Genomic DNA, 132,446 nt, shown 5'->3' on the forward strand with positions numbered 1-132,446 from the left:
ATCCTTAAACTCACAATCAGGATAGTACCTCGCTTTTAGAATTCAAACCCATAAGGCATTAGGAGTAGAGATGATTCTCCAACTCTGTTTGGCAAGAAGAGCCAGATTAAATTTCGCAAGGTCTCTAAAGCCAAGACCCCCATCTCCTTTGGCCAAACACAAAGCCTTCCAAGATTTCCAGTGTATGTCGTTGCCGCCTTCTGATTTTCCCCACCAGAATTTCGCAATATCAATACTGATCTCATTGCATACCACCTTGGGGAATTTAAAACACATCATAGGATAAGCTGGGACAGCAGTGGCAATGGCCTTGATCAAAACTTCCTTTCCCGTCATTGATAATGTGCCTTGTTTCCACCCCATTATCTTCTTCGCCACACACTCGCGGATATAGGCTAACGCCACTTTCTTGGACCGTCCCCAAGTCATTAGAATGCCCAAATAAATACCAGAGTTATCAATCCCTCTAATACCCATAATCGAGCTTATATTCGCCTTGACATCCTCAGGAGTGTTAGCACTGAACATAAGACTAGATTTCTCATAATTAATTAACTGACCAGATGCGAGACAGTAATCATCTATTAGACCCTTTAATCTAGAGCAGTTTTCTTCCTCAGCTTTAACAAAACATAGTGAGTCATCTGCAAAGAAGAGATGAGACAGAATTGGAGCTCGCCTAGATACTCGAATACCATTAATGACACCATCTTGCACCAGCTTGGTCAGATTACATGAAAGCGCTTCGCACACCAAAAGGAAGAGGTAAGGCGACAGGGGATCACCTTGTCTTAACCCTCTTGATGGCAAGAAGGATGAACCAGGTTGACTATTCACTAAGACAGAGAAAGAGACGGTTCTAATACACAACATAACCAATCTGATCCATCCTGTCTGGAAACCAAGCTTTTGTAATAGAGCTTCAAGAAAATCCCACTCCACCCTATCATAAGCCTCGTTCATGTCAATTTTAATTCCCACTTCATACTTGTGACCCGCTCTCTTGAGCTTAAGATAATGAAAGGCTTCATGAGCTACAATCACATTATCATGAATCTGACGGTCAGCCAAGAAGGCATTTTGGGAATCAGAAACAAGGTGAGGCATGAGAGACTTTAACCGGTTGGCAAGTAGCTTGGACAAAATCTTGTACAAAGTGTTGCATAGACTGATTGGATAGAATATTAGCATTAACTGTCTTTTGAGGTTGGGCTTGTTTTAAGAGGTAAATGGAATCCACATTAGCATTTCCACCCAAAGGAACAGTTAATACTAATATTCTATCCAACATCTTACTGGTTAGTCCTAAAATTTTGGCTGACCACACAGAAATAAAGGAATATGATGCACCAGCGTCAACCAAAAGCTTAATTTGAGTGTTGGATAAAATAATCGTACTGTCAAGAGCAATTCCTTCTTCTTTGTCCCTGCCTTCCTGCCACGACGAACACTCGTCCTCCATTCCTTCCTGGTTGTGGATTTTCAGGTCTCCTACTTGGTCCTGTCTGGTTTCCTCTTGGTGGTGCTTATTGAGCAGGCGGAGCAGCCTGGTTTCCGGTGACGTTTCTCAGCGACTGTTGTCGTGGTGCATTTCTTCCACCAGCTTGATTCCGATGTGGACAGTTAGGTCTAATGTGGCCTTCTTCGCCACACGCATTGCAGGTAGTGGCACGGTTCTTCTTTGGAGTTGGTTCCTTGCTACTAGAACCTTCATCTTTCTTTTCCCCAAAGCACATTTTCTTGGAATTGTTTCTTCTTCGATCCTCAACTCTCCCCGGGTGTAGGTTTCTTCTCTGGCTTAAGAGATAGTCTTACTCCAGCACATGTGCATTATTCACCATCTCTTGGTATGTTTGATCTCCTTGAGCTGTCACATGTCGGCAAATATCGTCCCCGAGGCCTTGTCGAAACCTCGTCGACTTCATTTCTTCGTCCGCCATTAAGGTAGGTGCAAAGCGTACTAGGTCAGTGAACTTTGCTATCCGTCATCTTGCCTTGTTCAAGGGTGAACAATTCCTAGATCTTAGTTTGTTTAAAAGCGGTAGGAAAATACTGGTTGAGAAAGTATCTTTCAAACTCGTCCCAACTGATGTTACTTTATCGTAGACATGAAATAAAGTTTCTGGCTAATACAAAATCTGAGTTTGGAATCTGACTTTCATAGAACACACACAAAACTTCTCATGGCACTATGCACAAGCATTCATATGTGACCACGAAATTCGCATATCTTGTAGCGTATAAGAACAGAAAATCGTATCGTTCCCTAATGTCTTTGATCCCTTGTATAAATCTTCTTACTTGTAATAGAAGTATATTGCATTTGCATTATCAAAGGTCTTATCTGTCCTATGCTTGGACTACATATACACAAGTGCTGAAGTGACTCATATACTATTACTGATATTTAAAAATCCCAGAGAGTGCTCAGTTTCTTCAAAGTAGTTGACTCGACGAAGAAGATTTTTGATCCCATCAACCCATTTCTGCTTATGAACCTTGTTCTTGCACTTGAACTCTAGTAGACCCTGTCCAGTTTTGAGCCCGAAATAGACCTCTTCTGAAATTTCCCTTTCTTTCTTATATGGCCAAGCAGAAGTCTCATCACAGACTCCATAAACAACACCTAACACATGTACATTCAGAGATGAGAAATGCTTGCTAAAAAATATATCGGTCAACAAAATTTCTAAGAACAGTGCTGACTAGCTTCCAAAATCAGAGAGGAATGAAGACAGAATAGTAGTGTAAATAGAACACACAATTTGTTAAAAAAAGTCAATCAGCTTACTTTTATTTTTCTTGGAGAATGCTCCTCCAACATGTTTACGCTTGAGTTTAACTATAACCTGAAAAGACAAAGATAAAAGTCAGAAACTCAATTTTTCTATCCAACGCTTTCTCCTGATCATTCCTTCGACTAAATTTATTTACCTGAGATTTATTGTTGATATAGACAGAGACACGTTTCCATTGTAAAACACCTGTATACACCAATTTCATCAAAACCATATGAATTAGTTAAGTCCATTTGACACTTCCAGGTTTAACTGAATTCATGACTCAAAAGAAGCAACATCAAGTTTACAAGCACAGAGGAATTAATTAACGTAAACTTCTACGAACTGCAAGAATTAAAGCTTCTGGTACTTAATGTTTTGGATTTCTGTACAAAACTTTCCAATGTCAACGGAACTTATGAAATTACAAAGTTTGTGTCCTTACTAGAAGCCATGTGGTAGGCAATGCAATCTGTTTATATCATACGGGGTCTCTCACATAGTTAATATAGATGAATGAATCCTGTACTTGTTATATTAAGTTACCTTTTCCTGTAAGTTGCAGTAGTTCTCCAGCACAGGGAGGATCCTGCTCCTCTACTTGACTATAAAAAGCACCAGCTGAAGGAATTTCAGCCATTCCCCGATCATAGGGACTAATAGCAGCATTCTTTCTTGCTTCTTTCGGTAACCTTGATTTCAAAGCCGATTCTCCTCGCAAAGCTAAAGAAATACTTTGTATTACTTAATGATCAATGGCTTAAAACAACAGGAAGACGAGCGTGTCAATGTGTTTTTGATATATGTATGCACTGTCACTCATTGGCAAAAGGTGAACAAGCAAGACAAGAAATTCATTACTTGGTAAATTTCTGTGCATATTATGATGATTCTTCACAAATTCTCTGAATCTTTTCATTTGAAAGCTGAAATTTTTGCTTAATTTTGTTTACTTTTAAATATGAGCAAGTACCTGTAGCAGCTGCTGCTGTAAGAGTCATAAGGTCACCAGGACTTTGAATGTCCACTGCTGATCTAACAGCAGATGCCACACGGTCATGATTAGCTCCGGCTAATTCAGCCATTTCAATGCAATGTGATGCCAGCAACTCTGTAGCCAAAGCCAAAGCCATGGTCGTTTTTGAGCCAGAACCACTGGAGTTTTCTGCTGCAGTTACAGCTGCCAAGGCTGCAGCAACTCCTGCAATGGAGACAGCAGAATGCACTCGTGCTCTTTCTACCCTTTCCTTATCTTTCTTCTTCACTGTGCTACTAGTGAACTCCTTATGGTGGAACCATTTGCCCATTGACTTCGTTCTCCGATTATTAACAGACTTTACAATCTTTCCTGTCTGCAAGAAAGAATCAGAACAATTAGAAAACAGAACTGAACCTGAAATCCAGACTTACAACCATTGATGGAATGTTATGGTGGAGGACAAAGGTATCAAGAAATACTTATTTTCAAGTAGCATAAGCACAAAATTCATTATCTAAAAGCTATCCCACTCCTTAGTTTCATTTCATGAATACTTAGGCAATTCAATAGCAAGCCTTGAAGAAAGGGGAACAAAATTCAATATATTGTAGGACCAAATTAGGAAAATACTGCACATGCATATATTCATTGGAGTTAAGGGAGACTAGCTTACCAGTTGTGGCACGTCAGTTGCTTCTGGGAATTTGTCAGGGCTTTTTTCAAGAGAAAATTGCTTCTGCTTTTGAGCAAGAGCCTTTGAGATTTCTGAAGCAGAAAGACTCCATGACCTTGACAAAAACTCCATAGGCTCCTGTGGTGTTTGTGGCTGAGGGATTGCAGGCAAGGTGGGCACTATTTTCATCTCCTCAGCTTCCTCTACATGTTGTAGCCCATGCAAAGAACCAGCAGTCTTCCAAGCTGAAAAATAACCACTTTCCATTTCTTAATTTCAAGTTGTGTCTTTCTACAGACAGTTTTTTCAAATGTTCTAACTAATTAATCAGAAAAGCTTTTCTTCTTTCTTCTTTGTGATCATTGGTGGTGGTCAGTTATATATGCCTTTAGGTCCTATCAAAATTTCCACAATTGATGGCTTTGGCCTGTTCCTGTGGATATCAATGAAGGTAAAAGTTAGCATATACTACAGTAGAAATACTTAAGATATCATTAAAAACAGAACAAAAAAGTTTCTACCAAATTGGTTTTGGTTGTTCTGCCAAAACAAAAGAAAGTCAGTGAACTGCAATGGAGACTGGTGTAACAAAAGCAACACTAAAATCTACTTCAGATTACCAAAAAATGAGGGTTAGTTTTGTATTGAATTTGGAAGCATACACCCTCTTCCTTCTTGAAGCAAAACTACTTTTCAAGTTCTGCTTTACAAAGCAAAATACTTCCAAATGCCAAAAACACATACTTAAATATTATAAAGTACCGGCAGAGTTTGGAAACTTCCACATACCCAAAAAAAAAAAAAATATATATATATATATATATATATTATAAAGCACCGCTCTCTCTCATATGTAGTAGAAAAAGACTGTTGGGAAACAATTAACAACAAAAACCCAATTGGGAATTTTGTAAAATGGGCTTGGATTTTGGAAATGGAGGCTTCATAAAAAATGAAAAACCCCAAGTGAGAATTAGAAAGAGATTGATTGCTAACCTTCCAAATTTTCCAATCTTGAGAGCTCTATGCAAAGAACAAATCAACCCATTTCTTCTTGGCCAACAAAATTCTTTATATATATACACATTAAGGAGAGCCAGCCAGCCACACACAGAAACAGTGAGAGACAGAATATGTTACACGAACACATACAGGAACCTAGTGCTTTGAGCTCCCATGAATTCGGGTCGGGCTTACATTAAAAAAAACAAAAAACAAAGGATTACGAACCAAAAACAAAGAAATGAAAATTATGAAATTAGGATTCACGAAACTCGAAAACTTGGAAACACAAACTGGGGACAAAACACAATCCTGGATAAGTGGGGGAATGGTTTCTTAACGCACGTACAGAAAAGCACCAGAGCCTATAAATATCATTAAGAACCCATAAATATGATTAACAGCCCATAAGGGATGGATTAGACTATGAATGTTAATGTGTTAAGGTTAGAGGAAAGGACGAAAGTTGTGTTTTTTTTTCTTTTCTGTGGTGGATCAGCCGTGGCCAATAGCCATGCATGAAGGTTGACTGGACGGTGGGGACGGTTTGGGAGGCAGGGCGTTTCTTTTTTATCTCTCATATTCCCTTCCTTCTTCCTTCTTCCTGGTCCTAGAATTTTCCCTATGCTGCCTTTTGCGGGCCACGCGTTGAGTGTTTGTTTGACTGGTTCAGATCAATTTCTTTTTTCTTTCTTTTTCTTTTTTATGATTTTAGAAAATAGAAAGGAGTAAGGACTTATTTAGCACACTGTATTAGACTCTGAATAAAAGTAAATAAAACCGCGTTCGAGGACGAAAAATGAAGGATTTGAACATGAAATCTCTTCTAACATTTAGAATAACTTTATCATCATTTTGGCAAATAGAACAAGTTTAACAAAGGCGGAAATAATAGTTGGTGAACATTCGCCCAAGTTTAACAATAGAGCAGATGTCAAAATAGTCTTGTGCTAGACATTTTGGCAAATATGGCCAACAAGGAATGTGCGTGCGTGCCACGCAGGGTTAAGTTTGTTGCTTTAATAAAAGTTGAGAGTCTCATTTAACTTGAACTTTAGGTATCCAAACTGAAAAATCTATTGAAGCCCTTCACGCAAGGCATAACATTTCATGACTTTTGAAATAATCGTCCAATCTTAAAGATAAAGTAGATTACTGTAACTTTCGAGAATAACATGAGATATGTCCATACTTTAAAGAGGAACCACAATAATTAAGCGTCAAATTAATGAAAGAATCAACGTATCATTCTTTAAAGTACCATGAAAGTTCGTAGTATTGAGCTTAGTACTTCCTAATGACGACATTGCAGATTTTGTTATGCAGGATGCCAAGGGTAAGGTGATCACTTGCATTACTTCTTGTTTGTGAGGAGAGAATAACGCGACGATTTGGTCATCATGGTCAAGGTAGGCTGCTGTGCACATACCAAATGTCTCAGCTGAGGACATAGATCACTTATTAGCTCTATCTTTGCCATCCAAGACACCTAATATATTGAAGTATGGGTTGGATTTGGATATCCAACAAAAACATGTGCCACAATTGACAACTATGTTACACATTTATTAGTGAATGTCCCACTTGACAGCTATGTTTTTGGTAGCAAAAGCAATGCTTTTTTATTAGTTTCATTGTCTTAGCCTCAGCTTCTGAATGGATATGTGATCACTTCTTAGTTCTTACCTACCAAAGATTCCAAAATCTATCAAATTTTGAAATTTTGTGGGATGGCACATATCAATTATCATTAAGGTATCCTGTATATGTTCCCTCTTATATTCTTCTCCTTTCTTTTATGTATGACAGTGATGACATAGTTGATTGGGGTTTTCTAAAAGATGTGGTGCCTTCGGGTTTGCTAAGGCTCTTTTATGTTCATTGTCAAGGGCGAGCATCTCTCATGTACCTCGCCATTGTAATGGGGTTGCTTATTGTTTGGCTCGCTTTGCTTCGTCTACTAAAAGTTACATTTGTTGGAATGAGAGTTCTCTTGTTATTTTTTTATCGAAGAATTCTCTTATTCTTATTCAAGCCATTCTAATTGAGAATTGAAACCACGGTTCATTTTCTTCAATAAGATATTGTTTCTCAAGAACAGCTTTACTTAATTAGGTCTATCTTTCCTCACCGTTTGTTATGCAAGAAATGCCCAATCTCATAAACCAAGAGAGTATTGTCCGAAATGTGCCAATCTAAAATGAAGGCACTCTAGAAAAGGGAAATAATATCAAGTAGCCATCATTTCAACCAATTCGCTAAAAATTTCGCCCCAAATTTGGTATAACATGTTACACAAACTGATTGGACCTTTACCTTAGGCATTAACACCATACGGGTGAAGTTGACTAGTTTTAAAAGTCTTTCTGGTGAGAGAAAAGTTGAAATGAAACTCATAAAAGTGACCCAAAATTTTAATTTTAAATTTTAAAAAATTTCTATATGCATAATCGGACTAATACATTGAGTTTTCACAATGATATCGAAAATTGATTATAGAATATAGAAATTTTTATCAATAAATTTGTAGACATATCTTAATTAATATACCTCGCCTTTGCTCATATACGCATGAATAGATGTATTTAGAGAAATATTAGCATCACTTATTCAGTTGGTTATATCTAAGACAATAACAAATTATTGATATATTATGAAACTCAAATGCATCAGCGGTTCACATTAATCCCGCACGTGCAACATAATTCACTATGTTTAACAATCTTGTTCGAGGCAATTCTCAAAAAATAAAGACAAATAACATTCTTGTTCGAATATTGATTTGATTAACCAATGACATTTTGATATAAAAAGTAAAACCAAAATGCATAAAATTGATATGGAAACAGAAACACTGAGAAAGCAAAAGGAATAAAAATGGGCTGTCCTGTCACCTTCCACTACAACCTCCTTGACTTATCACCAAATTAGGTTTAACTTTACACACTACAGAAGAGATCGATGTCCACATCTTAGAAAAAGAGTGGAAAAGGAAGCAGAGAAGACTAAAACCTATCGTTCTAAGTTGTAGTGCTATTTATCCTCTCATTACATAAAAAGTACAGCACTTTGCATCAAATAAAGCAGGGATGGTATAGTGCCCTCCTCAACTTTAATATATCTGTTCAAATTTTGGACCCACACCCGCCAAAGATAGAGACATACAAACAGTTGTGGTGAGAAATTCTTTTTTCTGGGTTAAGCATAAGTTGAAATTCAATATTGGTAGGTTTATAACTTTAAATGGCGGAGAAATTGGCTTTGGTTAAAGTCGTTAAGAACATTTATTCATGTACTAGGTTTTAAATTAGATTCCACACATTCTTATTATCGTTTGTATAAAAAAAATTTAGAAACAAACGGTGGAGCTTTCTATTATCTTTATACGTAAAGAATTGAACTCTCGTTTTCTACTATTTTCAAATCAACCAAAAAAAAAAAAAAACTTTTCTTTAAATATTTGGACTTACTCGAAAAGTAATTGGGACATTTAAATTATAGTGACCATATTAGAGATTTCTAGATTAGGAGTTTAAAGTTTTTCCCTAAAAAACTATGTGAAATGCGGTAAAACCGTAAAATGATGCACCACAATTCACAAAACTCATTTGATTTAGTATATGTACAATTCTTATTCACGGCTCAGAGTACTTTTTTTTTTCTTTTTCTTCATGGAATTGATAAGTGCAATCGTAGGTACTCAACCCAAAAGCAACAATAAAGCCAACAAAAACAATAACAAAGCAAGCAAGAAGAGAAACCCCAAAGCATAAGCATATCAAATTAAGCATAATCTTCAGCTGCGGGGACTGGGCTATAGGACCCAATGAAAATGTCACCATAGACGAGCCCGGCCAGCCCACCACCAATTAGTGGGCCGACCCAGTAGATCCAGTTGTCGGTGAAGTCTCCGCTGGCAACAGCTGGGCCAAACGACCGGGCGGGGTTCATCGAGCCACCGCTGAATGGGCCGGCGGCAAGAATGTTGGCCCCAACAATGAACCCAATTGCAATGGGTGCTATGATTCCCAGTGAACCCTTCTTGGGGTCAGCAGCTGTGGCATAGACAGTGTAGACCAGAGCAAAGGTTATGATGATCTCAAATACCACTCCCTCAATTGCACCTACCCCTGAGGCAAGTGTATGGGTTGGCACATCCTGCCAAATCCAAAGCCATAAAATCCAAATCAGAAAACTGAATTTAAGAGATATCGAAACTGGAATTTAACATGTTATATTATCGGATTGTCAATATGAATATGTTACTTAGTTTATACAATAAAATAAACTTAATTTGGCCCAATTTGATTGAGTTTTATTATGGTCGTTGTCTTTGGGTAAATTGTCATGTGATTATCTAAGAAATATACCAATTGAGTGACAAACTTGAGGAGAAAGCTGGCAACGATGGAGCCCAAGAGTTGGGCAATCCAGTAGAATATGCCAGTGAGGATGGTGATGTTGCCTCCAATGGCCAATCCAAGTGTGACAGCTGGGTTCAAATGGCCACCTGAGATGTTTGCAGCAATAGAGACCCCCACAAACAGTGCAAATGCATGGGCTATGGCCACCGCTACCAGTCCCGCAGGGTCCAAGGCTGCTGATGTCAGCTTACCTGCATACAAATAGTCATTGAATTATTTGCATAAAAATTCCACCATATCATGTATGAAACAAATTTTTAATTAATTACACTATTAAGTAATAATCATATTAGTCTATGCCATTTTATTCTTTTGTGCGTGACTGTCATGATTCAGATTTATAGTCTTGCAATATAAGCATTTACTTGGCAAGTTGCTCTTTGTACCTGTAACTCATGACATCTTTTTATTCAACTGATTTACGTAAGTAATTTCATAAGTAAATCTATAAAATAAAAAAATAAAATAAAAAGCGTTCTTCGCGCACACTTGTAAGGAAGTGCAAGTGTGAGGTTGATTTCGACACTCTTCATCTTGCGTAATTACTTATACTTAAAGCTTGATTACCGTAAGCAATGGCAGATCCAACACCAGCAAACACAAAAAGAAGGGTGGCAATGAACTCAGCTAGATAGGACTTGAGGGAGCCAACACTAAACGAGTCACCAAAGCTACCAAAAGCCAACTTCACCATTTTTGCCCACTTGAAAATCAAAAGAAAGAGAACCAAAAACTAGTTTGAGTTTAGTGGATGCTCTTCACATTCTCTGAGCATCAACTTTATATATAGGGCTTAGAAATATACCAGGCTATGCAAGAAGGTCCAATACTGCCGGCGCCAACCCTATGCGCATGGGACCCTATGAGCCGCTGGCACCGTCTGATTGCGTGCCGACCAACCGCCAGATCATTTTTAAATTTTGGAAAGATTTTGTATAATAAAGAGGCATTATGAGGATACGACAACTAAATTAATGAACCGACATTAAGTATTATAACTGTTTTAAGGAGATAAGAATGTTAATTCCGATGGAACATTTGATTATCAGCCATGGGCACCAACCACTACATTACAATAGAAATTGATTTTATAGAGGAATGATGATTATGTCGTTTTCCGTCGATTGTAACTCTTTTAAAATGTTGTAGGTGATGTTGATATACAATACAAACATTAACATGAAGAAAAGTAGAAATGTTAACATGATTTGTTATCGCTTCGTGTTTACTGTTTAAAGTAAGTCAAGTTTGACATTAATTCTCGAGCTAAAATTATGAGGTGACAACAAATTTATATATGTTATAAATCTAGAGTAATTGGAGAGGAAATTGAGAGAGAGAGAAAGTAGAGAAACTGAGTTTCTTTATTCTCTTATTTCTATCTGTGTGTATTCTCATTGTGCATTTACAAAGGAAGGGTGTGAATCCTTTTGTAGGCAAAGCCTTCCAACATGTGGGCTCCACCTGCATAATTTACAACACTCCCCCTTGGAGACCACAAATGATACGGAATATGTCTCGTTAAAAACCTTGATGTAAAAATTCAGTGGGACAAAAACTGGTCAAAGGGAAAAAGAGTACATAATCATGTGTAACATAAAATTCTATGTATATTGACGCGCATGCGACACTGCCTCGTTAAAACCTTGCCAGGAAAAACCCAGTGGGATAAAAACCTGGACGAAGGAAAAAGAGTATAGTGTTTGAAGATCTTTATTGATAGCGCGCTCCCCCTGATGCTAGGCAAAATATCTTTAAGTCATACTGTTGATCAGCTTTCTGAATATCGTAGTTGACACTGCTTCTGTGAGTCAATCTTGAGCGACACTGCCTCGTTAAAACCTTACCAGGAAAAACCCAGTGGGATAAAAACCTGGATGAAGGAAAAAGAGTACAGTGTATGGAGGTCTTTATGAAAACCACGCTCCCCCTGATGAATATCTCCCCCTGAAAAATTTATGACTAGCCATCCCAAAGTGGTGGTGATGGAGCTGAGCTCTATCTGCTCTAGTATACTTCCCGAAAAAAAACCATTTAAGGACCAACGGATAATCCTCATAAAAATGCTTCAATACTTTCTTAGTATAAGCAAGAATCTCGTTGGCATAATGCTCGATCGAGACAAATATTTCGTGAATTCTGCAGAAGCTTTAATGTGTTGCAATCACATTATAATCAATGTACTCACTGAGGTAATTTATGCATATTAATATTGAGTACAAATTTTGTGCTTGAAGCACATGTCCTTTAGGGACTTGTTTTATGCAATGTCAATCCTCTCAACGGATTTTGTCTAAAAGGGATTAAACTTTATGACACATTATATAGCTTTTACCCAGCTATTTATACATCTTTAGGAAATCGCTTCTGGCGATATGCTCCGTGCATTTAATAACCCTTAAAGATAATATGTTGGTCTCCGTAATTGTGTAATAAGGGGGGGCACAATTGAATCTGTAAATATGGAGAAAACCCAACATTCCTTGTTTCTGCCAGAAACAGTGTGTCATACAAAGTAGGTATATTCCCTTTTATTCCGAACACCCAAGTTTAAATTTCAGTATTAACATCTTTTGGGGTTCGTACTGTGGGTTTGTTCTTTCACGTTCATTCTTATCTATAATGGAATTACCTCGTTCCATTTTGGCCAATAATATTGTCGACATTTAATAATTGAACGTGGTTCCAATCAACACAGCTCATTGATGATTTGAGTAGCTACTCCAAAACCAAAAATTGTCATTCATCAATTCATGATCAAAAATTGTCATTCATCAATTCATGATCCCATCATTCTCATTTGCATGCGCATGCATCAATTATAAGCATTTCTTTGCTTTTGGGTACCCAAGCCACTTCAGGGGGCTTTTATTATGTGAGAATGTGGATTATAACCTCCAATGGAGCGTTATTTTACATAGGGCGTGGAAAATCTCCATTTATGGAGTTGGAACATTTAGAACCCATATATCTGTCATGCTGAAGGCATGCCACAGATTAATACATACATGTCAATTAATTTATGGGACCTTAACCCATATTATGGGATCTTAACCCATATAATTTGCTACGCATTAGGCGTGCATAATATCAATATTGACATGTCAAAGGATTGTCCTTTCGGGACTTCAATCCACATCATTTGCTACGCAACAGGCGTGCATCATATTGATCACTGTTATACCCATATTCTGTTCTTATGGGACTTTAATCTGTGCAGTGTATTATCAATGTATCAAACTTACAATCTGTAAAATTTGCATTAATAATTCATGGATACATACAAGCCATTCTTTTGGAAATTTGGTTACCTTTCAAGATAAAATATCAAATAGGTATATAAGCATAAAATAACACAAGTATTGCTTACATCCTTAGGTGGGAGAAACTTTTCTCAAGTATCATTCAAGCTTGTATCGGCCCAGTAAATGTAGCGCTTGATGATATAGTTATATCCTGCAAGAGTAAAATCACAACTCTTTTCTCTGTCAAAAACAAATAACCCTCAGAGTTAGGATCGCTTCATGGAGAACAGAGAGTTATAAAAAGAGAAAAAATGCAAAAAATTTGTGATATTGATTGCAAGAGAAGGTAAGCAATCAGGGAAGGAAGCTGGTGGAAGCAGACAACAAGCTCAGCAATCAAGGAAGGAAGCTGGTGGGAGCAAACGACAAGCCCTCATTTCTTCTAGTCTAGAAGAACTTCCGGAGATTAGAGCATAAGGTTGCCTTCACAGTTCCCTGATGTGGCGGAAACGTGATCAGGGATAGTCTCGCTTCCTGAATGGATGATCAGAGAGAGTCTTGCTTCTCGGGCATATTGAGTGCTCACTGATAAGAAAAACAAGTAGATATCGCATCACTAGGTATGGAGAAAACTGGATGTCTTCTGCAAAGAAAATTTCGTTGGTAACACATTTATACACAAATACAATGGATAGGTAGAACCGGTGAATTTCAAATTAACCATAGGAAAATTTCGAGATTCTCGGGATACTTTTGAAAAAGTAGCTCCGTGAAATCCGTAAAGCAAGATCAGCTTTGACGAAAATAATACTTGAAAACGCCGAAAGTGCCGACAGGCATTATCAGAGGCCACGTGAAGTTTTGGAATCTGGGAAAGAAAAAGAGAATATGGGGATCCGAGAAGATATTGGGATCCTGAAAAACTGTAGCCATATTTCCTCCTATAGATATTGCCTTTGCAAAACTTGATTGGAGCAACTGCGTTTCAACTTAACTCCCTTCCTGTTATAATAATTGCGCACATTCTTAAAATTTGCACCTGTGGTTTTTACGTCTTTTCAAAATGACGGTTTGGAACCTTGTGCCTTATAGGTTCAAATAACCACATCGACTCTCCCAAATTTCATATTTCAACGTATGGGAGCCCGGAACTTTTGGCCTGGGCTAAACACAAACTCAGAATTTATTTGCCCTTTTCAAATGGACATGAAATATGAATTGAGTAAAAGCTACGATAATATCGTAATATAGTAGTGAAGAGCATTAACTACTATATACCCACAATCTCAAATTCGGGATTTCTCATATATTTGAATACATGTGCTTCCGGCCCAGATATATCAAAATGTGTGGGGAGCCTCAATTCATCATTTGAGGTTTATATTGATATTATTCATTTCACGGTGTATTCTTAACAACCGGAATTCACAAAATATATTTCTTACTTGAGGTGTCGATTATAACAGAATCGAACTTTATTAAATTCATCATTTTTTTATGCCAAAGAAATATGTGGCGTACCATAATTTGCAATAATACCTCAAGAGTTGTCCATTTAATTGTTGGAACTTCAGGTTCTCAACACTGTTAGATTTTGAACTTCAGGCCAAAATCACATATTCTCATGGTATGGACATTCAATCCCCTTAGATTTTGAACTTCGGGCCAAAATCACATATTCTCATGGTATGGACATTTTTACAATTTTCTGTACATATTTCTGGACTTCGAGCCCTTACATAATTGTCCATATCTTGAGGAACTTCTGGCATCTCATTTAATTGCTCATCCATGAGTTTAAGGAATTGCAGGTTCCTTTTTGAATATAGTGACGGTTTACCCAAAAATGGTTAATATTTATGTATACGTCACTATTCATATATCCGGTACTATTCATCAAGTCATGAATACGTATCTATTCATGTGTACAGTACATTTGCCAGTACAGTTATCATCCATGTGTACGGCATTATGAACCAATACGGTACTGTTACATCATTAAGGAACCCCAGGTCCTTATTTACATGTCAAGGATCAAGGACCCTCAAGTCCAATCACATGTTTACAAATATAGTACCGGAGAGACTGCCAGCTCTCATATTAACATCATCATCAAGGATCTTCAAGTCCTGATGTAATTGCATGATGAGGATCAAGGAACTTCTGGTCCTGATCTGCATACTGTAAAAACTCATCATACAGCACATTTAATCCATAAAATAAATTGCTGGTAAATAAATTACTGGTATGGACGATAAACCCGCACCATACATTTAAATAAAAGTAAAGGCGTGGAAGATAAACCCGCACCACCCTTTTAAATAAATGTAAATGTGCGGTAAATTAATTTCATAAATTAAATTGTTTGATGTATGGACGTTAATCCCGCACCATACCTTAAATAAAATTAAATATGCGGTAAAGTAAATTCATAAATTAAATTGCTTGTTGTATGGACGTTAATCCCGCACCATACCTTAAATAAAATTAAATGTGCGGTAAAGTAAATTCATAAATTAAATTGCTTGTTGTATGGACGTTAATCCCGCACCATACCTTAAATAAAATTAAATGTGCGGTAAAGTAAATGTGCTTGTATGGGCACTAATTCTGCTCCATACATTTAAATAAAAGTAAAGGCGTGGACGATAAACCCGCACCACCCTTTTAAATAAATACTGTTGTATGGGTAATAAACATACACCATACAGGAAATATAATATATTATATTACCATTAATATTAATATTAAATAATATAGGATAATAATAAATGAAAAGATGGTGGGAAGCTCATCATTTCGGTGGGTGCTGTTCTTTATCATGTTTTTGTTAATTGTAGCTCAAAAAAAAAAATGATGGATATCAAGCTTGCTACTGCCTTTCCACCTGCAAAGCAAGTTAAATAGTATAGGATAATACTAAAGTAATTGAAAGATAAGGAAGCAGAGGACCTTTCTAGTATTGCTGTCCACCACTAGCTGTTTTTTTTTTTTTTAGTAGCAGCAGGGCCAATCCACATGGGCCAACTGTGGCAGAATTGAAAGTTGTGCTGCCATCCACCACATTTCTACTTGCAGTAATGATAGTGCTGGTCCTCCCATCTCCCAAAAACATGATGTTGGTCTTTTTCTTAGGCACGTCCACATTTTCTCTGTACACCCCTGCCTTTATTCTGATCACATATCTAGTGCTGCTCTTCTCTGGGGCAGCAGCCACCGCTTCTGACACCGTCTTGTAATTCCTGCTGCCGTCAGCTGCCACCACCACGTTGGGAGTCACAGTCGACGACTGCAACAGCCGCCTGTCCGCCACCGACAGCCACTCCGGCCACCCCTTCTTTTCCACCACTTCCTCCTTGAGCTTTCGGTTCACATTCATTTTGCTGCCCCTTCTCCAAAACTTTGCGAACTTTTTTATCAGCATCGTCATGAGAGAACCCATCAAGGCAAGTCTCCTGGTTGGTAATGGCGGAGCTGATGAGAGTCTTGAGGTCATCAGCATACTGAGTCAAAGGCTTATTCTTATTGGGGTACTCATGGAGATCTGTAACAGCAGCATGGAGCTCATCGAGGGTCTCATCAATGTTCTCCAAGCAGTCATGGAGAGCAATCTTCTCGCGCTTCGTGAGCTTCTTTCTGGACTTCAAAAGCTTCTTGACAGCGAAGAAATTGTGCTCCACGGCTGTGGTCGTGATGTTCAAGGACAATTCTATGACATCTTTCTGGCTCGAAACTTTCTTGGCGGCTCCGGGGGCGGCGAGCGTGGAGAAGCAGAGGTCAGGGTAGAGGGTTTCTGGACCTGCGGGGGTGGGTGGTTGTTGGGCTGGTCGACCTTCGCTTAGTTCGGTCGGCTTGTGGGGAGGTTCTGACCCGATGATGGTACCGATTCCTCCGAAGCAGACCAAGTTCCTAGAGCCGAACTGGGCTTCCGGGTTCTACGTCGGGTCGTCGTCGTGCATAGCTGCGCCTTCCCCGAGTTCCCTACCTCTGCCGTCGTTCTTCGCAAAGAAGAGCGCCCCTTCAAGCACCGATGAAGCTGCAAGCGTGCTGCTTAAACTTCTGCGGCTCAATTTGTCGTAGATGGGTCGCCGGTCCATGGCGGACCAAGCATGTGCAGCAGTGTAGAGACCGCGTTTTTGTTTGGCTCTGTCCTGGGGTTTTCTAGAGAGAGGTTAGAAGGCCTCTCTGACTCTTCAAAAAAAAATGGAGAAGCTCATCTCCTCAGGAGAGACGAAGATATCAGCTCTGTGAAGGAGTTACAGAGAGAGAGAGAGAGCGTTGAGGCTCTGAATTTGGAGATAGAGAAATCGTGCTGATAACGTGTTATAAATCTAGAGTAATTGGAGAGGAAATTGAGAGAGAGAGAAAGTAGAGAAACTGAGTTTCTTTATTCTCTTATTTCTATCTGTGTGTATTCTCATTGTGCATTTACAAAGGAAGGGTGTGAACCCTTTTGTAGGCAAAGCCTTCCAACATGTGGGCTCCACTTGCATAATTTACAACACTCCCCCTTGGAGACCACAAATGATACGGAATATGTCTCGTTAAAAACCTTGCCAGTAAAAACCCAGTGGGACAAAAACTGGTCAAAGGGAAAAAGAGTACATAATCATGTGTAACATAAAATTCTATGTATATTGACGCGCGCGTTAAAACTATATAAGGATTCTCTCTCTCGAAGCAAATCCGTTACCATTCTCTCTTAATAATTATCAATCTCGACTTGGCATACTAAGGTTTCGTTTGGTTAGTAAAAAACTCATGATAATGCTAGGAAAATAACTAGGAAATACCGTTTTATTTCCTTTTTCTTGTTTGGTTTGAGTATGAATATAAAATAAAGTTGGTTTAATTTTTCAATTATACCGATATGAAATCAAATAAATGGAATACATTTAATGCTATATTGTAATTCTAAATTGTTAATTATGACAAAATAGTCATGAAAATTCGCATTTAATGTTGGCCCAATTTTCTATGGAAAGGGAAAATGAAACCCAAGGGGGAAGGAGGATGGTTAGATTTCCCCCCCATTTTTTCCATGTGCTAGAGGCAACTATTTCTCATGCCAAGACTTCCCAAACATAAAAAAACAATTGATTTTCCATTCCCAAACCTCCCTTCTCATACCAAACGCATCCTAAGGGGAAAAAAAAAAAAAAAACCTCGAGTATAACATGGTACTTGTTGGGTTGAGGACTTGAGGTCAGCTAGAATATTACTCAAACAAAATTTGAGTTATACTAGTTTTAATTTGCACTGCGGAAGTACTAGTTTTAATTCTCAACTACTTTAGGAATCCAGTGTGATAATTGAAGAAGCAGCTTCTCGACTTTCGAGTTGAGGCATGATTTGGCATTTTATAATGAACAATTATGATGGTGCTTATGTTAGTTTATTGTTGTTTCATGGTTAAGTAATTATTGTGCTTGAGCTTTTCCAGTTAAGAAATCATTTAAAACCAAGTTTGTGTTGTAAAGAAGAATAAGTAAAGAAGAATAGGTGAAGCCCACATAGCCAACTAACACCCACTAAACCTAACCACACACCCACCAAACCAAACCACTACCCAATTAATTGAAGAATATTAATGATGTTGTTGATTGAAGAATATTAATGATGTTGTTCATTGAAGAATATTAATGATGTTGTCTACCAATTATATTGTGAGGTGAACAACCAATGTCTTAGGCCTATAAATAGATACCTCCATCAAGAGAAGTTTACACATAGAGAAGAGGAAGAGAAGGAAGAAAGAGTGTGAGTGAGTTGAGAGGAAAGAGAGCAAGAAAGAAATTCTCCAAGAGAGAAAATTGAGTGAGCCATACATATTGTAAACACTAAATTTGTAGCCATATTATTTCATATAGTGAAAAGTTACTGCTGCTGCTTTCCGAGGACGTAGGCATAGCCGAACCTCGTTAAATGCTGTGTCTCATCTACTTTACGTGCAGCTCAATATTCGCACATATCCCAGTTCATTTTATAACACGTTATCAGCACGAGAAGCTCTCAGGTATAATTTTTGTGTTGCACTATTATCTATACTACTAACCCTTATGTTGATGTAAGGAAGAAAAGTAGTGGAGGAGCTGTGGTCTGCAAGAGAGATATACGAGCAAACCAACTGTAAGGATAAGCTCTAGGCCTCTTACTTTTTCTATTATTTTATTATCTCTCTACACAACAAGTTCAACTTAATTGCAAGTGAAAAGAAGAAAAGCCAACATGATATGTCTAGCTTTCCACTAATATATTAGTATAATAATATCATATTATTTGATTGTGGTGTTGATATGAATGCACAAATAATTGTCTTTACTTTATCCTTATATATGGTAATTATATGGACAGTTTCACCTTCTATATTTTTTGTGGTGGTTTTTATCCCCACATTTATTTTATTTACTGTATGGTGTAGGTTTATTACCCATACAACATTATCTATTTAAAAGGGTGGTGTGGGTTTATCGTCCATACCTTTACTTTTATTTAAATGTATGGAGCAGAATTAGTGCTCATACAAGCACATTTACTTTACCGCACATTTAATTTTATTTAAGGTATGGTGCGGGATTAACGTCCATACAACAAGTAATTTAATTTATGAATTTACTTTACCGCACATTTAATTTTATTTAAGGTATGGTGCGGGATTAACGTCCATACAGCAAGCAATTTAATTTATGAATTTAATTTACCGCACATTTAATTTTATTTAAGGTATGGTGCGGGATTAACGTCCATACAGCAAGCAATTTAATTTATGAATTTACTTTACCGCATATTTAATTTTATTTAAGGTATGGTGCGGGATTCACGTCCATACATCAAGCAATTTAATTTATGAATTTAATTTACCGCACATTTACATTTATTTAAAAGGGTGGTGCGGGTTTATCGTCCACGCCTTTACTTTTATTTAAATGTATGGAGCAGAATTAATGCCCATACAAGCACCTTAACTTTATGAATTTAATTTACCGCACATTTACATTTATTTAAAGTGTGGTGCGGGTTTATCGTCAATACCAGTAATTTATTTACCAGCAATTTATTTTATGGATTAAATGTGCTGTATGATGAGTTTTTTACAGTATGCAGATCAGGACCAGAAGTTCCTTGATCCTCATCATACAATTACATCAGGACTTGAAGATCCTTGATGATGATGTTAATATGAAAGCTGGCAGTCTCTCTGGTACTATATTTGTAAACATGTGATTGGACTTGAGGGTCCTTGATCCTTGACATGTAAATAAGGACCTGGGGTTCCTTAATGATGTAACAGTACCATATTGGTTCATAATGTCGTACACATGGATGATAACTGTACTGGCAAATGTACTGTACACATGAATAGTGCCGTATACATGAATAGTGATGTATGCATAAATATTTACCATTTTGGGTAAACTATCACTATATTCAAAAAGGGAACCTGCAGTTCCTTAAACTCATGGATGAGCAATTAAATGAGATGCCAGAAGTTCCTCAAAACATGGACAATTATGTAAGGGCTTGAAGTCCAGAAATATGTACAGAAAATTGTAAAAATGTCCATACCATGAGAACATGTGATTTTGGCTTGAGGTTCAAAATCTAACAGTGTTGAGAACCTGAAGTTCCAACAACTAAATGGACAACCCTTGAGGTATTATTGCAAATTGTGGTACGCCACATATTTCTTTGGCATAAGAGAATGATGAATTGAGGCTCCCCACATATTTTGTTATATCTGGGCCGGAAGCTCATGAACCCAAATATATGAGATATTAGCGTGGTCTTTACTCAATTCATATTTCATGTCCATTTGAAAATGGCAAATAAATTCTGAGTTTGTGTTTAGCCCAGGCCAAAAGTTCCGGGCCCCCATACGTTGAAATATGAAATTTGGAAGAGTCGATGTGGTTATTTGAACCTATAAGGCACAAGGTTCCAAACCGTCATTTTGAAAAGACGTAAAAACCACATGTGCAAGTTTAAGAATGTGCGTAATTTTTATAACAGGCAAGGGGCATACAACAGATAGATTTTTTCCACCTGCACGGAAGGTGCAGGCCCTGTAAAATCTATAAAAATACATTATGTTCTGGAAGCCTCTGAAGGAAGAGGACGACGCCTCTTAAGCTTAGCCATGAGCCTCTCGTGGTCTCCCAAAATTCTTTCATTGGAGACCTGCAACATGTCTAGCCTTCTCAGTGTATCAACAGAGTATGAACTCACCAGTTTCAACAAGGCATTATTCTCTCCTTTAAATTTCTCAACCTCATGTTGAGACTCATGAAGCATTCTTTGGAGAGACGAATTTTCAGTTGTTAAATTCTGAACCTCGTTTGCTCTAGCACGCAAACGATCAGCCATGTTAGAAACAGAAGCAGCACTCTGAATGCTAAAAGCCATTGAGTCATCAATAGCCTCTTCCTCTGATCTCCCTGTTAACAGCATTTCATCCATTGGAGTAATGAAATTCCTAGCTACTATGACAGCAGTAGCATCATTCATCATCACAGAATCATTAACTGTGAGATGACGATTTTTGGATACAAAGGATGAACGCCAAACTTGGGCGTCACTGGTTGTTATGGGAGTATCATTTAAATTGAAATAATTTGGGCAGGAAGAAGAGGAAGCCATTTTTAAGAAGGTTTCGAAGAAAGTCTTAAGAAAACTAAAGTTTCAGAAAATGAAGGAAGTTAAGTTGAAACGCAGTTGCTCCAATCAAGTTTTGCAAAGGCAATATCTATAGGAGGAAATATGGCTACAGTTTTTCAGGATCCCAATATCTTCTCGGATCCCCATATTCTCTTTTTCTTTCCCAGATTCCAAAACTTCACGTGACCTCCATTAATGTTTGTCGGCACTTTCGGCGTTTTCAAAGTATTATTTTCGTCAAAGCTGATCTTGCTTTACGCTGATCTTGCTTTACAGATTTCACGGAGCTACTTTTTCAAAAGTATCCCGAGAATCTTGCAATTTTCCTATGGTTAATTTGAAATTCACCGGTTCTACCTATTCATTGTATTTGTGTATAAATGTGTTACTAACGAAATTTTCTTTGCAGAAGACATCCAGTTTTCTCCATACCTAGTGATGCGATATCTACTTATTTTTCTTATCAGTGAGCACTCAATATGCCCGAGAAGCAAGACTATCTCTGATCATCCATTCAGGAAGCGAGACTATCCCTGATCACGTTTCCGCCACATCAGGGAACTGTGAAGGCGACCTTATGCTCTAATCTCCGGAAGTTCTTCTAGACTAGGAGAAATGAGAGCTGGTTGTTTGCTCCCACCAGCTTCCTTCCTTGATTGCTGAGCTTGTTGTCTGCTCCCACTAGCTTCCTTCCCTGATTGCTTACCTTACCTTGCAATCAATATCACATTTTTTTTTGCATTTTTTCTCTTTTTGTAACTCTCTGTTCATAAGAGATTTTATTTCTTTAGAATGAACATCTGAAGAAAGAATCCATGAAGTGATCCTAACTCTGAGGGTTATTTGTTTTTGACAGACAAAAGAGTTGTGATTTTTGCTCTTGCAGGATATAACTAGATCATCAAGCGCTACATTATATTTACTGGGTCGATATGAGCTTGAATGATACTTGAGAAAAGTTTCTCCCACCTAAGGATGTAAGCAATACTTGTGTTATTTTATGCTTATATACTTATTTGATATTTTATCTTGAAAGGTAACCAAATGGGGAGATAAGTCTGTTCCAAAAGAATGGCTTGTATGTATCCATGAATTATTAATGCAAATTTTACAGATTGCAAGTTGGATACATTGATAATACACTGCACAGATTAAAGTCCCATAAGAACAGAATATGGGTATAGGAGTGATCAATATGATGCACGCCTGTTGCGTAGCAAATGATGTGGATTGAAGTCCCGAAAGGACAATCCTTTAACATGTCAATATTGATATTGTGCACGCCTAATGCGTAGCAAATTATATGGGTTAAAGTTCCATAAATTAATTGACATGTATGTATTAATCTGTGGCATGCCTGCAGCATGACAGATATATGGGTTCTAAATGTTCCAACTCCCTAAATGGAGATTTTCCACGCCCTATGTAAAATAACGCTCCATTGGATGTTATAATCCACATTCTCACATAATAAAAGCCCCATGAAGTGGCTTGGGTACCCAAAAGCAAAGAAATGCTTATAATTGATGCATGCGCATGCAAATGAGAATGGTGGGATCATGAATTGATGAATGACAATTTTTAATTTTGGAGTAGCTACTCAAATCATCAATGGGCTGTGTTGATTGGAACCACGTTCAATTATTAAATGTCGACAATATCATTGGCCAAAATGGAACGAGGTAATTCCATTATAGATGAGAATGAACGTGAAAGAACAAACCCACAGTACGAACCCCAAAAGATGTTAATACTGAAACTTATACTTGGGTGTTCGAAATAAAAGGGAATATACCTACTTTGTATGACACACTGTTTCTGGCAGAAACAAGGAATGTTGGGTTTTCTCCATATTTACAGATTCAATTGTGCCCCCCTTATTACACAATTACGGAGACTAACATATTATCTTTAAGGGTTATTAAATGCACAGAGCATATCGCCAGAAGCGATTTCCTAAAGATGTATAAATAGCTGGGTTAAAGCTATATAATGTGTCATAAAGTTTAATCCCTTTTAAACAAAATCCGTTGAGAGGATTGACATTGCATAAAGCAAGTCCCTAAAGGACATGTGCTTCAAGCACAAAATTTGTACTCAATATTAATATGCATAAATTACCTCAGTGAGTACATTGATTATAATGTGATTGCAACACATTAAAGCTTCTGCAAAATTCACGAAATATTTGTCTCGACTTAAGGATCGAGCATTATGCCAACGAGATTCTTGCTTATACTAAGAAAGTATTGAAGCATTTTTATGAGGATTATCCGTTGGACACTTTAATGATTTTCCGGAAGTATATTGGACCGGACATCATATTTTCCAGATATGGCTCAACTCCATCACCATCATTTTGGGATGATGTGAGGTATATTTGATGCTATCTCCGCATAACACCATGTACGAGCATATTCTTTCAAGTGAACTTACAAATAGCCCAAGTTTTGTTAAAAACGCGGACTCTGAAAATTTCTATGATTTACATAGAGATAGCTCACTGGAAATATATTTACTTACTCAACTACGAGAATTATTAATGGCTATATCCTCCACTCACTCCGAAAGATTCTCACTCCAAAAGATAGTCATGAAGACATCAGGGGGAGATATTAATCAGGGGGAGCATCCAGAAGTATGCTATACAGATTGCTGTACTCTTTTTTCTTCCTTCCATCAGTTTTCTACCTCACTGGGTTTTTCTCCAAGCAAGGTTTTAATGAGGCAACCAATCTAGGGACATGTGGTCTCCAAGGGGGAGTGTTGTAAAGAAGAATAAGTAAAGAAGAATAGGTGAAGCCCACATAGCCAACTAACACCCACTAAACCTAACCACACACCCACCAAACCAAACCACTACCCAATTAATTGAAGAATATTAATGATGTTGTTGATTGAAGAATATTAATGATGTTGTTGATTGAAGAATATTAATGATGTTGTCTACCAATTATATTGTGAGGTGAACAACCAATGTCTTAGGCCTATAAATAGATACCTCCATCAAGAGAAGTTTACACATAGAGAAGAGGAAGAGAAGGAAGAAAGAGTGTGAGTGAGTTGAGAGAAAAGAGAGCAAGAAAGAAATTCTCCAAGAGAGAAAATTGAGTGAGTCATACATATTGTAAACACTAAATTTGTAGCTATATTATTTCATATAGTGAAAAGTTACTGCTGCTGCTCTCCGAGGACGTAGGCATAGCCGAACCTCGTTAAATGCTGTGTCTCATCTACTTTACGTGCAGCTCAATATTCGCACATATCCCAGTTCATTTTATAACAGTTTGGTCCATATCACTATTTGTTAACGGGTTATCTACTGTAGACATATATGAACTTGGCCCCCAATTGCAATTAGATTTGTAAATTTATTTTTGAGGCAATTACATCTATTAACTCGATAAATAGTATCAATTGGATCCTACCGTCCAACTCTGTCAATTTATTTATCAAAGTAAGAGGGTAAAAGCGTCCTTTTAGGTTCTTCATCCATCATTGACCCCAACTCCACCTTCTTCATCCATCATCAACCCTAACAACCCTACTTTCATCTTCACAAGTTTACAATACACATCCATATCAAACATTTTGTGATTGGTAGAAACCACATAGGATTTACTTGGCTCTATTTACATATGCACAACAGGGGATTAATAAGATTAGATCTTAGAGCCAGCTCCTTGTATAGAGTTCCAAACATAGCAAAATTCCCTTTTGGGGTATTCCGAAGTTGTAACCTAGGCAACGAAAAAAGGGCCCAATACTTCAACTAGAGGAGCGATCCCAACCCACCAGCAACCCCTGCTTTTATCAGCATGATAGCAAGCACGGACTGGCAGCAAGAAGTTAACTAAATGACCAAAGCATCGGTTGCTTCCATTTGCGGCCTTCTTCGACCGCCTTGCTTAGTGCAAGCACCAAGCAAGACCTATTTCATTTGACATTCTGAGGCGGGGAGATGGGTTGCAGGTCGGGAGATGGGGGGTGGGTTGCAGGTTGGGTTGAGATCTGGGTTTTGAGGGGGGTGGGATAAGGAGGGGGGAATAGGTTGCAAAAGAGATAGGGGTTTTTTTTTTAATTTTTTTAATTTTTAAGTTTATTTAATTTTTTTCTCTTTTTTCCTTTAATTTTTAAAATTTAAAATATTTTAATTGAAATGGACTGTTTTAGCCCTCAAATTAACAGCCCAAGTGACAGAATGACTCAATTGGAATGAATGAGAGAGTTGGATGACTTAATGGCCTAAAAAAAAAAAAGTTTAGGAACCCAATTGCAACTGGGGGCCAAATTCAGGGACGTCTACAGAAGATAACCCAAAGCTGTGTTTATTCTTGAGAATTATTATTCACACACACTCTACCCTTATTATTATTTTTTTTATGGCAAAATAGTTAAGTATATTTGTGGGACTTCAATTACATGGACTTCATTTAGCCAATGTCCACACTCTCACATGAGAGGAATGCTAACAACTTTCTCTCTAACCTTCTCTTTTGGACATTCTCCATTCTCCTCATGACAAGTGTCACTTTCCTTACATATAAAACAATATCATTAATGCATCACACAAGTTAGTTTTTGTTTTCCAAGTTTACCCTTATTAAATGTATTATCTTTTATAATTCCTTCAACTTATCCAAATTTTATTACAATTTCCTTAGCATATTGTTAAAAATTAAATAAGAAAAAAAGATAACGAAAAACGTCATTTAAAAAAAAAAATTTAATAAAGTTTGTTTCATGACATTGTTATCATGAAAGTGATATCATCATTATTTTGTGTTTAACAAAACATACGTCCTCTTTGGAAGAAAAAATAAAAAAACAAAAAAACATCAGTTTTTATTTTCTTATTTAATTTTTTAACAAGGTAGTAAGAAAGTTGTAAAAAAAACTACCTTGTTATTAAAAAGAGTTAATACATTCAATAAGAGTAAACTTAAAAAAAAAAATTAATTTGTGTGATGCATTAAAGATATTATTTTAAGTGTAAGGGAAGTGACACTTGTCATGAAGAGAATGGAGAAGGTCCAAAAGAAAAGGTTAGAGAGAAGGTTGCTAGCATTCCCCATTAAAATGTGTTCTTATGAGTCCCCCCAATTGTCATCACTCGCACAATGACACTCTCATTTTATGTGAGGAATGTGGAGAAAAAGTTGGAGAAAAGGTTATTTCCAAAGCATATTTTATTTCTAAAAGACTTATTTACTGTAATGTCTCTGAAACTATAATCAAATATCACTTTACCCCTTAAAACTTAAAGTGACATAGAGTGTCCCCTTGACAAAAGTTTGGTAGTTCACTTTGCCCCCACCGTTACCTTTGTTAAATATTCTGTTAAAAATGTTGATATGGCACGAATGGGACCCTCCCTGTTGCTGAAATGTGTACCACAAAAGCTCATGTCTGTAAAATAATAACCATATTTTTATAATTGAAAATTAAATATTTTTAAAACATCTCTCTCTCCCCCTTTTTCTTCTTCTCGTCTTTCTCCTCACCACCCTTCCCTCTGCTCCTCATCCTAAATTCTCAACACACACACCCCTATCTAACACTCCCTCCCCACACCCTCCCCTTCAATACCCAAAAATCAGAGTGCCTATCATCCCCTCCCAAAATTTCTCAGCCTCTACTTTTTTATTTCTCAATTCTCACCACAAAAACAGTGAATATCAGTATATTGCTGTGTTTTATTTTTTTCTCACTAGACCCACAGAGAGAGAGAGAGAGAGAGAGAGAGAGAGAGAGAGAGAGAGAGAGAGAGAGGAAAGGGCTGGGCTTTGTCGTGGGTGGGTGGTTGTTTGGGTGGGGTGGGGTGAGGAGTGGTGGCTGTCTCCAGTGGGTTGGTGGGGGAAGAGTTTCGGTACAAAGAGAAATAGGGAGAGAGAAGAGAAAAGGGGAGAGAGAAGTTTTTTTTTTCTTCTTTTCCACACGTGGCACTTACATGACATAGATTTCAACAAGAGAGTAGGTCTCATTCATTCCACCTCATTATTTTTAACAGAATCTTTAATAGAATTCACGATGTAGGGTAAAGTGAAACACTAAACCTTGGTCAAGGGGGCACTCTGGGCCACTTTAACTTTCAGAGGGTAAAATGAGATTTGATTATTGTTTCAGGAGGCACTACAGTAAATAAGCCTTTCTAAAATGCATACAATCTCAAAGAGAAGCATATGTGTTGGAAAAGGTCATAAAACATCTTCCATGCATATACATAATGATCATTATATGGTATATAAGGCTCATTTGAGAGTGATTATGTGCTTCTCTATATAATCACTTTAAGTGATTTTAAGTTATTCTGGGTAGAAGCACCTCTCATGTGATTCTCCATAAAATCACTTAAAACCACTTAAAGTGATTATTTGGAGAAGTGATTCTCCATAAAAATATTTTTTGATCTATCCAGAATCACTCCCAAACGAGCCCTTATATAAGTAGATAGGTCTTGTGCTATATGGTGTTAACAATACAACATTATAAGGAAAGGAGTAGGACGAAGATCATAAATTAAGTAGGTAAAACTTTTGAATTATTACTGGGAAAATTATGAAAAATTATGTATTGGAAAAAGGGAAATTGAAAATATCAAACTACTCTTCCCACCCACTATTATTCTAATAATACCCCATTTTTCCCAGCTCGTCTAACCCTAATGCACTAATCTTATTAATAACATGGCTGCCACCATGGGCACATCACTTGAAAGCTCTAAACCCTAGAATGAGCCAGACATGATGAGTTTCTTTTGTTTTTTGTACGTATATCTTCCTACTTGAATTGGCCTCAATGGAGTTTCATTGGAATGGTTATTGGCCTCATTATGTCTGCCAAACACCCAACCAGATTAGAACGTGACTTCAATATGGTATGCATAAACAAAGATATTTATAATATATCAAAAATTATAGCGGGTTGGAAAATAAAATTGGAGTTGAGCTCAAATTCAATTACCGCGTTTTATTGACACTTGTAAAATAGTTATTCTATAAACCAGTAGGTAGTTGAAATCCAAAAAAGCCCTCTCTAATACCCCCAAGTCCTTTTTCAACTAGGAGAAGATATTGTACCCATATTCGGCATTATAGTTACTTTGTACTTTGTTCTGTTTTATCAATAATTATTATCGTTTTTTCTGAATAAAAAAAAATAAATATTCTACACTCATCTCTTATAAAAATACATTTGAGACAAATTACACTTGAATGAAGGCATAATATAACAATAACAATAATACACACATTCTAGCATAGGCAGCTAGATATGACTAGAGCATAAGCCAAGTACTAGTAAGATAAAACATTGGAAGGCAAATTTTCTCTCAGCATAAAGGAAACTCGGACCAAATTTCAAGAATTAATCCTTTTGATCAGTTTTCAAATTTGTCTTTCTTTTGGTGACTTTGGCATTAAAATTGAAACGAGAAGAGTGTTCTCGTATGTTCGAACATGGTTACAATAGCACCCTAAAAAATGAAAAATAAAAAATAAAAAAGATCTTAGCTATGAGTATTGTTGCATAAAGAATCAATTGAGGTTGATTATAAAAAAAAAAACTAATAATAATAATCAATTGAGAGATTCAGACTCCTGCTCCAATTTGTAACGCCTGCGCACAATGCTTTTGCTTCTTCTTATAGCAATTGTTTTGGTCAACTAGTGCTGAACCGCTGCTTATGTTTTATAGGAATATGGCAAAAGTGCAATAAAATGCCATTAATAACACTGTCTGTTGTAGTGCACCTTTTCCAAGTCCACCACCAGCATTGCTGTGAACTCTACCCCTAGCTCCACCATGTACACCACCATGGAATTCACCATGCTTGCCACCACCAGCTCTTCCTCCACCACGACCCCCACCCCCACCCCCACCCCCACCCCCCTTAAGAATGCGTCGTCCTTTTCCAAAGCCACCACCAGCTCCACCACCGCGTACCCTGCCACTTTTACCAATGCCACCACCAAGACCACTCCCAAGACCACTACCAACACCGCCTCCAAAACCACCACCTTCACCGCCAAATCCCCCTCCCTTCCCAAAAGCTAAGTTCTTTCCCTCCTCGTCATACCGCACACTCACTATATTCCTTGCAACCACACTCGCTGCAAGGATTTGAATGCAAAACAAAGAAAACAAAAGCCTCCAAGCACTTCCCATTATCAAAATAAAATATTCTTTTAGATGGCTGACCCAAAACACAATTTCAGTTGGTTTGGTGGTATATTTGGAGAATTTTATGTATTGCATTCTTCTCTATAATGAGGTTTATATAGCGGTTACATGTGTAAAACAAAAAAAAAAAAAAAAAGGAAAGTATGAAAGTCCAAATTGTAGAAGGAATTGTTAACTGCACAACTAGGAAGTAAATCTTCTAAACCCTAAGCGTAAGGGGAAACTATGGACCAAATTCCATTTCCTATCTAATTATTTCAAAGAAAATAAAACTAATAATGAAACTTAACAGAAAAAAAATAGAAATTTGATACACCATTGACTTCAACCTAGCAATGTGATAGACTTTGAAGTTGTTTACCTAGGTCCTTCAAATTCCTGTATGGGCTTGACGTCCGCCTAATGTCTAAGCAACCAAGCAAAGCCATAGACTTTGAACCCAAGCTCAACTAAATTGGATTGGTTTTGCATAGTGCATTATCCAACTCAAGCCCAAAGAAGAAAATAAAACTCTTTAGCCGATCCTTGAATTCATCATGGTCCTGTGGCAGGCCAAATCAAGTGTTTTTGGTTTTTTGTTCTTGGGCTTGAATTGGCGGGAAGCAGGCACGACCACCGTCACCTCCGGGCCCACCACGCAGATTCAAAATCAAGAGAGAGACTTGACTCATCGGCTGATTAACTTCTCAAATTGAATGCTCTCAACGACCCAAAAGTAAAGAAATTTATTAGTCCCAGCAGTGGCCCTGCAAGCTACCTTTGTTGTACTTGTACATTATTTGCTTTTCAAATTATGAAAACCTCTTCAATTCTTCAGAATCATTCAAAGTTCAAGCTCATAAATTCAAGCAATACCCATTCAGAAATACTCTATTATAATTATTCTCTCTTTCCTTCTTAACCCATTTCACATATTTTTCACATAATCTCTGTCTGCCAAGTTTCCTTTTTGTCTCTCGGACTTGTAATTCGTAGTTTGTGCACAGGAAAAGTATGTGTGTGTATATATAGTATTTGATAGTTGAAGAAGGAAGGAATCACGTGAATGTTTTGTGGGTTTTCTTAGAAAAAGTATATATAATAGAAGAATGGTTGGTTTTATGTGTAACATAGATGAAGAAAAAGAAGAATCTGAAGAACAAGCAGGTGGGAAGGGTGAGAATGGAGATTCTTGGGCACCCTCAGCTGTTCATGCCCAGCACAGGCGTTCTAAGAGGTGCAGTTTTAATACTCAAATCAATGTTGTTATTATTATTGTTAAGTGCATCTTTTGTTTTTCTATGAGGTGGATATTTGCATTTCTATCTCCTTCATTTCATGGTTGGTTATGGATTTTTGTGTGTTGTATTATGATATATGATGATATAATCTCTTAGGTTAGTATCTACTTTTTATGGCTTTTAAGTTTTTAGGAATTTTTTTTCTTTTCTAAATCCCATGATTTCTGTAATTTTATTACAAGGAAATGTATTTTCTTTATGTGTGCTGCATCAGGGAAAGAAAATTCCACTCCAAGAGGTTTGACTGTTTGAGTTCTTTAGGTATCCTTTATTTGTTTTTCTTACAAGTTTTTATTTGTGTTTTGTGATTTTTAAGTAAGATTGTTGGCATATCATAGAACAGTGTGATCATAGATGTGTGTATTAGGAAGAAAAAGATTTAGTGAGCAGTGACCATCAAAAGACTTGGGTAAGGCTGTTTTGCAGTGATTGAATCAAAGAGATTGATAATTTTCTCTTCTCATACATGTTGGAATCGTCATGTTTCGGTTTCACTTTTGAAATTTATGTCGTTCTCCCTTTTCCTTGCAGTGCTTCTGACAGGAACTTAAATGTTCCAAGAAGTCGAGTTTCTGCGAAGAAGGACCAAAATGAAATGCAGGTGAAATCACTTAACCAGTTGAAGTTAAAATAATAATTGTCTCCTGCTATATTGATAGGTCTTCTTCCATATTGGTATGCTCCAACTTGACAATGTATAAATTCATAACTGACTGCAGATTGAATCTTATTTTTAATTGGATTTAAACAAAGATGCTTACTGTTTTCTTCATGAATTTAACAGGTGTCATCACCTTCAACAAGTGCGTCTAGGGGACAAAGTCCTTGGCATGACAATCCTGTTTATATTAACAAGAATATGCCATCAAACCACAGAGCCTCTTTGGAAAAAGATGTAAGAAATGGAATTCAATTTCTCTGTCTTTCAAAATTGTGTTTCGATAAATCTTTCAATAGCATGAGGTGTGGCTGAGATTAATATGGTTGTAGTATGCTTCACAGTTAACTTATCTTTAATTGGAAATTTGTTGCAAGCATTGGGTAGTTATAGACTAGATATTCCAAACATTTCAAGTTATACAGCTTCCATCCTTTTTTTATTTCTGGTGGTAGGGGAGTCTGGGTAAGATTTCGACTTACTGAAAAATGTGCAAGGTTCCTCCAAAGTTCCTATCTATAGAACATGTGTATGAATCTGAATCCACAATTATTTTACTTTTGACATAGGAAATTTGGGTTTCCAAACTATAGGCACGCCATGTCTACAAAAGTGGATGGAATGCATGACTTGGTCAGGGGGACTGGACAAATCTCTAACCATTACAACTGTTGGTTTTCCATGTCATTTATGATGCGAGCATAATATGGTTTACCCAAAACTGTATACAATTTTGCAGATCGAACAGCTGCAGTTGCGTTTGCAGCAAGAGAAATCGATGCGCAATATGCTCGAGAGGGCAATGGGACGAGCATCAAGTACTCTATCACCTGGACATAGGCATTTCTCTGTCCAGGTAGTTACTAAACTTTTCTTATTTTACTTTAAAGAGCTGTTGCGGAATAATCCAGTAGTTTACTTATTAACTTAGGCCTCAATGTCGTACCTTCATGTTTCAGCTGATCTAGTGTGGAAATGATGATAACATGCAACATTTAACTAACACTTCGTCAACTATATATAAAGAACTGCTTTGAATACACTCTTAATTATTAGTTAGCACATAAGCCTTTGGTGCAGTGCTGTAAATCCTTAATCCATGTTCTTTTTGTTTTTTGTTTTTTCATACTTCAACTTAAATACATATCTCCATGGCCCAATCAAATTACTCTTAAAGTTTGGACTGTTGAGCTAAACAGAGCAGTCTTCTACCAATGCAAATGAACCTTTTCCTGTGGTTGCACCTGAACCTTTTTCATCAATTATTTAATTGCCTTCTGTTTTCTGCATGCCTAAAACTCTATTATAGCAAATTCCAATTTCACTGTGTAGAACATGAATTGTCAACTGTACTATGAAACATACAAATATGTGTGTGTGTGTGTGTGTCTGTATATATACATATGATTCTTTTTTTCTTTTTTCAAATTTGCTATATCTACTTATTGATATCTCATTCCACTTATTAACTGCGATTCTTTGAATATGGAATTAAGGACTGCAAATTGTTTTATTTCTTTTTTGTTTAGACAAAGGAATTGATTTCTGAAATTGAATTACTTGAAGAAGAAGTTGCAAACCGCGAGCAGCGTGTTCTCTCTCTCTATAGGAATATTTTTGAGCAATGCATTAGCAGGCCACCTTCAGAGCAGAACTCAGTTGTGGCTTCCCCTGCCCATATGAAGAACGGATCCAGGAAACATCCGAGTATCATTTCAAGTGCATTTTGTTCCTCAAAAAAGTTTCCTTTCAGACATTTGCGAGCTCTAGTTGCTATTGATGACTCAGGAAAAAGAACTTTAAAGACTAGGCATACTACACAATCCAGTGACAAAAGTGACATCGATTTTGCAAAGACTTGTTCAAACCTAGCAAAGGTAGAACATAAGTTTATTCTTGTTCTTTCACTGATGGACATTTGTTAAATGTATTTGTGTCATTTTATTGAAGATCATTACTTGTGTAACACATAATATATATATACACACACATATAGGATTTGTGTTCAAAGTGTTGAGTTTGGCTGAAATATACTCATTCATTATTAATTTAGTTCTAGATCCTTTTTGAACAATTTTATTTAGTTAATATATATCAAACTAGTGAAAAAGAATTTTAATAGGCAGTGCAGAGTGATTTTCTCATTCAGGCCACTCAGAGAAATCAAAATGAAAACAGGGGATATTCTGATACCCTTACTTACTATTGCTGAAGATTTTGAAGTTAGTATGTCCTCCATGTTACTGGCCAGTCATATAATGATCTATTTCGTCGAAGTGATTTCAAGTCATTTATTTTCCAGGTTCGTGAAAGGGTTCCAGCCCTGGAGAAAACTTCTATGCTGCAAACTCTGAAAGATCATCTCCACCAGTGCCCTAGTAAGTTATCTGAGGAAATGGTCAGGTGCATGGCTGTTGTTTATTGTTGGCTGTGCAATGCAGCGTCTGTGAACATCGAAAAAAATAAATCACCTTTGTTGTCGAGGTCATCAACTAATGTTATACAACCTCGACATGGTGTTGGAGATGCCCCAGATTGGTCTGGAAAATCAATGGTAGAAATAACTTGGATATCTACTGATAAGAGCAAGCTTCCTCATGCTTCTTTTGCCATCAATAACTACAGGTTGGCTTTTTACATTTAATCTAATCACCCAAAAAATAACTCTACAATAGTAGAAGTAAAACAAGGGTATGTCCTTTGCCTTGAGTCACTGTGAATTTAACTGGAACAAGTTTGATTTCAATTATTTAGAACCTGTGTGTGTCAACGGCACTAAATTCAGGTTGTTGGTAAGAAAAGGTTAAGGGCACACCACTGACTAGCATGCCCACTACAAACCTCTAATTTTTGTCTTTAAAAATCTCCCCCACGGATGCTTATCTAAATTTAACCTTTTTGTTTCTATTTAATCTGCTTAATAACATTCTAATATTGGAGCACAATAATTCGCAACCCATAAATCTTAGAGCTATATGATTAAACAACAAATCCATAATTTTTGGATGCTAATATGGTTGACGGGGTGATGACTTGTACACTTATTAATTTTCTGTATGTGGGGCACATAGTTTAAGATACACATAAATGCAGCTAACGCATTTGCATTGGATCTCCTCTTATGTTTTACCTCATCAGGAGTGCTGACTCGAGATATACTTCATGTTTCAATTTCAGAATCTTGGTTGAACAACTGGAGAGGGTGAATGTCACTCTGATGGAATTGAATGCCCAAGTTGCATTTTGGATCAACACGTACAATGCTCTTGTTATGCATGTAAAAGTCTCTTAACCAACCATTGGTTTTCTCTTATTGATTTGTAAGTCTGTCTAATTTTCTCCTTACCCTTGTGCAGGCACATTTAGCATATGGAATTCCCCACAGCTCCCTAAGAAAGCTGGCTCTGTTCCACAAGGTAATTCACTTATTTGCTAGTACAATGGGTTTTGGTGGCAGCTTAAGAAGACTTGTGCATCTCATGACAAATGACTGCTTTCTCTTGAAGTCCTGTCCACCAAGCATCATTTTGTTTTTTTTTTTTTTTCCTTTCTGAAGATGGATTAATACATTCATTGGTTCATCCCATTTTAAAATTAAATTTTAGTTGGTTTGATCTTTGTTTCTTTCCTTTATATTCAAGTCTATTGCTCTTGCCTTTCAAGACATGGACTCGAAGATCCCCATTAAAGACAATCAGAATATCATCTTTCCCTTTTTGGCCATTACGTAAAATGCTCAAGTACCTTTTCATTTTCTATTGTCAATGTTTGAGAAGTTATCAAAATATTTGGTTTTCATGCCCAAAAAAAATGGTTGAATCTAAAATAACTGAAGCAAGAAAAAAGAACCAATGCATTGGTCTATCTGTGTATTCTAAATTTGGAAAGAAAAGAAAAAAGATGATGAGCCTTTTGGTATAGTGCAGGCTGCTTACAATATTGGGGGCCAAGTTATCAGTGCAAATGCCATAGAGCAATCCATATTTGGCTTCCAAACACCCCGAATTGGACGGGTACTCACTACTCTTTCTCTGATAATGCAAGAGGAATGCTAACATTCATTGAATTATTTCGTTTATTTCATAATTTAAATGGTTTGGCAAATTATTTGAGCTCTTCTTATGAATGACAACTTGAACAGTGCATTTTCCTTCTTTCTTTCTTTAATATGAATAAGAAATACCATGTTTGAGAATACTCATTTGGTCTACTTTTGTGTTTCCAGTGGCTTGAAACCCTCCTTTCAACTGCCTGGAGGAAAAAATTTGGTGAAGACAGACAACTTCGCAATTCCAAATTGGGTCTTCCAGTTTCTGAACCCCTTGTTTGCTTTGCTCTTTGTACTGGAGCCTTTTCTGATCCTGCGGTAACCACTTTGCTTTTGTTGGTCCTGTTTTCACATTATATTGAAAATTTAATATATAATTGTCTAATGAATGTTAGGTTCTTATTTTCAGTCTTTTCCCCTAATTTTATACACGTGTATTGGTCAATTACAGTGCTTTGGCACATGTTCTGTTCATAACTTATCTTTTCTGCCTTATCTCAATGTTTAATGAAATCTGGTACTGCTGCAGAAAACTACTTTAAAAACAGATTAAATTTTTTTTATAATCAAAAGCATATGGTAGCAACTTTTACTACTGAATTGTTTTGATTGTTAATCATTCTTCTAAAAACACACTCTGATCAGTGATATACTGCTTCCACTATATTGCTAACGGCATTAACATTTGCTTGTCAATTACTTGTAGCTAAAAGTATACACAGCCTCAAATGTTAGAGATGAACTTGAAGAGGCAAAGAAGGAGTTTATTAAAGCAAATGTAGTGGTAAAGAAGTCAAGGAAAGTTTTTCTGCCAAAGATACTTGAAAGGTTTGCAAGAGAAGCATCTTTTGGCTCCGATGATCTTCTCAAATGGGTCACTGAGAATGCTGATAAGAAGCTTAATGATTCAATACATAAATGCATTGACCTTAAATCCAGCAAGAAGGCATCTCAGATCATAGAGTGGTTGCCATACAATTCAAGGTTCCGGTATGTATTCTCAAAGGAACTATCCGAGAAGCCATGGTGGTTGTGATTCATTCCAAATGCTGGAAGAAACAGACCTGACTGACCACTTGAGGAAGCTAGTGGCTCATCAGACTGGTCAATCAAAACCTTCTAATTGTTTTCTTATTGTGCATCTGATCTTTTCTTGTTTTGAACTCTAGTTTCTTGCCCTACAAGCTTCCGTCTCACGAGTGCTTTGTATTAACCGGGTAGTTTCGATCTAACAAGCTTACCATTACTTGCAGCTGTTGTATAATTCAAGTTTCGCACCTTATTTGTACATTATTATGGTTGCTTGATTTATGCAGTAAGGCAGTATAAATTGTAATTGTTTGTCATTTCAGCTTTATCCATGCCTCTAAATTCTAATCACAGCACTGTATATAGAGTCACTTAGACAATTCTCACAACAACAAAAAGTAGAATTAAAGAACTGAATTGGAACAATAAATCCGATTACATGAAATGAAATTAAGAATTTAATTGAAAGAACAACGAAATGAATCACATAAAATACATGAAAATTTCAATGTGGAAACCCTAAACTCCACGTCATCCTCATCATCGACTAGGATGAGGACTAGGCAGGCAAGGAGAAGCGACACAGAGGGCAGAAGTGGCTTTTCTCCAACCACTCCACGATGCAAGCCTCGTGGTAAATATGCGAACATGGCAGACCACGACCTTCCGAACCCACCGCAATCTCAGCTATACAAACCGAACAACAAACCCCAGCCGTTTCCACTCTCACCCTCTCCAGCTTCTCAATAGCAGATTTACTCGCCGGTACAAACGCGGGCTGCACTTCATCATCCGCCGCCACGTCCTCAACGATCGCATCAATCTTTATGCACGCCTCCATATGCACACGTAACCCCCGGCTGCCGCTGGTACACACTCTCCCAACAAGACTCCGTGAGGCGTCATGGACTATAGTAGCAGCGACGCACCGAAGGTCCTGGGACGAGACGTGGATAGACTTGGATAGCTCCTTGGATATGGTAGCCAAAATCGATGACTTGGACCTGTCCTCCGTTAGTAGGTCAATCTCGAGTTTGTCGTGGTAATCGAAGCTCTCGGTGGGTTGGCCCATGTGATCATCTTCTAACATCATTACTTTGTAGTGGTCTTCCAAATCCTCATCGTCCTCTAAATTCGAAGGCAACACAATTTGTGTGACAGTGGCGTAGATGTCTAGCCACAATTGAGATTTCACGGCGGTTTCAGGTAATTCGGAGATTTCGAGAATCCGTGTGGCGTAATAAGGATCACCCAAAACATCCCAATACTCATCGGCCATAACAACAACAAGAGCAGCAAAGTAGGGTTTAGCGGGTTGAAAATGGAAAAATGAAGAAGAGAGTGAAATAGCGGGTTGCAAGGATACGCTGAGAGTTAAAATGAGAGGCGTAATGAGAAATGCCCCGCTAGCTGTTAGGATATATATACAAGGATTTTGGGGTTCTTGCTTGGCAATCAAGTCACGCGAGTTTAGTGTTTTCGTTTGGGCTTGGCCCGTCTTTTCACCCCCAAAAAAAAAAAAAAAAAAAAGAGGCAAATTGATATATGCAATTAATAATCCTGCAACCAATAATCCCTAATTCTAGCATTAAAATTCTCCAAATAAGAAAATAATCAGGTTTATACAAAACGATAATTGGAAGAATTTTTTTTAGAAATTCGGTTAAAATAATAAGTTAATTACGTTTGCTTAGTGGAACAATTGTCAATGGGCTACATCAATTCCCAATCTAATTGTTATTAGGGAAATTTGCATAACTGCCACCTGAAAACAAGTAAAGTGTTGTAATTTACCACTTAAGTCTAACTCTGTTAAAACTTCTGTTAAATTCAGTTTTTAAATATTATTTTCCATCAATTTATTATAATTTTAAAACTAACATGTTTATAAAACAAACAAACAAAACAAGACCTAATTATCCCTACCCCCTTCCAAACACACCCCACTGCCCAGTATCCCATCTCCCATCCACCCTCTGCAAATACCCTACTCTCTCTCATGCTCAGTTCACACCAAGCAAAGCCAAACCAAGCATCATCAAAAATCACAAATAGAGTTCGATGATGGATTAGTCCCTTTCACGAGACCCTCTCCAATTTACTTCTCCTTTTCTTCACAAGCTCTCCACTCTCTTTCATTTATCCCTCCCTAAATTTTTCGTCTTTTTCCTTTTCACAATATATTGTTCATCATCTGACTTTTTTCAAGAACATGAGCAGTGCTACTACATAGAAATCAATTGCAACTTGGCTACTCCAGGAGATGAACTTTTTAGCAAATTGGAGAGCTAGGAGATGGATTTTGGAGGGTGTATGTAGAGGTGGCAGAGAATTGGTGTTCAAGTGCAGTGGGAGAAGTCTTTGGAGGTTTTAAAAATAAATAAATAAATTCTGTTAGTTTACAAATTTTAAATTTGCATATTATAGTGAATTGAAAAAAATGCCCTTAAAATATTGATGTAACTGAAATTTTAACAAAGTTAGAGATAGGTGATAAATTACAACACTTGACAAAGTTCTTTTTTTTTTTTTTTTGGTTTTGACAAAGTTCAAGTGGTTAAAAGTAAAATTTAAAGGTTTAGGTGATATTTATACCCTTGTTATTATTTACCTTAGCTTTTATTCCCATAAACAACATTAAATAATGAGTTAAAACAAAAGCGTTCAAGGGGGTAAAAATAGGAACACACAAAAATTAACTAATGGGAATAATAATATAATAAATAAGTAAATTTAGGTTTTACTCATAAAAAAACTTTCACTTTTGGAAAAAGCCAAAGCTTTTTGAAAAAAGACGGAATAACCTCTCAACTTTCAAACCAAAGACATGCAAATGTAAAGGATTTCTTAGGAAATCAAAAAATAAACAAGGGCAATTTTGTCCATTTTTGCTTCTTTTAAAAATTTTCTCTCTCCTTTGGGCTTTTCCAAAATCTCCCTAATAAATATTGACCGACTCACCATCTCGTTATGGTATGTTTGTTGACGTAGAAGGCTAGTCATTAGGTTTACATGAAAAATTAAAGAGTACGTGTGGGTTTTTCCTAATAAACCCCAGAACATTTGGATTTCTAACTAATTTTCTGATAAAGAAAAGCCTAGTAGTTAGGAAATGCCAACCACATGGTGAAGAGACTATTCACTACGATGGCATGACATGTTCTTCAAAGTGTGTGTTTGCAAGATTTTAAGAAAATATTCACTTATTTGGGGTTGTGATAATTACTGTGTGTTGAATAGCATGAACTACAACTGGTAGGTTTATATTGGAATATTACAAATGTAAAGTTCTTATGGTATCAAGGCTTCAATTATTATTATTGGGTTATTGGAGGAAATTAAACTTCAAAAGCAAAATTTTGTAGGTTAGAAAGACGTGATGAGTTTCCACAATTTGGTGGTCTTGTTCTTTCTTAATCCAATCTTGAATATGTTAAAATGTGACAAGTTTTCTGCTCATTGTGTAACTCATTCAGAGGCACTGCCCTTGTGTTCACAACTATCTCTATGGAAAAAGTGTGCTTAAGTAGAAGGGCCAACAACACATTCCTAGCTTTTGTATGTTGCACTTGCATTGTTGTCATACTTGAACTGATAATATTGCTCTCTGGAAATTGGAATATGTTGCTGAAGAAGCGAAAAACAAACAAAAGCTTCAAAAAAAATTGGACTTAATGGAGCTACAAATTCACACCTATTTTGATCCAATCTAATTGGCTACCACCGCAAATCGCGCGACTACACCTACTCTCTTTTTGCTCGTGGTTTGGGTAAACAGAATGCCACGGTGGGTGACTTCAGTAATTAACAAATTTAATTGAATTAATTATGCTTACCAAATGATAAAGCTGAAAGGCGATGACTGTTTTAAAACCAATATATTATATAAATATTTTCATTAATTCGCCAAAATTAATAAATAATTATACACTCGGTAAACCACAAAACTCTCACTCATCTAAGAACAAGTACAGCGCATGGGTTTGGCCCGGGCAACAGGCCAAAATCAGCCCAAGTCGAGCTCCAGCGCAGCCAAAGCAGCCCGGGCAAGCTGCGGGTCCCACGAGCCCGGGCAGGCCCAAGGGCGAAAATCGACTGGGCTCGAGCCCGAGTTCAGGTGACGTCAGCGCTGACGTCACCACCAACGGTAACCTGCCACGTGTTGGCACCGGGTGGCTCCGATTGAATTTTTTTTCAGAAATCCTACGGTTCTCATTTTTTTGGCCAAAAAAATTTTAAAAAAATCCTTAAAAATCCGAAAAAAATCTGAAATTTTTTTAAAAAAAATACCAAAAATTTATGTATTTTTTCCCTATAAATACCTAACCATTTTATCTACTTTCAACACCAAATCTTCATACAATATTTTCTACTCTCCACTCACATAATTCATTTTCCACACCAAATCTCCATACAAACTCATCTCCTTCCAATATTTTTTACTCTCTACTCATATTTTCCACTTTCCACACCAATTCCATACAAACTCTTCTCATTCCAATATTTTTTACTATCCACTCACATTTTTGTACTACTTTCCATTTGTAGAAAATAAATAAATGGCATCTTCTGTCGAAATCGGAGGCTCGTGGTCAACCCAGGAAGATATTGCGTTGTGCGAGTCTTGGGTGAACGTTAGTCATGACCCTATCACGGGCAATGAGATGAAGTTCCATCATATGTGGAGCAAAATTCATGGAGAATTTTGTCAAAAATCGGGTTCCATTCAGACCGAAATGGCTTTGTCTAGTAGATGAAAACTTCTAAACAAAGAGTTAGGGAAATGGAGAAATGCCTTGACAAAAGCAAGGGAGAACATTCGGAGCGGAGCGAATCTTTCCGATGAGGTAAAATATTTTTAATTGTCATTTTAATCAATTTAATGTAACTTTTTTTTATTGCATATTCTATTTCTTTTTGTTGCACAATGTTTATTTTATTTTTGCATTTCCTAATTGGCTTTATTTATTTACATAATCAATTTTATTCTTGCATTTCAAATATGTTTATAATTTCATGCATAATCTTTATTTTTGTTTTTGCATTTTCAATTTGTCTATATTTATTTACATAATCAATTTTATTCTTGCATTTCAAAATAGTTTATAATTTCTTGCATTGTATATTTTTTTAATGCACTTCCAATTATTTATTTTGAATAGATCATACAAGCACAAATGTGGTTCGGTGCCACGGGGCAAGGGAAAAAAAGTTTTGTGCATTTCCAATGTTGGGAAATTGTCAAGGATTGTTCCAGATTCAAAATTATTCCTACCGCACCCCCGGTTGTGTTGCATGAGACGCCGCTCCACGAATCGCCATCAACCGATTCGCCATTGGACTCCCCAATGGAAACGGAGTCACCACTCCCACGTCCGCTTAGACCTATTGGGAGAAAGGCGGCAAAGGCCAAGAGAGGGGCCACTTCGAACATTGATTGTGTTCAAATATTCGAGCAAATAGCTAAGAACAACTCTTTAAGATATGAGAGAGACTTGAGGAGAGATGAAGTGGATAAGGCACGATTGGAAGCCTTTGCAATTGAAAAGCAACATGCAAAAGAAAAAGACGACGATGACAGAGAGATGAAAATCATGGCCATGGATACGAGCCATATGTCTCCTGAAACAAAGGCCTATTGGAAGCATAAACGAAGGGATGTGATGAGAAGAAAACTTTTCCATGACAACGGACCTAGCAATACGGATTGGCTAAATGATAAAAACCATTAGATTGTATTGTTGTATTTTTTTATAATTGTTGTTTTTATAATTGTTGTATTTTTTTAAATTGTTGTATTATCCTTTACTTTGTTGTATTGTTTCTTTTTTATTCAATCAAAAAAGCATTCAATAATTGGACTATTTATTAAAAATATTTGAGCATTCCTCACAAAGATTAATTAAAAACAAACCTTCATTTATTGCAAACAACACACAAAACAAACCATACATAAAAGCATAATAATAAAAAAGACCTCGCAATAATTCCACAAAACACCATACACAAAAACAAAGCATAATTAAAAACAAAGCATAATTCCAAACAAAGCACGAATCTAGCCTTCATCCATTGTGATTGCCTTTCATCTGCTACAAGTGCTCGATCAAGTCAACTTGACGTCTTTCGTGAACATATGAAGATTGCATTTCTTGATAACGATCAATCATGGGGTTGTTGAATCGACCATCCTGAAGTAACGGTTCGGGCTCCATTGGTAGTCCATTTGGTCCCATCGGCCTTTCATATATTCTTGTCAACGCCGTGTTCATAGGATCGGGTTCAAACACCTCTGGAGCATCGTAGTCATACTCATCCTCCACAATCATGTTGTGGAGGATGATGCAAGTCATCATAATACTCCTCAGCACCTCCTCGTCTAGCATCCGAGCAGCACCCCTGATAATTGCCCAACGAGCTTGCAAGATACCGAAACACCTTTTCACGTCTTTCCTGTAACCTTCTTGAAAGGAAGCAAAGCTTCTTTCCTTCTCGGATTGGGGATTCGGAATTGTTTTCACGAATGTCGTCCACCTAGGATAAATTTCGTCGGCAAGGTAGTACGCACCAGAGTATACGGTATTGTTGATTTGGTATGTGACCTGAGGGGAATGACCTCGCAATACCTCGTCGAACACCGGGGATTGACCAAGGACATTGAGGTCATTCTGAGATCCGGCAACCCCGAAAAAGGCATGCCAAACCCAAGTGTCGAATGAAGCTACGGCCTCCAAAATGATACTTTTTTTGCCCTTCCGATTCCCATACTATCCTTGCCACGCAGTAGGACAATTCTTCCACTGCCAATGCATGCAATTGATGCTTTCGATCATTCCTGGGAAACCTCGAGCCTCGCCTTTTTGTAGAAGCCTTTGCAGGTCCCTCGGAGTGGGTTTGCGAAGGTACTCCCTCGTGTACAAATTTTCCACTGCATCACAGAATCTCACCAAGCACTCTAGGATAGTAGATTTTCCCATCCTTGCAATCTCATCCACCTGCTCTGCAGATGCCCCATAAGCAAGCATCCGCAAAGCAGCTGTAAGTTTTTGCTCTGGGATAAGACCCAAAACTCGAACAGCATCATGCTTTTGAATGAAGTATGTGTCGTAATTACAAATATCATGCATGATTTTTTGGAACACATGTGGCTGCATTCTATATTTCTCTCGAAACTTATGAGCAGGATATAACGAATTTGGGATAAAGTAATCCTCCAAGAGATTCTTACCCCGAGACTCTCTGCGTCTGTCCACATTCGGGGCACGACGACGATGGTGTTGGCTTGATTGATTCATCATACACACCGCCGCTACTTCAAGCATTTCTTCCTCTTCTTCATCGGCGTCCCGATCTTCTTCCTCACGTCTACGCCGGATTTCTTCCCATTCTTTCTGTGCCTCTCCAACACCCTCCTGAAGTTTGACATTGAGAGTATAATGTGTTTTGTTAAATCTGAGAAATGAAGGAATATATCAGAGATGGTGTGAGAGGAGTGGTGTTGATGGTGTAGTTTTATAGAGGGATTCAGAAGATAGAGATGACACGTGGCACAATTTTAGAGGGTGAAAATCTTATCTGAAATCTGAGATCACTATTTGTAAAAAAATATCTGAAAATCTTATCAGACATGGGACACGTGGCACAATTTTAGAGGGTGAAAATCTTATCTGAAATATGAGATTATAATTTTTAAAAAATATCTGAAAATCATATCTGACATGGGACACGTGGCACAATTTTAGAGGGTGAAAATTTTATCGGAAATCTGAGATTATAATTTTTATTAATGAATATCCGAAAATTTTATCTGGAATAAGACACGTGGCAACCGAGATTCTCATCCGAAAATCTTATCCGAAAATTTAATTACAAAAGATTATCAAAATTAATGATTTAAAGTATAAAAAAATAGGAAATAAAGTACAATGAATAGTAATTGCCCTAGACTTTGCCCTTATGGGTGGAACCACAAATGGCAAGGCTGACACTATTCACGTGAATAGTGGCAGCCCTTGCTTGTCCTTGCCTTAGACTTTGCTCTCATGGGTGGAGTTGCTCTAAGTAGCTTTGAATGCTGGAAAGGGGCTGTGCGCCAAGGCTTTGGTTATCAACACACATGGTCTTCATTCTCTCTCATAATGGTCGGGATTCATTTTCTTGTGATGGTTAAATCATCAAATCAACTAGCTAAATAAACTCATCATGGATCGAATTGAACCCACGGAACCCAAATCATTCTAAATCATCCACACAACTAATTGAAACGAAATTCATGATCAAGCGTTGTTGTTCTATCCACATAAAAATAAAAATAAAATAAGAGAGCCAAAAGAACAGCAAGACCTACTTGGAGATGGAGCTCTCGACTCGAAAGTGAAGAGCATAAGCTACTATTACGAACTCTGATTTTTCTTCTTCTTGCACGTGTTTATTAACATACATGTTGGATTAGTTATTTATAAACTTACTTGTGATTGAATGAGGTGAGTTAATATGATAATTAAGAATATAATACGATCATATGATTTTTTTTTTTTAAAATACACTAAGGGCTTAAAATGAAGGGATAATTTTTTATTTATTGTTTTTCAGAAATTAATACAAAATGATACAATAGAGACTTAAAATCGAGGGATAAATTTTTTTACTGTTTTTCAGAAATTTATAAAACTCTTGGGCCTGAAAAGAGAGCGGAAAAAACTCATTACAGAGATAAATGGGCTCACTATGAAGACGAAATTCTACAGAGAGGGTGCCATATATGGACTCCTCATGTGAACCTTCATATTAGCCACATGATCATTTCATTAAACTTAAGTGAAGTTCATACTTAGAGAAATCATGTGGCTAATTGAAGGTTTGCATCTATAGTCCATATATGCCACCCTCACTATAGAACAACTCTACTATGAACACAATCGGACCAAAATCAGCCCATTTTAAACGGAAAACAAAAGGCCCAAATGAAAATGTATAAATATCTATAGTTTATTAAGCTATTTGGTTGCTGGTTTTATTTTGAATGAAATTTCTACTTTACCAAAAGAAAGTGACAATGTTTCTAGTTGTGCTTGTGTTATGCAGATTTTGTTTCATATTTATTAATATAAAATAAATAGAACTTTCAAATTGTGTACTTTTCCAAGAGCAAGCTTGCCTCCTTAATAAGGAGGAGCTTATCTTCCAAACAAATTGGATTTTAACACTTGCGGAAAATTTTAAAACAAAGAAAATTAAAAGAATTAAAATAAAAAGTTAAATGAAATTAACAAGTGTTAAAATCTCATTTATTTCGAGGAGCCAAATTTTTTCCCTCAAAATCAACTTTTCTCGGTTAACATATTATTTGTGATTTTAAAAATAGGTTCTTCAAAGCATTTCACACTTTTATGACTTTCTCAAGAACCAAACACACAACCTCACATTTCACTCCCTACAAAAAATAGTTTGAATAAAAAATGTATCAATAAAAATAGGGTCAATTGATGATTTACCCCCTAAACTTGTACCTAGCTTTCAATTAACCCCTATCCTTTTTATAAAAAAAAAAAAAATTAAGGATATGAACCTCTCTTTTTTCCTCCAATTTCCCCCTATTGTCTAAATCCTCAACATTTCATCCAATTTTTAGTTAAATCATTTTAAAAAAAATTAACCCAAAAAAAAGAAGAAGAACTAGCAACCCGATTGCCCCCATCCCCCAGCTCTATCTCCTCTAGCACATCAACCCTATCAACTCTAAACCCCCCAGCTCTTGGCCCAGCATTTAACCCCATTTAACCTCCCTGATTTGTATGTTTTTGAAAGCCTTTGCTAGTAATGGTAAGAGTAGAGAATGGTGGCTCTTGAAATTGATCTGGAGCCGACCAAACCTTTTGCCATGCGGCTAGACATGTAGCCGCTGGACATTAGGCCACCATGCCTTTTGTTTCTTTTCTCCTTATAGAAAATTGAAATACTCTCTCTCCCATCCCTAGCCCTTGCCCCCAAGACCCAAACCCATCCCATTCCTTAGTCTTGCCCCCTTAGTCGAGACTAGGCCTCATCATTTAGCCCGCGGGCTCATGGGCCAATAGAGTCCCCCGACTCGTTATGGGCTTTGAAATGGCCCGGCCCGCCTTAGGCAGGGCTAGGCTTGGGCTTGGGTGTCTGAAGCCCGGTCCGATTAAGCCCAAGAAAGCCCGGCCCGTTAAGCCGCATACATATATAATTATATATAAATAAGAGTTTAGGTTTAGGATTATATCACTTAAATCACATATATAATTTGTTTCATTTCATTTACTTTTCTTTACTCATTCCTAGTTTATAATTGGATGATTAGCACATTAATTTGTGTCAATTATTAATTCAACAATTATATATATAAATAAGATGAACAACATATCACATCACCAAATATAATCATATCACGAAACATAATCGTACCACCAAATATAATCATGCTTTTCTTGAACACATCACCAAATATTTGCATATTTATTCATACCATCCTTTAAAAAAATATTTTTTTGATACTTACTATTCTTTAAAATTATTTCTTAAAATGTATTACGATCTAATTATGTAATAACCTCAAAAATAATACTTGGTTTTATTATTTTTGTGGAAAATCTTATAAGTTGTGTGACTTTATTGGGTGTTCTATGAATTTAGTTTGATGTGAAAATATTGAAATTAAGTGAGTTTAATATCAAATTTGGACTAAAATACCCTTATGATTAAGTTTATGATTTTTTTTTAATGATGTATGGCCCGTTTAGGCCCGGCCCGATGGGCTTTCTCAAGCTCTACTCATGGGTCGGGTTTGGGCTTTGAATTTTCTAAAACAACCCAGCCCCTCCCGATATTTTCTCTCTCCTCTTTAAAGCCCGGCCCAAACCCATTGACGAGCCCTAATCGATACCCATCCCCCGGTCCCATCTCCATGCAAGATCCACCCTTGGACCACAACCCAATGCCACCATACAACCACCTCCATCCCCACGCGAGCCTGCAGAGAGAGAGAGAGAGAGAGAGAGAGAGAGAGAGAGAGAGAGAGAGAGAGAGAGTTCAATTTTCTGTTTTTTATTTTATTTTATTTTATTTTATTTATTTTTAATGTACTAAATGACTTTTTTGCCCTCTTTTTTAACAACAAATTGGATGAAATGTTGTCGATTTAGACGGAGGGGAGAAATTGGCAAAAAAAAAGTTCACATCCTTAATTTTCTATAAAAAAAAATGATAAATCAAAAGTTAGGTACAAATTCAGGGAGCAAATCGCCAGTTAACCCATAAAAATAAAATAAAAAATGAATTGGCTAGGCTAGTAATTATTGAATTTCAGTTTATGAAAAAAAAACACTGATTTATTGTAAAAAGCTTCTCCAATAAATTTCACATCCGTAGCCACTCAACTGTTACACGTGTTCCCTCAAAGTCCCCCCCCCCTACCGTCGATCAGGGTAATAGCTCAAACTCGTTCTTGAAGCCACCCAGTGATTGGCTGTAACACAACAACCAGTAAACGTCGGGTAATGGAGTCTGGCCCCAGATGCTGTCGTCTAGCGACTCGTAACAAGCCACCTGTCGATCCCATACTCATCAGACCAATTTACGAAAATGCCCCAGTTTTCCAAATTTCCGTTTAATTTTGATTTTTCAAATTCAATCACCAATTCTCATTTTCTCTCTCTGAAAGAAAAGTCGAGGGGTCGAGCGCAGAGGAAAAGAAAAAACAACCAAAAAAAAAAAAGACAGGGTCTCACTCACACACTCTCTTCTCTCCTTTTTCTCTCTCTTCGTGTAAGTTTTTCACTCTCTTCGTGTAAGTTTTTCACTCTCTTCGTCTGTAGCGCCGTCGATTCGCCGGAACCCTAATTCGATCCGCCGGAAACTCGAAGACTCCGGTAAGGAACCCAAAACCTCCGGCGACCTTTCGTTTTCGTTTGTTAGGGTTTTCAATTTTCTTCGCTGATGCGTAGTTATCAACTAGGTGAGGGGTGTCTATGAGAGAGACTAACTCCTAGGGTTTTGGCTTGCAGATGACCGTACGATTGGGGAACAGTTGAGAGATCAAACGGGCTGGATTTCGTCACCGGATGGAGGGAGGTAGCGTCTCTAGACTTCTTACTTCTTCTGGTACTGTTCATTTCCTCTATTTGGTTCTGTAAACAGTTAGGGCGTATGTGTAAAATTAGGCCAAAGTTGTTCCTTGCTTTGCTTTGAAATGGTGAGTTTGATTAAAATTTGTGTTTTTATTTTCCTTTGTGTACTTTGAGCTAATTAGAAATGATAAGCTTTAATCCTTGAATTTATGATATGAGGTGTATGTATTTGTTTTCATATCTTTTTTAAGTCCTCAATGGCGTACTGAGTTAAATTTTATTGTTTTATGTGTTTATTATTTTTGTAGAGTCTAATAAGATATTATTGAACCTATACTTACTATAGTGTTAATAAAGGTGAATTTTTGTCCAGGTCATGCGTGTTTTGAAAAATAAAAACATCTGAATGTCCAGTTGCAAGTTTAACACGCATTTTCTCATTAGCAATTATTTGAGTTAATTAATAGCTGCTAGATATACAGAAACTTAATATTGAATGTAGGTATAGTTTTCTGCTATTTTACCTTTACTTAGTATGCTGTCTCATGTCCTTTGGTACAAATGCAAGAAATTTTGAAACTTTTAGGATTTCTTGAGGTCAGTGAGTATGTATTTAGTTATGATTAGTGTTTGTTGCATAGCCTCAGCTATTCCTTATAATAATTTTATTATTATTGTTTGAGTTAAGTTTTGAATGATATCTTGGAGCTTACCAATTGACAATAATTTCTGAAATGGAAATAGAATCTTACCATTTATTCTTGTATAATTGAATCATTTTTCTGCATTTATGGGAGGAGTGATATCTGATGTTATAAAAAGTGCCTTGACCTCCCTTTTTTGTTATTATTTTTTCTTTGGTTTGCGAGTTGATTTTCTTAAAACATAAACTTTCAAGTATCTGGTCAAGTGGACCATTCATTTGGCTTGCCTATGGATGAATCAGTCATGGGTACATTTCCATAACTTTCTGTTGTTTTTGTCTAAAGCATTATAAGACAATCTTGTCTGCATAAATAAATTTGTATCTAAATGTTTACACAAGATAATAGGGCATGTATGATTTGATTCGTTATAATATGTGTGTTATCTGTTAATCACATGGTGCATGTATGATTTGATTTGGTTTGATGCATTACTTTTCTTATTTTGTGTTTGAAAAAAAATGTAAGTAGACGATTCATTTATTCATTATTGACTATGTTTTAAACATGCTTTTGTGTCAAGAAGTTTGTCTGATATGTTATTCTCAGCATTTTTCTGTGTTAAAGTATGTAAATACTTGATTATGAATATTTCTTGAATATATAAGGGTTTATTTTCCAGGTAAATAGTATAGTCATCAATCCTTGATTTAAATACATGAAGAGGCAACTCCTATATATATATATATATATATATAGTAGATTTTCGTTCATTTGAATGCTAGGCACCTTTGTTGTGATAAAGGTGCTGATATTTATATTTTGATATTATATGCTGTTACCCTTTATTGATATCTCAAATCAATGAATGATTTGATTAAGGTATTTGCTGGGTTTGCTTGGCTGTTGTTATGTGATGCCTTCATCTCTGGTATACTTTAGTATAATTCACAAAATCATATCATGTTACTTTCCCCTTAAATTTAAGAGTTTTGGGAACTATTGAAGTTCAGCATTTATAACTTGGTTGTGGTTTTGTTATCTGTATAAAGTTAGTGGCATTATATTGGAAAGTCTCACTGAAAGTATTGAGAAATTGTGAGTTTGAGCATAAATGGGGAGAACGGCTAGGCTCTACAAATGGTTTGAGGATGATTAGCTGTTTGATGAGCAAATGGCTGTAGTGGATTAAGATTCTTTTCTTGGGTAGTGATTGCATTTTGACGATTTTACTTGTTAATAATTGTGGTGTTTGGATATAATTTCGTGGGTTATGTTTCTCAGGGTCTGGATAGGTTTAATTATATCAAACTCGACTTTAGGGACAACCTTGCTCCTGTTTTATTATTTTGGAGTATTACATGACTCCTATTTCAAGTTATAGGTGTATGTTGTATTTGTGGTTGGTTATCAATTTTTTGTAAGCATGGGTGACTAGGTATTATTGGCTTATTCTGTAAGATGGTGGTTGTAAAGCTTGTAGATTGTCCCATATAATGTCTATGTATATACTTGTGCATATTTTTGTCTCTCCCAATATTAGCTATTTGGTCAACGTGGATCACTATTTGTTTTGCACTTCTCCCTGATTGCTTTTCTATTGTAGGGATACACCCATGGATTATGATGACAATGATTTTCAAAGCCAGAATCTTCATTTAGCTGGTGAAGGGAACACTAATTATCCTCCAGTTTTACGGCCATATGCTCTCCCCAAGTTTGAATTTGATGATAGCCTTCATGGGCATTTGAGATTTGATAGTCTGGTTGAAACTGAGGTTTTTCTTGGCATTGAGAGTAGCGAAACTAACCACTGGATTGAGGATTTCTCTCGTGGGAGTAGTGGGATAGAGTTTAATTCAAGTGCAGCGGAATCTTGCTCTATATCAAGGCGAAACAATGTCTGGTCTGAGGCCACTTCCTCAGAATCTGTTGAAATGCTATTAAAATCTGTTGGGCAGGAAGAAATTATTCCCCCTCAGACTATCTTTGAGGAATTAGATGCCTGTAAGGAATTGCATTGCTTAACAAAGCAGATGGAGCCTAGTTTTAACAATGATGATAACATTCTTTCTCAAATGGAGGATGTTACAGATCTACAGCCTACATTACCACAGGATGATATTCCTGAAAACATTTCTGGCATAGAGGATGTAGGAGTAGATCAGCTACGGGTTGAGGATGCTTCACAAACTCATGAAGGTAAATTATCAGTTGCTGGAAATTCAGGTGACTTAGATCCAAATGCTTTAAGTGGAAATGATAGCCCACATGTAACTAAAGGGAGTCTGCTTGCTGATGGGAAATGCAAAGATGCAGATCCGGTGGATTTTGATAATTTGTTTGATGAACCACCAGATAAAAGAGAAGATTCTTGTGCTTCAGGGATGCAAATTGATGGTATGACAACCTCTGTGCAAAATATTATGGCTATCGGTGATGAGTTGAATAATAAGGATGTCCAACATAATATAAAAAATGTTAATGAAGAGAATCCAGGCGGTCATGTGTTGAGCATAGAGACACAAAACATGAATGAAAAAGCAGGTGAAAAGGTTACCTGTCATTTGGAAAACCCACATTGTTCAGCATCTGAGGTGGAGTCTATTGAATTAGGAATTGCTAATCAAGACAGTGTTATTAATGTGGAGGAACAGTCTAGTGTAATACTGCAAGGGGATTCTAACTTGCATATGCTGGGTGGATGCAGTGACAGGGTAAATGGTGGAGTTCTTGCTGACACCAACAAATGTGAAGACATGGTCTCAGATATAGGTATTGATCAATCAAAATTAAACACGCATGACTTATCACCTATAGCTTACAAAATCGATACTGGGTATGCAGTTGAGGTTAGCAACAACAATGCTGAAATTTCTTCAAGTCTAGAACCTACGCTGAAAGGGGATTCTGACTTACATATGGTGGATGGATGCAGTGACAGGGAATGTCGCGGAGTTCCTGCTGAGACCAACAAATGTGAAGATATGGTATTGTTTAAAGACACAGATACGGGTGATGATAATTCTAAATTGAACACACATGATTTATCATCAGTGGTTTACAGAAGCGATGATAGGTATGCAGTTGAGGTCAGCAATAGCAATGCTGGAATTTCTTCAAGTCTAGAATCTATGCTGAAGGTGGATTCTGGACAGAGCAGCTCCAAGGAGAATGCATCAGAAAGTAGTTTCCGACCAGATAGTGAAATTTTGGTCAAAAAGTTCGAGGTTTCTTTGTCAGTCATTAAGGAAAATGATGTTTCTAAGGATGAAAGTGAAGAGAATAAGGAAGATCACTCTAATTTGTTTAATTTAACTGCAACTTGTTCTTCAGCTGAAATAGTTAGTGAAGCGCATGTGACTGGAGCTTCTAAAAGTCCTCATGATTCTTTTGGAGTTTCTGGAGAGAAATCAAATGTGGACGGTGCATCATTTTCTATTCTGGGGGAGTCTACACAAATATGTGATGAAAATGAAGTTTACAGAGATGGTGATGTTGGTGATGGTAACCTGGATCTCTCTCACATTGAAAAGGACAATACACAATTGTTCAATGAGTCTAATAATACAGAATTGGAGATTGGTGGATCTGTTGATAAGGAATTTCAGCCCTCATCAGTTTGTGAAGGTAGCGCAGAAAAAGAGCTGATTGTCCCAAAATTAAAACATGGTGCTGATGACAATGAATCAGGTATGTTATGAGATTGAAACTTTAAATGGATAGAGATGTCAAATCCGTTGAATGTACTAACTTGGTCTGTCTGTCTGTCTGTCTGTCTCTCTCTCTCTCTCTTGTGCAGTGGCCAATGTTTCTTTGGAAAACCCTGATCTGGCTTCTTGTGTCACAATGGATGCAGTTCCCTCGTCTTCTGGGAATGGCACAACCACCAATATTAACCGCTCAGAGGTTGAAGCAGAGACTTCTCCTGATGTGGGACCACACTCTGACAAAAAACAAGAAACTGCAAATAAAATGTCGAAAGATGCTAGTTTTCCATGTATAGTGTCATCTCCTTTGGCAGAAATTGGGCCTGGTTCTGTTTCGGAAGTGGGGAAAGGTGTTTCTTGTGATACTTCTGGACCGTTATTATGCAAGAGAGTTGATCAGTCTCTGCCAGTTACAGATAGTTGCAATACAGAATGCCAAAATGAACCTCAAACTGCAGTTGCTACTGAAGTGAGCAAGAGAAGCACAAATGAGATGGAAGCGTCTTCCGTTCAGTGTGAATCTTCAGAAAATGATGGTGATGGTGCTGGAGCAACCATAAAAGACAGTTTTGAGAAGGCATCTGCAAATGTAAAAGGTGATATATTTGCATTTATCTGTCACCATTCCGTCTTTCCTTTGACTAGAAACCATTTAGAGTTGAAAAAGTATAAGGCCAGTGCAAGTTATCTTTTTGGTACAATCTTTGGCATGTATTAAGTCTTACATCTTTTGAAGTTGACAGTTTCTATCTGTATGGGCTGGACTGACTTTCGTCACTATTAAGCAATCTGTGCTCAACTTGACCCCTGGTCCTTTTTCATAAGTTACAAATGCTAATAATGTGGTTTGAATCTAGGGCCTCCTGGAGAAAGCTACAGCTTCTAACCAACAAGGCGTCCCTTTTTTCTTTTTCTATATGTTATTTTTGTTGATTTTGCAATCATTAATTTTAACTTTTTTCCTTACTATTTTCTCTTCATTTGATTATTGATGTTTTAAAATGATTTCTACTGTTATGCAGATCCAATTATGAACTGCGATACGAATGTCACACAGCGTGGGCCTTCACTATTGGTGGAAATATGTGGTGGTTCTGCTAAAAAAGTATTGGAAGACACTGACACTTCTGAAGTGTCTGGAGATAAGGGTTCTGCACAGGATGCTGTGCCAAGCATTAATAGTGAGTCTTCTAATATGGTTAATCTTGAATGACTTATCAAAGTAACAAAAAAGATAAACCTGGAAGGAAATATGGATGAAAATTTGAAATTTCTATTTGTTTCTGCCGTAAACTCTGTTTCTTCTGCTGCAATTAGGCAATGGCAGGTAGAATGGCTTTCAGGTTTATTTATGGTTTGCTAGAGTCATTCTGTTTCTACTTGCTGGCCCGGTTCATGATTTTTGGGCTTTTAGTGTTCATGGGATTGGTATGCTAGATTTGGATAAGCTGTGTCAGAATCTTTTAATTTTACATTTTTAGGAAGTAGAAGACTAATTTTGAGGTTTTGTACAGTCTGGTTGGAATGGTACTTCTTTTCTAGGAAAGCAAAGAAATAGAAGAGAATTTATAAATGAAATTTTTAGATACAGTGTTCGGGCGGAGCTTTGGGGTTGGGGGGCGGAGGTGGGGAGGGGGGAGAACAAAAACGATATGCAGTATTTAAGCTTCTTTTTTTGGGATGCAGTGTTTAAGAAAATTTGGAAAGCTTGAGTGATGCATTTCTATACCTTGTTCTTTTCTTTTATCAAATATTAAGAATGATTCATATTTGTTTATCATATCCTTTATATTTAATGTGTATGAGGCAAATAAAAACATAAGGCCAAAAAGGATTAGAAGGAAAAGATAAGGGTACCACTGTGCTTAGTTGCAATAAGAATAAGAAATATGCTTATTAATGCAAATGAAATTGAAGAATTGTGTATATTGTTGTAAACCCATCAAATTCATGTCGGCTCTAGATTATCATGTGTGATATCATACTAGTCTACTTTTTTTTTTCTTGTTAGCTGAAAGATTTGATTGTGATGTATGAACTCTTTATGATGTGTCATGTTGGTCTTGGCGATAGTCAAATTTCTGCATTAGAGAGTAAAATCACAAGCAGATTGAGAACACCTATTTATGAAAATCATGATGCAGCTACTGTACTGAATAGTTATCATGGTTATGGGTGCACCATGCATTTTATTCTTTCTACCAATTAGTACTTAGAATAAATATCTCACCATTGGAATGAAACTGATGGAGGCTATCATTATTGGCATTTAATAACAAGGATCTATTATGATAATTTCTTTTATTTATTTATGTTTTTGCATCATGTTTCCATTTGACTATAGGATATACCGTTGTTACTTCCACGTCTTGGTTTAATTTTCTTTGCTGATCATTATCTTTCGTTCTACAGGTGATGCTTCTATGATCTGTGAAGGTTCTACTTGTTCTGCTGCTTTGCCTGAGTCTCATACTGGGTTTGTTGCACCAGAAAGCGGTCGAAGTTCTGTTGATCCCCACAAACCTGATTGTGTTTCTCCTAAGGTTGTTGGAACCACTGAGCCTTTTGAGACTAAACATGAATTAGGCAATAATAAGGGGCCCACAAATCAGAGTGCCCCAGTTTCTGACACTGTTGGGGATGGGGGCAATTATTCTCCTAATTCCCAGAATCCAAATGGAAATGATGCCTTCAAGGATCGGGGAAATGGCACTTCGGATGTCAGCTTATCTGCAGATTTGCCTAAAGCAGATACTGCCAACATCGTGCAGCGCTCTCCTGCTATTCCATCTCCCAAAGTATCATTTTTAACCTTCTTGTTGCTCATGTTCATACTGAACTATACTTGTGTCTTTGATCCCTTATATTGCTTGATATACGTTTTTAACTGGGGCAATGGGGATACTTTCTATAGATATATACTCGTAGCATTATTGATATGTCCTGACATCATCAACATTTCAATGTTCTGATTTAGAACTATCTTTTAAGATCTTGTGTCTTTGAAACTTATATTTCTTGACATTTTGTTTATTTTAGGCTGTTGGGAACTCTTGCTGTAGAAATATTCATGTATAATTAATGATGTGCCCTGACACCATCAACTTTTCAATATTCTGATTTAGAATTATTTTTTAAGATTGTAGAGGGGTCTAAAGAAAATTCTGGCTCAGGCCAGCTGGATGCAAAAATCTCTCAAGATATTTCCCATGGAGGTCCACTAGTATCTGGTGGAGACATTGGACGTGGTGGTTCTAAAAGTACCCCTGAGCGAAGAACAAGGAGAGCACCTAGCAAGGCAACAGGTAAACCGAGTGCTAAAAAGGGAAGTATGAAAGCAACAACTCCTGTGAGACAATCAGAAAGAGGGGACAAATCAATCAGTGTGTCCCAGAACCAATCGGGAATCTTCCAGCTTGTGCAACCTAGTGAGACGCAGCCCTATGGGCATGTGGATGGTTCAATAAAGCCTTATTCTGTTCTTACTACTTCAACATCTAGTCTGCCAGATCTGAATACTTCTGCTCCACAATCTGTAATATTTCAACAGCCATTCACCGACTTGCAGCAAGTGCAATTACGTGCTCAGATCTTTGTTTATGGAGCTTTGATGTGAGTCACTGTATATGTTTTTACTAATGGTTTCTTTTTGGGCTTTAGTTAAAATTTATTGACATAAGCAGATTTACTAAAATGAAGAATGGCAGGTGCTCTTGAGACTACTTAATTGAAAAAGATTAGTTTTCAGTTTGGATTAGAGACATAGAGAAAGAGATAAATTTTGAACTGCGATAGTGTATATATTAGTAAGAAAAGTAAAGGAGGAGTGTTTTGATACTTGTGCATTTGTTTTGAGGACATCATTATGACATGAATAGCATGCTCCAGATTATTTTTTTTAAAGAACAGAACATGATCATTAGGGACCACTGAATCTAATCAGGTTTTGATTATAAATGGAACTGTCTTCAATTTATGGGATCAGTGCATTTATACCAAATCTTGAAAGCATTAGAGTGATCATTCTTGATTTTACTGAGAAGGGAGATAATTGCCATTTCGAGACAGTGAATGAAACACGCTTTTCTTTTTCTTTCTTTTTATTTTCATTTCTTGTGCAGTCAAGGGATAGCACCTGAAGAAGCTTATATGGTGTCAGCATTTGGGGGACCTGGTTAGTTTTTTGTCCATTTTATATCTATTAATAATCATTACAAATGTGTAATAACTTAAAGCCTTTTTTTTGTCAGATGGTGGACGGGGCATGTGGGAGAATGCCTGGCGTGTGTGCATAGAGAGGCTACATGGTCAAAAATCTACTCCAATTAATCCAGAAACCCCATTGCAATCACGTTCCGGTACTTTTTGTTTTCTTTATAAGCAGTTTGATTCTCTCTTGATTTGATTAAGTGTGTAACTGTGCTTCAGAATTGAGATTTACAGGTTCTAGGGCTTCTGATCAAGTAATTAAACAAGGTGCATTACACAATAAAGGTCTTTCCTCACCTGTTGGTCGAGCCAGTACGAAGGGTACTCCACAAACAGCAAGCCCAATGATACCTATTTCATCACCACTTTGGAGTATTTCTACCCCTGTTTGTGAGGGCCTGCAATATAGTGTGATTCCGAGAGGCTCAGTTATGGATTATCAGCAGGGATTTAATCCATTACATCCTTTTCAAACACCATCTGTAAAGAACCTTGTTGGCCATAATACTACATGGATGCCTCAGTCCTCTTTCCGGGGTCCCTGGCTTCCTTCTCCACAGTCTTCAGCTGAAGCTAGTATGCATTTTTCAGCATTTCCTAGCACGGAAGCAGTGCAGTTGACTCCTATAAAAGAAGTATCTTTGCCACAATTGCCTACTGTAAAACATGTTCCTTCTGGTCCTTCTGCTCAGACTGGGGGTCCAATCAGTGCTTTTGCAGGGCCTTCTCCACTGCTTGACCCAAAGAAGGTGTCAGCATCACCTGGCCAGCATTCTGCTGATCCAAAGCCTAGAAAAAGAAAGAAGATTTCACCGTCTGAGGAACTTGGTCAGATTAGTTTGCAAGCTCAATCTCAACCTGAGTCAGCTTTAACAGTTGCTGTTGTTAGTAGTACTACCCCAAGTACCCTTTCGTCTAAGGCCATGCCAGATAAATTGATTATGTCTGTGCCTCCTATGTCTTCCTCTGATCAACTCAAAAAAGCAGATCTGGATTTGGAGCAGAGGGCAACTTTATCAGAGGAGACGCTTGCTAAAGTTAAGGAGGCTAGGCAACAGGCAGAGGAAGCTTCTTCTCTTGCTGCTGCAGCTGTTAGTCACAGCCAAGCAATATGGAATCAGTTGGAGAAGCAAAAGAACTCCAAATTGATATCAGATGGTGAAGCTAAGTTAGCTTCTGCTGCTGTAGCTGTAGCTGCTGCTGCTGCTGTTGCAAAGGCAGCAGCTGCAGCTGCCAATGTTGCATCAAATGCTGCATTGCAAGCAAAATTGATGGCCGAAGAAGCCTTGGATAATTATGAGAATCCAAGCCCAAGTATGAGAATGGCTACTCCTGTGTCCATTTTAAGAGGTGAGGATGGAACAAACAGTTCGAGTTCGATCCTTGTTGCTGCCAGGGAGGCTGCTAGGAGGAAGGTTGTAGCTGCATCTGCAGCCTCAAAGCGAGCTGAAAATTTGGATGCCATTGTAAAAGCTGCTGAGCTGGCCGCAGAAGCTGTTTCACAAGCTGGAACAATTGTTGCAATGGGTGATCCTTTGCCATTGAGTGAGTTAGCAGAAGCTGGTCCAGAGGGTTATTGGAAAGTACCCCAAGTTTCTTCAGAGCTCATTACAAAATCAAATGACATGGTGAGAGAACAATCAAATGTAGGTACTGTTGAAGAAGATGCTGGTACTTCTGCTAGGCATTCTAAAGATCGACAATCAGATAAGAAAGAAGCGCAGCCAACTCCACATGAGAAGTTGCCTATTCCAATAGAGGTAAATAGGGAATCAACAGAGGATCATTTGAGATCGGTAGTTGGCGTCTCGGGCTTCGATATAGTCAACGAAAAAGGGTCAAAAGGACCAAAAGGCCGCAAAGTTTCTGAGATCGGATCAAAGTCTGCTTTGATGACTGTTGAGAATGATTTTGAAAAAGAAGAACACGCATCTGAAGAAAGTGGCATCAAGGAGGGTTCTCTAGTAGAGGTATGAAGCTGAGGTGTATCTGATATGTTTTCCTATATGTAGTTTTTGAAATTTTTTAAATTAGCTTTTATCTTAACCTTTTTGGCTGCTCACTGGTACATCTTGCTTGTGAAGTTTGGAATTGCTATGTCTTATATGGGCATAATGTATTATTCACTTGGTTTCTCTTTAGGTTCTCAAAGATGGGGGTGGATTTGGAGCAGCCTGGTTCACAGCTAATGTATTGAGTTTGCAGGATGGTAAAGCTTGTGTGTGTTACACTGAGCTTCAGTCAGATGAAGGTATACCACCGTTAATCCTGTTAGAAGCAGACAATCATGCCTTTGCCTCATGCCCTGTTTCCTTTAAAAGAATGTTTTTCCCCGATGTTATAAATTCCTGGTTACTGCTTTTAATTAGGATCTGGTGTAGTTGTATTTGATACTTGCATTGGAACCTTGCTACTCATATGATTCATAATGAAAACTCTTTGTAAAGATATTATGCCTGTGCACCTTGTTTGCTTAATGTATGTTTAATTTCTCATCTATATAGGTTCAGGGAAACTACAGGAATGGGTGGCACTTGAAAGCAAAGAAGATAAGCCACCGAAAATTCGCATTGCCCGCCCTGTTACCGCTTTGGGATTTGAAGGAACAAGGAAAAGGCGCAGAGCAGCGATGGCAGATTATGCTTGGTCTGTTGGAGATAAAGTTGATGCATGGATACAGGACAGGTGAGCACAAGTTAATTATGTTAAAAGGTGATTGGTTTTTTTTGGGGAAAATCTTGCTGGAGAGATATTTGTATAGGAAGATAAATATAACTATTGCCTGCAATCGCCTACATTTCTCTGTATCTTTCTTCACTATCTCAACCATGCCTAGTCTTGGGTGTTGAAGCATGTTGGCAGTGTTGGTATATTAGATATCCATGCACTATGGTGATTATAAACTTGCATCAGGTCTTCCTATTTTACTTAACGGCAACTTTGATTTTGATGCTGTTCTTCTGTCCAATTTCCACATTGAGTTTGTGGAGTTTTCCTTGATTTCTTAGCCATCAGTATGCTTAACTCCTCTCATGTGTATTGAATTATGTTTTCAGCTGGTGGGAAGGAGTTGTCACTGAGAAAAACAAGAAAGATGAAACTATATTAACTGTCCACTTTCCAGGTTTGTATGGATCATTTTGTCTTTTTGTGGGTGGGGGGTGCTCTTATTAAGGCCCCAACATGTAAATGCTTCCCATTGTATTGTGCAAAAGTTGCTGTTTCTTAATGCGGGATTCTCTGGTTATTAATTCTTACAGCTCAAGGGGAAAAGTCAGTTGTTAAAGCTTGGCATCTTCGGCCTTCTCTCATTTGGAAGGATGGGGAATGGGTTGAATGGTTCAGTGTACGAAATGACTGCGTTTCCCATGAGGTACTATTTTTATGTCAGTTAATGCTTGATTTTGTCTGGTTCCTAAAACTTCTCAATTGTATTTATTTTATTTTACTGAAGTCCAAATTTGTTGTTTAGGGTGACATGCCCCAGGAAAAGCGACCCAAATTGGGCAGTCCTGCAGTGGAAGGCAAAGGAAAGGATAAGACATCAAAAAGCATTGATATTGTAGATTCAGGGAAACCTGAAGAGCCAAGGTTACTGAATTTATCTGCAAATGAAAAGGTATTTAATATGGGTAAGAATACCAGAACTGAGAACAAGCCTGATCCAACCAGAACAATTCGGACTGGGTTGCAGAAGGAAGGAGCCAAGGTGGTTTATGGTATTCCCAAGCCTGGAAAGAAGAGAAAATTTATGGAAGTTAGCAAACATTATGTGGCAAATCAGAGTACTAAGATTAATGAAACTAATGATTCAATGAAATTTGCGAAATACTTGATGCCTCAAGGATCGGGTTCCCGTGGATTGAAAAATACATCTAAAATTGACACAAGGGAAAAGCAGGTGACTGAATCCAAGCTGAAGGGTCTTAAATCTATAAAGCCGCAAGGTGTGCCAAGTAAATCTGTTCCACAGAAGGACAACCTCTTAACAGATGCACGTACTGTCTCTGATGGTTCAAGTGAAATGGACCATACAGGAAAGATCAAGGATTCTGTAAGCCGTGTTGACAGTGTATCTGGAAAGCATACCCTATCACAACCAGAGGGCCCAATCGTATTTTCTTCACTAGCTCCCTCATCTGATTTTCCTTCCTCCAAGAAAGTGTCCGCATCAACTGCTAAATCTCGGTCAAACAAAGGAAACCTTGCACCTGCTGGTGCAAAGTTGGGTAAAATTGAGGAGGGAAAAGTGTTCAGCGGTAATCCTGCAAAGTCGACTTCTGAAGTTGCTGAGCCTCGTAGATCAAATCGCAGAATTCAGCCGACATCAAGAGTAAGAATTTAGATATATTTTGGTCTTGTTTTGCATATAGATGTCATTCGTTCTTTTCATATGATAACATTGTGGTGAACTATTCTGATTATTTGTCTCTTGATTTTTGGGTGCTTAGCTTGGTTCTATACTATTTTGGTGTGAATTCGGTGATGTTACACTGTCACTTGTATAGGGTGTTTTTGGAAGTTAATGTGTGCAGTGTTCATTGCAGTGTAGGTTTTTTAGAATTATATCCCAACATCTCTTTCTTTGAATTTTTTTTCTTGTTGTGGTCCTCGTATTATTCACATTAAATATTTTTGCAATTTCAGGTACAGATTTATCTAATTTTCTTTACTCGTTTGGTATCCATGTAGAATCAGAAACTTTCCTCTTTCATGCTAGTTCCCTTACTCGTGTGTGAATGCAATGTAAACATTCTCTTTTTCTATAATCTAAGCCTTGTGTTGTTGACATTGCTGGCCACAGCTATTGGAAGGACTGCAAAGCTCGTTGATCATCACAAAGATTCCTTCTGGTTCACATGACAAAGGTCACCGAAGTCAGAACCGGAATGCTTCTAGAGGTTAATTATTAACCCCAGGGTTTATTTTCTTTGGGAACATTTTGCAGGACATGTTTCTTGTTTATGTGAACGCAATTGTGTTATCTGACAGTTAGACTGTGACAGGGAATAACAACGGTTGAAAGAGCTCTACCGATGATGGGTTCCAGTCCAAGGAACGTCAATTATTGGATGGCGAGGCCGACATGCCCAGCGTAGTTTGTGTATATTTATGATAGAGGAGGATAAGCGTAGGGGTGGAAATTCTTGCTTCCTTGGTTTCAGTCAGTCATAAAAGTGTAGAATCAGTAGATGTTCATAGTGATTTTAGTTTTCTTTCACAATTTGTGGTTTCCCCTGGTAGGTGGATATCGCCCAGATAGGTTGTATATGGAAATTGTCCATGTAGTTTGTGGCTTGTAGTGCAAGGAAGGCTTTCAGAAGATTAATCATATAACCTGTTGCTGTTTTACCCATTTTAATGTTATGGATAAATCCTTTTCATAAAATTGGTGGTTGCTATTTTTTTTCCTTCCAGTTTGTTCGTCTTCTGTCCAGACCACCACCATTACCGTGGCCACATCGCCACCACCATCACTATTATTACTCATTTATTGATTCAAACCCGGCGAAGGATAAACTTTAAATTTCGTTATACTTAATAGGTTGGATAAGCAAGAAATTATACATTTTGGAATTTTAGTTCTTTTGTTTTTCATCATTTAGAGATTTCTTGATACACAAATCGATTCTTTTGCTAGTCCAAATCGGAGCTGAAGCTTATTACTAACTACGTCGTCTTACACTCGTGAAAAGATTGCTTAGGAATTGGAAACGAACCCCTTGGAAGGATGAAACATGAATAATATTGTTTTGCAGACGTGATAACTTTTACACGTGATATAGCGTTATTGGCCGGACATAATAAAATAGTTATCGATGTTGCAACCAAGTTTTTCTGCTTAGAAGATGCAATTTCTACTCGCATCACAACTTGTACAAGGGGATATTTAAAGGCTAGTTTGGTATTGCTGTGTTTTTTTTAAAACTGCTTCTGCTGTGCTGTGAGAATAAACAGCTGTGAAAAAAAACAGCTAGGCATTTGATAAATTGTATTAGAAAAAGTGTTGTAAAGAATCAAAGTGTTTGGTAAATTTTTATTAGAAGTGCTTTTAGTATGTATAATGACCAAAAATGACATCATGATGAAATTGTTACTCACTAGCAGAAAAGCCCGCGCGATGCTGCGGGTTTTGAAATTGCGTAGACAAAGTAAGATTGTTTATATATACAATGAGATTTAACTTATAGCATTATGTTTAACTAAGGGAGTATAAGTTGCAAAAAAGTAAGTAATAACATATTTTATAGGCTATTTGTTATGTTAAAATAATAGACTTGTTTGTATATACATATGAGATGTTAATAGTGGGAAGTATCCATCAAAATATCAAAATTTGGATAGTTTTGAGCAGCATGCTGTTTAATTGGGCGAGTTTTGTTTTGCAATTTCTTCATGATTTTTCTTCTCTTTGATGGAGGTCTTGACCCTGTTATAAAAAAGTGGGAAAATAGTAAATGTTAATATTGATGAATGGGGAAAATTGAGTTAGGACAATAATCATAAACATTTAATTATGTATAAACATGAATAATATATTTTAACAATTTAATAAGAAAGTTATAAATAGTTTTCCAATCTAGGAAATACAAAGTTACAAAATTAAGAGAACTAATGAGCAAGCTGTAGATGGTTTTCCAATTGAAGTAACACAAAGTAAACATATTTTAAATTCTGTGTTTATCTAAAGGAAAAGTTGAAGAGAGGTAAAATAATCATGGTTGGATATATTGAAGAAAAATTGAAAAAAAGGATGTAAATATAATGTTTAGGCTTTTAATTCTCTTATGTATTAGGAACATACGACTCTTTTGCTCTTATTTAGAGTAAAAATTATTTAAGGGCTTGACATTTCTGTTGAAAAAGGGGCAGAACTTCCCCTGAAAAATGGACATTTTTCAAAAAAATTCACCTGTAAATATGATTAAAATATAATATAATAATTCTAGATATCTATTATTTTATCAGACAATAAACTTCGTTTCATAATGATTAAACAGTACATATATATATATATATTAATATAAAGTCTTGTTAAATTCATATGTACAATTGAGACATTGAACTCAAAATTTATAATCAACCAAGTTCACCAGATTAATGATTTAGATAAAATGTTCAATGAGAACATCAAAGGGAAAATATTTAAAAGAGGAGAAATTTTTTAGCAATAAGCATATCCAACTTGTATCAATCAACAAAATAAAGATTATTTGTAAATAACTTGTATGCAAGCATAATCGATGAAAAGCAAATATAAAATCTTACAAAATAATTAAAATCAATTGACTAACATGACTAATAATGCTCAACTTAAAAAAACAATGAATTAGAGGAGTTTTATACCTCGAAAATGACAGCAGAATGCAAATGTCTAGTCTCTTGCCTTTTGGTGTATTCAAGCTGTGAAATAAACAAATAATTGAATTATATTTGGATCGAATCACATTTTTAGAGAAATATAGGTTATCACAGGATGAGAAAAAGATGACAAAATTTACATCACTATATGAAATCCTGCTTATATTTTTAACACCAACATAAATTTAGTTTTGTGTAAACAACTTCACAATTACAAATATATATTATTATATCAAAGAATTAACTGAATTCTATAACGATCAAACAATATGCATATATTAATATCAAGCCTAGTTAAACAGATATACACAGTGAGCACATTTGACTCAAAACTCATAATCAATCAAGCCCACCAAGTCAAGGAATCAAGTGAAATGTTTCCTGAGAACCCCAAAGAAAACCAATAGAGGTTAAGATAAAATAATTGCCAATTTCTATTTTGACAAAAAAAAAAAGTCTCTTGACGAAAAACTAAAAGAAAGAAAGTCTCTTGACAAAAAATCTCCCAGCCAACAAATTCTTCATATGGAAGAAATACTTGGGAATGGAAGGTATAGTGCTACCACCCTTCTCTTTCTTTTTCTCTTTCTCACTCACACAAACACATATATTCTATTGTTCCAAACAACCAATGCTCTAATAATAAGAATGAAACAGGGAGCACGGAAGGCTGTATGAGTGAGAGTATAAGTAAAGAAAGAGCTGAAGCTGCGAAAAATGATGCAGAACTACCACTCTTCAATTTAAACAGAGTTTTAGCTGCAACAAACAACTTCAATGTAGCGAATAAACTGGGAGAGGGAGGATTTGGCCCTGTTTTATAAGGTGACACTTTCTAAACTGCTTGATAAATACTAATGTACAGTTTATCTAATATATGCTAACTTGGACAGGCCAAAGACATAACAGATTTAGGTTCCTTAAAGGAGGCAGCACAAATATTCATTCCAAGTACATTGTAGCATGATTTCTGTTTTCTCAGCCTCTCTAATTCTAAAAACCAAAAACTTCAATATATAACTTTAATTTTCTGTAAGTGTTGATCTAGATTTACATTCCCTTTGTCCTGACAACTCAATCGAACATCTCAATCAAAAGTCACCCTAAACAATCAAAATCACAAAACCACTCTCTCACTCAGGATTGAATCGTTGCACAGACTCTGATCTACATAAGCCTGCGGCAATCCTAATATCTAAGATATTATGTTCAATTGTAATTTTAAAGGACAAACCATACACATTCAAGCAAGAACTCTACAGCATGCCTGCTCAATCAGGCCATACAATTTTCAGAACTTATGTACCAAGCATATCGAACTGAGAAAGTAAACCATATGTTTCCCCAGACACCATATGCTGGAGAGTCAATCTAAGAAGGGAAGATGGCACTTTATCAGCATGGTTGCTGGTTAATCATTCCTAATTTCTATTTTGTCAAAACCTGATTAATCTTCACTTCTTTTTTCCTTGTGTTTTATCATTAATTTTTTTCTCCATATTTAGAATACAACAACCAACAGCAGATAAAAAAAGAAAATTTTTTCAATAAAAAAAAGCATGCTTAGTCTTTGCTTTCCAGTGTTTTATCAGCAACCAAAACAGAAATTGAGAATGATTTCCATTTCTAAGATTTCTCCAAGAGAGCAAAGTCATTGAATCGACAATTGATTAAAAAAATTAATAATAAGAATGATGGAAATACCTGAGCTAATCTGTGAGATTCAATCCCCTTCCTGATAGAACCCAATATGTTGTGAAATATAAATACCTCAGCTCCTCTTATATAGCATTAGGGATTACCCAAGAACCTGAAATCAAATTAACCAAATAAATGAACCCAAATTCGTAAAAAATAAATAAAAAATACCCTAAAGATATGTTGTGAAATATAAATACCTCAGCTCCTCTTATATAGCATTAGGGATTACCCAAGAACCTGAAATCAAAGTAACCAAATAAATGAACCCAAATTCGTAAAAAATAAATAAAAAAAGCATTAGGGATTTTACCCAAGAACCTGAAATCAAAGTAACCAAATAAATGAACCCAAATTCGTAAAAAATAAATAAAAAATACCCTAAAGATAGAACATGGCTCACACCCACGCTCTACAAAGGACGAAAAATCTCCCAGCCAACAATCAAATTCATGAAATGAAGACCAAAAGATCTGTTAAAAAGTTGACGGGATGCATACCTGAAGACAAAGGATGCAAAAATTCGCAAGCAAGAAAGATGGAAGTCTGAGTCGAAGGCTGTAGAAAGGATGAGAAATCTCCCGACCACAAATCTGTGAGACAAAGACTAAAAGTGCGGCTGGATTTGCAGCACACCTCCCAAACAAAAATCGACGGCCCCCCACGCATGTCTAACAATGAATGCAGATCTTCCATGGCTGCCCCCCAACCAGCTGGTTCGAAACGGACTGAAAATGGGCACTTCTCTGAGCGGACAAAACCTTCGCAACGAAGGGGAAGGGGCAAAAACGGGAACAAAAGAAGCTGTTTAGTTGAGGGCAGTTTCGTCAATTTACTGTTATGAAGAAAAAACAAAACGAAAACAATAGCAAAATGAGGGGCATTTCCGTCATTATACTGTGCTTAGCTACAGTGTTTAGTTGCATTGGGTTTTAGTATATATAGAATTTTGCCACAAATTCTAAATTTTTAAAGTAACAAAATTAGTTCCAATTCCAAATATTGTTACCAAAAATATAAATAAATAAATAAAAATTAAATTAAGAAAGTAACCTAAAAAAACTCCTTCCCACACCGTACCCACCTGCATCTCTCTCTCTCTCCATTGCCCCAAAACACCAAGAGAAAAAACCCAGATCAAGAATTTTAAAACCAAAAACTCAACCCAAACCGAGATAAAAACTGTGTTGTCATTGAAGAAAACAACAAGAAGGAAATCAAATCCAAATGAAAATTTTGTTTTCCTGTGGTTTTGATTTGAGTTTCAACTTTCCCTTGATTTTGGTTTCCAAGAGAAGGTCAACGAATTGTTGGTGGATTCAAGAATCTATTTTTTGTGAAAATCGTTGATCAAGGAGGGTAGATGCCTGTGTTGCTATCGATTTTGGTCCTCCACAATTCGCATACAGATGTTTGAAGATATATTTGGGGTTTGGATCTTTTGTGGTTGGAGTGGAGATCATAGACTGGGGAGCTAGGGTTGAGTTTTTTTTTTTAAGCTGTGGTTTGGATTTTTGTGGCTGGAGTGCAGATAACAGTGTGGAGAGCTAAGAGCTAGGTTTTTTTTTTTTTTTTTTTTTTTTTTTTTTGGGGTATGAATCGAGTTGCAGACAGAAGTCGATTTGCAAGAGAGACGAAGAAGAATCGAGTTGCAAGAGGGATAAAAGCTGTCAATTTAGAAAATTAATAGGGGTATTATGGGAAAAGTGAAAATTCATTTAACAGAACAGGTTGTTTTTTTTCAAAGCAGCTTTAAGAAGCAGCGTGTTGGCTGCTTCGAGATTCTGCTGTGGATCACCGCAGGTTTTAAAATAAGCAGCCTTCAATTGTTTTACCAAACGCTTTTGTTTCCAGAACTTTTTTTATAAGCTGTCTATTTATTAAGCGCAGCAATCCCAAATGCCACCTTAATCCATCTACTCTACTTGGCCTTGGGACTAATTCTCTACTGTTGGGTGCATTTTTGCTCATCATCCTAAACCAGTGTGTAGCATCACTCCCCTCTCCAATACACACCTGCCATATGTAATATTGAGAGAAATTTCTTAATTAAAAGATAAAGAGATTTTTAGTAAGAAGTCTATTTTTGCATAATATATGATACAACAGTCCTGATCTCTTGGACTACAGGGTCCAAGAGATTTGTGGTCACTCACTGGTGGATATAAATTCAACGGTTCACTTACTCTTGCACTCCTTTTAAAAAACTTTTTTGAACCATTGGATTAATATCCAACGGTGGGTGACCACAATCTCTTGGACTCCTGTGATCCAAGAGATCGGGACTGATGATCCAAATACCCATTTAGAGTCTATTTGAAGAGAAGACCCAAAACTAGCTACTTCTCTTTTTTTTAATTGGTTCTTAGTGTGTTAAAATTTTCTAAGAACCAAATAGAAAATGACAGGTGGCTAGTTTTGGGTTTCTCTCTAAATAAGTTCTATATGGGTACTTGTATAATATGTCATGTTAGTATGAGCCTATTCATGAAAAGCCAAAAAATAAAATGATTCAACTCCCAAGTTTCAATAGTTGAGTTCTAATTGTTCATGGTGCAAATTAGTAGTAGGGTTATTGTTCAGGGGCATTTTGGCAAACTTACCTTTCAGCGAGTCTAAGCCTTTTTTTGTGTACCTGAAAGTCCTACATATCAGAAGTCAAATAAAATGTCGGAAAGTTGAAATAAAATTGTTTGCCTTTAGGAACCAGTCAAAAAAGTTCATCACTCGTCAAAACAAGTGATTTGATGTGAAGTTAAAAGACATGGAAACTGGAAAGGAACTGGAGGCAGTGATAGCTAAAAATAAACGTGTTTACACTTGTGATCTCAAAGTGGAACCTAAAATGCAGAAGAAAAACAAAATTAAAGAAAAAGGCACTCGAAGAACTTAACTTTTGTTAATGCAACAGATGCTGGCAGCGATGGGTTTCTACCATAGCTACAGAGTTATTTACTAGCAAAACTATTTATGAACAATTGCAGCTCATTGAACCTCTCTCCTATACATGGATTCAATTCAGTCATTCACCAACCCAACCAAAGATATTGAACAGAAACCAGGCATCACCTCCGAAATGCAGTGTGCCGTGGATATAATTTTGTGCTGGCAAGATGAAAAATTTGCCATGCTAAGGAAGCGGCAAGGTCACCCCTATACCCCAATTAATTTAGATATGAAATCCTTTCGACCACTAGCTTGTTGGCGTCTTTTTTAGTTTGCTTCATTTCTTCAACCCCTTAGTCTGCGAAAATTTCATCATCCTCTTTATCTCCTACAGATATACGGTCCTTCCCAATTTTCCTCTTCATTGACATATGTCGTGCCTTCTCACCTGGATTCTCTACACTGTATGTACTTTTGGTTTTTCCTGCTGTGAGAAGATTTCCATCATTGCTTTTTGCAAAATCTTTGAATGGTTTCTCGCAGACACAAGTCTCTGGAAATTCATGAAACTCGCCCCGACCAGGTTTCATCTCGTCAGGGTCACCCATGAATCCTTTTTGGCATGACTTTACTTTTTTTGCAAATGTGTCCCAGTCCATCTGATCCCTTGCCATGAACAAAGCACTGAGCCTCTTAGCATTTGGCCTGATGGTCCTCTTATGACCCATATACCTCCTACCAATGATGAAACAAATGCAGTAACATATGGTTAATAAATATCCAAGAAAAAGGAAAGAATTAAATTAAATAAGCAGAAACAACTAGTAAAAATAGTTATACAACAATATCCATGATACCAAACTATACCAAAGAATTTTCTGAGATCCATAGATTAAACGTGAAGGTTCCCTCAATGAGGGTTTCAGTTGGGATAAATCTCCTTGTCATCAATGGATGTCAACCCAAGGTTATTCATCTGGGAAGTCAATTGAACAAATATACACTAGACCACTAGCCAATATTAAAAGCTTACTTGGGGAGAGCAAGATCTTACAATCTGTAAGATTTGTTAACCATTTACTATATAAATCATTTGTAATCTTATATGCGTTTGAGCCTGGCTTAATAATTTCTATAGCTCAACTTGCTGCAGTTGGAATTATTTCAGTATTGAAAGGTTTTAATAGTATACTAGTACTCAATTTAAGTATAGGAAACTGCCAAATTTCTGCATAATCTAGCCGAAGTCTAAATTTGGGGACCTACAGGAAAAATCATAATTCACACTGATACCTACAGATTTGCAAATCTATCCCCTGCTTGCTTCTGAACCAGAAAGTGGAATCTAGTTGTGAGATTCTTTAGTGTACCTCATCTTAGTTGACTTCCACGGTATAACTTTCTACTGAGAGTTACTACAGTAAAGATGAAAGTAAAACAATAGCTAATGCAATAAAATCAAAAGCACCAGACTGGATGGTGAACAGCTCTAAGTTCATCTCCAAACACATCTTTCACAGCCAATTGTAGGATTAGAATCCTATATCTAACAGAGTCTAGTTTTAACTGGAAAGGACAATAAATTTTATAGTGCAAGCGATCAGGAGTTACATAGACATCCAAATGTCGAAGTACATCATGTTAATGAAAGATTGATAAGACGTGTCAAAGTACTTGAAATCTTTATAATAATAAAAAATAAAATTAAAAGCCAAGTGCATTTGTTTATTTGGATTTTTCAAATTCTGTCGCTTGTGCTTGGGCAAAATTCTCAACTGCAGTTGAACACTGTCATACTTTGTTAGGTTTCTTGAGAGGGTAAAAATTACTGCACCGGCATTCTTCAGAAACCAAATTTAGACACTATTAACTGATCCGTAACTTTTCTTTGGAGAAAAATATGATTTGACAAATGCATTAGCTCAACCCAGAAAAAGCCTGATGAAAAAGTGAACTTGATGTCTAACCTTCGACCTGCGAGAATCTTGGCCATATTCCCGTTATTATTAGTGACAAACACATCACTTTCGTCAGAGACAATGTAGTCAATTGCAGCAAGACGGGAGGAGAATGGAAGAAAAGGTTTCAGCTCCTCATTAGCAAGCATCTCCTTTGTATAGAAATTTGGGAAGAGCTCTCTTAGAGGTCTCAAAGTCTCATCCCCGCCATATATTTCACCAGAAGCAACATAGAGATATGTGTCATTTGCAAAACCAAGTGCACGTAGCATCAAACCCACTTCATGAGGAGTCAGTGGACATTTTCCTCGCTTTCGCTCTTCCTCAGCATTTAAATCCTAAATGGATAATAAGAAAAATTACAATGGTAGTCAAATTATAGTATATGGAGCCAACTGTACAATTATCACGAGCATTGTACAATGTAAATTAATATATTGGTAATTGCACTGCAATCACATGAGCTTCGTATAACTACAAAAGCATATCTTGTTAAGAATCAACTCATAAGAGCAAACAGTTACTAACATAATTCTTGTTGAGTTGAATATGAATAAATATCGTTCCATCTAAATTATAAAAGAATAGCAATCTCACAGGTAATGTCGCCCATCGTTTTCTTATTTCAGCAAACTCATATCTCTCTTTATCACCCCCGCCATAATAACACCCAGAAAATGCTAGCATATCAGGTTCAAACCTGTCATCCAAAATCCATAACAACAGAAATTGAATCATATGTATCAGGAAAAGATAGCAGTTCTTTAAGAAGAAAATAGGTTTTGCATTCCCAAAGAGGTGGCTTTACCATTCCCATCTCCGGTTTTAACTTTATAATAAATTATGATGGTGATTGTAATATATCAAAACATAGATAATATATATTCATTGGTGTCCCGATGACACCATTTCCATTCCCAGCATTTTGAGACATTAGAGTGAATGGTGCACTCCAAGAAATTCTAGAAATCCCATTCAAAGAAATGGGTATGAGATTTCCAGAATTCCATTCCGCAAAACAAACACTATCTTAAAGATCTTGTAAGCAGAGGTGGCCTATACTCTCACTCCTAGCTTCTTTGACTTCAATGTGTGGGTAGCTTTCCAGCAAAACTTAAAGGGTGTTTCCAAATACGGCAAATTACACACTGTATAAGTTCTTAATTGTGATATACCATGGCCATTTGCCAAGGTTTCAATAGGCAAATCTAAAGATCAACCAGTTTGATATGTTCTTATATCAGGGAATTTAAAAAAGAAAAAGAAACGTTTGTAGATAGTGATAGTCCACCAGGTACAAACTCACACAAATCTTGCCAACTCAGTACAAATCAATGGTTAGTTGTCATCAATCTCTACTAACTAAAATGCTGGAAATTGGTAACCCTCCACCAGCATAGTTGAGAACGAAGCAGAAAGTGCATGAAACCCAGAAACTCCTAGTGCACATGTTCTCTACTACTCTCCTACAGGTGTACATGTATTGATCCAGAGCGACACCCAAACAATCAACCCAACAGAAGTTTACAAAGTCGCAATTATCATCTTCTGTCTGCACAGTTGTCCAACCAGAGGCAACTGCCTACCGAGGAAAGCAATCCCTATCCTCAGACACATGCTAATCTATTTACTTTCTAGCGACCCAGTGAACATACTGCATGACCAAGATAACATAAACATCCTTACACATCCAAATGGAAAAGAAAAGGAAAAAATATATATTGAGTGTAGAACACAACTGGAACAAGTATGTGCTCTGTATAGAGTTTTATCCTACATGAACATTACATGCAGGTTGAATTTAAAATTATCAGCTGTGTTCTATATTGATAGGAAATTGAAACAAACCTCAAGTGAACAGCAATGAAACGTTTTTCCATCCTTCGCATTCTCATAACAAGTTTCTGACCGAGTTCATGTATGGATTTTGTAAATTTAAGTGCATGATAATTAACACGACATCGCAACTTTTGCAGTTCATCGTCAAGGTTACTTGAAAGTCTATAATCAAACTTAGTCAATTGCACAACCTGCAAAATAGCCCAAGTGTTAATTGCCCTTCTGAAACGGACTACAATATTTTACTAAAATTCATAAGTACACAACTTAGAAGAAAAAAAGAAAAAAGATCAAAATATTGGATTGTGCATATCTTTTACACAATCGAATAAGATAGAATTCATCAGGTATCGGCAAAGGGGTCTTACACGTCTCCTCAAAAGTATTGGGAGAACTTGCTCGATATAATATTCAGGTTCAGATTTCCTTGGGACACGCATTGTATATGGAGGTTTGTCCATGTTCCGCATGACTTTCTCAGGAACTCTCCGGACAATAGTCACATCTTTTGCAAGATAAGACATAAACCAATCGACATCAAAAATGTGGATAAAGTCACTGCATGCAAAATTAGCGTATTTAATAGGATGATAACTGGAAGAGCCAATTTTCACAACCACTAGCATGAAAACAAATTCAAAAAAGAATAACATAAAACTATAGCTGATGGGGTTAAAACATTGATAGAATCACATTACCTATCATCCTTCCAATAGGAATGATGATCCAGCTCAGGTACAACTAAAGTAGCATTAAGAATTCGTGCAACAACCACAGCATCTGTTATCTGATTGCAGGAAATAAGTTGTCATTTTTGGCAATGTGAAAACAAATAACTACTTGAGTAGAATAACAAAAATTTCCGAAAGCAAAAACCAGAACCCAAGTCTTATTTTCTTTGTTGGGTCTCACTACTCAGAGAAAAATATAAAAAAAATGTAGCTGAACATAAAAACAATGTGACTTACTCCTGTTCTTTGTTGGTTCAGCCCCCCACTCGTAGCAATCAGCAGATACCCATTTGATGCTCGCTCTTTTACAGCAGCTAAATTCAACATATAAATACTGTACATTAAAAACACAACCATAACAATGGCAAATTCAGAATGCAAAAATGAAATATGCAAATCGAACTCACGAGCATAACGAGGACCTCTTTGACTGCATCCGTAGTAGAATTTCGAGTACTTGGACTTCCAAACATCAATTGCCTCACGACCATTCCCATTCTAAACTCAAAACCGAACAATTTTTTTTTTATAATTTGAATTAAAAATGACGCCTTAAACAAAAATTAAAAATTGAAGGTTGAAGGTTGAAAAAAAAAAAAACCGGTAGACCCAGTACCAGCTTGGAGTAGTAGAGGGTGTTCTTGACCAAGCGCTGAGAGTACCACTCGAGATCAGATGCCACGTGACCAGTGAAGAGCGAAATCAGGCCCAGCCCAAACAGCATCAGCCCACACACCAACGACCAGGACCACGACACCGTCTGCTTTCTCTGGCTCAGCGACGACGTCGTTTTGGTGATGGTGGGGGCGGTGGCTGATGATTTCAAGCTGAGCACCTGCTTCTTCTCACCATTGTTGTAACCGTTATGTAACAGAGCCAGCTTCGCTGCTGCCGGTGTCAAGCTGAACCTCCACGCCTTCGCCACGCCCATCCAAAACTGCCCTCACTTTTCCAACTTATTCACTGAAAATGCCATTCGTCCTCCGATTCATGCTTCTCTGTGATCAGATTGTTCAAGTGGAGCAGGAGTGCTGTTGCGGAGAGGAAAATGGGGAAGGGAAGGGTAGCTGGTGTAAATAATGAGAATGTGTGGGGGTCGAATGTTTGCTCAATTTGGAGGGCAAACCCTAGCTAGCTAGTGCGCGGTTCGAGACAAGAATCACTGTGCAGCTTTTGAGATGTGTTGCGAGAGACAGTGGAGATCTTTAGAGAGAGAGAGAGAGAGAGAGAGAGAGAGAGAGTGCGTGTCACTGTTTATGAGGAAGAGAATGAAGCTTGTTTTATTTTACTTTACTTAATAGTTTATTTATCACCAAGTATATTTAATAGTGGATAAGTGACGCAAATTAAAAAACAGAAAAATTAAAAAAATTAAATATTCTTTCTTTTTTATTTTTTATTTTTTATTTTTTATTTTTTATAAGTGAAGCATGGGTTTTGATGACTAATTTATACGGAAAAAGAGCAGATAGAAAAATCACAAGATAGAATTTTACATGGGCAAAATTGGAATAATGGAATTTAAAAAGGGTAAAATGGGAATATGAAAATTAATAGGTGTATTGAAGCATGATGAATTATTGGATCTATGTATGGTGAAAGGGGAAGGAGGGTCAAGTGATGAAATGAATACATGTTGACCTAAAAAGAGAGGTCTATGATTAAGATATGATTTAATTCAAGTGTCTAACTTGATTAGGGTTGTTTAATTATTTAATTACATTAATCTTTGTCATGTAGGTTTGCTTTTATTGTGTTTTTAGGGTTCCTTTTCCTTCATCACCAAATTCTAATTGAGGCATGCCCTAAATGCACTCTTTCTTCCATGGGGTGTGTGTAGGGGTGGGCGCGGTCCGGTTCGGTCCGGTTCTCACCTCAAATCGGAACCGAAATCGGTATTATTTAACCGGTCCGGTTCGGTCCGGTTTAGGCAAAAAAAATTTCAAAAACCGGCCGGTTCGGTTCTGACCGGTTCCGGTTTTGAACCGGATTATTAATTTTTTAATTTTTTAAATTTTTTTTATAAAAAAATTATAATAAATAACTTATTTTTTTAGCTTAAAAATGAACAAATAATCCAATTCATACATTTAGAAATTTTTTGAAGTTGAACTTGGAAAATTAGTGATTATAAAAGTTAAAATATGGCATTAGATTTTAAAATTTTGTAAAAATATAAATATAAAATATATGACCGGTCCGGTTCGGTCCGGTCCGGTGCGGAGAGATGTAAAACCGGAACCGGAACCGGTTGGAACCGGTTCGGTCCGGTTCCGGTCCGGTTTGTTGACTTTTTTGGTCAACCGGTTTTTTTTCCGGTTTTTTTTCACCGGTTCGGTTCGGTGTTCCGGTTTTCCGGTCCCGATGCCCACCCCTAGGTGTGTGTGTGTGTTGCTTGCAAGGCTCATATGCTTGAGAAACAAAACAAAGCATGTTCCATGTGGGCTTGCTAACTTTGTTAAAGGCTAAGTGAAAGGGATGTCAAAAGAGCCTTTGGATTGGCCTTAGAAGCAAGAAACAACATCCTTTTTGAAAGAAAGCGATATGTCTATCTATAACATAAGCAACAACACATGCAGTATTCCAAGATACTTACTACTTAGTATTTTGATAAGTCAATTACCAACATTTTTAACCGTTGAGTTAAGATTCTTTTACTTAACATGATTTAAAAAAATTGAGTATGTAAGAAGATGGGACATATATTTATCATTTTCATCCACGGTTTAGAACATGGTAAATTATTTATGTATAATACTTGGTAATAAATTTATTAATTTAATAATTTAAGGTGTTTAAGCACTTCTAGTGGTATATCCATAAATTTGTCTTGTGGGGCTGGAAAAAAACAATCTTTTTTTTTCCTTTTTTGAGAGAAATGCCATTGATTGCATTTATAATTCAGGCCTAAAGGTCGTCAGTTACAAGAACCAATACGTATACAAATAATCACATAGGATTAATACAAATAGGGAAGCACAGTAAACCACAAGGACTTAATCTAAATACGGAGGAGTCCACTAGCAACAAGAAGCACGCAATGTGTACCTCCACACATAGTCACACATGGCATAAGAAATTCCAGCAAAAAAGCTGTAAGCTTAGAAAAACCATACATATACCTCATCACACCAAATTACAACTACAATATTTTAACTCTTACAAGTGAAAAATACAAATAGAGACTAGAAACACGCAACAAACTCATAAGGAGTTGATGCACTTATTACAACTCAAAACACTGCAACACAAAAAAAGTATAAAATAAAAAAAAAATCGATCTACCACCACGTCGTCACCAAGACAGCCAAGGCGGATGGGTTTGAGGGGATGGGCAAGGAGCAGAAGAGGAGAGGGATGGAGGTCACCGACTCCCAAAAGGGGCGGCAGCGAGAACTTCTATCTCTTAGGGTATCAAAAATATGAATTATAAAAAAAATATATCATACTTCTTATCTCAACATCTTTCACGCATTTTATCTAGCATCTTACTCACACCTTAATGAAATTATCAATGAAGGAATGAACTAAGACAATATGCCAAATTAATAGATAAGTGTACTAAGTTCCAATAAAACGGTTCTTATTTTTCTTAAAGTAAGTTGAACTCAATTGAAGGGTTTACATTCTTTGTATGTGTGAGATTCCAACATGTGGATGTGCACTATCGTTTTGACAACCATCAATGGAATGTGTATTAGCAAGGAAAATGGTGGTCCAAGATTTTCCTCCAAACACCAAAGTTGAGCCACACACAAGCTTTGGTTTGAGCATCAAGTCTTAAACTTTTAGGGCACCGAAAAGTGCATCATAATTAAGTCATTAACAGCACTATAGCGACCGCTCAAAATTGTTCTTTGAGAAATGACATAGTGTCCCTTGCCACCTATCCTTCTCTAAAATTTATTCCCTTATCAAAAGAAGCAAATTAAGATGTCTTTTTTGGGGTGAATCGGTGGGTTTTTGCTTAGAAATACATCTTGGAGTTGGACCCATATGGAATAGGGATGATGGTTAATGATGACATTATATTAAGAAACCAATATCTTCATTAAGTTGAAAGCGATTGACTGAACATGTAATATGAAAATTACAAGTATCCCTTGTTTGAGAGACATTGTAGGGGCTCACAGTACTCCACATTCTGTTTTAATATGATCCGTACTGTATATTTTTTAAGTCTTCATTCATTATAATCATCGATTTTTGAGAAAAATTATGCAAATCGTGAACCGTTAAGGCATGTAATTGTGATGAAACAAAATAAACCGATAATTTTTTATTTTTTTCCTTTCAAGAAAGTTTAAAATGACTACATTCTAATCAAATGGTCATCAATTACGATTTTGTTGATAGGATATACGAATTAAGACTTGAAAGTTAAACTGTCGAATCATTGATATACAATGCAAAGTAGGTCCTACAAAGATGAAGGATCCTTTAATTGAAACTTCCTCCTTAATAGCTAAACTCTTTAAAAAAATATTGCTCATGATAAATATGTATTATCAATAACCATTTAGTCTAATGACATTCAGTCTTCTCGTAAATTACATTTAATTCACACTTTAGGGATGATAATTGGTAAATTATACATGAGGCACCGGATCAAGGCACACGTGATGAGATGAAGATTTTTCTTCTTGCCCTTGATTGTGTTGATTAATTATTATATTTGTTGCAGGTTGGTATGGTAACTTGCATGCAAAACTTATGTATATTTTAACAAAAACCCAGAAATCCACGCATTACGTGGAGTAGATAGATAGATGGGTGTTGAAATTTACGAGACATGAGTTGAAGCAGTTAAGCAACATGCTGGCTGCATCTATGGACCAACATGATATTAGCTCATGCTTATCTTCCTTAATTGAGTTGGGTTGACCTTGTCAATTATTCCGTAATTATAATTACGGATTTGTGAGTGTGTCTGTGAGACATCGCGTTGTCATCAAAGTCGTGGTCAAACGTATGAGCATGTGCATATCCTCCACACACATATTTTGCCAATTGGCATTCCTTAATTCCAACTCAAATTCACAAATTTAAACTATTATTATTATATTCGAACTTGGTATATTTTCCAAGGTTCGACATTAGAAAGATAATTTGACATGATATTAATGGTTAAAATTTGGGACTTATTTTGGTGCCATGGTCATTTTGGGTAGAAGTGTAGTTCTGTAAATTGAACTTAGGAGTTCACGTGCACGGTTAAATGCTCTTAAACTACTCGAGTTACAAGCCATTGCAATGGAGGTTTAACTATAAGAAAGTGTGTTAGGTGTGATCTCATGATCAATTACCTAGTGTTAGCTCAAAGTGAAATTAATTAGAACAAGCAGTGCCGGCCGGCTAGATTAAAGCAAAAAGGTGTTAGGTGCCAGATTTATAGAGCTATGGCTATGGACGCATATCACCAAAATGGTGCCCTGGCCCCAGCTTTGATCAATCATTTATTATTTATGCATTTTCTCTGTTCGTACTTGTCCCTTTCATTTAAAGCTTCTTGCGTAGCAGCCATTAAAGCGCAGAGTCATGTAGCTTCTGGAGAGAAGCAAGAATGAGTGAAGGACCTTTCATTCATTCCTATACAAAGCCAGTACTGGTCACGTGATATCACGTGACAGGTGGGCTCTCCACTCCATGCACGATTTGTATATGCATAATGCATTTCATATCAATTGCTTGGAACAATTCTGGACGTTTGGCGGGCTGCTAGACAAGAAGAATATGCGGTGAATGCTCTGTTGGGCTTGGCCCATATGTGATAGAAGGTCCAACTTCTAATTATAGGAAAACATAATTGTATTCTCTTGTTCGGAGTAATGTTTTCTCACCAGATTTATGTATGCTGTGAAATTGTAATTCTAAATCACACATATATTTTTGGTACAAATTTAACCTAATCAGTGAAATTGATTTACGTACAACCTTATGCCCAACAATATGATAGGAGAACATTTCATTGTTTATTGAACACGTCGTGTTCGTATATTTATTTAATCACGATTAGATAATTAAATATTGTTCGATTTGAATAGGCAAAAACAAGTGGTCAACATAAATTGGTACTGTAAGCTCACAAGTGGAAATTGGTTCATTTGTGGAAGGAACACTCAGCTTAGAGATTGGTACTTTGAAGTTTAAAATTGGTTCCTTTGGGTGTGGGGGTAATGATCTACCTTGTCCTTCATTAGTCTAAATATCATGATGATTAGAAGACCCTTTTAAGACTTCACCTTTAGATTCTTGGAGCTGATCATCGTTCATAGTGCTTTAATTACTCAAAACCCTAATCATTGCTTAATTTATTTCAACTCCTAAAACCACTAAAGTATTTCCATCAAATAATTATATTCCTCATATAAGTTCGCCCACATGTGAACCTTTCAGCCAATAATAATTTAAGGTTTCTTTATGGATTAAAAGATAAATAAAATTAGTGCTAAGCGGTTTGAGGTCGCAAAAAAAAAAAAGTTATATAGATAAACCCTACACCATTTAATTTCTATAATAAACTCAAAAAATGACAGCTAGCCCTATTAAATTTAATATTGATTATTAAATTACTTTGATGCCCTATTGAGTGTTTTGGTTTTTTTTTAAATGAGATTTTGGGGTTGGTCTTGTTTTAAGAAATCAATGGCAGTTTTGTAATTTAGACGAAGTTAAAAGCCTTTTTGTTATGTTGTAAATTGACTTTGGGTGTGTTTCTAAAGTCCATTTCATATAAATTTTTTTTTTAATAATTTGAGCTCCTATATTGGATAAAAATAATAATAAATCTCCCAAAAAAAACCTATATGACCACCAAACATTTGGGCTTTCGTGAGTGGTCTGACATGGTGAAGCTCAAACATTTGGACTCATTTTAGGGCTTGTCTGAGCTGGGCAGCATTTTAATCAGCCAATTTCGCAGTTGGGCTTTATTTTGTTTATCTAGCCAAGATTTTTCCTTCCAAAAAGACAAAAAGCCCAGATTTTTTTTGGTAAAAATTCAAAAAAATTAGTAATCATAATAATCATGTTTACCATGTAAAAATACTAATTTCATTTTGCTTATAATTAGCCAAGTCTTAATCCTTGAACTACAAAATTAAACCTGCGGTCTAATATTAATCTTGTTGGACAACCAAAGTTGGTTGTTGCCACAGTATTTGATGGTTTCATGAAATGGGTGAAATGGTCTTTTTGTTTTCCACTACCTTAACCCTCCAAATGTGCCAACCACAATTGTCTTTGTCATCTGGTTCGTTATGGTTCACTTAACCAGTGGGGGTTGATGAAAATTCCGTCTGCATTTATATTTGATTGTTGGGTCGCCATTTTCAAGTTGCCAAGCAGTCGCTTAAGACACCCAAATCCCAATCTTTGTACGAGTAATAGGTTACTAGAGTACGTATCTCCCTTATATTTCCTTTTCATTATCTTGAGAAATTTTTTTTTTTGGGGACAAGTAATCAACTTTAATACACGACGAATGAGATCGAACTCAGGTGTAAATTATTACCAAAATTAGAAAAGTGGAGGAAAATTTTCACACACTATCAAGGTGTTGTGAGGTGAACTTGAAACTACTAGTTTGCAAATCAAGACAATTTTTGAATCCGTTGGCGGCACACTATCTTAATTAACTGATCTACAGATATATTTTTAATTATTAATTAGTTAATAAAAGAGTTTTTAAAAGTCAACTTATTCTTAATGAACAAAAGTCAGAATCTTTGAAGATTGCGGATGGTTGGCAAAGTGGTTTGAAATGAGCAATTTCTTGACAAACTCAAGAGAGTAACAAAAATGTGTTGGAATTGACACACAAGCATTAGGTAAAAAAAAAAGAAAAAGATATATAATTAAAACAAAAGAGCATTATCCATAGTGGCAAGAAATGTGTTTGATAACCAATAATCACCTGCATAGATTATTCATAGTGGCTTATTTCAGTGTAGCTGCGTCATCCTTCATATAATAACTTCAAAGATTTGTCTTCTGAAAGCGAAACTATGGAAAAGGAAGGGAGACCCTTTAGGCCACCAATAAAATACACAAATAGACACACCATGATTAGACGCACACTTATGCATATAATTTTACCACAAAAGACATGTATATCACAGTTATAGGATATTTTTATACCCAATTACGATCTACATATCGATAAAAGTTTGTTTCTACCGCAGTGTTGTGTGATATACTGTCCAATTACAAGATGCCATAACTTTAAGAAATAAAAGATATGGTTGAATACGTCCTATCTTTTTTCTCCCAAAAATATAAGTGTTATCTTTTAATTAAATTGTTCTATTATTGTCAACGAGGGTTGGTTTAGTTGGTATGGTCTATGCACTGTGTGTAGCCTCATCAGTGTTAGAGTCCTACTGTCAGTAGTCCTCGTTGGTGCGTGATCTGTAATTTCCTATATAAATTCATATTGGTGGTAACTAGCAATTGAGTACTACGCATAAGTCCTTCCGGCTAAAGGTTGTGGCAGTGGCGGAATTATTAAGGCGCAAAGAGGTGCATAAGTTTTTATTTCTAGGCGTTGCTGCGTGCTCTCTCTCTCTCTTTTTTTAACTTGGCCAAAATGAATTCGTTTTGGACCAGGCTTTTTAAAACATGCGCTGCCTTTTAAAAATAAATAATAATAAAAAAATCCTGGCCAAAACAACATCGTTTTGGACCAAGCTTAAAAAAAGAAAAAAAGAAAAAAAGAAACCTGCTGGCATTTCATGGGTTTAGGGCCTCCATAATTCCTTATTTAAATGAGATTGTGAGCTCTCTTTATTTAATTAGGCTTGCACAATTCCTTATTTAAGTGGGATTGTGAATTCTCTTTATAAAGGACCAATTTAAAATCACCTAAATCTTGCGTTTTTTTTCCTTCTTAGGTACGCCAATCCAAAGTAAGTCGGATGCATATTTTTTTCTTCTTGAGCAAACACTAATTTTGTTATTCATTCTTTTTTATTTTTGAGCTTTTTAATATTTCAAAATTGCACATCTACTGAAAAATTATTGAGTCAATCAGTAGAGAGTTTTCACGTCGGTACGTGTTTAGTGAAATTAAAATGCAGTGAATCATGAGGTGGGTCTTGACGCATTGAATTTCAATCTTGACCACAAGTCCTTTTCTCTCGCGTTGAATTTACTTTGGAAAAAACGTCCGGATGATGAGTTCATACATTGCTTAATGGTCTGTCCTAAGATGAAGAAATTGTCTTGTACAACAAGTTAAACCTCCCAAAAACAAAACCCCTCGTTGCTAGAAACTGATTTCCCAAGACTGATCAACAACATAGATGAATGAAAAATCACCTAATTTGGTCAACGAAAAGAGTACTAAGCAAAACTGATCAACTAACTTGATCTACAAATTGAATTTGCACATTTTTAAAACATATATTTTCTTAATTTCCCCAAATAAAGAAACAAAACCTTTATCAACAGAAAACAGACCTAGTGGTTTACCCATCATTGGCTCTTGAAAGTCAGAATCTCCAACTAAATTGCAAACACGGCAGAATCTTCTTTACTTATCTCCCCATCATCATTTGAATTTCTAGTGCTCTTCTCCCATCGATACTACCTACAAACTTTCGATGATTCTTATTCAGATTATTAAAATTATTCATCAGCTGTTTTTTTTAATTTTATTTATAAAGTTCATTTCTTAATCCTTTTCCCCCATGCCAATCAATCACTGAAGCCTATGTTCTTTTTCCCCCTTGCTGCAATCCCAAGGCTCAAATCCCAAAATAACTAATTACACACAACCCACAAAATCAAATCATGTTTCCGTCTTTGAGCTGCGACTCTTTCTTCTTCTCGTTGTGCCTCTGTATTCTCTGTTTTTCCCGCCCTTGCTTTCCCGCCAGAATCTTACCCAACTCAGTAACTGTCTTAACCGCCGCCTCCGACGTCCACAACGCCACGTGGCGCGACTTCGAGAGGTTCCTGGATGCCGGGAGAGGGAGCCAGGTCAGCGGCATGTCGGAGCTCAAGAACTACTTCCACCGGTTTGGCTACTTGCCCAATTCCAACTTCACTGATATCTTCGACACCGATTTCGAATCGGCCCTGACGCTCTATCAGTCCAAGCTGAGCCTGCCAGTTACGGGAAGGCTCGACTCAGACACTATCTCGGCCATCATTTCACCGAGATGTGGCGTTAGCGACGCGTCGCAGCAGACTGCTCTTCATGCGACCCGTCGCTTTGCCTTCTTCAATGGAAAGCCCAGGTGGGTCCGCCGCAACCCGGTGACGCTCTCTTATGCTCTCTCCCCCAACAATATGATCAGCTACTTGAGCTCCTCGGACGTCCAAGACATCTTTCGCCGTTCTTTTTCTCGGTGGTCGGCGGTGATCCCCGTGAACTTCACTGAGGCGGAGACCTACGAGTCAGCAGATATAAAAATCGGGTTCTACCGGGGCGACCACGGTGATGGGGAGCCGTTCGACGGGGTGCTGGGGGTGCTAGCGCACGCTTTCTCCCCAGAGAACGGGAGGTTCCACCTGGACGCTGCGGAATCCTGGGCCGTTGATTTCAAAAAGGACAAGTCGAAGGCGGCCGTTGATCTGGAGTCGGTCGCGACCCATGAGATCGGGCATGTACTTGGGCTGGCTCACTCCTCGGTCAAGGGGGCTGTGATGTACCCGAGTTTGACTCCGAGGACCAAGAAGGTGGACCTCAGGATTGATGACGTGGAAGGCGTCCAAGCTTTGTATGGGTCAAACCCTAATTTCAAGATTAGCTCCTTGCAGAGTGAAAATTCTTACAACCATGCAGTTGCTTTGGACACCAGATCATCTTTTAAGTGGGCAATTTCTTTAACACTTCTCATCACTTTGATGTTGCGTTTGGCCACATGAAATGGTAGCTAGCTAGCCTCCATTTTTTTTTTCTTTTAAATTGGTTTAATTTATTTATTTTTATACTTGTAATTTTTTTTTAAAATTGAAATTGTAGAAACAACAATACTCAAAGAAAGTAAAAGAATTCTTTTTATATCATCTTCATGTGTTTTTGATACAAACGATATTATAAAAGGGAGAGATTCGAACACAGAACCTTTAATACATAGCTATACGTGAACTACAAGCGTTCCATTATCGTCATGTGTTTGATTTGGGAATATGGTGACATGGATTATATTGGGATCAGAAACTGTAAAAACTTTTTTATGGACTTTATGTTTGTGTCTATAAAAGAAGACAGAAGGGAAAGAAAAAAAAGCCATAAAGGGAGAACAAAAAGAAAAAGGTTAAGTATGAAAGTGGTCAAAATGGAGAATGAGAGGTCAATGGTCGTGTCTCTTAAGCTGTGGATTAATTAATCCTAGTGGGAATGTTATGTTGTGATGAGATGGAAAAGTCCTACCTACCCAATTTGAATTCGGATTTGCAACTTCATGGGAATTGCAAAGAATATATGCTTAACCTGAGATTTCGGGGGAAACGAAGGTATCACTTACAGCCCAAGAGATAAATTGTACCAGTCTCTCACAGAAGTCTCACAGAAGTCAGAAGGCACATCTTAACGTGCATGGGAGGAATTATAAGCTTGCTGCAATGCAAAGGGAAAAGTAACTTGAAACAGACCATCTTGGCTTTATTAAGATGACTTTCAGAAATATGACAAATTAAGAAAGATATGCCTTGATATCGAGTGCAGATATAAATAAATTTAACCACTCGAGTTATAAATTATTTTCAATTAATTTAAAATTTAATAAGAAAGATTCCGTGAAAAGAAGGGAAGGAAAAGAAAAGAATTGACCCCCTCAACCCCAAATGCCCCCTATAAAATTACAAAACAAGTGATGTATTCGTTTGCCATGGTTCACACATCCAGTCAAACTTGATATGGTTTGGAATATGAGAGTGCCATTAATTAGGACCAGAAATCATGCGGTAGACTGACTTTTCATCTTCTAGGAAGATGGGGGTAGGCTTATTACATATAACAGTAGTTTTCGTTCCCATTAAAATTGAGTTGTACACCATCTATATATATATTATATAGCAAAGCAAGTTGACATATCACGACTTGGAAAGGCCATTATTTGATCTTCTTTTGGGCGAGTGGAAGAGGAACCATTTGAAAGTAGATTTATGCAGTGGAGTGAGCTTTTAGTTAACAAGCATGCAAAACCAAAACCAACCACACCAAAAATGTATGAGCATTTTTTTATTTTATTTATAATACAAGTTGGAAATATGATCCCAAAAACGAAGTATATGATAAGATTGTATTTTGGGGAGATTTTCAAAGTGTAAACATCTGTACTGTGTAAATGTGATTATTTGAAAGATCACGCAACGTTTGGAAGAGACTTACAGTTCGAATTTTTTATGCTACTAAGATCTACCTCATTGGAAAATAGCCTTAATTTGCAGACCGTAAGTTTCAAGTTTGAATTCCCATGACATCTTAGTTGTATACGTGTGTAAGAAATCCATATTCCCTGTTGTTTAGTACTCAAAAGAAGTTCGAATTTTTGATTAAAAAGAGAGCATTAGTCAATCCTTAGGCCAACTAAAACAAAAAGATCAAGGCCCAAAAGATCTGTACCCAAGCCCAAAACCAATAACAACAAGCAGCACATCTATTCACCGAGCTCATGCTGCTAAAACCCTAAACCCTTTTGAAAACCATTACTCAGATCAGATCTCATTTGCTCGTTTAATCATTCCTCCACCCTCAAACCCCTGTAATGGCTTCAGCCTGCAGGCAGTTCGCCAACAGAGCATCCCTATCGTCCGTCCGATCCGCCATCAGATCCAACGCCCCAAAATCTCCCACCTCACGCTTCCCTCTCCCGACATCCACTCCCTCAACTCCTCTTCGCCGTTCCTCACTCTCAAGGTCTGTGTTTTTCAGGGGTTCATATTCATATTTATTTATTTAATTCTTAATTGTGATTTTTAACTTCTGGGTTTGGATTGTTGCTGTGCGTTTTATTTGGTGCAGGCCTCCGGGTGCACTGGGATGCGTGCAATCTCTACTGCCACTCCACAGCGCGGTGGCGGCGGCGAGAATGACGTCGTCTCTGAGCATCACATCGAGGAGTTGCCGTGCGCTCTCACAGGGTACTCTCTGCCGCACCTCTCCCGGCCTCTAATAAAAAAAATTTGCTTTCTTTTCTAACTGTGAGTCACTTTTGCTACTTCCACCATTGTAATAATTTGTAGTTCTTTCAATCCCATATCTTCATTTTTGCGTTTGCTCACTTGGGTTCTCTTCAGAATTTGATTTTGCCTCATTGTTGCTGTTGAGTTTTGCATTGAATGATTTCTGTGTGTCCACCTGGTTATGATTTGTTGTCTCCCTCTCGAAATGTATGTTTTTGTGTGGGCTTGAACTTGTAGACTGCCTTGCACAATTTAATAGATGGTTTGAGTCTTAGCATAGAAGTTTTACTTCTGAGTAACTCAAACTAGGTTGTTGTGTCTTTGAAAATATGAGCATTCTTAGAGACATTTCTCTATGTAAGATTGGCTCATTGGGTATTTTTTTTAGAGCTTGTTGGATGTGTCCTGGGAAGGCAATGAGGCTGTCGTTTTGAGAATAAGACAATTTGGGGCAATGAAAATCAGGGTCGAAATGCTTTTCATAGGGAATGTTATCTGACTGGAATATTTGGTTCCTGCAGGCACATAACATTATGCTTGAAAGAAATAAACTGGACCTGGTAGTTAAGGCCTGCTGCGTCATTATCAAGTACGAAACTATGAGTTTTCCCTCAAAACCATAAAAATGTTTAACTATGTGGGTTTAGAGACTTATATTTCGCCTACGGCTTGATTTGTCACTTTTGATGATTGTACCAGCAGTTGCCACATTGTGGCCTCTGCGTTATGCGCATCGACGCTCAATTTTGATCCCTTTAGTTGTATCAATGATAAGGTAGGAATGTCTACCAATTAATATAGGATGGTATTATGATGAAAAGTTTCTATTAGGCTGTGGCACTCATAATTTATCATATTCTAGCCGTATCGCCACTGCTACTCCATCTTCTTTATATTGTCTATATATTTTGGGTTTGAAGTGAGCATGTTGAGACATTCTACAGCAAATCCATTTTCTTGAAAATTATAACTAATGGGTTAAGTTTAATGCTAATTCAGCAAGATGATATGATGATCTAAAGGGGAGAGCAAAATAAAATTTTGAGTGCAAACATTTTGCCTTAAGTTTGTTGAACTTATATAGCATACCATGTCTAAATAAATAAGAACACGTTGATAACATAGCTGCTCCTTTTCCCAGATGGAATTGATGGTACGTGACACATGTATGCTGTATATGGAGGTGGGCGCTGCTATTTATGCTCATTGTGTCTGACTTAAAACATTGAGGAAAACTAGATATATGTACATGCTGATCAGTTATTATTGGATTATGTTCCTAGCCATTTGTATTCTGAAAGCAAGCTTTAGTGGATGCTGGAAAGTTTCGCTTACTTTTCTCTAGAACATCATAAATTGTCCACAGGATCGCATTTCTTGAGCTGTTTTAGTGGAGTCTTTTTTGATTGGGTCTTTTGATTAATGAAATTGGACTGGCACGATTTCTGCATTATTCTCTTGAGTTATAGATGGCTTCACTTTATGTGTTCCTAATTTGAGTCTTTGTATTCTTTGATGATCCAGAGCTTGGTCTGTCAGTTCCAAGGTGATTCGTAGCAGGTTGTGTCACCAATACAAGAAGTTAGCTTCACAAGAATGGAAAAGCAAAGATATTGTATTTTTATTTATTCAAACCCTTTCACAGAACTGAAGCTAAATTCGATTCTTCCTACAAGACAGGATGTTAGCGGCTGTTAAATAATAATTCAGTTGGCATGTTCAATACTAAATTTTTATGCATCTCTGATTTGGAATACAAGTCCATGTCTTTCCACGACATCCTGGCCGCCTTATGGCGCGCATACCATGCTTGATGCGATTACTTCTATGTTTAAATCGAAACCCATCTAATCTTAAGGTCAGCATTCTTCATATTGTTGGACAAGTTGTAATAAATTTGGTTTCATGTTTTTGAGTGGTGGTTTTTACTATAACCTACTCAATTGTAAGTGTCAAATTCATCGTAGCCATGGCAGAATGCACAGTAATCGAAGAAATCTGTACTAAATTCTTCCCCCTTTCAACTGGCATGTCAGTGTCTGTTCTATTTGTTGCTTCTTCACAAGTGAACGATTAACCAACGTTCATAGCTCCTGAAGGCTGAAACAAACATGCTTGCGCATGGAGGCGCCCAATCATGGAGTGACTGATTTGCCTAGCTGAAGAAAGCACAGTTGGCCACAGGCACCTAAAACTGCCGTCAAATGTACGAAGTCTCGGGAAATTTCGGACCTTTCTCGGTGAACAAACAAGCAGACACCACGCTTTACAGAACCACCCAGAATGCGCATATCCAGAAATCAAGAATTCCAAGAGACTACCACTTGGCCTCTAGAGCCAACCCTAATGTAAAGATCAATAGGAAAGTGGAGACAAAGACAATGGAGTGAATCAACTTGATCAAACAAAATTCGTGACACTATAATACATGCAGCTGAAATTCTTGCCAATGTTTGCCATTAGACATGTTGATGGCTTTTATGCACAAAATTTCAGCTCAAGACCAAGTTATTCTGAATAATTGACCAGATATATTTTTGTTTGAATGAATATATAGTTCAGATTTTATATTACAATCCAGAACTGTTGTATATATTACAAAGCAAAAATGCTAGTCATACCACATTTATATGCAAAATAATCAAAAATAACTTTCCCTTAGAGATTTTTGTCGCAATCGCAATTGGTTATTTATCTTCTCTAGATCTAAAAAGTATATTAAATTTGAGTAGCACAATCACAAACTAAGACCCAAAAGAATGACAATCTCATATGAGGAATATCAGCTGCATTTTGATTGTATTTAAGTGAGATTTATTATTTTGGAATAAATAAGTCTTATGGTATTTAATTAAGACTTTTAAATAATCTAAATAAGTCTTATGGTATTCCATTAAGACTATTAGGATTTTTAAAAGAGAGTGTTGAAATTTAGTGGTATTCAATCAAGACTTTAAATAAGTAATAAAAAGTTTTATGGTATTCAAAAACTTGCTTATTTCGAATAAAATGTGGAATTGTATGGAACTTTTAGTGCTAGGTATAAATACCAAACCCTATCTCAAATCCTACCCTAAGAGCATCTTCATTGCAATTGTAAAGGACATTTACACTTAGAGTTGTAGGAAGTTGCTCCAATGGTGGGGTGTAAATGGTTGTAGATATATCATTGGGCCGGAAAATGTATAAAAAGAAATGGACATTTACATCTGATTTAACATTCCCATGTGTTAAGCCCCACGGGTTGAAAAGGAGGAGAGATAATGCAAAAGTGGTGGGCTCCAAACATATAAAAGGTAAGATAACTACCAAAATACCAGAAATATCATTTTGCTTTAACTTGATATAGAATCATTTCCTTTCATGTCCTTTTTACATCTCACTCATTGGAGGAAAAACGACATTTACATCTTCCGAATGTGTAAAGGAAATGTAAATGTAGTTTTACACCTCCAATTTACAACTCTTGCAATGAAGATGCTCTAACCTATTAGATTTTGTAGGAAATAATAGTGCTAAAATGCTATAAAATAAACAAATAAATACTACAAACAAAACAAATTTTTACAACAGTAGTATGTAATTAAAAGAACCTTAATTGAGTCGAGGCAAGTGTTAGACACTCTGACCTTAAGACGAATTACGCCCCACACTGGTGCTTATGGTTCACTAGCGTTCGCCTCCCAGGATACAACGACTCCCCTCCTTATGAAAGAAGCACTGCAATTCACAAGGAACTTTGAACCAAAATTATGCAGGAAACTCTCTTTATGCAAACTCTAATGCTCTCTATATATGAAAGTATGTATCTAGAGAATTGATTGAATTTATAAAAACTGCAGGAGGATTGCTCTATTTATAGATGATGAAATACCCTTTCCAAAAAGGTATCCCAATCTGAAAAGGCAAACAGTGCATCCTTTGGTCTTGAAGAGTTGTCACCCCAAACAATGTATCCCTTAGTTTGAAGAGTTGTCACCCCCCAATTGAAGATGTCTTTACCCAAGGGTCATGTCTTTAACCCAATGGATTTTATTAATTTCCATTCAAATAGAAAATTAATATTAAATATAATATTAAATTTCTCACAATCCCCCACATGAATGGAAATTAGTTTCAACAATATGCAAATGATAATGCAGACTTAAAGAGAGTTCCTATTAGAAGAATATGGCATCTGGATAGGTAGCTTTTGGCTTTGAACCTTCCATAGTGAAGTACTATCGGATTTACTTGGCTAATCAGTGAACGTGATGTCTTGAACTGTTCAGCCGTTTGTGTAAACCCAGACAATAATACTCACACAATACCCTTCTAGACATATCTGGTTCGATCGGTTGTGCCCGTTTTGGCCCTGAGCAACTCCTGGCATTCATAAGTGCTTTAGAGAATTTAGCCCTAAAAATTCTCATGGAAACGGCCCTATTTCACACTTATATAGGTGATTTCCTATTGGTAATATCTTCTCATATCTTACTCGGATAATCAAGGTATAGGAATCATTAAAAGCATAGCTTAACCTAAACACATTTCATACAACACTGTATCATCATAGGATATGGGTAGGAGAATATATCTCTTCAGTGTTATTTTTGAGTTATCATAATTTAGTTGTCCCTTTTGAACCTAGATCTTGGGATCTCCAGTCAACTAGGTTGGGTTTCCACTATGACTACTCATTTGACATGGGCTTTAACCCCATTCCCCTAAAAAGGTTAAGATAGGACCCAAAACTATTGACTGTATATTTATCGGTTATGCCATTAACAGTAGTGCATATCGTTTCCTTGTACACAAATCTGATATATTAGATGTACATGTGAATACGATTATTGAATCAAGGAATGTATCTTTCTTTGAAAATGTATTTCCTTATAAGGATGCACAAGAAAGAAATACACTTAAAAGAACCTTAGATACTGTTAATAGCGATAACCAAGAAAGTCATCAAGAAAATATAGACCAAGAGACTGCAGAACCAGAAACTGGACATGAACCCAGGCGTAGTAAGAGAGCTAAGACAACCAAATCCTTTGGTCCTGAGTTTCTAACTTATTTGTTAGAAAATGAGCCTCAAACTTACAAAGAAGCCATGACTTCTCCTGAAGCTCTTTTATGGAAAGAGGCTATTAATGCCGAAGTTGAATCCATCATGCAGAATCACACATGGGAACTTGTGGATCTTCCTCCTGGAAATAAACCATTGGGTTATAAATGGATTTTTAAGAGAAAAATGAAAGCTGATGGATCAATTGACAAATATAAGGCAAGGCTTGTTGTCAAAGGTTATAAACAAAAAGAAGGATTGGATTATTTTGACACATATTCACCAGTTACGAGAATAACATCAATAAGAATGTTAATTGCAATTGCAGCATTGCATAACCTTGAGATACATCAAATGGATGTGAAAACGGCCTTTCTAAATGGTGATTTAGATGAGGAAATTTATATGGAACAACCTGAAGGGTTTATTGTTCCTGGACAAGAAAAGAAAGTATGTAAGCTTGTTAAGTCCTTGTACGGGTTAAAGCAAGCACCAAAACAATGGCATCTGAAATTTGACAATGCATTAATGTCAAATGGTTTCAAGATCAATGAGTGTGATAAATGTGTTTATATGAAAAGCACTCAAGATGGTTTTGTCATTATTTGTCTTTATGTTGATGATATGTTAATTATTGGTAGCAATATTGGGATGATTAAATCTACCAAGAAAATGTTGACCAAAACTTTTGACATGAAAGATTTGGGAGTAGCAGATGTGATTCTAGGAATTAAAATTTCTAGAACATCTGATGGACTAGTTTTATCCCAATCACATTATATTGAGAAAATACTTGCGAAGTTTAGCAAGTATGATACTAGTCCAGTAAGAACTCCTTATGATCCAAGTCTTAATCTTGTGAAGAATATAGGTCATGGTGTATCACAAATAGAATATGCTCGTATTATTGGTAGTCTCATGTATCTTACGAATTGCACAAGGCCTGATATAGCTTACTCTGTTAATAAATTAAGCAGATACACTAGTAATCCTGGAAGGGATCATTGGAAAGCTATAGTCAGAGTTCTAAGATACTTAAGATACACCAAAAATGTTGGATTGCATTATACAAGATATCCAGCTGTTCTTGAAGGATATAGTGATGCTAATTGGATATCTGATACTAAAGACTCCAATTCTACAAGTGGATATGTCTTTACAATTGGAGGTGCGGCTATATCATGGAGATCTACTAAGCAAACTATTATAGCTAGATCTACTATGGAATCTGAGTTCATAGCATTAGATAAAGCTGGTGAGGAAGCTGAATGGCTACGTAATTTCTTAGAAGTTATTCCATGTTGGCCAAAACCTGTGCCTGCTATATGTATACATTGTGATAGTCAATCTACAATTGCAAGGGCACAAAACAATATGTACAACGGCAAGTCTCGACATATACGTCGAAGACACAACACCGTTAAGCAACTGCTCTCCAGTGGAATAATTACCATTGACTACATAAAGTCAAGAGATAATTTGGCGGATCCATTTACTAAAGGTTTGAACGGAGAACAAGTTTATAGATCATCGAGGGGAATGGGGTTAAAGCCCATGTCAAATGAGTAGTCATAGTGGAAACCCAACCTAGTTGACTGGAGATCCCAAGATCTAGGTTCAAAAGGGACAACTAAATTATGATAACTCAAAAATAACACTGAAGAGATATATTCTCCTACCCATATCCTATGATGATACAGTGTTGTATGAAATGTGTTTAGGTTAAGCTATGCTTTTAATGATTCCTATACCTTGATTATCCGAGTAAGATATGAGAAGATATTACCAATAGGAAATCACCTATATAAGTGTGAAATAGGGCCGTTTCCATGAGAATTTTTAGGGCTAAATTCTCTAAAGCACTTATGAATGCCAGGAGTTGCTCAGGGCCAAAACGGGCACAACCGATCGAACCAGATATGTCTAGAAGGGTATTGTGTGAGTATTATTGTCTGGGTTTACACAAACGGCTGAACAGTTCAAGACATCACGTTCACTGATTAGCCAAGTAAATCCGATAGTACTTCACTATGGAAGGTTCAAAGCCAAAAGCTACCTATCCAGATGCCATATTCTTCTAATAGGAACTCTCTTTAAGTCTGCATTATCATTTGCATATTGTTGAAACTAATTTCCATTCATGTGGGGGATTGTGAGAAATTTAATATTATATTTAATATTAATTTTCTATTTGAATGGAAATTAATAAAATCCATTGGGTTAAAGACATGACCCTTGGGTAAAGACATCTTCAATTGGGGGGTGACAACTCTTCAAACTAAGGGATACATTGTTTGGGGTGACAACTCTTCAAGACCAAAGGATGCACTGTTTGCCTTTTCAGATTGGGATACCTTTTTGGAAAGGGTATTTCATCATCTATAAATAGAGCAATCCTCCTGCAGTTTTTATAAATTCAATCAATTCTCTAGATACATACTTTCATATATAGAGAGCATTAGAGTTTGCATAAAGAGAGTTTCCTGCATAATTTTGGTTCAAAGTTCCTTGTGAATTGCAGTGCTTCTTTCATAAGGAGGGGAGTCGTTGTATCCTGGGAGGCGAACGCTAGTGAACCATAAGCACCAGTGTGGGGCGTAATTCGTCTTAAGGTCAGAGTGTCTAACACTTGCCTCGACTCAATTAAGGTTCTTTTAATTACATACTACTGTTGTAAAAATTTGTTTTGTTTGTAGTATTTATTTGTTTATTTTATAGCATTTTAGCACTATTATTTCCTACAATCTTAAGACGAATTATTTGTGTTACTTGCTATATACTTTAATCTGTGTTTTTAATTGTTAAACGCTGCAAAAGGTTTGATTTTGGTACAAACAGCAAAACATCTTTTTATTAGTTGTTTATTCTATTGAATTGGTTTCCTGTTAGTTTCCTTTGTTTTATACAATTCGAAGTTAACCAAAGCTAAGTTATAATAATTGGGACCTTTCAATAAAGATTGCCACAAACACTGATTGCCTTCTGTTTCTATTGTTAGACAAAGTCTAAATATACAGCATCGTTTTTATTTATTTATTTGGAATCTATTTTCTGTTTGGCATCATTTTTTATTATTCTGTTTATAAATTCTGATTATATTTATCTACATACATTAAATTCACTGTATCTGTGAAATATAGCATTCTGCATTACTATTCTCTTGAATAAATTGCATATTGCGTTTGCTATACTTCTTATCGGTATTGTATTATTTATTTCTGTGTGTTTTGTTGTAACACACTATTGTGATTCATTATCTATTAAAGACTACCAAATATTTGTTTATTGACATTGAGATTGTTCACTCAATTAAGGAAAATGTCGAATGAGATACAGAAAGTGGGTCCTTCTGTGAAGACAAGTGCACCTGCTGTAGTGTTGCCTTCATCCCATAATCATGCAGAGAAGCCTGAAAAATTTAATGGGATGGATTTTAAGAGATGGCAACAAAAGATGTTGTTCTACATCACCACATTGAATTTGGCTCATATCCTGAAAGCAGATCCTCCTGGACCTGGTGATACAATAGAAACAGTTGCTGCTTCTGATGCATGGAACCAGTCGGATTTCCTTTGCAGGAACTACATCCTAAATGGTTTAAGTGATGCACTATACAATGTGTATAGTCCAATTCAGACGGCCAAGGCTTTATGGGAGTCACTAGATAAGAAATATCGGACCGAAGATGCAGGAATGAAGAAATTCATTGTCGGTCGGTTTCTTGACTACAAGATGGTAGACTCCAAGACTGTCATAAGTCAAGTCCAAGAACTGCAACTCATTCTACATGAGATACATGCAGAAAAGATGGAATTGAGTGAGTCTTTTCAAGTGGCTGCTGTCATTGAAAAATTACCACCCTCTTGGAAGGATTTCAAAAACTACCTTAAGCATAAGCGTAAGGAGATGGGACTTGAGGATTTGATAGTAAGGCTAAGGATCGAAGAGGACAATCGCCGTGCTGACAAAAAGTCTGGATCCATAATGGAAGCTAAGGCTAACATAGTGGAAAAAGAGTCAAGAAATAACAAGAAGAGGAAGCACTCTGGAGAAGGCTCAAGTCAAGGGAACTCCAAGAAATCCAAGGAGTTTAAGGGAAAGTGTTTCAATTGCAATAAGCAAGGCCATCGAGCTGTGGATTGCCGAAGTAGAAATGGACAAGGCAACCAAAAGAAAAAGGGCAAGACTGAGGCACACATGACTGAAGAAGACAAGCTTTCAACTGACTTGTCAGATATTAATCTTTCTGCAGTTGTGTCTGAAGTGAACTTGGTGGGCAACACCAAGGAATGGTGGGTGGATACTGGAGCTACACGCCACATATGTTCTGAAAGGAAGATGTTTTCTACCTATGCAGCAAATGATCAAGGAGAGCCTTTATTCATGGGAAACTCCTCCACCTCCAAAATTCATGGCCAAGGGAAAATAGTTCTAAAGATGACATCTGGAAAGGAAGTCACTCTCAATAATGTACTTCACGTCCCTGAGATCCGAAAGAACTTGGTTTCTGGATCACTGCTTAGCAAGAATGGGTTCAAACTAGTCTTTGAGTCTGATAAGTTTGTACTTACAAAGAATGGAATGTATGTGGGGAAAGGGTACCTTACTGATGGACTCTTCAAGATGAATGTAATGACTGTTGTACACAAAGTTAATAATAATAAAGTTAGTTCTGCTTATATGCTTGAGTTATCTGATTTGTGGCATGGAAGATTAGGGCATGTTAATTATGACAAATTGCGTCAATTAATTAACATGGAACTAATACCTAAGTTTCATATTGATTTCCATAATAAATGTGAAACCTGTGTTGAAGCAAAACTAACTAGATCATCATTCCAGTCTATAGAAAGAAGTACAGAACCTCTAGAATTAATTCACAGTGATATTTGTGACTTGAAATTTGTACAAACTAGAGGTGGTAAAAAGTATTTTATTACTTTTATTGATGATTGTACAAGATATTGTCAAGTATATTTGCTAAGAAGCAAAGATGAGGCCATAGAAATGTTCAAACATTATAAAAGTGAAGTTGAGAATCAACTTAGCAGGAAAATAAAGATATTAAGAAGTGATAGAGGTGGTGAATATGAATCACCTTTTGGTGAGTTTTGTTCCCAACACGGAATTATTCACCAAACTACTGCCCCATACTCACCTCAGCAAAATGGTATTGCTGAACGCAAAAATCGTACTTTAAAAGAAATGATGAATGCATTGCTAGTAAGTTCTGGAGCACCCCAGAATTTGTGGGGGGAAGCTTTACTTTCTGCTAATTACATTCTCAACAAATTGCCTCATAAAAAGTTAGACAAAACACCTTATGAGTTATGGAAAGGTCACAAGCCTTCCTATAAATACTTGAAAGTGTGGGGGTGTCTAGCTAAAGTTGCGGTTCCAACCCCTAAAAAGGTATCCCAATCTGAAAAGGCAAACAGTGCATCCTTTGGTCTTGAAGAGTTGTCACCCCAAACAATGTATCCCTTAGTTTGAAGAGTTGTCACCCCCCAATTGAAGATGTCTTTACCCAAGGGTCATGTCTTTAACCCAATGGATTTTATTAATTTCCATTCAAATAGAAAATTAATATTAAATATAATATTAAATTTCTCACAGATTTTTCATGTGAGATTTTTTTCTCTATTGAAGAAGATGAACACTCTGAACCCTATCTCCGCTGAACCTTTCCACTAGGGAGAGCTCTAAAGAAAAGTAAACTTGCTAGTTTCAATTCATGATGATTTCGTCTTCTGCTGGGTATTTGTTCTGTTTTATTGTTATATTTAACTCATTTTGTGGTCAACTTCACTGAATGTGTTATTACAATTTACATCCATTCTTTATTTTGAGCTAGTTCTTTATTCTGTGTTTGATTGCCAAGAAAACTAATTTTAATCTTTGTTATGTGTTTTGTTATTCAAAGTTTGTGAGCCTTTTTGGAATTGAAAATAAAAGTAAGCTATAGAATAAAGTAATTGCTGGTGCAATAGAGAGACGAAGGGAGGAGAAATAGAGATGAAGGAAAAGAGATGGAGGAGAGCGGCACGGCATTGCCGAGACTTTTTTTCCTGTTTTATCTTTTATTTTATTATAGAAGGTAAAAATTGAAAGACAATTTACAGCTGCACAAATAGCTTTAATTTTCTTTTCAAAAAAGACACGAAGCAAACTTTGAATGGAAGTATCGTGGTGAGGATGATGGATAGTTAAATTCATTTGATTCTTCCAAATCTTATAAGTCAATATGGTGACCAAGTATGCGTGTGAGAAACTCTATAAGTCATTACGTTATGCTGAATTCTACAAGACCTTTTAATCCTTAAATAATCTTTTAAAATCCCAATTGAATACACCCTCTAAATTGAAGACTATACTTGTTACAATTTAGGACAACAACCTTGAATTTAGTCATCTTTTAGTCATAGATACACTACAAACTGAATACGGTTTTTTCTATGCATACGAAGAGTAAATGATGTTGGCGTGACTTGTGGATATTGACTTACTTTCCTTACACACCAAGAATTCCTATTATAATTGTAATTGATTTACTTTAATTTCTGATTTCCTACTGCAAATAGATTTAGGAATTTATTATTTACTTGCCTATTTAGGTTTCGTTGTATTATAAATATGACCTCCTACAAGGAGAAGAATACACAGAAAATTCCCACAAACAAATATTCTCTCATAGTTTTAATATTTTAGCATGGTATCAGAGCCAGGTTCGATCTAGGGACCTGTGCTTGTGTTCTTCTTGAAATTTAAGTGCTCTTCTCCCCCCTTGAGAGGGGGGGGGGGGGGGGAGGGGGAGTGAAAGGGATATGTTTATTGACCTATCCCAATTACCTTGACATATTTCCATGAAGATGTTGCTTATTTCTTGACTCCGACGACCCCTTCTCTTCAAGGGGAGAGGAAGATTGAAGAGAAGTTGTGTCTGAGTGAATTAGCTAAAGTTTATATGGAAGAATTTATTGTTGCCACTGCCGTGCTCATGGGATTTCGGTGTTCTGCCTTACCTATTGCCGTGCTCACAGGGTTTCTGTGTTCTGCCTTATCAATTGTTGTGCTCACACAGTTTGTGTTCTGCCTTACCTACTGCCGTGCTCACAGGGTTTCTGTGTTCTGCCTTATCTACACCCGTGCTCACAGGGTTTCTGTGTTTTGCTATGTGCCCTATTTTTTAGGGTTTGCTCTTGTGTTTCCGCTGTGAACTTTGTTTTTAGTTTGTCACTTGTTTCACTCGTGGTTGTCAAGTTGGGCCTGCGAAATATCTTTGCCCAACTTGAGGGGGAGTGTTGGCGAGTCCTTATTTCATTAGAATTTTGGTTACTTACCAATTATATTTTGTCATATTGTAATAGAGATTATTTTATTTAGTGTTATGGGGGTTGATGATTTTTTCAACCCTCATAGAGGTAGCACCACCGACTCATTCTCTCATTCTCCACCAACCATCGTTGAGTTGAGTGCCCAGATGGCTCCGCTCCTACAGATGCAGACTTTTACTCCGAACCTAATCCAGAATCAGGATCCTCTTTTGACGACCCCGACCCCGACCCCGACCCTGACTCCGAAGACGACCCCGACCCTGACTCCGAAGACGACCCCGACCCCGACTCCGAAGACGACCCCGACCCCGACTCCGAAGACGACCCCAACCCCGAATTTGTCTCTGATTCAGACCTTGATCCCGATTTCGACTCAGACTCCGGCCTCGACTCAGGCTCAGATTCCGATCCTAATTCCTACTCAACCTGTATCCTATGCATCTTCCGCTGCACAGATTATGACTTCTCGACTAACGACCCCGACATATGGACTAGATTGCGCATTTTGTGAAATCCGAGGATCAATTGGCGGATATTTTGACAAAGGCGATTTCCAGTAAAGCATTCCACAATTCACTAGATCAGTTGGGCATTGGCGACATCTATGCACCAACTGAGGGGGAGTGTTGGCGTGACTTGTGGATATTGACTTACTTTCCTTACACACCAAGAATTCCTATTATAATTGTAATTGATTTACTTTAATTTCTGATTTCCTACTGCAAATAGATTTAGGAATTTATTATTTACTTGCCTATTTAGGTTTCGTTGTATTATAAATATGACCTCCTACAAGGAGAAGAATACACAGAAAATTCCCACAAACAAATATTCTCTCATAGTTTTAATATTTTAGCAAATGAGACTAAAAAAATCATTGTTAAATCACTAGTCTTAATCTCATTTATAATAAGGCAAAGAAAAGGCAGCCAGGACAAAGAGGTCGACAGCCATCAACAAATGAGATGGCTAAACTTTTTTCTTAAGTTTGATTTTTGCACTTCTGCAAAAGCTAAACTGAAATATTATTGTCTAAGTGGTATTTTTAGTCGGTAGGTGCAACGTGGAAAGCGCTTGTCCACCAACATGTCCTTCATTGTTGAGAGAGAGAATTTAGCAAATGAGATCCGATATGGTAAGAGAACACACGCAAGCAAAAATCTAGGCACATAATTAAATTTAGGTTTTAATTATTGTTTTTCCCTCTACTCTTCAAAATCACAGTTTTTCCCTTAATTTTCTTCCTATCTCACTTACTCCTTTTTATGTTTTTCTTTTGTGTCTTAAGTTACCCCAATTATGTTAAGTTTGTCATGACATTTGTTAAATCTTCTAAGGTGACATGAGTGAACTGTAATTTTTCACTTAATGTAAATCTCGTATACTAAAAATCAACAAACATTTTTAGTATTATTGTCTCACATGGAGGTCCCCTTTTTATTTAACATTTCTAACAATTTTTAGGGCAATATTGGGGTCTACTCTTGCCACATCAGAAGAATTAACAAATATTTTGATAGATTAAATAATTTTTTTAAATAAAATTGATAATCTGAACTACAAGAGAATGAGATTTCTCACACACACTAAATTTTGTTAGTGTGGCGACGGACTTGATGAAGTTGGATAATATAAAACAACAAAAAGTCAGAGAAAATTAAGAATTCGTGAAGAATACGAGGGGTGAAACAATAATTAATTCTTAAGTTTATTAAAATAGGAGAAGAAAACGAAGAGAGAATTTATGGGGGGTAATTTGAAAAACAGAAGCACTTAACTTGTTACCTTTTTCTAATAAAAGGACAAAGAGAGATTCCCTTTCACCCGAAAGGCCAGGAGAAGACTGGCTGATAGAGAATAGAGATTACAGAATCTCAACCCCCATGAACGTTAGCTGAATAATGTTGATGCGAAAACTGAACAAATTAAAGACAAAACCATAACAGAAAGGACGGCAAAAAACCAAACCGAAAAGATGAGAAACCAGGAGAGAAGATGAAGCATTAATATATATATTGTCACTTTGACGAACGATATATATAATATTCTATATACTTAGGGGAGACAAATCTCAGGCCTAATTGGGTTCTGGGTTATGTTTGGTTTGGTGAGAGAGGGCACAAGGAAATTATGTCGGTGGAAATGCTTAGGATGAAGAGGGAGGTGATTGAAGATGTTGCAATAATAGGGGGATTGGTAGGGGTGCAATTTGTGTATGCTGGGAATTCTGTGTTGCTGAGTTATTTTATGTCTTTGGGGCTTGACCCTCTCACCATTGTTATTTTCTCTACCTTGGCCACTTTCATCATCCTCTCTCCTATTGCTGCTTTTTTTGAAAGGTAGAAATGTGCTCTCTCTCTCTCTCTCTCTCTCTCTCTCTCTCTCTCTCTCTCAATGGATGATATTCAGTCTTTTTATTGATAGTTTCTGGGTTTTCTGTTTCTTTAAATTTTTGGCTTTGAGTGGATTTTGAGGTTTGACATGTAATTGTGTTGCAGGCATACATGGCCCTCGAAAGTCAGCTTGAAGTTGATGATTCAGTTGGTTTTGATCGCCTTTGGAGGGTATGGAAGTTTTAAATATGTTTGTTTCTAATTTAATTTACATTTCTATTGAATTTTCCAGGAAACCTTGTTAATACTTTGACCTTTTTTTTTTTTTTTTTTTTGGGTTGAGAAATTGAAAATCCCATGAGTACTTGGTTTAAATAGAAATTGTTTGCATAAATTAGGGAAACTTTGCATGTCGTGTTGCTCGGTTTGATTTGTCTATTGGAGTTTCCTTGCCCAGATTTTGTTCTATTCTGGATGCCCTCACTTTTTTTTTAATGAATTCTGCTTGCCCTTTTTCCTAGTTTGTTTTAATAAAATATTGGTGGTGTAATTCAAATCTTGAACCCTAAATCTAAGATATTTTGTATTGTATACGACTATGGATGGATTTGGCATGTCATGTGGTGTATATGATCCACACAATGATAACTTTTTTTGTTCTTCTTTGAAGGTTTAAAATGCCCCAGTTTAAATTCCACAACTAATCTCGTAGCTTATTGACGTAATATCTTTATCTTTGAGAAAATCACTTTATGCTTCTAAACAGCGCGTGTCGGTTATACTTATATTATTTGGGTGGTTACAAGTAAATCTAGTTTTCAAATCAATGTCCAAACTTTTTCCAAATTACAATTCGATGTGTTATTGTTATAGGGGTACATTCATGTTTGATGCAATACAAAAGACTTTCTTGTGAAGAAGCTAATCTTAACAAATATTTCTACAAAATCAAAATAGGTTCTTAATTTTCTGACCAATAAAGGAGTACTAGATTGAACTTTTAATTTGGTTGAAGTACATTATAAATCGTTAAAGAGAAATTGATAGTAAATGTGCTTTTCTTGTTTTTCTGTTTTGCAGGGTAACTGTATTCCAGACCTTATTCCTAAAGGGCATCAAGCTAACTTCACCAGCAATGGCAACAGCCATGCCAAACCTTGCTCCTGGTTTTATTTTCATCATCGCATGTACTGTTAGGTACTTAATCTAACATCCTTTTTTCTTCTCTCTTTTTTTTTTCTCCAAGTAAATGCAAAAGTAAGAACAAGACAAAGCGAAAGAAGTAAAAAAAGATTAGATTAGTTAACATGACATAACTTAATGCCAATAACTATTTAGTCTTCATCTTGTTAGATGTAACGCAACTTATAACGGTTATGCAGATTGGAGAGAGTGAAAATTAGTTGCCTCTACAGCAAAGTGAAGATTCTAGGCACATTGCTATGTGTGCTAGGCGCTATCACAATGAGCATAATGCAAAGCACTACCACTCCTGCAGAAAGAGAGGCCCAATTTCAAGCTCATGCTCCTGACGTTGTCTTTGATAAGCAGAAAATTATTGGTTGCTTGTATCTCCTCTCTGCTGTGTTTGTCTTGTCCAGCAATATTGTCTTACAGGTGATTATAGTAACAAGGATGAATGAAATTCTTAATTTCGTGTCGTAGGAAAACGTTCCCTTGCTAGACTGCCCGGCAATTTAAGCATTGATCTTGGCTTTATATGTTTTCTTTGTGTTATATCAGTGTTTTTTTTGTGATGTTTGACAGGCTACAACATTGCGTGATTTTCCTGCACCTATGTCCTTGTGCGCCATAACATCTTTGATAGGGGTGTTTATAACTGCAGCAATACAATTTGTTCAAGATCGCAAGATAGAAACTGGTTGGCCACTTGTGAGTGCAAAAGACTTGGTTGGCTTTTCTCTACTGGTAAATATGCCTCTCTGTGTTTCTATTTTTTTGGTGCATTCGAATGCGTCTGAAACAAGCAATTAATTCTAATCCTAATCCTTTTCTCCACCCGTCGTCACCTGGGCCAGTCCCGGGGACTTGGCACATATGACCCTTGTTTTTAACAGGGTGCTTGTAAATTAGAGTCTAAAATTGTTAAAAACTGACCTTTTTAATTAATGCACAGGCAGGTACAGTGAGTGGAGTATGTGTTAGCTTCAATGGATGGGCAATGAAGAAAAGAGGGCCTGTTTTGGTTTCCATGTTTAGCCCCATTGGAACAGTCTGCTCAGTTGTTCTCTCACTTGTGACATTGGGACAGAGCATCAGTGTTGGAAGGTACATCAATGATCAAACACTTTCCCTTGTGAGATTAATTAGTATGTGAGAAAGTGTTTGAATTTTGAAACTATTTTTGTTTTAATTTCTTGCTTTTTGGTCTCAATGATGCAGCTTTGCTGGCATGTGCCTCATGTTTACTGGCCTCTACTTCTTCCTATGGGCCAAGGGCAAGGAAGTTTACTTAGATGTTGTTGACCTTGAAAGTGAGTTTGATGCAGAGAAGCCTCTATTAAGTTGATGTACCTATGTTTTACATCACCTGGTTTGTATATACATTTTGGCTTCATTGATAGGAACAAGATTTGCATAGTACTAGTGTTAATGTGGAAATGCCGATCGCTATCTGCTCTATGAACAATATGATGAAGCAAGCTTTGCATAATGACTGAAAATCAGAAAGGAAAACAGTTTTTACTCTGCTCAAATGCTCAACATTTATCAGTAAAGAGTTCCTACATTTTTAACTGTTTTTTGCAGAAAGGTGATTTGGGGGCTGCAACCAACCAACCTGTATTGCTCTGTATATGACTTGGGATATTTTACTTTATAGAGATGGTGCTTGAGAAGATTATGGATTTGGGCTTCTGAGATTTCCATTAGGGTTTCATTTTGAGGCTATAGAAAATCTCTAAACTACAAGCACAGCCAAATAGAAGTTCTGTGCTAAAGATTTTTAGTTTTTATTGTTTTGGCTGGCATTCTTTTAGGAGAGGAAAGTTACTAACACTTGAGATCATATTGCAAAGCCATTTTTGGGTCACTGAGTCTAATTATACTTAACAAAAAAAAGAAGAAGGTACTTTGGGGTTTTAGATGTAGAAACATTATATATATAACACCAAGTCTCTAGGCTGGCTTGGGATGGGACTAAATATGTTGTATACTGTATTTGTACAAACTAGTTACAACTGATTTAACTACAATTTTTATTTCTCATGTGCTTTATCTTCTAAAGAACTTTGCAAAATGCGCCCCTACTCGTCACGTATACTATCGTGCGACGTTACCATTTCACTCAAAACGTGTCACTTGTTACAATTACTTGCTTTGTTAATTATGGTTTACCATGATGTAATACATAAAATTATTGTTAAGACAGATTTGCAAATGCTATACCATGATTAAGCTTGGGGAGTTTGTGTGCTACTTTAAACTTGGTGCTTTTGAAAGCAGCTGACCAGAAAGAAGATACTTTAGCAAAAAGCAGAATCCAACTACAACTCTAGCTTTGGATTTTAAACGTTGATTGTATGGTAGGTCATGATAATTACGTCTGTTCAAAGATTGACGCTGATTTTCACAGAACTGCTTTATGAAGCAAAGTATACTTTATTTGTGTGTGGATATTTTTGGTTGGCCAACTAGGTCTATCCATTAAAGGAACGTAGATCCAGTAACCATTTGGATGGCTTTAGAAATTTGCCACTTAAAAAGTCCTGCAAACATGACCTAACAATTGGGACTAGCTATAAAACCCATTTCACATATTTTGTTGCAGTAATATATATATATTTTGAAGATGTTCTAATACCACACGGCTTAAACACGTTTTTATTGTAAAGAGTAGATACAAATAGTTATTCTTGCATTCAAAATCGTGTGATTTACCATTAATTGTAGCTCTTTGAGTTTATATACGCAACTAGGAGTGACATGAGAAAACTTCTTTTTCGGACGACAATCACACACACCCTTACTAGTTCAAATTGTATTTGTGAAAGACCATATTGAAATGGTAGAAGTTTAAAATTGTTACTTGTTTCCAAAGGACCATATTAAACTAAGCCTCTATATGGTTGGATTACTAGTCGAAATTTGAATTGTAATATCAAGTCGGAGAAATCATTATATCCAGCGGGTGGATCATGTCATTTTTTGTGCCGCATGCATGAACAAAGATGTATGTATTTGAGTCTCACACGATACCAGACTAGTCCCACCCACCCTATTGTAAAAACCCCTTTGCTTATGTGTGTGATTGACAATGACATGATCTATCCGTCGAATTCAAGAATTTCTCATAAAAGTAGAGTACAGATTAAAAGTTTGGAGGTATTTAACAAACCGTACTAAAAGAAAAAGTATATATGCAGAGGCGTGATGCATGTGACATCCCACGTCACCTAACATTTGGGAATCACACCCATCGCACAGCCACAGTAAAACGAAGCAAAATGGAGGTTGGTGACAAATCCTTTAAAAATGAAGTTGGGAAGTTGCTATCAAATATAAAGATCAACCCTACAAACTAAACTTTCAACCTGAAAATGATGTTAAAATCAACACAGAAATGGTAATTAAATAAAGCATTATATATCATGCAGAAGTATTCCGTTTCTATATGCCTTATGAGTTCTCTTAGGTTTCTTTGGTTTTTTTTATACAAGCGATATTAGAAGAGGGGGAATTCGAACGCAAAAGTGTTGGAATAACTGCTCTTAATCACTTGAGTTACAAGTCAATTACACTTTCAAAAGCCATAACGTGGTCATCTTTTTCTTTGATTTGACTTTGAATATATTTTCTTTTAGTGGCCCAAACTTTAAAGGCCCCCATGGTACTTAATGGACTTTGGAAGATGGGCTTCATACCAACAAAGACATCAATTTGGACAAAGGCAAATGATGCCAAACCCAAATTGTATCTTTGTTTAGTTTAATGCTAGAGTTGGCTGAGGGCAGTAACATGAATCATGATCGTGGTTTTAAAATTTTGAAACAACATTTTTTTTTCTTTTCCAGAAATAGTTTTAAATTTTTAGACAAATTCAAGCAAATAATCACTTATAAGTTTATAGTCTGAAACATATGATGCATTATGGACTGCCCAACTTGGACCAAATCCAAAGCAAATCTACATATACCTGACCTAATGAATCCACAAGGTGTGCTTTATTCTTGTTCTTAACTTTTGTTCTTCTGCCAATGCAGTATAGTTGAGTGGAAAATAGTATTGATTTGCAGGTCAGCGGTCTCAGGTTCTAACTCCAATAACATTGTGATAGTGTGTGTGTAAGAAACCTCATTTTCCTTGTAATTTAGACTATCGCTTATATTACCAAAAAAAAAAAAAAAAACTTCCGTTCTTCCAGAGCATATGAATAATGTAATTTATGCCTTTTAACCTCTCAAGGATTACAGAAGAAGGTGAGCCGTAAAGAGAGAAAAGCAAAAGGAAAAACACACATTTTGATTTCCCTACCCACAAGAATTAACAGTAAACTCTCTAATTTTATATTCCAAGGTGAAAACGTGAGATTCATGGTCAATGATTATAGCCACTGCTAGCAACCTTTTTTTAAGGATCAAAATTAATTAACTCTTCGTCCAGTTTTATTTATCTTCTCAACGTTCAAATCTTTTCCTATTAATAAAAAGAAAAGGATCAAATAATAACACCCCAAAGTTCAAGGGGCATCATGTATTTGACCAAATTTTTAATACTTTTTAGATGACGAGAGTAGAATTCATATTGTAGGAGTAACAAGTATTCTACAATTGGAGCTACATGTACCGTACTCTTAAATCCCATTATACACACCAAACTCATAACCAAGTGCTTGAGGCCTCTTATTTTGAAGAAAACCTCCCTCAATTTTTTCTTTGAAAAAATTAATAGGTAATGGAGAATGGTCAGTGGTGGAGTGGAGAACATCCCGGGACGCAATCATACAATCCAAGTAAGCTGTGTACAATTTTGCTGGGTGGTACACTTGAACTCTACCTTTTTATGTAGAGGAAACTGAATCCTTCAAAAAATATATAGGGGGACGGTGCAAATGTTGACAATTCTGTGTGGTTCAGCTTGTCTGAATATAGCAACACGCATGCCTCGAGGCATAGGTCAAAAGCCAAATATATAGTGTACACTCACTTATTGTCGTGTAATGTATAATAGTAAATGTCACTGTTAATGGCGGAACTTGGAATTTTAAAGGCGTGAGCTGATATTTTGTTAACTAAAACTACAAAAGTGTGACAAATCAAGAACAACTAGATGCGAATTTGCTGGATTTGGAAGATGCAATTTACATGGTTAGAGCTAGAAAAATATAATTTTCATGTAGTAGGGTAACTACAAAAGTGGAAAAATAATTACACATATGGAAGCTTGTTGGGATAGGCTACAATTAAAGGGTTAATGGCCGATTGAAAAAGCGTAATACTCCTTTTTTAAAGAACTTGTAAAAAATATTCAATATTAACCCTTTATCGAAAACTTGTAAATAAAATCATTAACAATATTTAGCTACGCATTCAAAATTTTGTGTTCGATTTTTACGTGTCTTGATATTACTCGAAGAAAAATGGTTGATGTTGGATTGGGATTATGAGTTTACACTTCTCCACTGTATACTATAGTTTGATTGTTGTACATTATGCAAACAAAAAGTAACTCAATAGAAAAAGGTTGGATTAAAGGTTAAGACAAGCTGTGAGAAGTGTCATAATTTTGCTATTTATTAACAGATACAAATCTAGAACTGCTTCATCAACCAACCGCAGTCACATCATGTTCGGTGCCATAAATTGATCCACTTTGCAACAACAAAAAGCAAAGTAATGTTGTTCCTGTTCTTTTTTTTTTTTTTTTTTTTTTTTTTTTTTTTTTTTTTTGCCCTTTTTCATGGATAGTGTTGTAAGTAAGTTATTTTTGTATTAACAACTTAAGGTCTGTTTGATAATCATTTTAATTTTAGTTTTTAGTTTTTAGTTTTTATTTGTTTTATTGAAGTATAGAGCAACAAGAGGAAGAATGAGAGTTAAGATGAGATTTAGCGGGAAGATGAGAGGGTAGGATGCCAGGGAGGAGTAACAAAAGTGAAAACAAAATCTAGAAACTGAAATCTATTTATAATAGTTTTCACTTTCATGTTTTTATTTTTACTTTTGTTACTCCTTCCTCCCATTCTCACTCTTATTTTTCTCTCTACTCTAGTATAAAAACTAAAAACTAAAATTAAAATGGTTATCAAACAAACCCTCGTGTTATAAAAATACTTGTCACTGAATTACGATTTCAACGACATATGAGGACAGATAGAAAAAACAATATTGGGAATAAACGGCCAAAAAAAAAAAGGGGGAAGAAGCATGTGAAAGATCACCATCAAAGGATTATCCAGTTAATAATCACTTTTTTTTTTTCTCTAAATAAAAATGTATTACAGTTCATAGATCTTTTATTCGAGTATTAGAAAAATAGAAATAAGCACCCAAGTGATTGGAGCTGGCATTGTTAGCATCCCCATCTTTTTGGAGTTGCCAGGCATAGGGCATTTTGGTTGGTTAAGCATGGCTGGTCTTCATAGAATTAGAACATCCCAACACAAAAAAATTAATCAGCAATGCTTTAGTTTTTTCTGATGTGGAATTCTCGAGTACTATGGGAAAGTCTAGCTGATTATTTGGAGGTCAGTCATGGTTAGTCTCATCATGATGATTAGTAGCTGAGTTATATGTTGGTCCGGAATGACCGTAGTGTCACAATCTACATGTAGCTTTATATATTGTTAAAAAAATATTTGTAGCATTATATACGAGTTTGAAATAAAAATTTTCAATAATGGCCGCCTCAATTAAGATATTTGGATTAGAAGGGTAAAAATCGCTAATTTGCTGTCTTCAAATTATCAAACAAATATTAGAAATGTTAAAAGAAAAAGCACAAAATAGCAGGCGCCTGGATGTAACTGTCCATAGAAAAGCACCGGCCGGAACTGGCATGCTAAAAGCATCTTATTGCATTGTAACAGTTGGTGCTGATTTCCCATGAAAAAGTAACAGATTCTCAAATATTAATTACCACAGTAAATGTTTTGGATGTTATCACTGATTCTCATTTCTCAGATGGTTGGTAGTGGTGGCTTAAATTTCAAATATTACAGCATAAATAGCTCTACCATTTTTGGTATGAATATCAAAATGCAATAAATACCAAAATTTATTCAATAAAACAATATTATTTAATAAAGAGCTTATAACTGAAGTGGTTCAAAATCGTTATCCTTCTATTCGAAGTTCTGAGTTCAAATTTATCTTTTAATATCTCTTGTAAAATAAATAAATAAATAAATAAAAAGGTGAAAAATCTTGTTTTTAACTTTATAGCACATGATCGTATCCTATCATTTAGGGGGAGCCTATTGTTACAACAACAACAAACCCCAACTGTCTTTCTGACTCTAATAAGGGGAGCCATTAATTTTGGAATCCCTCATGCTTATGGTTCTCAAATCTCACCTTTATTACTTTATTCATGTAACACAGCCGGCCCTAATTGGTAAAATATGTGGGAAGAAAAGTAAAATCGACCACAAAAATCAACAGTTGAGAGAGAGAGAGAGAGAGAGAGCATGCCAAGAAAGGGCACCTTTTATTTTTGCAAGATTTGTGCATTGATCAACATTTAAGCAAATGAACAAGAAGCCAAATATATATATATATATATTTTCAAAGAATAAAGGAAAAAAGAAAAGGAAGAATCATGAACAGATGGGAAGAAAAAAAGTAAGCAAAAGAGGAACAAAAGTATGGGCAAGTGAGAAAATTCTTGAAAAAAAAAAAACTTGGTGAAATATGAGATTAAATGACCAAAAATGGCCCCTCATACATTTAAAACTAAACCATGTTACATAATCAATTTGGTCTTGAAACCAACAAATCCATAATGGCATTGGCAATGAGTGCCACACTGACACTAAATATTTATATATATACACATACATGCCTTAAAAAACATGGCATGGAAGGAGTTTAATTGCCTAATCCAAAAGGTGGTAAAAAAGAAAAGTTTATTACTGAAATGGGCAAGGATTGCATGTTACTTGTCCCTCTTTTCCCATTCATGATCTCACTTTATAAAAAAAAATTGGCACACTAAAGAAAAAACTAATTAGATTATTATTAATTATTTGAACATTTTACAACTCTTTTTTTCTTCTTCATATGTTGTATATGTTAAATTGAAATTTTTATTTTTTTATTTTTTTATTTTTTTATTTTTTGGGTTGTGTGTGTCTTTTGGTGAAGGAATGCTTGTCACCTACTCCTTTTAAGTTCCCAATCTCTCTCTCTCTCTCTCTCTCTCTCTCTCTCCATACTAGTAGTCTCCAAAGGCCAATGCTTTAGAGAGAGAAAGCAAGAAATAGTGCCTTAAAGCTTTGATCTTTGGGTTGCTCTCTGCTCTGCTGCTGTGCACTGTGCCAATGGAGAGGCACAAATGCAAGCTCTGCGCTAGGACTTTTGCTAATGGCAGAGCATTGGGTGGACACATGAAGGCTCACTTGGCCACTCTTCCTCTTCCCCCAAAGACCCAGCAACTCACTGAGTCAGCCTCGTCTTCATCTTCATCTTCAGGTGAGGAACCAGAACCAGAACAAGAACAGAAACTACAGGAAGAAGAAGAAGAAGAGAAGGGTTTGGTGTATGGGTTGAGAGAGAACCCAAAGAGGAGTTTCAGGCTTGCAGATCCTGAGTTCTCTTTTGCAGTTGATGCTGGCTCTGTCATTCAAGACAGAGAGAGCGAGACCGAGTCAAAAAACCCAACTCGGAGACGATCCAAGCGGAATCGGAGATCATTTGTTGTTGTTACAGAGAATCAGAGGCAGCAGCAGCAGCAGCAGAGCCAGAAATTGGAGTTGCAGAAAAAACCCATGTTGACAAATTCAACACAACCCAGTTTGGCTGAGTCAATGGCCGAGCCTGAACCGCTGAGCTCGGTCTCTGATACTTCTCCTGAAGAAGACGTTGCTATGTGTCTTATGATGCTCTCAAGAGATGTATGGATGAGAAGAACAAATGATCAGCAGCAAGCAGATCAATCAGACCAAGATCAAGAGCATGGTAAGCAAGCAGTGGAGAAATTGGAGGGGATCAAATTGAAGAAAGTTCGAGGCAAGAATCGGTGCGAGAAATGCAGCAAGCTATTTCGATCTTATCAAGCAATGTGCGGACATAAAAAAATTTGCTTTCGCAACGAAGACGAAGCAATCAACAATGCAGGTGGTGAGAAGTTATTTGAGTGCCCGTTTTGTTGCAAAATTTTTGGTTCTGGCCAAGCTCTTGGTGGCCACAAAAGATCTCACCTTTCGGGCTCTTCGAGATCAATGGCTGCTGGAAAAACTGAAGTTCGAGAGAGTTTCATAGATCTCAACCTGCCAGCTCCTCAGGAAGAAGATGATTTTAGCGTGCTATCTGATGCTTGAATTGAAACTGTAAAAAAGTAACAGACTTTTCCACCAAAACCTGGATCCAAGGTAAAAAAAACAGAATTTGATTGTTTTGAGCAATGAGATCAAATGGGTGAAAACTGAAACTCTTTTTTCAGTTTTTCATTCAAAGATCAAACACCAAATATTGTTCTTTTCAGCTATTGGGAATTGTTCATTTTCTTGACCATTATTCATTTGTTTCTGTACTTTGAAGTTTCAACAACTGTTTGGTCAAGTTCCAACTGCAGTAACAACTTGTTATGTATTTGTTGTTGACTAGAATACAGTGACTAAAATACAGAAAGTTGAATTGTTTTTCTTATTGTATTATATTAGCAACATTAGCAAAATTCAACTAATCGGTTTTTTTTCTTTTCGAGTAAGCGATAATCGTATTCATAAATTCAAGTAATGGGTTTTAGTTGTAAAGTCAAGTGGTGTTTGTTTTAGCTCAATATTAACTGGTTAGTAATTAAATTAGGTACAACCTCCATTGTTAGATGCATGAATAGCATTGTAGTTGCAGTTGTAAAAGAAGAAAGTATCTTTTGCTTGTGGATCAAAACATGTTCTGGGTTTTATTGTCAATGTGCTCTGCTGCTTCTGCTTCTGCTTCTGTTTCTCCTGCTTCAGGTCCAGTTTTCCAGTTATTCTTGTAAATTGTCCCATCTCATTTTGAAAAAACAAAATAAACTATATATAAAAAGTTTATGTTCTTTCCATGATTGTTTTCTTTGTCCCATTTGTTCTCTCTCTCTCTCTCTCTCTCTCTCTCTCTCTCTCTCAATAGACACAATTGGTTTGTTTTAGCTTGAAGCATTGGATCAAATGATTTGTGCGGGTGAAGGTGAACCAACAAACTGGAAACTTTTGCTTGACCAAAATGACCTTGAAACCTAATGACTTTTTTTTTTTTTTTTTTTCCTGATGGGATATGTTTGATTGTGACTGGAGAAGATCCCAATCCCTTCAGTTTCTGAACATAATAAAATATCTGCCTTGAAATGAACGATGTATCCGGGTAATAGGAGGTGCCAGCCATCTGCCATGCTACTATTCTTATCGAAGAATCAGTCAGACACTAGGATTTATTAAATCCTCGTATGGAAATTTAATATGCTATTTAAATTCGTAAAAGATTTTCAATTTCATAAAAGATTGGTGTCAATAACAAGGGCATTTTATTATGCCAACCAATAGGGCACTTAAGTCTCGGTTGATTTACGTAATGGAATTGAGGGAAAATTATTTTTTATGTTATTTTTTAAAAGATGAAAGATTTTTTTCTCGTGTTTGGTAATGCTAGGAAAGTAACCGGGAGATATAACTTTATTTTCTTTTCCATGTTTATTTTGAGTAGGAATGGAAAACAAAGTTTAATTTAACCATATTAAATTAAATAAAAAAATACATTTAATGATATATTGTAATTCTAAATTGTTAATGAGAACAAAATGATCATGATAAATGTGCATTTAATATTGGCAAATTTTCTCAAATTTTCTCATGACGAGGGAAAACAACCCAAGGATGGAGAAGGGCTTCACTTTCCCCATACTTTCCTATATGTCAGGCAACCATTTCACATGCATAAACTTACCAAATATGGAAAAGCAACTGATTTTCCATTCCCAAGCCTTCTTTCCTACGAACTAAACGGGGCCTTTGTTGTTATATGGTCTTGTTGGGGGGTTTTTTTTTTTTACACGTGTGATTTCTTGGTTCATAAAATCAACTCAAAGTAGAGTAAAGCTAGATGTACCATATAAAGATACGATTGTAGATTGCCGGTTTGTTTGGGAGAGTTGTTTTTTTGGTCAAAAAGGTTTGTTTGGTAGTGTTTCTATAAAAACATGTTGAAAGTGCTTTTTACATCAAATATTGTTACAAGTACTTATACAGAAGTGAAACTCACAGGTATAAGCGAGTTCAATTTTTATTAGAAATGTGGTTTATTATGTGTATCATGATATGCTAGATCAGGAGTGGAGCTATTTACAGGGCTGAAGTGGCCTTGGCCCCTTCCATCTTCTCATCTCCTTTACTATACAGAGAGTATATGCAGAAATTACAGAAAAAAAGAAAAACCCATAATTTTAAGCTTGTGGCCCCCCAAAACGTCAAACTCCGCCACTGTGCTAGATAGCTGACAAATGTGACTTGCTCAGCTAACTATCCTCTGTTTTTCCATTCAATAAAAAATAAGAAAATTATAGAGACATAAAACAGAGAACAGTGTTTGGAAGCATTTGTCTTGGACTCTCGGCTGCCCTTATTTTTGTGCAGTCTAATGATTCTGCATTTGCTTTGACCAAAAGGCAAACAATGCTTGAGAAATACTGGCTTTTTCTTTCCCATCCATCCTCCTTTGCTTTAACATCTTTATTAATTATTCAATGCTAAAACTCTTTTGCTTTTAAACCCCTAAAATTATTCAATGCTAAGTTGTGGTCAAGCTACAGAAAGTCATACTTAAATAACATTGTATTAACTGTATGTAGTTATTCGTATTTATTTATATTAGTCTATCAGGCTAACGGCCTTAGACTTAAATTACAAATGCAATCTATCGTCTTTTTCTAAAATTAAGATGATTTTTTTTTAGGGGCGCTGTTAGATACTTAAATAACTTGTTAACATGACCTATGTTAATGTTATGTAAAGACTTTTCTTCTTTTTGTTTAAATGATACCTAAAAATTTGAAGAGGGAGTGAAGAATAATAATAGCTCTTACCAACCGAGTTGTGAGTCCCTACCTTATTTAAAAACTTCATTACAGGATAACTTGTTACTCGTGATCTTTGTCATTCAATGAGAAGTTCCATTCTAAAGAAAGGGTTGAGTTTTTTGCCCCTTAGAAGCCAAAAAAACTTACTTGTAATGGATATATTACTATTTTGCTATTCCGGTCAATAATATAATGACATGTGAAAAATTTATCTAACATGTCATTATGTTATTGATCGGAAATAACAAAAAGTGTTGTTCCCATTGCATGAGAATTTCTCTCTTTAGACTCTAATAGTTGGTTAAATTTGAAAAACTAAAAATGCTTATTGGGATTTGAATCATTGAATTTCAGTCAAACAGTTGATAATCATGAATTTATAAATAGTGAGGAAGAAAACTTATCAAGATGGATCCCGTTTGTTAAAAGGTTTTGGGATTCAAAGATCGGGACCCTCCATTTGATATTTATCCATGTAACGATCATCCTTACAAAATGAACAAGTATGAAAATCAGTTAGTCATCTAACTATGACCAAATAAATAGACCAACAAAGTGACTCATAAAACATTTGATAATCCAATACTCATACAATTTTCAATTTTACTGATTATTTTTAAATAAATAAAAAAATACAAATGATAGTCTAAATTACAGGGTGTTTCTCATACACTACCGAGGCGCTATGAGGTTCAAATATAAGAGTACTTCCACCCATTTGCCATGGCAAAGGACAATGGCAAGATAAAGGCTGTTACTATTCACATGAATAATGGATTCACGTGAATAGTGCCAACCCTTGCAAAAGGCTTGTGGTGTTTCCACTCATTGCCATGACAATCACTATTCACATGAGATATGAAGACAGAAATTTGTAAAGAGTTTTGGTGTAGGGTGAAGAATATGACTAAGCCCAAGTTATTCTTGCCTTCGGGCCTGCCCAGGCTTGTGGAGCCCACGAGTTGCCCAGGTAGCTTAAGCCCGCTGGAACCATGAAACTAGGCTTGGGCCCCCTCCTGCCCTGACAAGGGCTGTACGGTGGAAGTGCTCTAAGATCACTAGTCTGTAAGTCAAGACCCTTTTTTACTGGACTAAACCTCGTTGACTACATGAATAATTCTTAAATGTGAATCTAAAATGACAATATGATCCCTTTTGACTCTCTTAAAAAGAGATCCCCCTTAAAAAAGATTTATATACCCTAGTTTTTTTTGTAGCCATTATGTAGAAAATTTGAAGTCGAAAAAAAAAAACAATTATAATACAAATAGATAAAATAATTCTAATTAAATTATAAATTATTCCAATATAGTGAAAGAGGGACCAAACTCAGATGCAAGTGAGTGAACCCACTTATCTTGGCCAACTGGCAAACCACATCTACAATGTAAACAACTGATTTGACTGTTGTAATTTCGATTTGTTTGTTAATTTAAAAGAAAAAGGAACAATGTCTTTTATTTACCCAAGCAATGAGTCCATGTCAAGAATTATGTTCCTTACGATATAGAAAGGACCACCAAAGCTCTGCTCATCTTGCTACATAGCAACCATTAAAGGCTTCGTCCGATGATTTTATTGTCATATATCTATTCTTAGCACTAAAACTATAAATAAACTCTACACAATTTAATTTTTATAAACATACAAAAAAAAAACTCAAAAAATTTTGAACCTATTGAATTTAATTTTGATTATTAAATTACTTTGATGCCCTATTGAGTGTTTTAGGCTTCTTTATGAGGTTTTGGGGTTGTGTTTGTTTTAAGAAATCAATGACAATTTTATAATTTAAAAGAAGTTAAAAACCTTTTTGTTATATTGTAAATGGGTTTTGGATGTGTTTCTAAAGTCCATTTCATATAAGGTTTATTTATTTATAATTTAGGCTCTTATATTGGGTATAATAGTGAATCTCCCTTATTATTATCCATTGTTCCAATTCTAGTTAGGAATTAAATACTAAAGAAATTCGTAATTGTTCTTGGAGATATAGATTTGCTAGTTGTTTTCTCATAGAGTAATGCTATTTAGACACACAACATTGACTGCCTTAGCTGACCACCTTATGTGGCAATTGATGTGTCATGCCATGTCAATTAATGAATATTGCCATGAGGCCACTCACTAGGAATGCTAGGGTTTTTTAATTTGTTTTTTTAATTGACATGACGACATTCATTAATTGACATGACATGACACATCAGTTGCCACATAAGATGGTCAATATTGTGTGTCCAAATAGCATTACTCTTTGTCATATTGAAATGATTAAAAATGCTTTTTAAAAACTAAATACGTGTTTAACAAAGTTCAGTAGAAAATTAAAAGTACTAAAAAGAGTTTTTTTCTTTTCTTCAAATAACACTTAGTTTTTTAATAAATTTTTTAACGTGCTTTAAATAAAAGCGCTTCTTAAAAAAATGCTTATGAGCAAAAGTACCGAAACACTTCCCAACAGGCTTGCAATCAATCTTTGAAATTCAAATTAAGCTTTAATAATCATATTATAATCGTATTACATGCATTACGTGTGTAGCATATGAATCTTGTCTAGTTGTCTAGCTTTTATTCTTTATTTTTTACTTGCTTTTTCTTTTTCGTTTCTGATATCGAGGAACCCCCTTCAAGGCACGGCCACATTAGACTCATCCATGTCAGGTAAACCTCGGCCCCTTAGTGTGTGTGCTGGTAAATCAGGAACTCACACAACAACAGTACGATTTGAACATCTGACCTCTGAGTTTACAATTGTCCCTAGCTCGTCCTTCTAACCATTGCGCTACGCCCCCACCGGAGTAGAGCTCAGAGGTCAGCTATTTTTCTTTCTTTTGGTTGCTGGGGAGGGCCATTTGAGTAGCTTTACTAACTCTGTCTTCACGTGAAAGTGTATATTTTCATATCAACTAACTCTGTCTAATCGCGCTCCCAACTAAGAGCACTGGACAATTCTATGTAGTTCATCAAGACCACCTGCTTTGCCTAATTTCTACAGAATTTCTAAATTCCTTTTATTCATTCAAAACAGGGCAATGGCGTATGTTAATTTTAAAATTTTCACTTTTATCAAAATTCTAAGTTTTATCTTTCCTGTCCAAACACAGGGAGTGAATTTACAATTTGACTCCAATCACACTGCGCTGGCCTAACTCACATATGTAATTATGCCTCGTTTGATTGATTCATAAGCGAATACGGTTAAACTCAGTCCGATTTGAAGCAATGCAGATTATAAAAGTAAGCACAACCAAGATACATGATTCATTACAAGGCTTAAACATAGTATATATACTCTCTCTTTTTGGTGTTACAACCCACTTATTAGGGAAAACCAATTCAATCATGTTTAACTGCTACTTATCACGCAATTTTCAAACTTTAGAAATAACTTGTGGCAGAGGCTTTATCTTACCCAGCAACTTTTCAGCCTCAAGAAATCCAAATGGTCCCATGGCTATATATTTCATACACTTCCATCTGTTCAAGTATAATCAGGTATGTCAGTGTAGTGAACAAGTAGGATCTCAGAGAAACCTCAGACATAGAGCAAGCTGTGAAGGCCCGAAATAGCTTTACCTGGGTGTGTATGGCAGTGCGAAACAATGGAGGTGAAGATGGTTAACAGAGTTGAATGGAGGTTGATGAAAGCCAAATCTATCAAAAGGACAGTCTAAAATCACACTCAAAACTCTTTCATAACCGAAATCGTTTGGAGAACCTTTGATCAAAATGAGAAAAATCAACTATCATTTTTACTCAATCGTTTTGTCTGATTAATGATGCATGCATGCCTGGTCTAATTCCAGTTTGATTATTCACTTATTGTGTGTAATCACTCAAGGATTCACAAGTCTTCTTACAAACTCAATTACAGAAAGATCCTCTTCCAAAGAAGATGCAAAGGAACCAATTGGTCAGGGTATACGCCAGATTACAGAATTTATGAAGATTCGCATTCTTCACCAGCCCATTTCAGCGTTAAGCAATCTCCTAGACATGATTGCAGAAATTTTTCTTTTTGTTCGAATCCTTTGGTCGTGCAATAACAAGTTTTTAAGCATATAGTGTTTGATGAAAGAACGAGAACAGTGTTCTAAAGAAACTTCAGTTAAGTTATGCTGTAAAAAAACGAGGATTATTCAGTTTTTTGTTTTCTCTCTTACAATGTATTCATTCTTCAGTTTCGTTTTTCCAAAATTTCATTGCTCTTTTTTTTTTTCATAAGAGAAAGAGGCTCCTGGACGATAACCTAATAAAAGAATAATTAAAATGCATATAAATGCAGTTTTCTGGAAGGTGTGTAACTAATGCGGACAGCATAATGGCTTGAAACAAATTTTAACACAAATTTACATGAAGGGTACCTCCATGAAAGCCTATATATTTTTAGTATAAGCAACTTAGGATAATAGCTTCTCAAGTCAAGATCAATCTATCTGAGCACATAATCACAAACCAGAAAATAATGCTAAGAAAAAGAGATTTTCAAGAACAAGGCAATACCTGTACTGATGGCATTGAGGTGCATCTCGTTGAACTAGCATTTTCCCCACTTCTAACATGTGATTTACTGAATACCAATAAAACAATGGAATATAAGATTACGAAATTTATTGATGACCAAAGGCAAGAAAATTCCCAAATTTGTTCAATCATGTATGATTTAATCTAAAGTTGTCAACATTTAGATTACCCAAAGAGTAGTCTTCAGGTTTCCTTTGAAGATCCTTAACAGTTGGAATGTGATCCACAGGAATAACCAAGTAATGCCTACACAAAATTGTCATCTGACTCTCTCTCTCTTTCTCACTTCAATCAAAATGGCTAAATATTGATGAATGGAAATTGGGGAAATTCATCCAGTACCTTACAGCAGCCGGGCGGATGTCTTGAAAAGCAACGACCTTGTCATCCTGCAGGAAAACCCAGTGACCAATTACAGCCTTAGGATCAACAAAAGTACCAAAATCACTGTTTGGTTACTGAGAAAAAGGAAATGGGATGAACCCATTTGGCAGCTGACCTTCCTCAGCAACCAAACCAAGTAAAAACGAGAGAGAGAGAGAGAGAGAGAGAGAGAGAGAGAGAGAGCAGACAGTGTGGAGGAGAGTGGTAGAGGTGGATTTGCTGGCGATCTGGCAGAAGATGCACTGTGAAGCTGCTGCTGCTGCCGCCATTGACGCGTTCCGGGAAGTTGGAGGTTCCTCTGTCCTTTTGTCATATCATTTTATTTTGGTATTTGGATTGGATGACACTTTGGTTTGGGAGAGTTAACCTGAAATGGAAAGGACTCATACTTTTCCTTCTGTTGCTGCTGCCTTATTTATTCTTTTCGTGTCGATACTGTATTCTTCGATCGACACTTCATCTTCTTTGTTGAACATTTTCTTAACATCAGTTATTGTAACAAATGACATAAAGTTAAAAATATGCATTTTCTCTGTGAAAACTGGGATAGGAGGAGTAATGGTGAAGTTTAAAATATTTGGAATTTGAGACACTCATGAAAGAGCGTATTCAAGGGAGTGTGCAAATGAAATAGACAAAATTATATTATAACAACTTAGGTAGCATGTTGCTTACCTATTTGCCTCATGAAAAAAGTTGGTCACTCCAATCTAAAAAACTTACTTGTAATTGTTTTACTATTCTAGACCAATAACACAATGACACGTAAAAAAGTGTGTCATTGAGTTATTGGCCTTGGATAGAAAAAGTGATATCCTTGTTGCATGAGAGTTTATCTCCGCTTTAAGAGTACCTCTACTCCAAAGGGCAAGGACAAGGTAAGATTTGTCACTATTCATGTGAATAATGGCAGCCTTGCTTTTTTTGTTTCCACTCCAAAGGGCAATTACTATTTACTTTTATTTATTTAATTTTTTTAATACTTAAACCATTAATTTTAATAAGATTTTCGAATAAAATTTTCGGTTGCCACGTTTCACTATTTATTATAAAATTCACATTTCAAATTTCAAATAAAATTTTCGGATAAAATTTTTAGTTGCCACATGTCCATATTTATTATAAAATTCATATCTCACTCATCATACAATTGAAATATTTACTCATTCATCATACAATTGAAATACTCCGGGTCCTCATAATTCGATACAATCGAGTACAAGAACGACTCAATCATTGGCAGAGGCAATTCCACCGGATCACGACGTGGGGGAGTATTTTTCTTTGGAGGAAGTAATAGTGCCATTATTTCCTACATGGAAAGCACCACTAGAACCGATTGTGAGCATTGTTCAGTTGAGGAGCCATGTGTAATGATTTTCCTTGAATAATCTATTTAAAAAATAAAATTGAAAATGCAAGAAATATTTAATAAAAAAAGACATTAAATTGAATAAAATGGCAAAAAAAAAAATTTTAACCTCGACCCCAAGATTTTGACCACTTAGAAAGCTTGTCCACGACCATCCGGCTTCAATGGAAAAGGCCTTTTGTATTTTTCCACAAATGAAATTTTATAGTAGAAATTGTGGTGTGGAAAGTGAAAAATATTGGAAGGAGATTAATTTGTATGAAGATTTGGTGTAGAAATTGAATAATATTGGTAGGTATTTATAGAAAAAATTTACACAATTTATGATATTTTTTTTCATTTTTTAAGCTAAAAATTGGACAACTGTTGGATTGGATAACATTTTGGATCGGAGGCTACAAGAGAAGCCACGTGGCTTGGAGCCGTTGGTTTCTAATAGTTGTGGGTCAGCATTGACATCACTCTGACATCAACAGCCTTTGGACTACAGCCCATTCGATTCTTGCTCCACCCATTGCCCGGGCTGGACCTTGAGCGCTGAAAGGGGGTTTGGGACCTGGTGCTGCCTTTTTTTGGGGCCAGACCCTTGCACTGGAGGTGGCCTAAGAGAGTAGGCAATACAAATATACAAATTATTATTATATTATTTATTTTTATATATTAGATTATTTATTTTATTTTTTTGGTAAACTGGAGGGCAAACGCCCAACAAAAACACTAAGGAACAATAAGCCTGAGTAAAGAAACCCTACACAAATCATTAACAAACAAATGGTTCACAACATCAGGGGCATCATCCCAAAAATGAATACCCAAAGGCTTGGCGACTCCGATAGGAGCAAGCGTATTAGCAACAGAATTACTTCCTCTAAAAATCTGTTGAATTTTTTTGACACACTCCACCATTCATAATAGCTTTGCAGCTAGAGATAAGGCTGAATAAAGTGTGAAGAGGATCACAACAAGGCGCATTCACATTTCCGCTTTTAAAACAAAACCAATCCCAATATTAGCAGAGAAACCACCAATCCAGTCCCCATTAACATTTCGAATTAAGCACCCAGTACCAATAATCCCTTCCTCACCTTTCCTGCAACCATTAGCATTCAGTTTCCACCACCCAACAGAAGGCAAAATCCCATGCAGGGAAGACCTCAACCTTGGCATCCTTACAGTGACACCTCAAATTGGCACAAATCCAATCATTAGTAGCTTTACAAACAAAAGGACTAGAGAGAGTAATGTGAGAAGGAATATCCTCAAAGACCTTTTTGCAGCGGTTTTTCCCTATGTGCCATAAAGCAAAACGAAAAATAACATTCCAATTCAATTCATTATAACAGCTCTTGCTATCCCTCACATTAAAGAAAATCCAGTCCCACACATTATAATTAAAGGATTGGCGAATATGCAAAGTAAGACCCATGGAATTCCAAACAAAGCTTGGCATTGGGGTAGTGCATAAGAAGATGAGAAATAGATTCTGAAGGCCACTTACAAATATGACAGCTCGCATCGATAGATAACCATTTGTTCCATCAAGCTTCATTGGTAAGAATTCTACTACCGCATAAGTGTTGAGAGTGTTTGTCCTACATTGAAAAATTTAAGGGACTTAGTATGAGTTTATAAGGAGTTGGGCTACTCCTCTCATTGCCAATTAATTTTGAGGTGGAACCCCCTTCATGGTATCAAAGCAAGGCTTCATGTGTTGGGCCTAACGGCCACAAGTGCTTCTACGTCACCCAATATGTGTTGTCTACGTGTTAGGCTTATCGCCACACGTGCGTGGACGTGTTGAGAGTGTTTGTCCCACATTAAAAAATTTAAGGAATTTAGTCTAAGTTTATAAAGAGTTGGATTACTCCCCCATTGCCAAGTTTTTTGAAAGTTTCCCCTACTTAGGTCATCTCCAGCCGTAGGCTAAATGCAGTACAAGGCTAAAAATTTAGCCTCCCAAAATATTAATTTTTTAAAGAATAGTGCAGGGCAAAATTTTTCTATCTCTAGCCATGCATGCCTAGATTTTAGGGTCCATATTTTATTATTTTGAGAAAAACTATGGTACAACACTCATACATTCCACAACCATATATTGTTTAATTTAATTAAACTAGTATGTTAAAAAAAAAAAATAAAGCCAACAAAGGCAATTAAATTTTTTTTTGAAGGGTTTCAAGGGTCTGACCTTCAACGGCCATGACCCAGAATTTTTTATAATTTTTTTAAACAGTACCAAACATTTAAAAATGTGAAGACAAAAAAAAAAGATGTGTTTCAATGTTTGAGCTCCAATGGTCATGAACAAGACTTTTTTATAATTGTTTTTAAACAACACTTGAAAAGATTTGAAAAGCTGACCACATTTATTATTTATTTAAAAATAAAATAAAAAATAAAAAGGGAGTGGGTAGGTCTGACCTCCAACATCATTGCCAATAATTTTGTGTACTTTTAAACACTACGAATTGAAACATTCAAAAGGCTTTAAATATATATATATATATATATATATCAATGTTGGCTGTTGAAAAGCACATGGATGGGCTCCACTACAAATTTAGCCTAGGCCAAAGCTGGGCTACATTTGGCCCGGTTGGAGGGCTAAAAGGCCAAATTAGGCCAAAATTTTGTTTAGCCCATGGCTGAGGATGGGTTTTGCATTATTTTAGGGCTATATCCCAAATATAGCCCATGACTGAAGATGACCTTATGTATCCAAGTTTTTTTTTAATTGCAAAGCAAAAGAAGCTGTAGGAAGATGATGCGAAGAAGATGGGTTCAGCGAACAAGAAGTTAACGTTAACACAGGTCCCACTAAACAATAACAACTAGACACGTCCCACTAAAGAGGGACATTGCTCGGGTCATATCAGTAGAGCCCCACACATTTTCTTTCACACTTTAATTTTTATTTATTTTTTTTGTTTTGTGGGAATCTATGTATGTTGTATAAGAATCGGTCATTAGACAAGCTTACACAGGTGCACCGAAAAACGTTTGCAGAAAGTTTCTTGAGCATGCGAATGGTTTTGGATCCAATATATGAAATGGTTCCTATTTGCTATTTAATTTTAAACATGGTCATAACTGTTGGGCAGATGAACGTATGTGATACTCCCCTATTTTTGATGTAGATTATACCCCTGGGTGAAATCTGGGTGCAACTTCCTGACTTGTCAACAATATTGATCCTATTCCACATCATCTCAGGTCGTGAATTCTATTCTTCGATGTTGGTTATGTTTCTCCTTCCTTTGTATAAAAATGAATTATGAATGGGTTGATGATGTTTTATTTCATAATCTGTTTTTAAAAATAGCTTCTTAGGTTATTGGTACTATTCCATGACCTATGGGGTTGGTTTATGTTTCAAATAAAACGTTATATATGTTGTAAATGCATGAGTTGGTGGATGACCACCATACCTCTTAATATTCCACCGTTGGATTTTATGTAACCTATGCACTAAGTATTTGTAATTAGTACTTGTAACCTATAGGTATATTGTAAATGATGGTATTCAATCTTCTATCTTGTAAGCCTATAAATAGGTGGTTCTACCAAAGATTAAGGAATGAATAAACATGGTGAAGCTTTATCTTTAGCATATCACTTCTCTCTACATTTTCTCCCTCTAGTTTTATAACACGTTATCAGCACGACATTGCTCTTGGTATGTTTTCTTTCTCTGAATTTTCTTTCTTCTTATATGAGCTAGAGTCATCACATGGTATAGAGTTTCTTTGTACTCACCATCAGACTTCATCATGCTTGTTTAAGAAAAAAATTCTTATTCTTATTACACATGAATATAATGCCATGTTTTTGTTTTTATTTGTTTGTTTATTTAATTTTAAGTATGATCTTAATTATTATGATGAGTCTGAATTATACAAAAGATCAGGGGCCCGAAGTTCCGTGATCCTCATCATATAACTAGATTAGGATATAGAGTCCTTTTGATTGAATCAGAACCTGAAGTTCTTTGATTCCAAATAATTGAGGGCGTGAAGTTCCGCGAATTTAAAGAGCACATAAGGACATAAAACTCCTCGATTTTGTATTAATCAAAATCAGAATTCTATGAGGCCTATATATGTCAAGAACTTGAACCAGAAGTTTCGAGTGCATATACATCGATTTGAGTATGAAGTTCAAAGCACAACTATTAATTCAATTTATTTAGATCTACGTATTCGTACCTGAAGTTTCGAATATATATTGATATGAACCTGAAGTTCATAGTTTTTCATGGATTTTAATACTATATATGAACTTGAAGTTCATTACTTATTTGTGCCTATATGAACCTGAATTGGTTGGAAATCCAATTCTTAAACTTGTAGTTTTATCTACATATTGAATCCACATTAATATTGAATTATCTTGGAATTTCATAATCTTTAATTGATTTATTTTATTCCTTGTTTATACCACTTTACTTATTTTATTATATTTTATTATATTTTATTTATGTTAGGTTATTAATTAATTTCGTTTTACAATGGTAATGTTTTGTATTACCGCCCCAATATTGATAGCCAGAGGCATCTATTGGAGAAACTTCCTACTTTCTTTTGTGGGTAGGAAGTTTATGATGTTATGAACCAAAAGTTCTTGAGGCCCCAATATTACACAACTATTATAGTTGAAGATTATGATGTCATGAACTAGAAGTTCATTGACCGAATAACTTTTATGTTGTGACATGACTATCTTGGCAATCCATGTCCCACAATGATGCATAAGATTTTTATAAATTTGTAAGGACATCGTTTAAAGACTCAAATTATTGTCTTGTCCAACAATATCATTACAAAGAACGCTCACAAATAAAAGCTGTCATAAGATCATCTCAGTCAAAAATTGACTTTGAGCCATCTTTCCTGAAATAATTCAAGGGGATATTTGTGAGCCTATACAACATCTAATTATGGATCACTTCACCAGTTTTACTGAATGTGCCTACTAAAATGGTCACATATTTGATAACGACTGTGAGTTTATTTTCCTACATTTTGAGACAATTTTCCCGCCGTTAGGGGGAGAAATGACAATTCCTAAAGAACGTCGTGAAATAGTGTTGAATCAATCCGCTTTTGTCTCATCAAGATAATGCATATATAAGTTGTACATATGCTAACATGGATTGATATTCTCGTATCACAATCCATTAACATGGTGACTATATATATAATGCATGCCTGAAGCATGTCAGAAATATAGGTTCTAAAAACTTAACTCCCTAGAAGTGGAGATTATTTGAAAAATTCAAGCCCTATAAAAAAAATAACGCTCTATAGGAGGTTATGATCCACATATTCTAAATAATTCATTGTAAAAGAGGTGTTTGTCCCATAAGTGACAACATAAGCCCCTGAAGAGGCATTGGTACCCCAAAGCAATGAGATGATTATAAATTATGCATGTGCATGCACATAAGAATTGTGGGATCACAAATTGATGATACATTTGGTTTATTAGTAGCTACTACAATCATCAAGGGCTATGATTATATTAAATCACGTTTCATGAATGTCGACAAGTTAAGTGATTGGCTAAAAATGGAAATAGGCAATTCCATTTATCACTAAATAAGAAGAGTTGGATATTGAACCTATAACTCAAACACCAAATTACAAATGTTCAGTATGAAGGTTACGAATTGGTGTTTGTGAAGTGAAATAAGATCACTAATATGACATAAGGTTTCCTGGGAGAGACATGTGGTTTTAGTCTCCAATTTAATCGTAAATGCATCCACATTTCTATAAGTGCGGTTGTTACTTTAATGCAAAACTTATAGTATGTGTTAAATGCATATTTATTAAGACTATATGGTACATGGAAATCCTCAAAGCTCATGAAATATTTGAGATATATCGGATGAAGCAACCTCTTGAAGGATATAAAGTACCACAATATTCTTAATTAAGAATTAACACTAAGAGTTTGAGTATTTTGAATTCAAATTTGATATTGTTGTAACATATTCTAACTACTAAATTAGTTGTTGATACTCCTAAAGATTTCAATCATTTGAAAAGTGAAAAGCAGGTTGAATAGTGTGATAGATGATCATGTATGAAGACAATATTGCTTGTATTGCTCAAATAAGAGAAGGAGAGATATTAATCAGGGGGAGATATCAATCAGGGGGAGATATCAATCAGGGGGGAGCATCGCAATTCTACTACATTCAAGGCAGATGCGCGTTGTACTCTTTTTCCCTTCGACTAGGTTTTTGTCCCACTGAGTTTTTCCTAGCAAGGTTTTAACGAGGCAATATAAGCTCATCCAACACCATATCAATGATTCAGAAGAAAGTTTCACTCTTTTTCCCTTCGCTTTGGTTTTGTCCCACTGGGTTTTCTAAGCAAGGTTTTTAATGAGGAAACAATGTTATTGTATGGTGGACATCCAAGGGGGAGTGTTGTAAATGCATGGTTGGTGGATGACCACCATACCTCTTAATATTCCACCGTTGGATTTTATGTAACCTATGCACTAAGTATTTGTAATTAGTACTTGTAACCTATATGTATATTGTAAATGATGGTATTCAATCTTCTATCTTGTAAGCCTATAAATAGGTGGTTCTACCAAAGATTAAGGAATGAATAAACATGGTGAAGCTTTATCTTTAGCATATCACTTCTCTCTACATTTTCTCCCTATAGTTTTATAACAATATAATGTTTTATTTACTTTTCTGGTGCCATTGAAAATGATCCAATCCGTTTTAATTAGATAAAAGGGCTTAATGTATTTTGAGAATTTTGGAAATATAGCACATGAGACTTAGGTGTTTTTGGAATTTTCAAGGTACGTGTTGCTGTCACGTGTCCAAATTTGGGGGCATGACAATCTATAATCTATTAATTGAATTCTTTTAAAAAGTGGAGAGGGAGGGCAAGGGGCATACCAAATATAAGTACTATATAGTGTAGCGCAAGCATTTAAAATTATTTTCCTGTAATCTTACCCATTAGATTATCTTACAACCTAAAATATAACACATTACATTATTTTTATAGATATTTTTTAAAAAACTACTGTTGTTACGCTTATGTAAAAAAAATCTGACATTCATCTTATTTTCGCAGGAAGACATGCTATCTAAACAATAAAGACTATGGAGACTTTGACTACCAAATATCATAAACACCAATGAAATTTTGTCAACCATATTATTGATGTACAAAATTGAATTCAAGTGAAAGCAAATTGTCGGATGAATATGCAAGATGCAACAAAAAAAAACACATAAAACAACCTACACAAAAAACCAAAACACACAAATCGGCAACCAATAAAGATAGTCACACAATAATCACCCACTACACCAAAATCGAAACCCTTGAAGCACCAATACGAACACATCAATCAAGGGAAAACACAAGCCAAAGCCAAAGGAGCCAGTAACCAGAGAATGGAAGAAGGTGGTCATGCATCAAAGCTAGAGTTAGAGCTAGAGCTCTACACACTTTTCGCTCTATAGTAGAATAGTTTAGAGGCTAGGAACGGGTGTGGGCCACCATGGGAGCACAAATGGGTGGATGTAATTGAGATTCCAACGCGTGTTCCGACTTCGAATCTCTGGAACTAACACTACTACAAAAAAGCAAAAAGACGACGGTAAATCACCGTCGTGTATTTGATTTTTCAATGGTCGTGGAATCCACCGTCATCTTTTCCCTCATATACCACGACGCTAAATCACCGTCGTTGTTAAAATATACAACGTCATCAACAAATACAAAACGACGTCTTTGTACTGCAAAAAGATCTAAAAAAGCAGTCGAGGATGAGAATAGACGACCAACTCTCTTAAAAAACGGTCGTTAAAAAGGAAAAATATGACACATATTAAGAGAACAAGGCCGCAAGATAGACATACAACGACGAAAATAAAAAAACGACGCCGTTAAATATCATTTTCACGGCAATAAAAAATTTGACTTCTTTAAATACATTAGAAGACGACGTTATTGATACCTACTACGTCGCATATATAAAAACAGCCGTCGTAAAATTAATTTTTCACTTCGATTTTTCGATAAAAGATGACGTGAAAATAGTTGTCAGTGTTATTATTTACGACGTATGTATTTATTGAGTAGACGTTGAAAAGCGAAACAACGTCGGTTACAAATATATGAGAGTCGTATTACAAAATTTATACGTCATATTTTCAGAAACAAACAACGACGATAAATATTAGACGTTGTTAAATAAAACAACGTCGGAAAACAATAAAAACAGACGTGTTTAGTCTGCTAAAGTTCTAGAAAATAGTCGAGGATGAGAATAGACGACCAACTCAAACAAATCACCGTCGTTAAAAAGGAAAAATATGACACATGTTAAAAGAACAAGGCCGCAAGATATACATACAACGACGACAACTAAAATACTACGCCGTTAAATATAATTTACACGACAAGAAAAAATATGACGTCTTTAAATACATGAGAAGACGACGTTATTGAAATATACTACGTCTCTTATTTACAAAAAACCGTCGTGAAATAAATTTTCCACTTCGATTTTTCTAAAAAAGATGACGTGGAAATAGTTGTCAGTGTCATTATTTACGACGTATGTATTTATACAGTTGACGTTGAAATGCGAAACAACGTCGGTGGCATTTATATAGTCGACGTTGTATTTATATCTATCATCATTACTCACGACGCACTTAATAATATAGACGACGTTGAACTTCTAAACAACGTCGGTTCCAAATAAATGAGAGCCGTATTACAGAACATATAGACGGCGTTGATTATGATGAGAGCCGTATTACAAATAACGTCGTTTAATTGTTATTAGACGGCGGTTATAATGAATTTCCGTCGGAATTCATTTCGTTCCTCTTCGTTTATAAAAGAACTTGCGACGTGGAAAATGTATGATGACGTCGTATTTTTTAACGTTCAGATTATATATCTCGTTTTTTAGACGTCGATATTATGGGATTGGAGTCGTGTTATTTTGAATTACATGGCGGTTCTTAATCCTTCCCCGACGTGATATCCTGAATAATTGCTTCACAATTGCGTCGTGGTTCTTCATTGTTACGTTGCTTTAAGACGTCGGTAAATATGCTGAATAACTGGTTCACAATAACGTCGTGTTTTATTTGAACGTAGAAAGTGAAGAAATCACATTACAATATATTACAAAATTAATGTCATACACTGCCAATTACATAAGCATCATTCAATCCATATATCTTCACACCCATCTCGAATATTTTGACCGCCTAACTCACCCACCAGTTCATCAAATGTGTCAACATTTGGCATCCCTCTAGTAAATGGCTCACACTCAATTATCACATCACCTAAGACTTCATCACCAATAACATCATTATATTCTCTATTAGGCATTGATAACACTACCGACCAACCACGATGCATCGGGTCATCAACAAAAAATATTTGTTTGACTTGAGAAGCCAAAACAAATTGGTCATTCCTATGTCCAATTTTACTCAAATCTACAAGGGTAAATCCAAGTTCGTCGACTACAAGACCAGAACTATCTATCCAATCACACCTAAAGACTGGGATTGTAAACTTTTGGTAGTCAAGGTCCCAAATTTCTTGAATGACACCATAGAAACCCATATTTGAGAGAATTGGGTTTTTATCCTTGGCACTAGCAACTTGCATGGTATGTGCAAGTAAATAAACTCCACTATTTTGAGTTGTCCGCACATCATCTTGTGCCTTGATATTGAATTTAATACCTTAAATAAGATAGCTCCTATATAATGGCACTGACATGTTTGGACCAGCTGCTAGCCACCTTAAATTTTCTGATACGCCATGATTGTCTTCCTCAAGTTCACTTTGAACCTGCAAATTAATCATATCTTAATTCAATCTAACATATAAATAAGAAGAAAATTAAAAGAGAAATATGTTATTCAACAATATATACCTTGAAGCGTAGCCATTGAATGAAAGTGCTATTGTGCTTATCCTGCAGCCACTTTGTTCTCTTTCTAAATTTTGGATAAGCAGTCTTGATGTGAATCATATGTTGCCTACATGACACGAAAAATTCAAGCATTACGGTCCTAAATATAGAAGATAAACATAAGAAATAATTTAAAATGGAAACTTAAAGAATAAAGCTCATACGTACTCGATATAAGGTAGGACTTCCTCCGTATTCTCCAAGACATATAGATGTGCTTGATTCAACAGGTCCTGATCAACTACGCTCACTGTGCAACCTGATAATGGCTTTGAAAGTCCCATCTATTGGCTTGAAGGCACTCCAACTGTACTAACATCAGATAAATGCTGAGTACAACACTCTACCGCTTCTTCAGCTATATACCGCTCAGCAATGCAACCTTCGGGACGAGTACGATTCTGAACATACCCCTTCAGCACTTTCATATATCTTTCAAACGGATACATCCACCTAAAATATACTGGCCCACATAGACGAACTTCTCTGACAAGATGTACTACTAGATGAACCATGATATCAAAGAATGAAGGGGGAAAGTACTTCTCAAGCAAACACAGAGTAACTACTACATCTTCTTCCAACTTATCTAGCTTGGAAACATCAACAGTCTTTGCACATATAGCATTGAAGAAGAAGCACAAACGAGTTATTGCATACCTTGCAGGCTTCTCCAAAACAGAACGAATTGCCACAGGGAGCAATTGTTGCATTAAGGTATGACAATCATGTGATTTAAGGCCAAGAAGTCTTGAATCTTGTAAAGATACAAGATTTTTAATATTTGAAGAATAACCTTCAGGGACCTTCATACCATAGAAAGAATTGCAAACCTCTCTCTTCTCTGCTCTTGACAAATTCCAAGGCCCAGGAGGCAAACGAGTACGTCTTTCTCCATACTCGGGTTGCAAATCAGTTTTGACCCCCATGTTCAATAAATCTAATCGAGCAGCAATCCCATCTTTATTTTTTCCAGGGATCTCCAGCAATGTACCAATGATACCTATCGCAA

General features: G+C 36.3%; 12 protein-coding genes, 1 long non-coding RNA gene and 1 pseudogene across 26 annotated transcripts; 6 read left to right on the forward strand and 8 right to left on the reverse strand.

Annotated features, from left to right (window-relative positions):
- On the reverse strand, positions 2,179–6,233 carry LOC18775683 (VAN3-binding protein). 3 transcript variants are annotated; one of them, XM_020564490.1, is made up of 7 exons: positions 5,429–6,233; positions 4,433–4,865; positions 3,754–4,132; positions 3,327–3,503; positions 2,935–2,984; positions 2,792–2,849; positions 2,179–2,626 (listed from the first exon to the last, which is right to left on the reverse strand). In XM_020564490.1, the coding sequence occupies exons 2-7, from the start codon at positions 4,697–4,699 to the stop codon at positions 2,388–2,390; spliced, it is 1,170 nt and encodes a 389-aa protein (XP_020420079.1). In that variant the 5' UTR covers positions 4,700–4,865; positions 5,429–6,233; the 3' UTR covers positions 2,179–2,387. The 3 variants fall into 3 exon arrangements, with proteins under 3 accessions (XP_020420079.1, XP_020420081.1, XP_020420080.1); XM_020564492.1 differs by lacking the exon at positions 5,429–6,233 and adding an exon at positions 5,053–5,379; XM_020564491.1 differs by lacking the exon at positions 5,429–6,233 and adding an exon at positions 4,954–5,379.
- On the reverse strand, positions 9,016–10,607 carry LOC18776296 (probable aquaporin TIP-type). Its single transcript, XM_007209455.2, has 3 exons — positions 10,426–10,607; positions 9,805–10,049; positions 9,016–9,592 (listed from the first exon to the last, which is right to left on the reverse strand). Exons 1-3 carry the CDS (start codon positions 10,550–10,552, stop codon positions 9,218–9,220), a joined length of 747 nt encoding a protein of 248 aa, XP_007209517.1. The 5' UTR covers positions 10,553–10,607; the 3' UTR covers positions 9,016–9,217.
- On the reverse strand, positions 15,835–17,200 carry LOC18776370 (annotated as a pseudogene).
- Positions 29,448–29,924, reverse strand: LOC109949328 (glycine-rich protein 5-like). The gene has a single exon (XM_020564731.1). It carries the CDS (start codon positions 29,922–29,924, stop codon positions 29,448–29,450), a length of 477 nt encoding a protein of 158 aa, XP_020420320.1.
- LOC18777574 lies at positions 30,718–37,270 on the forward strand. 2 transcript variants are annotated; one of them, XM_007210810.2, is made up of 11 exons: positions 30,718–31,155; positions 31,751–31,820; positions 32,004–32,114; positions 32,617–32,733; positions 33,407–33,754; positions 34,180–34,502; positions 35,055–35,154; positions 35,234–35,293; positions 35,804–35,890; positions 36,103–36,243; positions 36,632–37,270. In XM_007210810.2, exons 1-11 carry the CDS (start codon positions 31,028–31,030, stop codon positions 36,959–36,961), a joined length of 1,815 nt encoding a protein of 604 aa, XP_007210872.1. In that variant the 5' UTR covers positions 30,718–31,027; the 3' UTR covers positions 36,962–37,270. The 2 variants fall into 2 exon arrangements, with proteins under 2 accessions (XP_007210872.1, XP_020419051.1); XM_020563462.1 differs by lacking the exon at positions 30,718–31,155 and having other exon boundaries at positions 31,805–31,894.
- On the reverse strand, positions 37,514–38,233 carry LOC18777681 (E3 ubiquitin-protein ligase AIP2). Its single transcript, XM_007210411.2, has one exon. It carries the CDS (start codon positions 38,231–38,233, stop codon positions 37,514–37,516), a length of 720 nt encoding a protein of 239 aa, XP_007210473.2.
- Positions 48,498–63,017, forward strand: LOC18777292 (serine-rich adhesin for platelets). 3 transcript variants are annotated; one of them, XM_020564307.1, is made up of 17 exons: positions 48,498–48,845; positions 48,981–49,077; positions 51,294–53,380; positions 53,490–53,993; positions 54,420–54,578; positions 55,810–56,195; positions 56,537–57,009; positions 57,519–57,571; positions 57,648–57,755; positions 57,826–59,576; positions 59,749–59,857; positions 60,111–60,291; positions 60,663–60,730; positions 60,867–60,979; positions 61,079–61,939; positions 62,411–62,507; positions 62,613–63,017. In XM_020564307.1, exons 3-17 carry the CDS (start codon positions 51,304–51,306, stop codon positions 62,627–62,629), a joined length of 6,957 nt encoding a protein of 2,318 aa, XP_020419896.1. In that variant the 5' UTR covers positions 48,498–48,845; positions 48,981–49,077; positions 51,294–51,303; the 3' UTR covers positions 62,630–63,017. The 3 variants fall into 3 exon arrangements, with proteins under 3 accessions (XP_020419896.1, XP_020419898.1, XP_020419899.1); XM_020564309.1 differs by having other exon boundaries at positions 48,981–49,047; XM_020564310.1 differs by having other exon boundaries at positions 48,499–48,845; positions 57,841–59,576.
- On the reverse strand, positions 63,709–67,440 carry LOC109949159. Its single transcript, XR_002271666.1, has 5 exons — positions 67,167–67,440; positions 66,867–66,906; positions 66,673–66,778; positions 64,954–65,010; positions 63,709–64,036 (listed from the first exon to the last, which is right to left on the reverse strand). It is a non-coding gene; the product is annotated as an uncharacterized LOC109949159 (long non-coding RNA).
- On the reverse strand, positions 69,439–75,578 carry LOC109949158 (uncharacterized protein At1g04910). Its single transcript, XM_020563844.1, has 9 exons — positions 74,697–75,578; positions 74,488–74,578; positions 74,318–74,394; positions 74,048–74,136; positions 73,718–73,907; positions 73,359–73,540; positions 72,108–72,210; positions 71,520–71,848; positions 69,439–70,287 (listed from the first exon to the last, which is right to left on the reverse strand). Exons 1-9 carry the CDS (start codon positions 75,009–75,011, stop codon positions 69,906–69,908), a joined length of 1,758 nt encoding a protein of 585 aa, XP_020419433.1. The 5' UTR covers positions 75,012–75,578; the 3' UTR covers positions 69,439–69,905.
- LOC18775946 (metalloendoproteinase 1-MMP) lies at positions 83,523–84,992 on the forward strand. The gene has a single exon (XM_007210732.2). It carries the CDS (start codon positions 83,873–83,875, stop codon positions 84,950–84,952), a length of 1,080 nt encoding a protein of 359 aa, XP_007210794.1. The 5' UTR covers positions 83,523–83,872; the 3' UTR covers positions 84,953–84,992.
- On the forward strand, positions 86,695–89,104 carry LOC18777603 (protein NUCLEAR FUSION DEFECTIVE 6, chloroplastic/mitochondrial). 8 transcript variants are annotated; one of them, XR_002271541.1, is made up of 5 exons: positions 86,695–86,948; positions 87,054–87,232; positions 87,736–87,803; positions 88,356–88,397; positions 88,739–89,104. XR_002271541.1 is itself a non-coding variant. In XM_020563323.1 (4 exons), the coding sequence occupies exons 1-3, from the start codon at positions 86,797–86,799 to the stop codon at positions 88,373–88,375; spliced, it is 291 nt and encodes a 96-aa protein (XP_020418912.1). In that variant the 5' UTR covers positions 86,695–86,796; the 3' UTR covers positions 88,376–88,397; positions 88,739–89,104. The 8 variants fall into 8 exon arrangements, 3 of the variants coding, with proteins under 3 accessions (XP_020418912.1, XP_020418911.1, XP_007210548.1); XR_002271544.1 differs by having other exon boundaries at positions 86,696–86,948; positions 87,054–87,172; XR_002271542.1 differs by lacking the exon at positions 88,356–88,397.
- On the forward strand, positions 101,426–104,890 carry LOC18777360 (WAT1-related protein At5g47470). The gene is made up of 7 exons (XM_007209236.2): positions 101,426–101,934; positions 102,094–102,159; positions 103,009–103,125; positions 103,311–103,545; positions 103,696–103,857; positions 104,066–104,217; positions 104,332–104,890. The coding sequence occupies exons 1-7, from the start codon at positions 101,726–101,728 to the stop codon at positions 104,456–104,458; spliced, it is 1,068 nt and encodes a 355-aa protein (XP_007209298.1). The 5' UTR covers positions 101,426–101,725; the 3' UTR covers positions 104,459–104,890.
- LOC18777972 (zinc finger protein ZAT1) lies at positions 111,215–112,754 on the forward strand. The gene has a single exon (XM_007211209.2). The coding sequence runs from the start codon at positions 111,428–111,430 to the stop codon at positions 112,424–112,426; it is 999 nt and encodes a 332-aa protein (XP_007211271.2). The 5' UTR covers positions 111,215–111,427; the 3' UTR covers positions 112,427–112,754.
- Positions 118,320–120,501, reverse strand: LOC18778076 (bifunctional adenosine 5'-phosphosulfate phosphorylase/adenylylsulfatase HINT4). 2 transcript variants are annotated; one of them, XM_007209674.2, is made up of 6 exons: positions 120,258–120,494; positions 120,028–120,074; positions 119,855–119,931; positions 119,665–119,731; positions 118,738–118,815; positions 118,320–118,638 (listed from the first exon to the last, which is right to left on the reverse strand). In XM_007209674.2, exons 1-6 carry the CDS (start codon positions 120,336–120,338, stop codon positions 118,533–118,535), a joined length of 456 nt encoding a protein of 151 aa, XP_007209736.1. In that variant the 5' UTR covers positions 120,339–120,494; the 3' UTR covers positions 118,320–118,532. The 2 variants fall into 2 exon arrangements, with proteins under 2 accessions (XP_007209736.1, XP_020418996.1); XM_020563407.1 differs by lacking the exon at positions 118,738–118,815 and having other exon boundaries at positions 120,258–120,501.

Source organism: Prunus persica, chromosome G5 (genome assembly GCF_000346465.2).
Source record: "Prunus persica cultivar Lovell chromosome G5, Prunus_persica_NCBIv2, whole genome shotgun sequence".
NCBI lineage: Eukaryota > Viridiplantae > Streptophyta > Magnoliopsida > Rosales > Rosaceae > Prunus > Prunus persica.

Bases quoted from the DNA above. Each gene is read 5' to 3' on its own strand.
- LOC18777360 (XM_007209236.2), top strand. From the start codon at position 101,726: ATGTCGGTGGAAATGCTTAGGATGAAGAGGGAGGTGATTGAAGATGTT. The intron at 102,160-103,008 runs GTATGGAAGTTT...TCTGTTTTGCAG, and splicing joins GTTTTGATCGCCTTTGGAGG to GGTAACTGTATTCCAGACCT. The intron at 103,858-104,065 runs GTAAATATGCCT...ATTAATGCACAG, and splicing joins TGGTTGGCTTTTCTCTACTG to GCAGGTACAGTGAGTGGAGT.
- LOC18777603 (XM_020563322.1), top strand. From the start codon at position 86,797: ATGGCTTCAGCCTGCAGGCAGTTCGCCAACAGAGCATCCCTATCGTCC. The intron at 86,949-87,053 runs GTCTGTGTTTTT...TATTTGGTGCAG, and splicing joins CGCCGTTCCTCACTCTCAAG to GCCTCCGGGTGCACTGGGAT.
- LOC18777681 (XM_007210411.2), bottom strand. From the start codon at position 38,233: ATGGCCGATGAGTATTGGGATGTTTTGGGTGATCCTTATTACGCCACA.
- LOC18776296 (XM_007209455.2), bottom strand. From the start codon at position 10,552: ATGGTGAAGTTGGCTTTTGGTAGCTTTGGTGACTCGTTTAGTGTTGGC. The intron at 10,050-10,425 runs GTAATCAAGCTT...ATTTGTATGCAG, and splicing joins TGGATCTGCCATTGCTTACG to GTAAGCTGACATCAGCAGCC. The intron at 9,593-9,804 runs GTATATTTCTTA...TGGATTTGGCAG, and splicing joins TCAAGTTTGTCACTCAATTG to GATGTGCCAACCCATACACT.
- LOC18778076 (XM_007209674.2), bottom strand. From the start codon at position 120,338: ATGGCGGCAGCAGCAGCAGCTTCACAGTGCATCTTCTGCCAGATCGCC. The intron at 120,075-120,257 runs GTCTGCTCTCTC...GTTTTCCTGCAG, and splicing joins CTACCACTCTCCTCCACACT to GATGACAAGGTCGTTGCTTT. The intron at 118,816-119,664 runs GTATTGCCTTGT...TCCTTTTGATAG, and splicing joins CCTCAATGCCATCAGTACAG to ATTTGGCTTTCATCAACCTC.
- LOC18777972 (XM_007211209.2), top strand. From the start codon at position 111,428: ATGGAGAGGCACAAATGCAAGCTCTGCGCTAGGACTTTTGCTAATGGC.
- LOC18775683 (XM_020564490.1), bottom strand. From the start codon at position 4,699: ATGGAAAGTGGTTATTTTTCAGCTTGGAAGACTGCTGGTTCTTTGCAT. The intron at 2,985-3,326 runs GTAACTTAATAT...TGGTGTATACAG, and splicing joins ACTGCAACTTACAGGAAAAG to GTGTTTTACAATGGAAACGT. The intron at 2,627-2,791 runs GTAAGCTGATTG...TACATGTGTTAG, and splicing joins ATTCTCCAAGAAAAATAAAA to GTGTTGTTTATGGAGTCTGT.
- LOC18777292 (XM_020564307.1), top strand. From the start codon at position 51,304: ATGGATTATGATGACAATGATTTTCAAAGCCAGAATCTTCATTTAGCT. The intron at 54,579-55,809 runs GTGAGTCTTCTA...TTCGTTCTACAG, and splicing joins TGCTGTGCCAAGCATTAATA to GTGATGCTTCTATGATCTGT. The intron at 59,577-59,748 runs GTATGAAGCTGA...GTTTCTCTTTAG, and splicing joins AGGAGGGTTCTCTAGTAGAG to GTTCTCAAAGATGGGGGTGG.
- LOC109949328 (XM_020564731.1), bottom strand. From the start codon at position 29,924: ATGGGAAGTGCTTGGAGGCTTTTGTTTTCTTTGTTTTGCATTCAAATC.
- LOC18777574 (XM_007210810.2), top strand. From the start codon at position 31,028: ATGGTTGGTTTTATGTGTAACATAGATGAAGAAAAAGAAGAATCTGAA. The intron at 31,821-32,003 runs GTGAAATCACTT...TGAATTTAACAG, and splicing joins AGGACCAAAATGAAATGCAG to GTGTCATCACCTTCAACAAG. The intron at 32,115-32,616 runs GTAAGAAATGGA...ACAATTTTGCAG, and splicing joins GAGCCTCTTTGGAAAAAGAT to ATCGAACAGCTGCAGTTGCG.
- LOC18775946 (XM_007210732.2), top strand. From the start codon at position 83,873: ATGTTTCCGTCTTTGAGCTGCGACTCTTTCTTCTTCTCGTTGTGCCTC.
- LOC109949158 (XM_020563844.1), bottom strand. From the start codon at position 75,011: ATGGGCGTGGCGAAGGCGTGGAGGTTCAGCTTGACACCGGCAGCAGCG. The intron at 74,137-74,317 runs GTAAGTCACATT...TCCTGCAATCAG, and splicing joins TGAACCAACAAAGAACAGGA to ATAACAGATGCTGTGGTTGT. The intron at 73,908-74,047 runs GTAATGTGATTC...TTTTGCATGCAG, and splicing joins TCCTATTGGAAGGATGATAG to TGACTTTATCCACATTTTTG.